The sequence below is a fragment of the Mauremys mutica genome, chromosome 2 (genome assembly GCF_020497125.1).
Source record: "Mauremys mutica isolate MM-2020 ecotype Southern chromosome 2, ASM2049712v1, whole genome shotgun sequence".
NCBI classification, from domain to species: Eukaryota; Metazoa; Chordata; order Testudines; family Geoemydidae; genus Mauremys; species Mauremys mutica.
The window spans coordinates 39008335-39152513 of NC_059073.1; the positions used below are offsets into that span (position 1 = coordinate 39008335).

Genomic DNA, 144179 nt, shown 5'->3' on the forward strand with positions numbered 1-144179 from the left:
CACCCACGGAGTCAGCACCTATGCCTAGATTCTGCTAGATACAACAGATATAATACAGCTTACTGTTGGGTGTGCTTACAGATGTCTTTAACAAGAAGAGGTTCTGGATCAAACAGGGCTATATACTGTATAACCAATCTAGAAAGATTTTCCTTTATTCAAAGAAAACTTTTTAGTAGTTGACGTTACTGTCCTACTTTTCCACCCTTGTCTCATTTAAATTCCTCTTTTTCAGTGATGCCCACAAACCTAAACCCATACCAAATACCCTTTCCACCTCATAGACTTAGATTCCAAGGCCAGAAGGGACCACTGTGACCGGCTAGCCTGACTTCCTGCCTAATGCAGACCATAGAATGTCCCCAAAATAATTCCTAGAGCAGATCTTTTTTAAAAATATCGAATCTTGATTTAGAATCCTCAGTGATGGAGAATCCACCATGATCTTTGGTAAATTGCTCCAAAATTCATTACCCTCATTGATAAAAATTTACACCTTATTTCCATTCTGAATTTGTCTAGCTTCAGCTTTCAGTCATTAGATCATGTTATACCTTTCGCTGCTGGAATTGAACAGCCCATTAATATTTGTTCTCTATGTAGGTACCTAAAGACTATAATCAAGTAACCCATTAACTTTCTCTGTGTTAAAGTGAATAGATCAAGCTCTTTGAGTCTATCACTATAAATAAAGCATTCTTTAATCATTCTTGTGGCTCTTCTCTGAATGCTCTCCAATTTTTCAACATCCTTCTTGAATTGTAGATGCCAGAACTGGCCACAGTATTTCAGCAGCCATTACACCAGTGCCAAATACAGAGGTAAAATAATCTCTCTACTACTAAAGATTCTCATTTATGCATCCAAGGGTCACATTAGCCCTTTTGGCCATAGGGTTGAAGTGGGAGCTTATGCTCAGCTGCTTATCCGCTACAGCCTCCAAATCTTTTTCAGAGTCACTGCTTCCCAGGATAGAGTTCCCTATCATGTAACTATAACCTAAATGTTTTGTCCATAGATGTATACATTTACATTTAGCCACATTAAAAACACATTACAGAAGGATAGGGTCACAGAAAAAGTAACCAAAATGAAACCCTCCAAACTTGTACTTTATTTTGGGCCGCTCAGGGCCCAATCCTGCAAGGTACTGAGTGCCCTGACCTCCAGAAGTTCAAGATTCTCACTCAATACCTTTGAGCTCTCCATGCTAAAGAATGTCAAAGCAACACAGCTGTCATCCCCCACCCCCAGCAGCAGTCGGCCTAGTTCTGTGTTCCTAGTGCAGGGAAGAACAGGAGCATTCCAGTGATTTGCTCTTTGTTCCCCAAAGGGAGCAGCATGCTCAGCTGTCAGATATTTCCCTGAGCTTTGAAAGGGGAGGGCCACATGCCTGGAGGGCAGCAGAGATCAAAACAGTGAGCAGCAGAGCGGTCAGGGCAGGCATTGTGGGATACTGGCGGAAAAACAAACAGCAGTATCTAAACTGACACATTGTTGCTTTAACTTTGCCGCAAAAGGCTTTATGCCTCTTGCTGAGGTGGTTTTATTTTGTTGACAAAACAGCGGAGTTTTGCCACCAAAAGTAGCTTTGTAGTGTGTACACCTCCCCTGTTTTGTTGGCAAAAGGTAGCTTTTGCTGACAAAACTTTGAAGTGTAGACAAGGCCTCACACTAGTGAAATAAATGGGAGTTTTGCCATTGACTTTAATGGGAACAGATACAGAGTTCCTCCTGAAAAAACTTAAGCAATTAATAATTAATAAAGTGAATGAGAGATGAACCTTGGTGATTAAAAGATAGTAATGTATATGGTGTCACAGTTCAGGCACAACTGCACTTGTATTTCTCCCTCATGGTTCAGCAAGGGCACCTACTCTAAACTCCCAGCTACTCAGTCATCACCTCTCTTGGCAAAAAACAGTGTCTCTCTTTCTCGTAAGGAGGATATTTCCAGACTGCCTAATATATCTACGCTGTGAATTCCCTAACAAAGTCTGATTATCTAAGCAGGCCTGCTTTACTTTCCTCCTCAGATGGTACACAGTGTTATTGCCACAGGTATAAGTTACCACACAGCTCTTTCTAAGCAAGCACATTAATTCTTAAGGTAAAAACATTACAGAGAAAACATGTTAAAAACAATAAAAGAACCTGCACACGCTAATAATTGCCCCCTGACTCCAACAAAGGATCTGGCCTGTGAATAGCCTGTGAACCCTCCAAATCCCACCCAGGGTTTTTCTGTAGTCACAAATTCAGCGGTTAGCTCAGCACAAGCACTCTAAAAAATGAGAGTCACGCCTTTATCTAGTTTGGGTCTTTGAAGAGATCCAGAATAGGTAATCAGCCAGACAATGGGTTTCTCCTCAAGGTGGAGCACAAAAAGGATGGATCTGGAGATGGGTCATTTGCATTCCCCTCCTCCCAAATATTTCCTAGGAAACTTACTCAACCAATAGTTCATTCTTGTCTTAGTCCATTGTTTAAAAGAGTCCTTGAAAGCTCATTAACACTTCCCAAATGTTAGTCAGGTCTCCTAGACAAGTTACATACAATCCCACAATAACACATAAACATTTGCATTTTTAATACAATGAGCTGCTAAAATACTTTAATTTAATTCAGTAAGGTTTGTCCAGGATATTGCAGGAAATTGCCATCTCTGTCCCATGATACACTAACTTATTCTGCCAACGTAAAACACTTTTACAAAGTATTTCATTTCTATGTACTTAGACTCTATCATAAAAGCTCTGATATTGTGCAACATCTCAGCCTTTCCCAGCTTGCCTCCAAGGCAGAGTTCATTGGCAGCCTGATGCTCCCACCACATTGCCTATTTAATTGTTCATTTTCCTGTCTGGCAATGAACTGAGACACATTAAAAATGAATTCAGACACATAAAAATATTCTCTGAGGGATCATGGAAAGTTGTTTCCCTCTTCTTAGGTGTGTGTGTTATGCAGGTAATGGGAGATAAGTTGAAAAAAAGTTACTAAAAATCTAGGCAAGACACTGCATCCTTTCAGTACAGTAGGGACCAGCAAACTAATACTGATCAAATTAAAACCAGCCCAAGCCTTTGCCCAAAATCCAACCAAATCTATAATGAGATTTAATAATATATAGAGAGATCACTAGTGGTGAGTAAATTGTTTGTTTTACTCACCAAAAGATAAATGCAAAGCTGTGTTTCTATCTCTGTCTGAGGGAAAGGCCCAGGTGAAGACAGGAAAAGTCAAGTGCGACAGCAGCACAGCTGAGGTGCTGCAGCTCTGCCAATGTACAACAACAGAAGAGGGGTTTTCAAAGCTATAGTAAATCCAGAATTCTTCTGTCAACCTAGCTGTCACTATAGAGGGAGCTAGATCGACTTACCTATGTTGCACACGGCATGAAATTTTTAGGTGTAGACTAGGATAGTGGTTTTCAAAGTTCGGGTCACAACCCAGTACTGGGTTGCCAAATGCAAGGCATTGGGTTGCCTTGCTCAGCACCAAGGGACCCTGGTGGCTGGCCAGTAAGAACTAGTAGTCCCTACCTGTTCTGACACCGCACTGTGCCCTGGAAGTGGCCAGCAGCAGTCCGGCTCATAGGCAGGTGGGCCACAGGAATCCACACGCTGCCCTCACCCAGAGCACCGGCTCCGGCGAATGGGAGTTGGGGGTGTGGTGCCTGCAGGCAAGAGCCACATGGAGCCACTTGCACGCCTCCACCTAGGAGCTGGACCTGCTGCTGACCGCTTCTGGGGCGCAGTATAGTATCTGAGCACTTATAGTATGAGGAGTATATAAGTAACTATACAAAGAGATCAGAGTCCACTGCATTGTTCATTTGAGCCTTGGATAAAGCAAGGGTTTCTCTTGTATGCTTGCTAGACCGACCCCTTTAATATGCCATATGATGTCCTAGTCCAGTGGTTTTCAAACTTTTTTTCTGGTGACCCAGTTGAAGAAAATTGTTGATGCCCATGACTCAACGGAGCTGTGGATGAGGGGTTTGGGGCCTGGGAGGGGGCTCAAGGCTGGGGCAGAAGTTTGCGTGGGGAGGTGAGGGCTGCAGGGTGGGGCTGGGAATGAGGGGTTCAGAGTGTGGGGGGGGGCTCTGAGCTGGAGGTTGGGATACAGGAGGGGGTCAGGGTTCTGGGCTGGGAGTACAGGCTCTGAGATGAAGGGGTTGGGGTGCAGGAAGGGGCTCCAGGTTTGGGGGGATCTCAGGGCTGGAGCAGGAGATTGGGATGCAGGAGGGGGTATGGGCTCTGGGCTAGGGGTGCAGGCTCTGGGGTGGGGCCAGGGATGAAGGAGTTGGGGTGCAGGAAGGAGCTCTGGGTTTGGCAGGAGGAGCTCAGGGCTGGGGCAGGGGATTAGGGTGTGGGCTTCCCTCCGGCGGCTCCAGGTCAGCGGCGCAAACGGGGTGCAGAGGCTTACCCTGGCTAGCCGCGTGCCAGAGGTTGCTGACCCATGATGTAAACAATGGTATAATCCTTAGGGCCTGATTCTCCACTGCCAGGCACCTCATATAGCCATTTTCACATGTGAAAAATGGATGTAAAATACTATGAAATCAGAATTCTCCGCTCAGCAGCACCAGTAATAACACACTCACTTTTTACATGTGCAGATGTACCAATGGTGAGGTACAAAGGGATCACAGCTCAAAAGCTGTAGGACATATTCTTTTCTCTGACAGAAAAGGTGAGGTCATATCTTCACAACAGAGACCCCAAGTTTATTGTAGACCTTTACTACTTGGATGAGGAAGTAAAGGAACACCTACCGGTAGCATCCTGAATTATACTGACACTGGTACGCCACTGTAATTAAGGCTGTTTCATAACATCTGTTTAAAGGTCAAGCTTTCAAGTCCTCTAAAATGGACATGCTTAATCAGATTCCTTTGAAATTTAGTGTGCCTCAGGAAGGCAGATGGTATGGTTAGTGACCTACTTTGGGAGTCCTTTGAACCAATGGTTTTGGAGATACAAGCCGTGGAAAAAATAGCAATTTAAAAAAAATCTGGGTTTTTTGTTTATTTTTTGTTTTAGTTTGGGTTTTTTTTGAGCAGAGCTAGCGATTAAACTATTGCTCTGATGGGGGTCAAAATGGTCTCAATCACTCAGTTTTTACCCAGAGTAGTCCATGGCACCAAAATATGAGCAGTATTTAAGAACATGTTCACTTCTTCGCTTGCGTAGATGTGCAGTCTGGAAGGATTACAGTGTGCATGCACCAGTAAAGAAAAGAAAGTGAGAGCATTTCTATACAGCCACTTTGTTTTCCTGGGTAGTGCAAAGAACTTTGCCAACACCATTGTCCCTGGTGAATATGTTACTACTGATATTTCTAGTCCAAACCTTTGTATCTCTGTGCAGTAAAGATTTAATAACTCATGTTGTTTGCTACAAGTTGTCTCTGCTATTAATATAATATATTTTTATTTTACGGGAAGGTTTATTGTGAAAACAGGAGAACAGTCAGCAGCCAGCCTAGCCAAACTTTTTGTTATATTGGGGCGGGGGAGCAGAGATAGAGGACTTTGGGTGGGGGGCACAGGGTCAGAGAGACGGGTTGAGGCTGCAGAGGGGTTGGGCAATGAGTACAGGTGGTAGGTAAGCCTTGGATTTGGTCTTGGATAAAAAACTATTTTACTAGTCCCTGAGCAATTGGTGGTGGTGGTGGTGGGAGGGGGGGTGACAGGCAAGTGCTTAAGTGGCTATGTGCTGATTTTGGGACAGATTAATGTGGTGTTTCCAAAGACACACAGTGCAGAGATTTGGAACTAACAGCACAAGTGCCTTGATCGCTGAGGGAAAAGAAATGTGTGTGCTGCCAAGGTTGCCAAAGTGTGGATTCTGGGAGATTCCTAGATCATGAGGTTGCAGAAGTTTGCGGAAGAGCAAGGAATACACAATGACATGGGGATTGCGGACTACAAATTCATGACTGTTGCTGATATTTGGCTCAGTATGCAAACTGAGGTATGTGATATATACAACTGTCTAAAAAACTACTAATTCCTGCCAATAACATATCTTTTCCTGTTAAAACTAGGAAACTCAGTGGCAAAAACCTACATTAATGCAGAGTTAAGGTAGCTTGGAGGTATGCTGTCCCTTTGCAGAATGCTGTATTGAACAGAACTCATGCCTCTGAAAACCAGGAAAGGCACATGGGCAACCTTAACTCTGCCCTCTTTCAGCAATGCCCCAACACATACTTCTACTCTTCCAGCCCAATAGTTGTTGAAATGTACACGCTCTTCACCTCCTTTTACAACCCATTCACTCTTACCCATAGGATTCCATCTAACATTATTAAAGGACAAAAAGGAGGGGGGGGAGTTGCCCACGCCACCTTCCCCCCATCTTCTTCAAGCAATGCCTCAATATGCACATAGCAAATGCTCACACTGGCCCTTGGCACTATAAGCCCTGGTCTACACTACGAGTTTAGGTCGAATTTAGCAGCGTTAGATCGATTTAACCCTGCACTCGTCCACACAACGAAGCCATTTTTGTCAACTTAAAGAGCTCTTAAAATTGATTTCTGTACTCCTCCCTGACAAGAATATTAGCACTGAAATCGATGTCGTCGGGTCGAATTTGGGGTAGTGTGGACACAATTCGACGGTATTGGCCACCAGGAGCTATCCCAGAGTGCTCCATTGTGACCGCTCTGGATAGCACTTTGAACTCAGATGCACTAGCCAGGTACACAGGAAAAGCCCTGGGAACTTTTGAATTTCATTTCCTGTTTGGCCAGTGTGGCGAACTCAGCAGCACTGGTGACCATGCAGTCCCCCCAGAATGTTTCTATGCTCCCCCTATCATCTGTGTCCCTGTAGAAGGTGAAAAAAATGCACTCGGGATGACATGTTTTCCAAGCTCATGCAGTCCTCCTGCACTGATAGGGCACAGCGTAATGCATGGAGGCATTCAGTGGCAGAGGCCAGGAAAGAATTGCTGTGTTTGCTTAACAGCAAAAGTATCATGCCTCGCTAGCAATCCTGCCCGAGCCAGATCGCTGTGTCACATGCACTCGGCGCTGTGTCAGCCTTGGGCGGGGGCATGACCACTTTGTGAGCAGGAAGGCCGTAGATATAGACATTGCATTAGGTAGCTTCCGTAGCTAGAGAAAACATTCCTGTGCATTTGGCAAAGTTTATGGCAAAAAAAGAGAAGCCCCGTAGCGTAGTGGTTATCACATTCACCTAACATGCAAAAGCCCCTTAGTGTAGTGGTGATTATGTTCACCTAACACACCAAATGTCCCCAGTTTGAAACCGGGTGGAAACAGGTCACTGTTCTTTTTCTGACTCCCCTCCTGCATTTTTAGTCTTAGAATAGACCGCACTGTGAAATTTTACTTTGAATTATATCAATTATGAGTTAAATAATATGGAAGCTCTCTCTAAGTTATAGTCCCTGGTTCCTTACCCTTTCAGCTGCTCTGATAAATTAACATTTTGTTAGGGGCAGGGGAAAATTTTCATGACACTTTTTATAGGGACTAAATGCTATCTAGGACTCTGAAATAATCTTAACGTGGCCCATAGAGTTCAATCCTTCGTTCTGGATTTGTCATTTCACAAGTTGAACAGCTCCTTACTACTGTCCAGGCTTCATGAGCCATGGGAGCAAGGGACAGGCTGGGGTAGGTGCGACCACGTGGTAATGCCGGCTGGGAGAGCAGCCTGAGGCAGAAGCTCGCATGATATTCCAGGCAGGACTGAATCTCCATGAGACGAAACTTAAAGAAGAGAATGACCTGGAGTCACTCCAATTCGGTGCTCTAAGATGAGGATAGCCATGTCTGTCCAGACACCCCTGATCAACCTCACCGAGGTCTGCCAGCTGAGTGGGGCTGAGCGGGATCCCGGCTGGCAGGAGCTGACGGACGGAACCCCAGACCGGCAGCAGGCTGAGCAGCTCAGCCTGCTGCCGGTCTGGGGCGCCGTCCGTCGGCCCCGCTCAGCCTGCTGCCAGTCTGGGGTTCCGATCATCCAGGCAGGCAGTGGGCTGAGCGGGTCCAGTGGATGGGACCCCGGAATAAAGGTGCAAAACGATTGTCTGCCATTGCTTTCACGAAAAGAGAGAGGAAGGGGGGCCTGATGACGTACCCAAAAACACCCGCGAGAAAAGTTTTTGCCCCATCAGGCATTGGGAGCTTAACCCAGAATTCCAATGGGCAGTGGAGACTACGGGAACTGTGGGATAGCTACCCACAGTGCACCGCTCTGTAAGTCGATGCTAGCCGTGGTAGTGAGGATGCACGCCACCGACTTAATGCGCTTAGTGTAAACATACGCAATAGACTGTATAAAATTGAATTCTAAAAAATTGATTTCTATTAAATCGACCTAATTTCATAGTGTAGACATATCCTAAGATTCAGCAGGTTACAGGTCATGGGGTACACTCACCCACTTAGCTAGCTCCCCAGAAAGAACACCTGTTGTGTACAATTTAAGAACCACTTCACAGCCTTTTACAACTCCCTTACACTTACTCACAGGATACCATCTCAGCATACACTTTCTCTGAACCACCATTAAAGCATTAGAATCCCCTTATTCCACCTCACTGCTGACAATATGCTTTGTAATAAAAGTCCTATGCTTTGCTACTGACAACCTACAGGACATTGTATCCTGAAGGTACACTTGTATCCTGAAGGTACACACGAGGGGGTAGAAAACATAGATCTCCTCATATCACAGCCATGGCTCTGTCAGACATCTCAGAATAATCCATAGATCTCACAAACATACTTCTACCAAGCAGAGCTAACTACTGCCTCCACCAGCCAGCACAGCATCACCTGACACAGACCACACACACTTTACCTGGAGTGCACGCAGATAATAAATGCTTAGACTGCTCTTCTATCCCAGCTCATTATTATTAATAATAATACACCTCTACCCCGCTATAATGAGGTTGTGGGGAGCCAAAAATCCCTACCGCGTTATAGCTGAAACCCCGTTATATCGGGGTGGGGTGGTGATTTAAAGAGGCTTCAGTGGTGATTTAAAGAGCTCTGGACTCCAGCCTCTGCGGGGAGCCCCAGGCCCTTTAAATTGCCAGTGGAGCCTCGCTGCTGCAGCCCCAGGGTAGCAACGGCAGGGCTCCGGCAGTGATTTAAAGACCTCCAGGCTCCAGCCGCTGTGGGGTAGCGGCGGCAGGGCTCCAGCAGGATTTAAAGGGCCCGGGGCTCCCCGCAGCAGCCAGAGCCCCGGACCCTTTAAAGCGCCGCCGGAGCCCCGCTGCTACCGTGCTATCCGCAAACCCGTGTTATATCGGGTTGCGTTATAGCAGGGTAGAGGTGTACCTAGCTCTTATATCTATACATGTCCTTGTGCTTTATAAAGGAGGTCAGTATCCTTACCCCTATTTTACAAGAGGGGACATGGCAGCATAGAGAGGTGAAGTGATTTGCCCAAGGTAACCCAACATACTAGTGGCAGGGCCAGAAATTGAACCCAGGATTCCTGTGTGGGAGTCCAATGTCTCCTGTCCATAGACAATACTGCCAGAAAGAGTGGGCTCTAGAGTTAAGAAAGGAAACCCACTCTTCCTTCCTCCTCCGCTCCCCCCTGTGCCTCCCAATGCAAAAAGTTAACTTTTCAATTAAAATGCAACACTGGTATAGAAAACTTCATAAGTTCTCCGTAACACAGCTACAGTAGGAATAATAGTCTCTACCATGCTAGGACTGCGTTTAAAGAGGTGGCCTTGACAATGTCCTTTCAGTACTGCAGGATAATCCTGAGTAGGAAGAGAGAGCACAGGAAGACCCCTAAAAGCAACAGGGAGTAGAAATGTGAATTTTAGCTTTTGATCTTACAAAGTTTAAATTTTAAGTAAGTCAGCCAAGAGCGTTCAGATTTAGATGCATGGAATAAGTGTGGAGGTGCAGTGCAGTTCCACCTGTTTTTGCTACAGTAGATGCTATAGTGTAGGCCTAACAGATATGACAAGACAGTAGTGTCTTGGCACTTAATGCCTTTCATCTGGGAATCTGAAAGGGCTTTACACACAATTAAGCCTTGCAGAAACCCTGTTCAGCAGGAACAGAGAGTTTTATACCCATATTGCAGATGGGTAAATTAAGGCCTTGTTTACACTGCAGAAATTGCACCAGTTTAACTAAATCAGTTTGAAATGAATCTAGTAAATTACCATATTACACATGGCAAGGGGTGCCGCACAGGACGGTCAGTGGGAATCTGCGGCGGAGCAAGAAGGAGACAGCCGGCCAGGTGTGGCGACCAGCGCGGCTGAGGGACGAAGCCATTGGAGGAGGCAGGATACAGTCCTGAGCTCAGGTGAGCTTCGCCCTCCAACGCGACGTGCCTGGGGCCGGGCGCAGCTGCCTCCTGAGGCAAGGGAAAGTGAAACTAAACCCCACAGCACGACAGAGGGGAAAGGGCTGGCGCAGGTGCCACTTCCAAACACCGCCCCCCCCAGTGGCACCGTGCCAATTTGGGGAGCCAGCCCTGATCCCCAGAGAGATCCTCACCTGCTCCCTGGGAGAGCCCGGCTCTGCCCAACTTGCCCCTGGGTCCCCCCTGGAAGGTGAAGTACTCAGAGCCTGGGAACGTTTAGAGACCCTCAAGCTGGGGGCATTCTCAGCCTCCTCCTTGCTCATAGGTTCCCCCAGGCCAGAAGGGACTGTTGTGATCATCTCCCCTGCCCCCCTTGTATTAATTCTAATGAACAATGCATGCCACATTATGCAGTATTCGTTTTTGAAAGTTTATAATAAGCAATGCTCCGGGGGGAGGGGGAGGGGAGGACGGGCACAAGGTGGAAGTTTTGCCTAGGGTGTAAAATATCTTTGCACCGGCTCTGTATCCACAGTTCCTGCAGTCTCCACTGCCCATTGGAATTCTGGGTTAAGCTCCCAATGCCTGATGGGGAAAAAACATTGTTGCAGGTGGTTTGGGGTACATGTCATCAGTCTCCCCTCCCTCCATGAAAGCAACTGCAGACAATTATTTCGTGCCTTTTTTCCTAGGTTACCCGTGCAGACGCCATAGCACAACAAGCATGGAGCCTTCTCAGCTCACCCCTGCTGTTGTGAGCATTATAAAAACCTCGCACATTATGCTGCAGTATGCTGGCTAAGAGATGGCAGCAGGAGGACAATTGTGAGGAGGACATGGACACAGATGTTCCTGAAAGCATGGGATATGGCAATTGGGACATCATGGTGGCAGTGGGGCTGGTTGATACAGTGGAACGCCAATTCTGGGCCCAGCAAACAAGCACAAACTGGTGGGACCGCATAGTGTTGCAGGTATGGGATGATTCCCAGTGGCTGCAAAACTTTCACATGTGTAAGGCCACTTTCCTGAAACTCTGTGAGTTGCTTTTCCCCGCTCTGAAGTGTAGGAATATCAAGATGAGAGCTGCCCTGACAGTTGAGAAGCAAGTGGTGATAGCCCTGTGGAAGCTTGCAACACCTGACTGCTACCAGTCAGTCGGGAATCAATTTGGAGTGGGCAAATCTACTGTGGGGACTGCTGTGATTCAAGTAGCCAATGCAATTACTAACATTCTGCTATCAAGGATAGTGACTCTGGGAAATGTGCAGGTCATAGTGGATGGCTTTACTGCAATGGGTTTCCCTAACTGTGGTGGTGCGATAGACGGAACACATATCCCTATCTTGGCACCGGACCACCTTGCCAACCAGTACATAAACCGCAAGGGATACTTCTCAATGGTGCTGCAAGCACTGGTGGATCAGAAGGGACGTTTTACTAACATCAACATGGTATGGCCGGGAAAGGTGCATGACGCTTGCATCTTTGTGAACTCCGGGCTGTTTGAGCAGCTGCAAGAAGGGACTTACTTCCCAGACCAGAGAATTATTGTTGGGAATGTTGAATTGCCAATAGTTATCCTTGGGGACCCAGCCTACCCCTTGCTCCACTGGCTCATGAAGCCATTCACAGGCAGCCTGGACAGTAATAAGGAGCAGTTCAATTATAGGCTGAGCAAGTGCAGAATGGTGGTAGAATGTGCCTTTGGACATTTAAAAGCTCGCTGGCCCTGTTTGCTGACTGGGTTAGACCTCAGCGCAACCAATATTCCCATTGTTATTACTGCTTGCTGTGTGCTCCATAATATCTGTGAGAGTAAGGGGGAGACATTTATGGCAGAGTGGAAGGTTGAAGCAAATTGCCTGGCTGCCAGTTTTGAACAGCCAGACACCAGGGCGATTAGGAGAGCGCATCAGAGAGGCTTTGAAAACCAGTTACATGACTGGCTAGGCTACGGTGTGATAGTTGTGTGTGTTTCTTCTTGATGCAAACCTGCCTCCTTTGTTGATTTTAATTCCCTGTAAGCCAACTACCCTCCCCCCTTCAATCACAGCTGGCAAAGGAAATAAAGTCACTATTGTTTTGAAACCATGCATTCTTTCTTTATTAAAAAAAAAGGGAGATAACTGATAAGGTAGCCCGGGTGGGGTAGGGTAGGGTGGGGAAGGAGGGAAGGACAAGGCCACATTTTTGATTTGTAGTGTGGCTACAATAAGCACTGTTTGAATGACAGCCTTCTGTTGCTTGGGTCATCCTCTGGAGTGGTGTGGCTGGGTGCATGGAGCCTCCCCTCCCACGTTCTTGGGCGTCTGGGTGAGGAGGATATGGAACTTGGGGAGGATATGGGGAAGAGGGCAGGCGGTTGTACAGTGGATGCAGCGGCTGTCTGTGCTCTTGTTGGCTTTCCTGCAGCTCCACCAGATGCCTGAGAATGTCCATTTGCTCCCTCATTAGCCTCAGCATTGCATCCTGCCTCTTCTCATCACGCTCACTTAATGCTTTCCTGGACTCTGCCACTAAATGCCTCCATGCATTCAGCTGTGCCCTATCAGCGCAAGAGGACTGCATGAGCTCGGAAAACATGTCATTGTGAGTGCGTTTTTTTTTCGCCTTCTAATCTGCGATAACCTCAGGGATGGAGATGATAGGGGGAGCATAGAAACATTTGCACCTGTGGGGGGATAAAAAGGGAGAGTAAAATTTAAGATGATACATTTCTGAGAACAAAAGGGAGGCTCTTTCACAGTGAATCAAGCAATTCACAGCAGACAGCACATGTGCTTTAGGTACAAGGTCACATTTTGCCTTTTATATTGAGTGCCTGCTGGTGTGGTGATACATCACACACGCTGGGCAACAGAATTCGGTTTCCAGACAGCCAAAGGGTACGTGGGTTTGGCTTCTAACGCTTTCATAACATGTGGGAATGTTTCAAACTGCAGCGCCCTCCTTTCCCATAGCAAACAATGCCAGTTGAGTTTGCCATTTAAAAGGAGGGGCTGCGGTTTTTGAGTGGATGTGTGGCACACACCTGCCCCCACCCCTCCGCATGGCTATTTGGGATGATCCCTTCATCTTTCCCCCCACCGCGTGGCTATTTTCAGGGATGATCCATTTTAGCCAAGTGCAAACAACCCAGCATGAACGGTGTCCTTTTACTGTTACCTTACAAAAATTCCCGTATTTCAACCAGGTGATCATGAATGATATCACTCTCCTGAGGCTAACACAGAAAGATATCGACCGAATGTTGCTTGAATGCCACCAAAACCCAGGACCATTCGCTGCCATGCTTTGTGCTGCAATGATTCCAGACTACTTGCTACTGGCTTGGCGTGGTAAAATGTCCTACTGTGGAGGGCGAAATAAGGCAGCCCTCCCCAGAAACCTTCTGCAAAGGCTTTCAGGGTACCTCCAGGAGAGCTTCATGGAGATGTCCCTGGAGGATTCCCGCTCCAGCCCCAGACACGTTAACAGACTTTTCCAGTAGCTGTACTGGCCATGAATACATCCCAAGTCTTCAGGGTAAATCAAACATTAAACACTATTGCTTTTAAACCCTGTAGTGTAGTTACAAATGTGCACTCACCAGAGGTGCCTTTTCCGCCTTCAGGGTCGGGGATCCTGCCTTGGGAGGGTATTGGCTCCAGGGTGATGAAAAGGTCCTAGCTGCCGGGGAGAACGGATTGCCTGCTGTGCATTCTCCTCCTCTTCCTCACCCACAAAATCCTCCTCCGTGTTACGTGAGACTCCCCCCTTGCAGGTGTCCATGGACAGTGGTGGGGTAGTGGTAGAGTCCCCCGCTAGAATGCTATGCAGCTGATCATAAAAGCGGCATGTATGGGGCTGTGACCCAGAGCGACCGTTTGCCTCCTTTTGGTAGGCTTGCCTGAGCTTCTTGACTTTCACACGGCACTGCTGTGTGTCCCTGTTGTAGCCTTTGTCCATCATGCCTGTGCGATTTTGGCATATATATTAGCATTTTTTCTTTTTGATCGGAGTTCTGCCTGTACAGATTCTTTTCCCCATACAGCAATCAGATCCAGTGTCTCCCATTGGCTCCATGCTGGAGGTCGTTTGCGATTCTGGGGGGCTGCATGGTCACCTGTGCTGCTGAGCTCGTCACGCTGACCAAACAGGAAATGAAATTCAAAAGTTCCCGGGGCTTTTCCTGTGTACCTAGCTAGTGCATCGGAGTTGAAAGTGCTGTCCAGAGCGGTCACACTGGAGCACTGCCCGAGGCCAATAACGTCGATTTGCATCCGCACTACCCCAAATTCGACCCAGCAAGGTCGATTTTAGGGCTATTCCCCTCACCGAGGAGGAGCCCTTTAGGTCGACGGAACGGGGTTGCTTGTGTAGAAGCATTCATTATAAAATTGACCTAACACGGCTAAATTCGACCTAACTCTGTAGTGTAGACCAGGGCTAAATCATTTTGAAATTGATCTCATAAATTGCTGCAACTTTCCTGTTATAGACAAGGCATAAGGCACAGAGAGATTAAGGGCCCAATTTTTAAAGTTATGTAGCACCCACTGATTTCAGTTGCGACTACGAGTGTTTAGCACTTCTGAAAATCTGGCCTAAGGATTTTGCCCAACAGTATATGGTACATGGTATAGTGAGCTAGTGGCAGAGAGAATAGAATCCAAGAGTTCTAGCTTCCAATCCCCTGCTAGAACCACCAGGCATGCCCATCAAACTGGCAACCAGGAACCAGCAACAATATATATTTATTTGTAACCTTTTGTTTATATATGTGTTTCCCTTTTTGGATGCTAATTATTCTAGATACTTTTAAATTACTATTGTTTGCCGAATACTCTGGGCATTATGGATAAAAATATAGATATTGCTGTGGTTACAAGTGTGGTCTTATACAAGCTACCTGGGAAATTATGGTTACCTTTTTGGATTTTTCCATACCTTTTGCTGCTGCATTCACAGGATACTGTGGTCATTTACTAAGTCTTGTACTTTGTAGTTGCTGGCAACCATGTAACATTCTTAGGATTTCTGGTGATGTCACAATGACTGGTCTGATGATGACATCTAATCAGGGCCGGCTCCAGACCCCAGCGCGCCAAGCGCGCGCGTGGGGCGGCTTTTTGCCAGCAGGACGGCAGGCAGCTCCGGCGGACCTTCCGCAGTCATGCCTGCGGGAGGTCGACCGGAGCCGCGGGACCAGCGGACCTCCCGCAGGCATGACTGCGGAGGGTGCGCCGGTCCCGCGGCTCGGGTGGACCTCCCACAGGCACGCCTGCGGATGCTCCACCGGAGCCATGGGACCAGCGGACCCAGAGCGCGCCGCTTGGGGCAGTGGGATTCCTAGAGCCGCCCCTGCATCTAATTCAAATCCAGATAGTGACTGCATACTATATGGAGGGGGAGGTTGTCATATACAAAAAGAGAAGCCCAGTGCATCATCCTAAGGGATAGCTTATGCACGCTAGAGGAATTATGAGGCTCAGTTTGAGGCACAATATCTTCTGGACCTTCTTCTGGAGTGATCCAGTTCTGTCGTGCCCCAGCTCTGTTCTGTCTATAATTTACCCAGCATGGACCTCTAGAAAAGTGTAAATGGTCTCATGGGTGTACTGCATATATAGGTCTGCATTTGTGAGTGTGTTTTTTTTTTCTCCTAAATAAAATATTTACTATTATTTCAATTAAGTAATTCTGAGGACCCAGGTTAAGACTGCAGTTCCCGGCCAATGGGAGCTGCGGCAGCCGGTGCTTGTGGCAGGAGCAGCAGAGCCCATCCTCCAGCTCCTAGGAGCTGCAGGGATGCAGAGCCAGGTAGGAAGCCCCTGCCAGCCCACCTCCCCAGTACCAGTGGGAGTCACAGGCTGTACGCTGTGGCCATGCTGGAGGGAGCCGCGGTCTGGGACCGGGAGCTGCTGAGCCAGCCGCACCTCCCCTCCCCCTCCGCGCCCCAGCTTACCTGCTGGCTGCCTCCATGCTGCTTGTTCAGGCTTCCCGCGAACATCTGATTCGCGGGAAGCAGGGGAGGGGGAGGAGAAGGGGGCAGAGCAGGAGAGGAGTGGGCGGGAACTTTTGTTAAATTTAGCAGGGATGCAGAGCCAGGTAGGAAGCCCCTGCCAGCCCACCTCCCCAGCATCAGTGGGGGGGTCCCCCCATTACCTGTGGCACCCCCAGACCACCTCCTCTCCCAGAATACCCAGGTGTTTTAAGTAAAAGTCATGGACAGGTCATGGCCCATGACTGTTACTAAAAATACCTGTGGCTAAAATGTAGCCTTACTTATAGTCCTATACACTTATACTAAGTATCCCATAACACCTTACGTTAGCTGAAGTAAGCCTTAGCTTGAGTAGATAGGAAAACTGTCAGTATCAGGACATATGATTATTTCTTCATGACAACAGGAAAGGAGTTACCCACACAAACCTAGGAGGTGCCTTCATGACCCTTAATACCTGGAATGCATGTGCTCAGAACAAAAGTAAAGGTGCATCATAACCTGGAATGCTGGTTCAGAACAAAAGATAAAGGGGGTGCACCATGATACCAGAAACAAACAAGGTAGAAAGCTGATTAATTAATCCAGTTTCAAATGGCACATATAGTAACTTTTTCTAGTAAACAAGTAGAGTATAAAAGGGTGACTTTAGAGGTGTAACTTCGGGGAGTACACCTTCTGCGTAAGGTGAATATACCATCACTGCACGGGACTGCTCTTTGGAGACTGGTATTGCATAGAACCTTTTTCCTGTACCATGTTAACAAACGTGACTGACATAGATTACTTGGTCTCAAATATATTTCATAACAACAAAACGAACCAAAGTGTGGTCAAGCAATTGACTGTGCAATTTATCAACAAAGTCCCTTGGCACCTAAGTTGCACTCTTAAGTCCCTAAGGCACATATATTTTGGTGGCTTGTTACACCAAAGGCCTGACACTGCCCCGCAGCTCAGACCCTAACTCGCACCTAAGCCCCCTCAGGAGTCACAACTAGGCATTCCCATCCATCTTGCCTTCAGCCAATACGCATGTTAAGAGCATGCCTAAATCCACACAAAAATTAGCAAAAATGGTGAATTTGTAACCTTTAGCCCTGTGGTTAGAGCACTTGCCCAGAATGTGGGCAACCCAGCTTCAAATCTCCCCTCTGCCTGATGCGAAGCAAGCACTTGAACATAGGCTCCCACCTCAGTGCCCTCATCACTGGGCTACAGACTATCTGACACTGGAACTGTTCCACTATGTATTCGCAAATACACTGGGCCAGAGAGAGTGTGAGATTTTGCACCACCTCATAATCTCTATTAGATGTTGGATTAAATCCTGAATCAAAGATATTAGTATTAACTATTACACCTCTGGATATTTTTGTTAAACGTCCAATCCCTTTTTGAATCTTGCTAAATTTTTTACCTCAATGACATCTTGTGGCACTGTTCAATTATGCATTGTGTGAGAGAATATTTCCTTTTATCAGTTTTGAATTTGCCACCTCTTAATTCCAGTGAGTGACTCCTTTTTCATGTTCTGAGACAGGGAGAACAGAAATTCTCAATCTGCCTTCTCTATACCAACATTTTTATATCCTTTAAGCATGTCTCTTTTCATCTCCTTTCTAAGGTAAGTAATCCTAGTCTTTTCAAACCCTGGTCATGTGAGTGTTTTTTCATGCCCCTGGTCATTTTCATCACCCTTCTTTGGATCCCTTCTAACTGTGCAATTGCACAGGTATTAAACAGTGGAAGTTTTACAATAAAAGGTGTGAGAATAGTTGGGGACAGTGCACAGGGATAAACAGAGGAGGGTGTGAAGGGTTAATATTTGGCTGGCAAGTTCTAGACCTTATAGAAGAGGTAGGTTTTAAGAACAGATAAGGTGTGCTAGCTGTTTCAAATAGCTGGGGCAGCAGCAAAAGAGAGCAATGTAAAAAGAGGCTAGAATAAGCCAATTATGGGGAATTACTGGGGCTATTGAGAGAGAAATGATACGGGCAGGAGGTGACCTGACCAGGAATGGTTTTGAAGATGTGAATTAGGCTATAGGAGAGGGGAGATATGATTGTGTTTTTTTGTGTAGCAGTGTGCTGTAGCATTCTGAGAGCTTTATAAACGGGAGTTTGAGTGAGAGTTTGCGGGGGTGGGAGGAGAGAGTGTGGTGTTTTGCAGTTGTTTGGTTGTTTTCTTTTTGTTTTGTTTTCTTTTTCCTTTACAGGAGTTTAGGTGAGAAGGCTATGATAGATACAGAGGCAGAAGTGGTAGTGACCCAACCAATGGAAGAGACAATGAAGATGACTGGATATGGAAGCTGTGGGATGTACATGATCCTAGAGTGGGTACTTGAAAAGAGCTTCATTTGTATGAAGTGCCACCTGATAGAGCTGATGAAAGAGAAGATCTGAGGCTTGGAGATGCAGGTGGAAATTATGGTTGAGTTTTATGGGGGGTTCGAGCAGATGATGGAGCAAAGGCAAGAGGAGACTGAAGGGAAAAGTCAAGATTTGCTGATGCAAACTGGACTGAAGAACTTGAAGGGGAGACTGCTGGGTGAGGAAAGTGGTCAGTGACTACGAGAAGTAGGCATAGGAGAAGACCAGCTAGTGAAGCAGAAATAGAGTTCAGGAACAGGTTTGCTGAGTTGGAAAATGAAGTAGGGGCATGGCAGGCTGTAACTGAAGGAGGGAGGGCAAGGAAGAAGAGAAGAGTGGCTAGTCCTGTTAGAAGAAGGGAAGAATCAATGGAGATAACAGAGTTCAGAGCCCCAGGAGGATACAGGATGACTCACAGAAGATTGCAAGGGAGAATAAAAGACAAAAGGACTTGCAGCAAGAAAGAACAGGAGGAAGGCTGGAGAATCACACCATCACCAGGAAAAGGCAGGTTTACATGACTGGGGACTCCCTACTAAGAAGAACAGACAGGCATGTCACCAGAGCTGACCTGGAGAACAGAAGGGTGTGCTGTCTGTCAGGAGCTAAGATACAGGATGTGGACCTGAGGCTGAAGAGGATCCTAATGGGAGCAGGAAAGAATCCTCTAATTGTCCTTCACAAATGATAGAGCTAGATTCTCCCTAGAACCTATCAAGAGAGACTATGCCAGGCTGGGGAAGATGCTTAAGGAAATGGAGGCTCAGGTGATCTTTAGTGGTATTCTACTTGTCCATAGAGGAGAAGAATGAAGGCGAGACAAGATTATGATGCTCAACAGATGGTTCAGGCAGTGGTGCTAGAAGGAGGGCTTTGGGATTTTTGACCACTGGGAGGCATTCATGGACAGAGGACTTTCTCATGGGATGGCTCGACTTGAGTAGGCCGGGAAATAGACTTCTGGGATGGAAGTTAGCACAATTCTTTAAAAGAGCTTTAAACTAGGAACTAATCTCGATTTTAATATTGAGAGGGAAGAAAATCAAGTAAGAAAGGATACAGCAATGAAAATAGTAACAGTAGAGGGTAGAAGAATGAACATTAAGAGGAAGGATAGTGCTGATACCAGTCAGGGCTTGTCTACACTGGCACGCTAAATTGGCTTTGCTGCAATTGATGCAGCAGCATTAATTTAGCAGGGCTGGTGAAGATGCAATAAGTCAATGGCAGATTGCTCTCTCGTCGACTTCAGAATTCCACCTCCCAGAGAGGCGGAAGGTAAGTTGTCGGGAGAGCATCTCCCACCAACATAGCGCAGTGTAGACACTGCATTAGTTTGATGTAAGCTACGTTGCTCAGGTCGGTGGGTGATTTTTTCACACCCTTGAGCAATGTAACTTACATCAACTTAAGCGGCAGTGTAGACTAGGTCTAGGATAGGCAATACTGCCAGTAGAATGACTATACCCAATTGGGCGAGGAATGTGGGCGAAGCCAAGCAGCAACAATTAAGATGTTTGTACACCAATGCAACGAGCCTGGGTAACAAAATGGAGGGACTACAACAACTGGTGCAGGAAGTGAAACTAAATATTATAGGGATAACAGAAACATGGTGGAATAGTAGTCATGGCTGGAGTACAGGGATTGAAGGGTATGTGCTGTTTAGGAAAGACAAACAAAGCCAAAGGTGGAGTAACATTGTATATTTATGATGAGGTAGGCTGTAAAGAAATTAGAAGTTATAGAATGGATATGACAGAGTCTATTTGGGCCAAAATCATTTTGGGGAAAAAAGCTACTAGAGGTTCTCCTGATATAGTGCTTGGGGTGTGCTACAGACCACCAGGATCTGATCTGGATATGGACAGAGACCGCTTTAATGTTTTAATGAAGTAAATAATACAGGGAATTGTGTGATAATTGAAGACTAACTTCCCAGATATAGATTGGAGGACAAGTGCTACTAATAATAGGGCCCTGATTTTCCTGGATGTGATAGCTGACAGATTTCTTCACCAAATAGTCACTGAACCAGCATGAGGTGATGCCATTTTAGATTTAGTATTGGTGAGTAGTGAGGACCTCATAGAAGAAATGGTTGTTGAGGACAAACTTGGTTTGAGTGATCATGAACTAATTCAGTTTAAACTAAATGGAAGAATAAACAAAAAAATGAGGGTCCTTGATTTCAAAAGAGCTAACTTAAAAAATTAAGGGAATTATTTAGGGAAGAGGACTGGACTGAAAAACTCAAGGATCTGAATGTGGAAGAGACTTGGACTTGCTTTAAGTCAAAGTTGCAGAAGCTATCAGAAGCCTGCATCCCAAGCAAGTGGAAAATATTTTTAGGGAAGGGTTGCAGACCAAGCTGGATACACAAGCATCTCAGACAGGTGATTAGGAGAAAGCAGAAAGCCTACAAGGAATGGAAGATGGGATGGATCAAGAAGGAACGCTACCTCTTGGAGCTCAGAAAGTGTAGGGATAATGTGAGAACTGCCAAAAGCCAAGCAGAGTTGGACCTTGCAAAGGGAATTAAAACCACTAGCCATATAAATAAAAAGAAAACAAGGAAAGAAGAAGTGGAACCGCTAAGCACTGAGGATGGGGTGGAGAATAAAGATTATCTAGGCATGGCTCAACACCTAAACCAGGGGTTCTCAAACTGGGGATCGGGACCCCTCAAGGGGTTGCAAGGTTATTACATGGGGTGGGGGGGTCTCAAGCTGTCAGCCTCCACCCGAAACCCTGCTTTGCATCCAGCATTTATAATGGTCTTAAATACATAAAAAAGTGTTTTTAATTGATAAGTGGGGGTTGCACTCAATGGCTTGCTATGTGAAAGGGGTCACCAGTACAAAAGTTGGAGAACCACTGACCTAAACAAATACTTGCCTCAGTTTCTAATGAGGCTAATGCAGAGCTTAGTGGTAGTGGCAGGGTGACTAATAGGAATCAGGATATGGAGGTAGAAATTACCACATCCGAAGTGAAGTCAAATTCAAACAGCTAAAAGGAATAAATTGGGGGGTAAGGGGGGCAGATAATGTCCATCCAAGAATATTAAAGGAACTGGCACAGAAATTGCAAGTCTAATAGCAAGGATTTTTAATGAATCTTTGAACTCGGGGGTTGTTCCTATTGTTAAAAAAGGGGGGAAATTATGAAAGTTAGTTTTGGTTTGTTTGGGTTTTTTTTAACTTGTAAGCTAAGCACATGTGATGTGGAAGTCACAGAGAAGCAGACATGGAACCCCCAGTGCCACTTTTTGCTGTATAATCACATGCTGACATCCTTGAATAGGGTATGTGTAGAATTACATATTGTTTCACTTTTTGTCTGAAAAGTAGAAGTTCCTCTGAAATGTAATACATGTCTACATGGGGGAAATTGGGAAATTGACCAGAATAGCTATTGCACCACAACAGCTATTCTGGGATAGCTCCCTGTGTGTACCCATGTGGCCACTTTATTCTAGAATAAAAGTCATTTTATTACAGTAACTCCTCACTTACCATCCTCCCGCTTAACATTGTTTCGAAGTTACGTTGCTGCTCCATTAGGGAACATACTCGTTTAAAGTTGTGCAGTGCTCTCTTATAACATCGTTTGGCTGACTTTACAAGGGACCATTGCATTAGTTCCTATTCTCCGCCTCCTCCCCATCCCTTCCTCCCTCCCTCCCTCCCAGCGCTTCCCCTGCCGTCAAACAGCTGTTTCGCGGTGCTTAGGACTTTCTGGGAGGGAGGGAGGGAGGGAGGGAGGGAGCGAGCAAGCGGGGAAGCTTCCTCCCTCCCTGGCAGGCAGGGCCACCCGGAATGCGTGGGCTGTAGGGCCCTGGGCTAAGGAGGCCTGGGGCCCTGTCCTGCAGCTCTAATGCCCCTTTCGGAATGTGGCCCTGTGATCATGGGCCGGAGGACTCAGGAGGAGCAGGGGCAGCCGCGCAGCCGGAGAGAAGCGTCGCTTTCCGCTTCAAAACCGGCCAGAGAGAAGTGGTGCCCGAAAGGGGCCCTGCATCCCCTAAAGCCCCTGTGTTCCGGGTGGCCCTGCCTGCCGGGGAGGGGGGGGGCAGCTTCCCCGCTTGCTCGCTCACTGACACCCAGACCCCGCACCCCACCCTGAGTGCCCTCCCTCACCCTAACTTCCTCCCAGACCCTGCACCCCCAGCCCTGAGCCCCAGGGGTAAGCCAGGGGCACCTCCCCACCACAGTACAGTACTGTACAATATTTAATGCCTTTTGTCTGCCCCCAAAAAATTTCCTTGGAACCTAACCCCCCACATTTACATTAAAGCTTTTGGGAAAATTGGATTAGTTTAACATTGTTTCACTTAAAGTTGCATTTTTCAGGAACATAACTACAATGTTAAGTGAGAAGTTACTGTACAGAATAACTACTATATTCACAAAACACACTAATTAATAAATAAATTGTGGCTTTTATTCCAGAGTAGAGTGTCCAGATAGGGAGCTATTCTGAAATAGCCAGAGCAGAGTAGTTCATTCTACGATAGTTATTCTGGTCAATTTCCCCATGTAGATAAGCCCACAGAGTAAAAGGTCTCCACAAACTATTTGGCACTGGGCTAGTTGCAGTGAGTTTCTGAGTGAGAGCCAAAACATGTTCTTACAAAGATACTTTCCAGGTTGATGGCATTAAGACAGAAGCAGTTTGGCTAGCAATAGTGGTATATTGCTGCATAACTACTGTCTAGATTGTCGGGCTCAACGGGTAGTGATCAACAGCTCAATATCTAGTTGGCAGCCGGTATCAAGCGGAGTACCCCAGGGGTCTGTCCTGGGGCCAGTTTTGTTCAACATCTTTATTAATGATCTGGATGATGGAATGGATTGTACCCTCAGAAAGTTCACAGATGACACTAAGCTGAGTGGAGATTTAGATACACTGGAGGGTAGAGATAGAGTCCAGAGTGACCTTGACAAATTGGAGGATTGGGCCAAAAGAAATCTGATGAGGTTCAACAAGGACAAGTGCAGAGTCCTGCACTTAGGATGAAAGAATCCCATGCATTGCTACAGGCTGGGGATTGACTGGCTAAGCAGCAGTTCTGCAGAAAAGGACCTGGGGATTATAGTGGATGAGAAGCTGGATATGAGTCAGCAGTGTGCCCTTGTTGCCAAGAAGGCTAACGGCATATTGGGCTGCATTAAAAGGAGTATTGCCAGCAGATTGAGGGAAGTGATTATTCCCCTGTATTCAGCACTGGTGAGGCCACATCTGGAGTACTACATCCAGTTTTGGGCCCCCCACTACGGAAAGGATGTGGACAAATTGGAGAGAGTCCAGCAGAGGCAACGAAAATGATCAGGGGGCTGAGGCACATGACTTATGAGGAGAGGTTGAGGGAATTGGGCTTGTTTAGTCTGCAGAAGAGAAGAGTGAGGGGGGATTTGATAGCAGCCTTCAACTACCTGAAGGGGAGTTCCAAAGAGGATGGAGCTCGGCTGTTCTCAGTGGTGGCAGATGACATACCAAGGAGCAATGGTCTCAAGTTGCAGTGGGTGAGGTCTAGGTGGGATATTAGGAAACACTATTTCACTAGAAGGGTGGTGAAGCACTGGAATGGGTTACCTAGGCAGGTGGTGGAATCTCCATCCTTAGAGGTTTTTAAAGCCTGGCTTGACAAAGCCCTGGGTGGGATCAGGGCCGGCTCCAGACCCCAGCGTGCTAAGCGCACGCTTGGGGCGGCGTCCGAGCGGGAGGGCGGCAGGCGGCTCCGGCGGACCTCCCGCAGGCATGCCTGCGGAAGGTCCGCTGGGACCGCGGCTCCGGTGGACCTCCCGCAGACGTGCCTGCGGAGGGGCCGCTGGTCCCGCGGCTCCGGTGGAGCATCCACAGGCGTGCCTGCGGGAGGTCCACCGGAGCCGCGGGGCCAGCAGACCCTCCACAGGCACATCTGTGGGAGGTCCACCGGAGCCGCGGGACCGGCGACCGCTAGAGCGCCCCCCGCGGCGTGCCGCCCTGCTTGGGGCGGCGGAAATCCTAGAGCCGCCCCTGGGTGGGATGATTTAGTTGGGGTTGGTCCTGCTTTGAGCAGGGGGTTGGACTAGATGACCTCCTGAGTCTCTTCCAACCCTAATCTTCTATGATTCTATGATTTAGCCAGAATCCTGAACTCAGCAAAGCTTACACACATATAGCCTGCCATTTTTGCTGTTTTATCCATTTTTGCTCAAGGCAACAATAGCAGCTATGTGCATTTGGCAAATAAAAATAGCCAAAGTAAAAGTATTCTAGATCTGTGCCCTCTCGTTCCTTTCTTACCCAAGAATATTCCCTCTCGGAATTGTGCTTGACAGCTCAAAAGCTGGAACAGTCTGTATACAGTAGAAAGACCAATATAGTCTTAGTTGTTGGAAAGGCAATTAATCATTCAACATTAAAAGATGTTAGGCGGAATGGGAGGGAGGAGATAAAACCTCTGAAAATTCCATTCTTACAATCTTGCTGTAGCAAGTGGTTAGAGAAAGGTAATGCAGAAAGCACGGCAGTGGAGTTAGCTCCCTTTTTCAACTGTGGCCAAAGGAGGTTTCAAATGACTTATGCAGAATAAGGTTTCAAAGTAGCACATGCCTGGAAGGACATTCTATTCTACCTAGCTAATTCCTAAAATATGATCTGAAGCCAATGGTTGATTAAAGGGAGTCTCACACATGTACAGTGCTTTGCTCAGTGGGTTGACCTAATTGTTCACACAGAAATGCACACACAACAAGATGGTTAATTAACCAGTTCTCAGTCCCCAATTTTAAACTTTTCTGGTGGATTTGTTCTCAGTATAAGCTGTAGCATTCATCTAATTGGATGGACTGAAGTGAATTAAATGAGTTAGACCAGGGGTAGGCAACCTATGGCACGTGTGCCGAAGGCGGCACGCGAGCTGATTTTCAGTGGCACTCATACTGCCCGGGTCCTGGCCACCAGTCCGGAGGGCTTTGCATTTTAATTTAATTTTAAATGAAGCTTCTTAAACATTTTAAAAACCTTATTTACTTTACATACAACAATAGTTTAGTTATATATTATAGACTTAGATAAAGAGACCTTCTAAAAAGGTTAAAATGTATTACTGGCACACGAAACCTTAAATTACAGTGAATAACTGAAGACTTGGCACACTACTTCTGAAAGGTTGCCGACCCCTGAGTTAGACTGAAGAATTTGGAACAGATTGTCTAGCATGCTTAACACTTTTTGAATGAGTTCAGTACCAAAGAGGAAGTGAAACTTTTCTATTTGAGCTGCTACATCACTAATTTGAGCTCTCATTTCAGAATCTTTCACTGCATCTTTCACAACCTCCCAAGATGCACACAGTTCAAGGTAGTTCTTCAAAACTGAAGTCAGTGCCTCTGCACGGAGAATACATCTTGCTGGACAGAAGACACAGATGCCAGGTGATGTATTTAACACTAGCTTATTTTATGTTCTGAAATATAGCATCTGATTTGGGTGATTTTTCAAATTATTTTTGTGATTTTTGTAAACAGTTTCAAGAATGTCTTTTAGGATAGTGAATATAAGAACATAAGAATGGCCATACTGGGTGAGACCAAAGGTCCATCTAGCCCAGTATCCTGTCTACCGACATTGGCCAATGCCAGGTGCCCCAGAAGGAGTGAACCTAACAGGTAATGATCAAGTGATCACTCTCCTGCCATCCATCTCCACCCTCTGACAAACAGAGGCTAGGGACACCGTTCCTTACCCATCCTGGCTAATAGCCATTAATGGACTTATCCAGTTCTCTTTTAAATACTGTTATAGTCCTAGCCTTCACAATCTCCTCAGGCAAGGAGTTCCACAAGTTGACTGTACGCTGTGTGAAGAACTTCCTTTTATTTGTTTTAAACCTGCTGCCCATTAATTTCATTTGGTTGCCCCTAGTTCTTGTATTATGGGAACAAGATCTTTTTCCTGATTCGTTGTAGCTAAATTAGCCCCCATCATATTGTATGTATAGTTGGGGTTATTTTTTCCAATGTGCATTACTTTACATTTATCCACATTAAATTTCATTTGCCATTTTGTTACCCAGTCACTTAGTTTTGTGAGATCTTTTTGAAGTTCTTCACAGTCTGCTTTGGTCTTAACTATCTTGAGCAGTTTAGTATCATCTGCAAACTTTGCCACCTCACTTTTTACCCCTTTCTCCACATCATTTATGAATAAGTTGACCTTTGGGGAACACCACTGGTTACCCCTCTCCATTCTGAGAATTTACCATTTATTCCTACCCTTTGTTTCCTGTCTTTTAACCAGTTCTCAGTCCATGAAAGGACCTTCCCTCTTATCCCATGACAATTTAATTTACGTAAGAGCCTTAGGTGAGGGACCTTGTCAAAGGCTTTCTGGAAATCTAAGTACACTATGTCCACTGGATCCCCCTTGTCCACATGTTTGTTGACCCCTTCAAAGAAGTGTAATAGATTAGTAAGACACGATTTCCCTTTACAGAAACCATGTTAACTTTTGCCCAACAATTTATGTTCTTCTATGTGTCTGACTATTTTATTCTTTAATATTGTATCAACTAATTTGCCCGGTACTAACATTAGACTTACCGGTCTGTAATTGCCAGGATCATCTCTAGAGCCCTTTTTAAATATTGGCGTTACATTAGCTAACTTCCAGTCATTGGGTACAGAAGCTGATTTAAAGGACAGGTTACAGACCATAGTTAATAGTTCCAAAACTTCACATTTGAGTCTTTCAGAACTCTTGGGTGAATGCCATCTGGTCCCGGTGACTTGCTACTGTTAAGTTTATCAGTTAATTCCAAAATCTCCTCTAGTGACACCTCATATTTGTCACCTACAAAATCTCCTCTGTGACAATTCCTCATATTTGTCACCTACAAAAGCTGGCTCAGGTTTGGGAATCTCCCTAACATCCTCAGCTGTGAAGACTGAAGCAAAGAATCCATTTAGTTTCTCCGCAATTACTTTATCGTCTTTAAGTGCTCCTTTTGTATCTCGATCATCCAGGGGCCCCACTGGTTGTTTAGCAGGCTTCCTGCTTCTGATGTACTTAAAAAACATTTTATTATTACCTTTGGAGTTTTTGGCTAGCCGTTCTTCAAACTCATCTTTGGCTTTTCTTATTATATTTTTACACTTAATTTGGCAGTGTTTATGCTCCTTTCTATTTACCTCACTAGGATTTGACTTCCACTTTTTAAAAGATGCCTTTTTATCTCTCACTGCTTCTTTTACATGGTTGTTAAGCCACGGTGGCTCTTTTTTAGTTCTTTTACTGTGTTTTTTAATTTGGGGTATATGATAAAACTCCCGCTGACTCGGTGGACCTAGACTGGGCCCAAAGCAATGTGTCTAATCAGTGGTATGAGGTGGGAGATCCAGGGCAAAGGAGAGGAAGAGTGCAGGGGGGAAAATGCATGAGTCCTGCCCTTTTCATCCTTGTGGGAACAGACCTCAGCCTTGATTTGTGGTTCTTTCACCCCAAAAATGCATGAGGCAATGCTGTTGATCAAACAAAATGCAGCTGCATGTCCATTGACATCTAAGGATGTACTGATGTGGAATCACAAGAGAGAGCACTTTCTTTATCCTCTTCTATCTCTCACCTTCCAGTCACAAGAGGGAAATCACTGCTACCTATCAGAGGTGGAAAAACAAGAAGAGAGAAATTGACAGGTGTAAAGCACTCCTCCAAGATTCAGTTGGAAAACTTCCTCTTTTAAGATGGTGAACTAATTAGTTTGATGCCATATTAATGCCCTCTCAGCTGGAGGAAGCTCAACTGAAACCACCATGTACTCTGGAAGATTCTGTAAGTGTAGTCTTAGAAAGCACAAGTTGTATGTGTCTCTGTGTGGATGGGAGGCAGGAGGGAAGGTAACTGATGAGGATTATTAGGCAGCAAAGCAGCTTGAAAACACTTTTAATCAGTGCCTGGAACTAGTCCCAAGTAGTCATAGGACCAAATTCCGGGTGGACTTTCTACAGAAAAACTACAGAACTATTAAAGAAAATCTGGGCTATGTAACAAAAATAAAATAATCATAACTGATTATTTATGAAAAGAGTGTTGATATTACCAAGATACTTTGTAATAAAATACTATTGCATTTTTCTTTAGTAAGCACTAATAACAGTAAATAATTTGCATGTGCTGTCTTTTAATTTTTAAAAACATTTGTCATTAGTCCTGATTTAGCTCTTAAAGATGAACCAATTTATCTAATTTTAGTATTTTTTTTAAATAGTGAATTTAGGGGTTATTAGTGGTGCTCAGCTGACTGCTCCGGAAACTGATTTATTCAAGTTAGCCATAAAAGGTGCTCTGCACATCACCAGAATATTATGTCTCTTCTCTGATCTGGGGGTATTACTTGTAGTGAGAAAGGATAAACTCCACAACAGCAATTCCTAGCCTCTTGGCTGATGATCCTGACTTTGGTGTTTTGTGTTACTTGCCTACTAGGAACTGGAATGAGACCATCAACTATTTCCCCATAGGCCACTGAGCAACAATCAGATGGTAATGGCTTTAGGTCATTTCTGACCTGGGCTGAATTTATGCCTGTGACTTAGCAGCAAGCAGCTCTCTGGTGGATTACAGAAACCCTAAGCCATTCAGTCCTCCAGTTCTTACTGGTTAATATCAGTGTTGTTGAGTGTGTAACTTGACTCTGGCCAAACAAAATACTATATATTTGAATACACTCATCAATTGTCCTTACTCTGCAGGGCAAATCCTCATTTCAGACTGATTTACCTTTAGTCCATGTGTCTCAAGTTCCAACTTTTATTGTAATGTAACTGACAGATAGTGCAACTGCATGCAGTATCTCTGGGGAAACATATTGTATTAAGGTTATGAATTGTTTAGGTATCACTGTGGGCCAGGGGTTATATTGGAGAAAGGAAAAAGGGTTGCTTTTAGCTCCCCCAGGAACTAAAAAGAGTGCAGGATGATTAAGGTGAATCACTCAGGTTGTAAACATCTCCAGAGAGATACCTCCCCTGGGGAAGCTCACATATACTAGTTCAAACTGGGTTTTCCAGAGGCCAGCAGACAAAGAAAAGGCTTCTGGCATAAAAATGCTGCTTTTAAATGGACTAGGAGTTGGGGGTCTTCTTTCTGATACAGCAAATGGATAGGACCTCCTGTTCAAGAAAGAGGGGTGTGTGTGTGTGTGTGTGTGCGCGTGTAACCCTTGCCATAGGGTTGAAAATACTTTGACCTACTAGGCCCCCATAAGACTGATGGTTGACTTCTGGTGTGTTTAATGTGTGTTTCAATCTGTTTATGGTTTTTATTATGTTTTCTCTGTAATGCTTTTACCTTGAATAAATGCACTTGCCTAGGAGGAGCTTTGTGGTAACTTGTAACTGCTGGCAATGCATTGTTCATAGGATTTGGAGAGAAAGCAAAGCATGGTTGCTGGACTTTCAGCAGACCAGTTTGCTGGGCATATCACAGTGGAAGACAGGGAGCTATGCAGCTTTAAAACCCCTGGTTAGAAGAGAGTGGGACTAGGGTCCCTGTCCAGAGACAGGTGACAGCTGGAGATCTGACTGGGAACTCCTGGAGTGGAGAGTGGGCATGGGTGGATACAGATGCAGTTACCCTGAAATTGTGACAGTAACAATCTAGTATCAGTCTAGGGGAGTGTTGCAGTTGGAAATAGCAGAATTTGGGTTGTTAATTTATTGCTGGATACCTTCAAAATCGGATTACGTTTCCCATTATACCTCTTAAGTGTCTATGATTTTGTGAATCAACCATAATTTGTTTAGTTGTGGCATCTTGATACTGTGCCATGTGGTCCTATGTTCCATTAAGCCTTGTAATGGCTTGGACTCACCCCTGCGGCACCTCCTGCTGGTGACTCCTGGGAATTAGCTCTGTTCCAGCTCTGGAGCGCCCTCTGCAGGCTGGTGATCCACCTGTCCTCTGGCCCCTGTGTCCCTCCCTGGACCCAGTGCCCTTTTACATGGGGTGCTGCCCCCTGGCAGTAACCCCTTTCTCTCTGGGTCTCCCCTCCCCAGGGAACCCCCACCCTCTATCCCCACCTTGCCTCAGTATATGGCTACTGCCAGTCATTGTCTAGCCCCACGTCCTGGGGCAGACTGCAGTATCAGCCTACTCATCACTGGCAAGGAGGGTTTGGACCTGCTGCCTTGGCCTACCCCTGGGCTGCCCTCTGCAACCCCCAGTACCTGTTAGCCCAATGCTAGGCCGCAGCCTGGGGCTTTCCAGGCTGGAGCTCCCCAGCTCCTCAGCCTGTCCCCAGCCCTGCTCCTCTCAGGTACTTTGTCTGTAGCTCCCTGCAGCCAGGCCCTTCTCCCTCTTCAGGCAGAGGAAGACTGTCTGCTTGGGCTTCTGGCTCACAGCCTCTTATAGGGGCCAGCTGGGCCTGATTGGAGCATGGCCACAGCTGAGCCTACTTTCCCCAATCAGCCCAGGCTTCTTGCCGCAGCCTAAAGGCTGCTTTCTCCAGCCACAGCCCCTTCCCAGGGCTGTTTTTAACCCCTTCAGGGCAGGAGCAGAGGTCCACCCTGCTACAAGCCTCCATGTGTGACTTCATGGAATTGTACACCTGTAGAAGCTCAGTTAGTCAAAACACTGCCACTAGTATTCATTTTCCTTTCCCCCTTCCTGCGTGTAAGTGCCTCAGCCTGCATGCGGGATGTTCAACACTATACTCAATGTACTGACTTATTCTGGATCTAGGATGAAGATGATCCAAGATAGCAATAGGAAGTCATGTAAAAGCAGCAAAGAATCCTGTAGCACCTTATAGACTAACAGACATTTTGCAGCATGAGCTTTCATGGGTGAATACCCACTTCGTCAGATGCAAGTAGTGGAAATTTCCAGGGGCAGGTATATATATGCAAGCAAGAAGCAAGCTAGAGATAATGAGGTTCGTTCAATCAGGGAGGATGAGGCCCTGTTCTAGCAGTAGAGGTGTGAAAACCAAGGGAGGAGAAACTGGTTCTGTAATTGGCAAGCCATTCACAGTCTTTGTTTAATCCTGAGCTGATGGTGTCAAATTTGCAGATGAACTGAAGCTCAGCAGTTTCTCTTTGAAGTCTGGTCCTGAAGTTTTTTTGCTGCAGGATGGCCACCTTAAGATCTGCTATTGTGTGGCCAGGGAGGTTGAAGTGTTCTCCTACAGGTTTTTGTATATTGCCATTCCTAATATCTGATTTGTGTCCATTTATCCTTTTCCGTAGAGACTGTCCAGTTTGGCCGATGTACATAGAAGAGGGGCATTGCTGGCATATGATGGCATATATTACATTGGTGGACGTGCAGGTGAATGAACCGGTGATGGTGTAGCTGATCTGGTTAGGTCCTGTGATGGTGTCGCTGGTGTAGATATGTGGGCAGAGTTGGCATCAAGGTTTGTTGCATGGATTGGTTCCTGAGCTAGAGTTACTATGGTGCGGTGTGCAGTTACTGGTGAGAATATGCTTCAGGTTGGCAGGTTGTCTGTGGGCGAGGACTGGCCTGCCACCCAAGGCCTGTGAAAGTGTGGGATCATTGTCCAGGATGGGTTGTAGATCCCTGATGATGCGTTGGAGGGGTTTTAACTGGGGACTGTATGTGATGGCCAGTGGAGTCCTGTTGGTTTCTTTCTTGGGTTTGTCTTGCAGTAGGAGGCTTCTGGGTACACGTCTGGCTCTGTTGATCTGTTTCCTTATTTCCTTGTGCGGGTACTGTAGTTTTGAGAATGCTTGGTGGAGATTTTGTAGGTGTTGGTCTCTGTCTGAGGGGTTAGAGCAGATGCGGTTATACCTCAGTGCTTGGCTGTAGACAATGGATCGTGTGGTGTGCCCGGGATGGAAGCTGGAGGCATGAAGGTAGGCATAGCAGTCGGTAGGTTTTCAGTATAGGGTGGTGTTAATGTGACCATCACTTATTTGCACCCTGGTGTCTAGGAAGTGGACCTCCCATGTAGATTGGTCCAGGCTGAGGTTGATGGTGGGGTGGAAGCTGTTGAAATCATGGTGGAATTTTTCCAGAGTCTCCTTCCCATGGGTCCAGATGATGAAGATGTCATCAATGTAGCATAGGTAGAGAAGGGGCGTGAGTGGACGGGAGCTGAGGAAGCGTTGTTCCAGGTCGGCCATAAAAATATTGGCATATTGTGGGGCCATGCGGGTGCCCATAGCGGTGCCACTGATCTGGAGATATATATTGTCATCAAATTTGAAATAGTTGTGTGTGAGGATAAAGGCACAGAGCTCAGCAACCAGTTGTGCTGTGGCATCATCAGGGATACTGTTCCTGACAGCTTGTATTCCATCTGTGTGTGGGATGTTTGTGTAGAGAGCCTCTACATCCATGGTGGCTAGGATGGTGTTTTCTGGAAGGTCACCAATGCATTGTAGTTTCCTCAGGAAATCAGTGGTGACCCGGAGATAGCTGGGAGTGCTGGTGGCACAGGGTCTGAGTAGAGAGTCCACATATCCAGACAGTTCTTCAGTGAGAGTGCCAATGCCTGAGATGATGGGGCGTCCAGGATTTCCGGGTTTGTGGATCTTGGGTAGTAGATAGAATAACCCTGGTTGGGGCTCTAAGGGTATGTTGATATGTTCCGGTGATAGTGTAGGGAGTATCCTGAGTAGATGGTGCAGTTTCTTAGTGTGTTCCTCAGTGGGATCTGAGGGAAGTGGCCTGTAGAATTTGGTATTGGAGAGTTGTCTGGCGGCCTCCTTTTGGTAGTCAGACCTGTTCATGATGACAACAGCACCTCCTTTATCAGCCTCTTTGATTATAATGTCAGGATGGTTTCTGAGGCTGTGGATGGCATTGCGTTCTGCACGACTTAGGTTATGAGGCAAGCGATGTTGTTTTTCCACAATTTTCGCCTGTGCACGTTGGCAGAAGCATTCAATGTATAGGTCCAGGAAGTCATGGCACTTGTTTGTGCTCCAGTTAATTTTGATCCAAATAGCAATTCAGAAAAAACAGACAAAAGGTTAGTGCTGTGTATATGCTCAGTAAAAGACATCCTCCCTCCTGACAATGACTGTGTTTTTAATAGTTGTGAATCATCCCCCGGCTTCCATCATAACGATGCTGGTTCTGGTGGGACCCAACTGAGAGTGCCAGTTCAGGACAAATTGCTTAACGCAGGGCAGTTAGAGCCCAAGGCTGGGGTTCCTTTGCACAACAAGGCAAACCAAACCAGCCAAACAGAGAAGACTTCAGTTTTACCCCACTGGCTAACCACAAGTCACAGAAGCAATTTCCTTTGACGCTCCACTTTCCCAGTATCAGTACCAGTGCCACTCGTTATGGGTGCAAATGGTTATGAAGACCAATACCCCAGTAAAAGAAAAAAAAAGATTGTCTCAATCCCAAAGGACCAAGCCCCAGACCCAGATCAATATACAAATCAGATCTTACCCACAAATCACGCTTTTGCCAATCCTTTAGAATCTAAAGGTTTATTCATAAAAGGAAAAAGATATAGATGAGAGCTAGAATTGGTTAAATGGAATCAATTACATACAGTAACAGCAAAGTTCTTGGTTCAGGCTTGTAGCAATGATGGAATAAGCTGCAGGTTCAAATCAAGTCTCTGGAGTACATCCACAGCTGGGATGGGTCATCAGTCCTTTGTGTAAAGCAGGGGTCAGCAATCTATGGCACGCATGCCAAAGATGGCACGTGAGCCGATTTTTAATGGCATGCTGCTGCCTGCCAGAATCCTGGCAGGCAGCAGCGTGCCATTAAAAATCCGGCCCGGCCCGGCCCACTCTTCTCCGCCCTCCACTCCCTCTCCCCCCCGAAGCATAGGCGTGCACACGGGATGTGCCCAGGCACACCCTAATGCAGGGGTGGGAAAATGGCTCCACTCTCCCTGCGCAGCAAGCCGTGGGGTCCGCGCTCCTGGGCCAGAGCGCCGGGCCGAGCACAGCAAGCCGCTGGCCCCTCCACCGGCTTCCTCCCTCCCCTGGAGCCATGTCGCCGCGTGCACAGCGCTCTGAGGGGCGGGGCTGCCTGCTCCCACGGGGCAGCATGTCTGGCTCTGCGCATAGCAGAACATGCTGCTAGGAGCCTCATGCTAAGGGGTCCGGGAACAGGGGGGATGGATAGGGGGTGGGATCCTGGGTGGGGTGGTTAGGGGTGGGGGGTCTCTGGAGGGAGCAGTCAGGGAGCAGGGGGGGTTGGATGGGGCATGGGAGTCCCGGGATCTGTCAGGGGGCTGGGGGTGGATAGGGGTCCGAGCAGTCAGGGGACAGGGAGCAAGGAGGGCCCTGGGGGGGCAGTTAGGGTGGGGACTCTGGAGGGGGTGGTTAGGAGACAAGAAGCTGGGGGGGGGGTTGTATGGGTCAGGAGTTCTGGGGGTCCTGTCAGGTGGTGGGGAGTGGTTGGATAGGCATGGAAGTCCCAGGGCTCTGGCTGGGGGCGGGGGTGTGGATAAGGGTCGGGACAGTCAGGGGACAGGTAGGGGGTAGGTTCCTAGGGGGGCAGTCAGGGGACAAGGAGCAGGGAGGCTTAGATAGGGGGTGGAGTCCTGGGGGGGCAGTTAGGGGCAGGGGTCTCAGGAGGGGGTAGTCAGGGGACAAGGAGCAGGGGGGTTGGGGGTTTCAAGGGGGGCAATCAGGGGGCGGGAAGTAGGAGGGAATGGATGGGGACAGGGCTAACAGGGCTCCCTGGGTGCACACCCTAATGAAATGTGCTGCGCACGCATATGGGCAGAAGCTTGGTCCTGCCGGCTCCCCTGCCTCTTCCTGTAGTGTGCTGGGTTCCTGCCGCTCCTCCGCCTCTCTGTCCCTCCCTCCCTGCCAGCCGATCAGCTGATGGCCCTTGTGAGGGAGGGGGTCGGGAAGGAGCAGATCAGTGTGCGTGCTGCTCCCAGTGGAGGCAGAGAAGAAGCGGGGGCAGGGCCTTGCGGAATGGGGGTGGTGGAATAGGGGCATATCCCCTCCAGCCCCCTGCCCTGACCCCCCCTCACACACCCTCCAGCCCTCTGTCTGACCCCCACACACACACACCCAGCCCTCTGCCTTGAGCCCTGACCCCCCCCTCACATACACCCAGCCCTCTGCCCTGACCCCCCCCCACACAACCAGCCCTCTGCCCTGACCCCCGCACACACAACCAGCCCTGAGCCCCGCAGCCCCGCACACCCCCCAGGCCTGTGCCCTGAGCCCTGTACCCCCCTCATACACACCCAGCCCTCTGCTTGACTCCTTCACCCCCACCACGACCCCAGCCCTGACTCTGGCACCCCCACACATACCCAGCCCCACCCTGCCCTGACACCTGCACCCCCCTCACATGCCCCCAGAACCTCTGCCCTGACTCTTGCACCCCCACACATACACAGCCCCTCCACACTCCATGTACCCCCCACATGCTGACTCTTGCACCCCCCACTTCCCCACCCCCACCCTGAGCACCAAATGGGAGCTCCTGCACCCCCCTCCCCACAGTCCCACCTGCACCCCTCGCACCAAATGGGAGCTGCCCAGGTAAGTGCCCCACATCCGAACCTCCTGCCCCAACCCTGAGCCCCCTCCCTCATTCGAGCTCCTGGCCAGACCCTTCACCCCCACCCCTGTGCTCAGTGCACTCCCACCCTCAGCTCAGTGCAGAGAGAGGGTAAGAGAATGGGCCAGAACCAGGGAGAAGGTAGGTACCCACTGTATGTGGGCAGGGCTGGGAACCCAGACCGGCAGCGGGCTGAGCGGGTCCTGCAGCCGGGATCCCGGCTGGCAGGAGCCAGTGGATGGAACCCCTGAGTGGAAGTGGGCTGAGCTGCTCAGCCCACTGCTGGTCTGGGATCCCGTCTGCTGGCCCCGCACAGCCTGCTGCCGGTCTGGGGTTCTGGCTGCCGGACCCTTGCCAGCTGGGATCCCGGCTGCAGGCCCAGCTGCCGGCCTAGGTGAACAGAGCCCCAGACCAGCAACAGGCTGAGCGGGCCGGCAGCGTAAGATCAACATTTTAATTTAATTTTAAATGAAGCTTCTTAAACATTTTGAAAACCTTGTTTATTTTACAATACAACACTAGTTTAGTTATATAATATATAGACTTATAGTGAGAGACCTTCTAAAAAACATTAAAATGTATTACCGGCACCCGAAACCTTAAATTAGAGTGAATAAATGAAGACTCGGCACACCATTTCTGAAAGGTTGCCAACCCCTGGTGTAGAGCTTCCATTTGTAGCAAAGTCCCTCCAGAGGTAAGAAGCAGGATTGAAGACAAGATGGAGGGGCTGCAGCAGCCTTTTATAGTCTGTTGTCATGTGGCTTCTTCTTTCTTTGTCCCAAAGACAAACTGTCCATCGCATGGCATGGAAAAACCACAGAGTCCTATCCATAGGCTTGTCCCTGCATACCTTGCTGAGTCACAAGGTGTATCTGCCTTCTCTCAATGGATCAATTGTATGGCTGATGGTCCTTAATGGGCCATCAAGCAGGCTAGGCAGAGCTGACACCAACTTGTCTGGGGTGTCACCCAGAAGCATAGCACCAGTTTGAAATACAGACAGTATAGAGCCAATACTTATAACTTTAAATACAAAAATGATACATGCATACAGATAGCATAGTCATAATTAGCAGATCAGAACCTTCCCATAGACACCTTACATGACAATATTTGCTGCAAATATATAACAGTGGTTGCAGGTTGTGTCAATAATGTCATAGTGCTCCAGTTTATTTTGATCCAAATAGCAATTCAGAAAAAAACAGACAAAAGTTTAGTGCTGTGTATATGCTCAGTAAAAGGCATCCTCCCTCCTGACCAGGACTGTGTTTTTAATAGTTGTGCATCATCCCCCTGGCTTCCATTAAAATTTCATGTAACGTACCAGAGAGAGGAAGATGGTGATTCTTTATGTTAAACATATACAAATATGAAAAGACTAAAGATCATAAGATTGAATTGCTGTTACTTCCAGAAGGTCCTACTTGTGTCTTTAATCTTCATTAAAAAGATAAAAAGACTTACAGAATCATAACATTTCTATGAAAACCACTAGTTCCCTGTAACACCTTGTGAAAGAAAACTCCAGAATCACCACTCCTTTAATTTGTCTCATATAACTGCTCTGTGCACTGGGTTGTTCTGTCCTGGGCCCCTGGGACTGAAATGGAAATTCTAGCTGTGATTCTCTCCCCACCTCCCTCCATTAGGGTGCAGTTGGAGAACAAGAGATTTTAACTGTTTCCAACCCTGATTGAGACAAATAGTGAGCTACAGCTGAGCAGGAGAGGAATAGTATTGCCAACCCCAAGTGTTAAAAAATCATGTTAGACTCCCAAAAAAAGAATGAGAATGGCTTTAAAATAATGATATTTTATAGAACATTAAGTGTTGGGTTCTTTTTGTTTGCCTGTCGGTGTTTGAACCTTTAGGGCCAAGTTTTCAATTTTTTTTGCGCAATCACCTGGACTAGAGACTTACTCTTTTTTAATGAAAAGTGAGACATTCACAGAATCACATGACTCCAGGAGCTGAGCTTTAAGAAAAACACCAGCTTTCACAACTCACTAGAGTTGGTAACACTGGAACAGGGGGAGAAGAGGAAATAGAGCATACAGATAAGGGAATGAGACTTAAACCTGGTGCCACTGCTGAGGTCGGGAGCATAAGTGGGGAGAGAGGAAGGAAGAGGTAGCATAGGGGAGAAGAGAAAAAGTGACCCCTGGGTAGACACATAGGAGGAAGAGAGAAGGAAATACCTTGGTTTGGTGGCAGAGGTCAAAAAGCCTGATGGGGAGCCTCTGTAAATCAAAGAAGTATTTTCAGGATGTCTACCCAAATCAATTCTAAACTCCAAACCACTGAATTTTCTCATCACTGATTTGAGTATGTATTTTTTGCAATTCAGACAGTGGGGTCTTTCCTGCAGCTGTATGTTTTTGACATGCTGTGTCCTGTGGACAAAACATAATTTACTGTATACGCAGCTGTAAACACTAAAGGAGGAGAATGTGGGGATATAAAATGTGGTGAGTCTGCCACACTACAGGTATCTGGGAAAATCTTGAGGCTACGCATGTATTTTGTCCTCTAGTGACCTTTTATCCCATGTGAACAAAGGTTGAGTTGCTTACTTACATCACAACAGCCTATGAAATATACACACAAACACATGGATTGGGTCATCTGTTGACTTTTTATCACATGTGAACAAAGACTGAATTGTTTGCTTATGTCACAGCCATCTATGAAATATCCATATACAGAGCCTTACAACGTACATGTTGGGAGATATTTAGTTTTGATATCAGGAGAGATTAAAATGAGTAAGGAGAGAAGTCTCATTGTTTCAGCTGTCTTGTATCACAGCTTGCTATGGAGAAAGTAACATCATTGTTCTGCACAATAACATTAAAAATCATAATAGTTGAGTTGTGACATCAGTTTTATATCACTGCTGAAGGGAATTCTAGTAATATCATTAATGATGGAAAAATTGTATAAATTGATGGAAATGATCAAAATTTTGCTATTTTTTTCTCAAATACACGTACAATACCTGAAAATTTCATAGTCATAGAAATGTAGGGCTGGAAGGGGCCTCAAGAAGCCAGCAAGTCCGGTCTCCTGCACTGAGGCAGAACTGAGTAAACCTAGGCCATCACTAACAGGTGTTTGTTCAACCTGTTCTTAAAAACCTCCAATTATGGGGTTTCCACAACCTCCCTTGGAAGCCTAATCCAGCTTTTAACTACCTGATAGTTAGAAAGTTCTTCCTGTTGTAAGCAGGGTCTGAATGAACTCTCCCCTGACAGCTAGCTGGGAGGAAGCAAGACTTCAGGAGCAAACTGTATTTACATGAACACACCTAATCTACTTAGATATCCAGCAGATAGAGTGGTGTTGCTCAAAGTGATCAACTTTGGCACTTGTTGGGTTACAAATAATTTCAATACTGAATGCAGGGGTAGTGAAGTGCTGTTATTAATGTTGTCTTTATTGTATGAATAAAGGGGAGCAGAACTGTGCTTAACCTGTCCCAAATGAGGGGGTCACCCTCAGGTGAAAGGCCCTCATTAAGTCAGGGGCTCAAATGCCAGACCCCAGTGAAAGTGAGAGGGATGGGAGCAGATGTTTTAGCTAGGAGATGTGGTGTCTCCCTAAGGGTTGTTTCCTAGGTCTGGTTTAATTTATTTCTCCCCACTGTTGAAAGATCGAGCTAAATAGGCTTAATTATGAGCCTTGACTTTTTGAAACGAACAGTTGTCCCCAATACCTTCCAATATTGGAAATTTTGCATTTTGCCATATTACTTTTCCAACAGATGGCTGGGTAGTTAAAGTCCCCCATTACTACCAGGTCTTGTGTTTTGGATATTTCTGTTATTTGTTCTAGAAATGCCCCATTCACCTCCTCTTCCTGATTTGGTTGTCTGTGGTAGACCCCCTACCATGATGTCACCCCTATTTTCCCCCTTTTATTTTTACTCAGAGACTTTCAACTGGCCTGCCTCTCATCACTTTTCACCAGTTGGTGTCACAGTTAATAATAAATGTGTATTTTATTTGCTTTTCATACAATATATCTCAAAAATTGAATTTTGACTGTGGTTTTCCCCAGGGCTTTCAGAATGTAGTATCTACTTGGTTGCTTCCCTCATCTCTCTGCAGGGTTTTTTCTTTCCATCTTCCCTGCTGCTTGTACACCCTGGGGATGTAGCTCCCAGTAGCAGGTTGTAAGCCTGCCTGGGTGGGTGGAAAATGAGAAGCATGTGCATAGGGGTGTAGCACTACAGGCATTTAAAATGTTTGTGCCCAGATGCAGAATACCTTGCAAAATACCTGCTGACTTTCTGCCTGCTGATCCTGGTCCTGTTGACTTATCCACATGGAACTACCTATGCCTACAGGAGATGAAAAGACACCGTAATCATGAACCCAGAATTACTTGCCAGTTCACCTTGTCCTCACTGAAGTGATTGACAAAAGGGAAAGCTGGACTGGTGGAAGAGTGAGAAGCAAAGATGAAGACACCCAGACCTACCTTGCTTGGATGCTGTATACTTTCACATTTTTTTTCTGAAAAGTTGACAGGTCTGTACCTTTTGCTTAAGACTATCAACTCTCTCTGTATATTATTATAAAAATACCGCTATACATAGTCTTGCATTGAAGGAAAACATAGGTTTGGAAAGCCAGAAGCACCCATCCTCATGTGGCTTTTTGGTGGGTGTAAGTGAGCTGGACAATTCATTCTATACTTGTGGGTGTAATAGAATTGTGACAGTTTGAACAAGGTGAGTTTTTTAAATATCCTAAACATGTGTCATTGTGGTTGAACTACTGGATCAGGACTGTGGATCTGGGTTCAATTCTCAGATCTACTACTTCTTTTGTATCCGTGGACAGGTTAGTTAATCTCTCTGTGCCTCAGTTGTAAAACTAGGATAATACTTCCTTTCCTCAGGGGGTTTTATGAGGACAAATTGTTTGTGATGTGCAAAGATTCTAGTGTTGGAGACCATAAGTGCCCAGATAAACTCTATGGAATATACAGGGCTACCTAAGTTTTTTAGTCCACATATTTGCTTATCCAGTAGTCCTGAGGGCCTGAGAAATCCATAAAAAGCCTGAGTTTGCCAGGTATGTGAACATGATTAAAGTCTTCTTCAGTGAGAGTTAATAACAGCCTATTAATGCTTAGTGAAGTCAGTCAGTTAATAGGCTGTCATTAGCTCACTGAAGAGGTTGCTGACGGACTTTAAAGACCTAGTTTTTGCCATGACCTCTGCTTCCAAATGGATAGAGCCAGACATTATTTTTGTGGGGGCCTCCAATCAAAAGCAGGGCTCCAAGCTGCCATAAGGAAGTGATGCATGGCTGCCCACCTGTTCTGTATTTTGAGAGATGCCTTTTATTTGATGCCTAATAGCCCATAACCCATTTCCAATAAGGAACTACTACAAAACATTGAATCAGATAAAATGTATTTTCAAGCAATAATTATGCCAACGTTCAGACCCTTTGACATAAATTAATTATTTTGTACTGTGTAAACTTTTGTTCCTGGTGTCCTTTAACAATAACTTTTGCCTGACATTTTTCATGGAGCAGTCCTTTATTTTCTTAACACACGAGCACCACTCTACTTCTTGTGAGTGACAATCAGACTTGATGCTTCCTTTCCCCCCTGCTCCTGTTGCGAAGTAGAGGTGAATAGGATGCTCTAGTAATATGTTGCTTCTTCCATTTTCAGGGCCTTTGCTGAAATGATTGGAGGTTGGGAAGATACCATGGTAAGTTGTTTCCTTATCCTTGGTCCCTTTATGGGGCTTCCGTGGGCAGATGCAGTGCTCAGTTGTTTCCTTCTCCTTGGCCCCCTGGATGGCTGGGGGTTGGAGTGGGCAAACATGTAGAAGATAATAAGGTGATAAATAACCGTCAGCATAGATTTGTCAAGAACAAATCGTGTCAAACCAACCAGATAGCTTTCTTTGACTGTCAACAAGCTTTGTTGATAGGGGGGAAGCAGTAGATGTGGTATATCTTGACTTTAGTAAGGCTTTTGATATTGTCTTGCATGACCTTCTCCATCATTGGGGATTTTTAAGAGCAGGCTGGACAAACACCTGTCAGGGATAGTCTAGAGAATACTTAGTCCTGCCTTGAGTGCAAGGGAGTGGACTAGATGATTTCTCGAGGTCCCTTCCAGTTCTATGATATCCTAGTGAGTTGTTTCCTCCTTTGCCCCCTCACAGGGTGAGTGTGTCGATAGCCAGCCTGTCCTCCCCCGCCCCCTGGGGTACCCTGCTGGTCCAGAGGGTGAGCCCGGGAGTTGCTGAGGCGCTGTGAGGCCCCAAGTAGATCTTGGCTACGGCCCTATTTTCCTCTACCCCACCCCTGTCACACTGTGGTCCTCAGCCTCCTCCACACCTCTGAGGTCTGAGCCGCAACGGGGCTGGGACCTCCCCCTCCTGCCTGAGGCCCCGGTTCACGTTACTGCAGCCCCTCAGGGAACGGAGCAAGTCCCTCTCAGCTGCTGGTGGGGGAGGCTGCCCGGCAAGGATTTCCCTAGACACCTCCCCCCCCGAATTTTCCCAACACTTGCCCCAGTTACATGCAGTGTTGCCAATTTAATCACTGGTTGGAAATCTGAATTGAAATTGAAACATTAATACACACTTTAAAAGCATATGCAGTATATGAGAAAATACTTGTACCTGAGAAAGCATAATGGGTTTGAAAAGTATGAACAAAGACTAGCTTCCTCATACAGCTGTTATTTATGACAATGTCGACACATCTCTTTTGGCTATATTGGCCTACCTAATAATTTCAAATTATTATTTATAAGCAAGGTCTGAATGAGCTCTCCCCTGGCAGCTAGTGATGAGCCAGTGGTGGGTGGAAAGGCTTCAGGACTAGACTGTATTTATATGAACACGCCTGCTCTGCCTAGGTATCCAGCAGACAGAGCCATGCTGCCCAACTGATCAATTTTGGCTGGGGTTGGGTTACAAATCACTTAAGTATTAAATGTGGGAGTCATGAAATGTTGTTATCCTTATTGTATGAGTAAAGGGCAGCAGAACTGTACTTAGCCTGACTGAATGAGGGGGTGTCCCTCAGTGCTTAATTTGTGCTAGGGCTTGCCAGGGCAGAGCCCCAGCACCCCTCGGCTTGGCAGTTCATAGTTCTGGGACCTCTGGACTTGTCACATCAATTATAAAAGTAACAAACTTGCTTGAGCCCCAGCACCTCTTTCATTACAAATTAAGCACTGGTCAGTCATCCTCAACTGAACTGCACTTGCTAAGCAGGAGAGTATCCTAGTTCAGAGAGAGGGTGGGGTACAGGTGTTTTGCTTGGTGGTATGGGCTCTGCCTAAGAGTCACAGGCACTATTTGACCTGTCCCTCTCTTCTGTTTAGAGCAAGAGCTGATTAGGCTCCATAGAGAGTCTTTTGGTTTGTTAAGTGACCACTAGAGCTGAAATTACTGATAATCAGGTCTAAGTGCTTAGACCTGCTGTGGGACAGTGTTTCTGTGGAAGAGACAGCCCAGCCTGCACGAGCAGTGAGGTTCCCCTAATGAGAGCTGAAATCACTGAGAGCTGGATGGAACTGTGAGAGACTGACTTGCAGAGGTCACGGTGGCAGGTGGCAGCAGAAGGTGACAGTGCAAGGACATTGGGGACAGAGCAGTAGAGTGAACGGTGGCACGACAAACAGCAGCAGCCAGAGCATTGGACTATGTTTTAGTGACTTCACTCCAGAATGCTAGATTTGTGACTGGGAAACTTATATAAATATACATTTCTTAGTAGGCCAAGATTTTTAAAATGCATTATGTGCCAAGGTCATTATCTCACATCATTGCTATCTCAAGAGGTCATTATCTTGGGGAGTTTTTGTACTAAACTTTTTTATTATAATTATTTTTTATGTAAGAACGGCCATATTGGGTCAGACCAATGGTCCATCTATCCCAGTATCCTGTCCTCCGACAGTGACTATTCCAGGTGCTTCAGAGAGAACAGGGAATCATTGAGTGATCCATCCCTAAAGGACTGAAGTCTTGGAAACAAATAGAAGATACACTGGGATTGAAGTTCAAACCTGGGAAAACCTGCCGGGTTTCTCATGAGCGATTCTTGGCTCTTTTCTTAAAATTAATGCAATCATTATTACTGGCTTTGGAAAGTATCCACCAAGATAGGACAGATCTAAGTAATGAGACTTGTGGACTACTTTTTTTATTAAGTTCAGAGAAGACTATCACCATTCTCTGTCTTGTAAGTCTATTTTTGAAACCACTTGGGTAATTAAACGATGTCATCCAGGCATCTGCTACAACAGTAGTAGATCTTTGTCCAGCAATAGAAGCTACCCTTGGATCAATCAGAGATATCCATTGAACATGTACTAGAAGAAGCAAATATTTCACTCCAGAAGTAAACTAATGAAGGTCCTTAGTGGAACAGGACAAGAAGCGTCTGTTAAGCCAGCTGAAAAAGTACACAGACTTCATTCTTACAAATCTACAATAGCTATTTCTGGATTCTATTCAACCTCTACCTAGCTTTTACAGATGGGTGGAGTGAGGCACTATCAGCCACGGGGCTGCTATGTGATCAGGACAGAATAGAATATTTTGAACACAGAGTGGAATATCATACGACAAACAAATGAAGATTTAACTTCAACTTCTTTATCATCACTAGTGGTTCAACCTAATTTTTGTGCTATTTTTCCTGGGATGAAAGAAGTAGAAATTAATCTCTAGCTGCTCCTAGTCACAACAGTTCTTTTTCCTCATTGAATAGAATTTTGTCTTCTGAAAGAAGTTGCCTTCTGCCTGATCATGAGCATATCATGAAGGACTGGAAGTAACGGACACACAAGAAGACACCAAAGAGTTGTGCAAAATTACAAGAAGAAACCAAGATGGATGTAGATGTCATGCTTTATAGCCGACTTGAGTATCCAACTTTAATTTTTGTGATGATTTTAAAACACGAATTAAATCTAATACAATGGTTGTGAAACATTTTTCAGTTTTTACTATGATGCCCTACAGCCCACCTTCACCCTCATGGTCTCAACCCTCCTCGGTCCTCCCCCTCCCCCCATTTCAATCCCTGGGGGAAACTGCTGCCCGGGCTGCAGGGGCCAGGCCCAGCGGCAGCTCCAGTGGCTCCGGGGCTGGGTTACGTCAAGTTTCCCACCCGTTGGCTGGGCGCTCGCCGGGCAAAGGGAAGCCCAGCCAGCAGCTGCGGGACAAAGTGCAGGGGCCGGCTCGCCACCGCGCTCTCGCTCCCTGCCGGCGCATGCGCCCCAGGCCCGCCCAGAGCGCTGTGCCCTGGGGAGCGGAGGCCGGAGGCGGCGGGTTACCGGCTTGGCCCGCTGCAGGCGCCGCCCTCTCCCCCATGCTTGTGACGCGTGGCGCCGCCTCCCCGCTCCTCCTATAAGTGTCGGGCTGCGGCGCCCTCTCCTCTTCTTTCCTGCCTGCTCGGCGTTGTTGCGCGTGTCCCTACCCGGCTGCCCGCCGCCACCGCGCTCTGTCCGGCTCGCTCCCCTCGCGCTCCCGGCCTGCCCGTCTCTCCGCGCCCGTGCCCCGCCGTCCCAGCGCTGCCCTGCGCTCCCCCCGCCGGCCGCCCCCGCAGCCTATGGCCCTGGAGGGCGCCGCTGCCGCCGCCTGTATTTCTGCTGTAGGTTCCCACATCCCTCTTTAAAAATTCCGCCTAAAAAGCGAAGACGATTTACCAAATCTTTCGGGCCGTTGTCCCACGTGAGTACCCGGGCTGGGGGCAGGGCGGAGGGAGACCCCCACCCCCGGGGACACTGGGCGTGGGGGGTGGGCAGGCCGACCCCCTGCCCTCCGGCACTGCGCATTGCCGCGTAGGGGCCGGTGAGGGGGGCGGGGGGATAGCCCCAAAGGCTGGTACATCCCTTTTCAGCATAGCCACTGGGGTGTGTGTGTGGAAAGCGAGACCCCAAACCCCCGGGGGCTGGGGCGAGCAGAAGCCCCCACGCCTCCAACGTTGGCAGCTACGAAGCAGATGCCCTCCCAAGCCTGGACTTGTGGAGGGGGGGCGGCTGGGACGGGCCCAGCGGGCTTTTGGTCCCAGACCTCCCGGCTGGTGGAGGACACGTTCCTAGGGCGTCGCAGGCTCCAGCCCCCCAGAAACAGCGGAGGATATTTGTCCCCTTCCCCGCATGAGGAGGGGCGGGGGATCCAAGCACCGCTTCTGTCCTCAGGCGGGATCCGCGGACCTCCGGCCACCTCCGCCCCGAGCAGCGTCTGTGGGAGGCGTGTGTGAGCTGCAGGTCCCTGGCAGCAGTGACGGGCTGGGGGAGCCGTGGGCAGCACCCCCTTCCCAGCAGCGGTAGCCAGGAAGAAGGGGATGAGTCAGATTTGCCCCCTTCCCCCGGTGCGCATTGCTGTGGGTCTCTGCCGCTGAATGCGGGGCTGGCGCGTCCTCACTGAGCGGGGCAGGAGTGAGGTGCTGTTGCACATTTAGCAAGGGAATGTGCGTGTGTGGAGGGTGCTCAGCAGCTGCTTCTTGAACATGGCGGACACCCGGCCGTGTGTGTGTGAGAGAGAGCGAGAGAGAGCGCGGGGATCTAGGGGCTGCTGTGCGGTGGCTGATGTATCTGTTCGGGGGCGGGGGGGAGGGAAGAGGAGACTAGCCACAGACCCAAATGTGACTATGTAAGGGGGGCGCAGCAGCTGCTCTAACATGGCGGATTCCTGTGGAGGGGGTTGGGTGGCTGTGTGTGATGTCTCAATCTGAAGTGGGTCAGTTAGCAGTAATAGCAGACTCCTCCTCCAGCTGCTTCTGCGTTCCTCGATGCCCTTTTTTTGGGAATGGGGGAGGAGAGGGGAGTCTCTCGACCTGGCTACTTAAGAACAGTGAAAAGACACCCCCCCCCCCAATCTCCCCCAGGAATAGTCCTTGTAGCAGGAGCTGTTTCATCATCACTTCCCCTTGTCAGAGCTGCCCTGACTCAGTAGTGTTGTTTCCTTCCCATGTGGGTTTTCACTGATTCTCTTTCTCTCTAGTAAACTGACACTCGGAATGCCATTTTGGGGGGCCTAGGGAAATAGGTTTGTAACTAGATGTTTTGATCCGTAAAGAAGGCCTGACTAGACAGGAGAGGGGAGGGCAAGGGAGCAGAAGAGGGTGTTTGTAGCATGGCAAAGACTCTCCTCTCGCTTCTCAGAGGCCATGTTGTATGTCTGTGTAACTGTGACTATCCATCCGGGTTCTGTTGTGGTGTCACATCTCTTTTCCTATCCCCACCACTTGAGCCATATTGTGGGTGCTGGCAGTTGGTAACCCCCAATGAGATCTTTATGCTCTGCCTTTGTTAATGGGGTTTGTGACAGGGGCATGTGTGAAGCTCGTGTGGCAGCAGTGGGAGGAGTAGGGGTTGAGGATATTGCACAAGTGGCCTACTCTAGCCCTCTTCTGGGGGTCTTAATGTCTTGGGCACATTGACTTAATGCTGATATGCCAGTGGGTAAAGAATGCTCTTCTGTACCCTCTCTATCCTGATTAGCAGTCATGCTCAACTTCAGACACAATCTCTCCTTCCCTTGTTGCCCCACACACACTCACTCACTCCCCTCCCCCAGTCTGCCAGGCTAACAGTAACCGGGTTGCTGCTGTCCACCAGTTTTTTTTTGGAAGTGTCTCGGTTAAGCCCATTTTCGCTGTTTTGGCTGCCTTGGGAGTCCTTTTGGTCTGATTGGTTATGTCCTTCTCAGTCACAGTGGTGGCCTGTGGAAAGTGTATGAAGGAGGATTGAGTCACTGCTCAGCGGCTGTTAGAATGTGTTCAAAGGGGGTCTGGCTGTCAGTGTATTCTCAGAGTGGTGTCAGCTGGGTGTGTTTGTCATGGTCCCATCACCTACTTCATTGGAAGGGGGTGCTAGGAGAGCGAAGAGCCAGATACATGGTTGTGAAGTGGGGGGTGAGCGTGCAAAGGGGAGATGGTGAGGGAACTGTAGGGCTTTTTATACACACATGTAGAGGCAACATGGTGGGGACTGTATTATGTTTGCAAGTGTGCACACGTGTATGAGGTGACTGGGTTTGGAAGATTCACGTTCTCACTGTTAGCACGCTGCCATCCATATAAAATATACTGTAAGCTTGGTTGACTCGGTAGTCAGAACAAATGTGGACCTGCAATAAGGGTGGATCCAAATTGTGGGTATCAGAGGAAAGCAAGTCTAAACCTCTTTCAATCCTTTTTGGTTTGTATCTTCTGCTGTGCAACATCCTGCACAATCAAGAAGTGACAGTACACAGGAGCAAAAGTCGTGTTACAGCGATTTCCCACTTGCTGCAATTCAGACCCTGTCTACAGCAGTCTCTGGTGGCTCAGCATAGCTTGTTTGGGTAGCCCCAGTGGAATACAGCTCCATTGTGTCAGTAGCTGTGGGAAGTGGCTGTATAATAATTTATGAAAAGAATTAGCTCTGGCTTTCCTTTCTCTGGGCCCCTACTCAGGGCTCTGAGTTGTTCTTTTACACTCCATGCTTATATGTGAGTGAGCTGAAGTGTTGCCCCAATTCTTCTCCCCTCCCCTCCCCCGAGTTTGTGAGGGTTGCCAGCTCTAGAGATAAATGCACTTGCTTGCTGTTCTTCCCTTGGTGAATGTGAAAGACAACAGCATTTCAGCCGGTTTTTGTCATGAATAATGGTGGTGGAAGGGGAGGAGGGGTTTGTTCCAGTCTGGACTGGTCCAGTCTGGTTCTTTCCTTCCTGTCACCATGCGAACAATGCTGCTGCCGTAGTCGCGGCTGCTTGCGACATTGCATCCCCCCACCCCATGTGTCTCAGACTGCAGTGAGTGCAAGAGTGGACGCCCCCTCCCTGCTCTGCCTCATATACACAGAACAGCAATTCTCCCCAAAGCAGCTCCAGCAGGCGCGCTCTTCTGCTCGCCTTCTCTCTCTTTCTCAGCGGGGTGTCAGACAGGCAGCACTGAACTCCAAGCCTGTGGGGAGGAGGGGATTGTGGCTGCTTCTGAGGCTAGGACAGGATTTGGTAGTAAGATAGTAATGTAAATGTTTCTGAGGGAGGGGGATCTTTCTGTATTAGAGAAACTGAGCTACAATGAGCTGTACCTCCCCCAGCCTACTCTGTAAAATTAAAAGGGGACTGCATACTTTAGCTAGTTTTGAGTCTCAAATATTTTCCTTAGTGGGCTTGATGCTGATGTGAATATTCTGTATAATAAATTGCACCATTCTTACCATAGAGGGGGATTAGGAGTGTCACTTTCTTGGGGGGGGGGAGAGAGAATTAGGGACAATACATTATTTAACTATTTATGTAAATAAATGAGCTAATTTACATAAACCATAAGCTTCAGTTTAAAAGTATTTGTAGATTTAGTGCTGGTGAAAGGGGTCAGATGGATAACTCTGGCAACAGAAGCCGTCGGTGATCTGCAGGGCAGCAAGGAAGGCAAGCTTCCCATACACTGTCCTACCAGCATGCCTCAACACTGATCTTGAAGGGACCTAGGGACAACAGAGATAGGTCTGTTTCCATGACCCATGCACTTCGTGCTGCCTCTAAGTGTACCAACTAGTGCTGTGAGTCGTATGATTCTGCATTGTAGGGGTTTGGGTCCTGGATATTTTAGTTCAGTGCCTTTAGTTTTTCCTGTTTGTAATGGTATGCACAACAGTTGATTTTATAAGTGTTATAAGGCAAAATACAGCTACTAGGCATTCAGTTGCAAAAAAAAATTCCTCGACTGAAAACTTTTTTCTTTTGGTAAAGAACAATTTTTTTATTGCCACCTTTTGAGACTTTCAGTTAAAATAGGGAAGAGTCAAGTACTTCAGTCTGGACATGAGGCAATTCCTTTAATTCATCTGTGCTGCCCAGATGAATTAGGGACATGTGGCAACCCTGTTTGAAAAGTTAGCATGTAGTACTTGACATTTTAGCACTGTCCTATTTTGATCTGGAAAACTGAACATTTTCATTAGTTAAATTCTTTACCTCTTAGAAGAAAATTTTTTCAAAAGTCAGACTTGATTAATGTTGTTCTATCCTTTATGGATATTTGATACAGTTAAATACTCATGCATGAGAAGTGAAATTGTACTTTCTATACATTAGTTGAGATCACTGACAAGGTGTGTGTGTGTGGGGAATCCTGAGTTTAGGACTTAAAATGCTAAAGTAAAATTCCAGTGCATTCCTCTAAAACACAATACAACAAAGTTATCGCTAGGGAAAACTGTCAGTTTTATTCTAGCTCCAAGGAAATTGGTTCTCCTGCTCCCTCTCTCCCCCTTCTTGCTGCATGTGGCAAAATTCATTTTGACTGTACTGCAGATCATATTTGCTTGTATTGTGCCCTTTTATGTACTGCAGTAAAGGTCATCTTTTCTGCTTGGAACACCTGTTTTTAAGAGACTTGTCATGCTGTAAAAGTGTTCTCAGTTTGAAAACAGCATACAGATGTTCACATTTTTGAACAGCATCCAAAAATAGTGTAGATATTTAAACATTTTGCTTTTGTGATATTAACACTTGATTTTAAAACAAATGTTTATTATGCCAATAGTTTGAGAGCTAATTTTATTGGCTTAGCTTTAAAGAATTGCGATGGAAAAATTAAAGTTAACTGAACATGAAAAGTAACTGTCAGTCAGCTAGAAGTAAGGAATCCCAATTCATTTTTAACAAGTGTAGTTCAGTTTTAATATTCATAATTGTATTAGTAAATGTTCTGTAGTTTGTATTGTAAAAGTAATGGAATTTTATTAATGAGATTCCACTACAGCACTGCTGTTATGCCTTTGCTGGGATGGAAAGAAAGATGATATGTTTGGAGTGCAAATTATGTAATGTGAACTAGCATAATTTTCCTGTGTTTGCTCACTGATCCTGGCCCCCACACACGTGTGTGTGTGTGTGTGTGTGTATAAATAAATATAAAATCAACTGCTATGGTTGAAAAGACCATTATGTGATAAAGGACCTGTAACAGAGTAGTTTAGATTGCTATCAGATAGTCATTTTTGTTAGCCCATAGGTATTCAGATTTTTCAGTTTAATGTAGATTTACTTTTATTAAATATCAGTAGTACTCTGTATTTTATACCATGGATTACCACACACTTTTTAATCTCAGCATGTTACAGGTTTCCAGATGACCAGTTTTGCTTACATTGGTTATTTCAATTATTTTAAAATGTGACAGCCACTCTTAGTTTGTACCTGTGAATAATTCAGTTTGTGTAAGCAGGGCTGGTTTAAACTCCACTGTGACCCATTACAGTACTTTTTGAAATGTCTATTGTAATTGAACTCAGGTGTTAAAATATGGGGTTTATATACCCAAGGGGCTGTCTACATAGGGACAGCTAAGACAATTAAAGGTGTGAATTTGAAGTGTATTAGTAAAACTGCATTAAATTCCTGTGTGGATGCCCTTACTCAGATGGAGGTGGCCTTAGTTTGGTTTATTTCAATTCACTTTGGAAGTGAATTAAACTAAACAGGATTAAATTCACTTTCAAGGTGAATTGAAATAAACCAAACGAAGGCCACTTTAATTAAGAATGAATGTGTTCATGCAATAGTTTAATGCAGTATAACTATGCCACTTTCACACCTTTAATTTGAATTAATTATCTTTGCTGTCCCTCTGTAGACAAGACTTTAGTTTGACTTTTGGATCCGTATTTAATAGATTTGCCCTTTAAGGGCCACTTAAATTGCCAGTTTCTTGATGCACAGTCTCTGGCCTCCCCATAGCTCAAGGTCCCCAACTTTGCCCCCCAAATACATCTCCAACCACTCTCTGTTATGGAGGTGGGTGCGGAGGAAGTGGGAGCACTCTAGGAGGGCCTAGAAGATATGTACCCACTTGGGGGTGGGGACTGATTAGAGCTGGGTAGGAATTGGGGAGATATGTTTTTGACTCTATGGGGACTTGTGGTGCATTTAATTCATCTAAGTAGAGATGCTGAATGTGGTCTTTGAGAGAGGGACTGCAGGCCCATGAACTATGGGAAGTTCTTCAAAGAGGATCTGTTTTAACAAACATGTAGTTCATCATAGGTGGGCCATCAGAACAGTGGTGCTCTTTGCACCACTTCTGACTCTGCTAATCCTCTCAAAGATGACTATTAAATTCCATGTGTACCACCTTATGACCATTACAGTCCCATACCCCCTTATGTCGCTCCATACTAAAGCTTAATTCTCCTGTGTACTTCCCACCTTCTCCCTCACCCATGGATTGTTACATTTTGTCCTTGTATCCACTGCCTGTAGTCCCAATTTCAATCATCGCACATTGCTTTGACCTCCAGTGCTTCTCAGAGCCCCTTTGGGAGGGGATTGAGGCTCTCCTGAGGAATATGGGAGATGACCATTACTGTAGTGAGACTAGGGTGACCAGATGTCCCGATTTTATAGGGATAGTACCGATATTTGGGGTTTTTTCTTTTATAGGTGCCTACTAACCTCACCCACTGTCCCGATTTTTTTCATACTTGCTATCTGGTCACCCTAAGTGAAACAGTAAGTGGAGGAGGCTCTAGGGAGGCATAAATGTCAAGAAGCCATAAGGTGGATAACATCTATTGATAGGTAAACATGCCACTGATGATCATTTGACTTCCTTATGCTCATTTGTGTGTGCACTCAGCTTTGAAAAACAGGCTCTGTAAATGGTTGTTGTAGGTTACTATAACAGGAGACAGCAGTCCATATTAAAAGTGCAGTTAAGAACAGAAGTTCCATATTTGAAGGTAAAGTGTTGTTTACTCCTAAGTTACCAATTTTATTTATCTATGTATTTTTCCTACAGGGCAAACTCTCTGATCAGGTTTATAACTATCCAGAAGGCCTAGGAGAAGTGCTTTATAGAGAGCAGTTCGACTTCAACGCCGAGCCACCTTGGGAACCTAGCTGATGATAGTAGGGTTCCATCTCCTAACTTGTCCATGTAAGTCTTCTTTTACAGCTATGTAAGCAAGGAAACAACTTGGAGAAATGTGTAGGACACATCTGTTCTCTTTAATAGATCCAGATACCTTGATAAATATTTAATTTAGTTTGTTACATTTCTCCACCTATTAAAAACTCTTATATGGAATCTTGGGCTATGAGTCAGGAAAGCACTTAAATTTGTGCTGAAGTCTCTCCCTATTCAGGAAGAATGCTTAAGCATGTGTTTAAGTCCCACTGAAGTCAGATGCTCAAATGCTTTCCTGAATCACCGCTACATGCTATGGAAATTTTTAAAATAAAATGCTATGTTTATTTCCAATCTGTTTGACAATTGTAGTTCCATTGTGCTAAGTTGGAGATCATAGCTATTGAGAATATTGAATCATAATGTTTAGCCCAGCACTGTTTTTAATGTTTTATATCTAAATAGTTAAATCTGCTATTGTAAACAGTCAATATGAATACTGCTCTAGAAGGGTGTTCCTCCCCAAAAGCCTGTCTGCATTATTGGTTAATTATCTTGCTACTTCCACAAATAGTTATAGTTCAATTAGAGTAGAATCTTGAATTCTGTGCTGGACAGACATTATGTACAAATTATAAACAGACTTAAAATTACAGTGGCAGACTGTGAAAGAAGGCAAAGACTTTGCTCTCCATTAATGAATGTCCATACCAGATCTTCCAATTCCATTACAAGTCATCAGAAGTGCATTAGTGACTAAATGTTCAGGTTTTAGTTATTGTAATTTTCTTAAAGTTGAAAAACCTAATTTCTTGGAAATCCAGAACTTATGCCAGTCATTTTTTAATCAATTTGTTGGTTTTTTCCCAATGGCGGCCTTTAACTTGCAAGATCTTGCTCTGTATTTTGCACTTGTGTAGTCCCCTTTTGTGTAATATTGTAAAACAACTGCTTAAGACATCTTTCATAAGTCTTACTGTTTGTATAAGTGTAACTCTAAAAGTTAAGATGGTTTGATATTTTATACATGGTACCTTTTATTTTATTTTTTCCTGTTTGGCTCAAAGCAATATGCTGTATTGGTTTATTTGCTAATTGCTGTATAACTCTTACATAAAACTTCAGGGTGAGATTTCCAAAAGCACCCAAGCAAGTTAAGAACACTCAAGTGCTTTTGAAATCACCCCTCAGTTAAATGATACCAAAGTGAGTGGTATTTATAATACAAATGGAATCCTATATTAGAAAACACTTTGGTAGGACAGGTTGGAGAATGACTTGGCTGATCATGAGTCGTAGCTTTGTTTTGTTGGGGTTATTTTTCTTCAAGCTTATAAGAAAATTGTTTTATATGAATCTAAATATGCTTACTTTTATGCTCACCTTCTGAGAGAATGCTTCTCAAATTGAAAACTGCCTGGAAATCTCTTGCTTGCTGTCTTGCAGATAACACCTACGATTACTGTAATGAAAGAGATGTTCCTTTTAGGTTTTTTTTTTTTTTCTTTTCTTTCCCCACTTTGAGTTTGACTGCACTTTGTACATGGTCAGTTCTCCTTGACAGATGGGCCTTTCACAGAAATAGGGGGGAAAAGGAAGTACATTTAAAATAAGAAAATGTCACTGCAGAATCAGAATAATTGTCAGAGGGACTTGAGGGTGGGTATAGTACACAATTTTGAAAACTGGCTAAATACATATCCCTTTAAGTTGATCAGTTACAAAAGCTACTAGCCAAAATGTTTTAATGTTTAAGCCTCCTAATTATTTTTTTTTTTTTTTTTTTTTTTTTTTTTTACTGGTGAATTAGCAGACATAGCATAGGGAATAGTCAAAATTGGTTTATCATATTGCTTAAGAGGAACAAAATAGGTGTGCCCCTGGATGTATTGTTTATAGCTGTCTGTTTTTGTGGTAGGAGCTGTTACCCTTCAAGTAGTATGATTACATGAGTTTAAGGAGATAAAAGCTTAATTTACTAGTGATGCATCCAGCAACAGCACACAAGTGTTAATCAGCCAATATACGCACATCTTGGATGTGCTGAAGCACAGCAGTCCCTCAAACACAGCCAAGATGTGCTTAAATTAGCTGATTAATGTGCACCTTGGGAGTTTTTCACTTATAAAATGGTTTATTGAGGAAAAAGTCAATTAAGCATTTAAGCATAATTATTAATCTGTTTCATACAGACACTCATAAAAATCTGCTTATGTCTGAGGGTGTGTTTTTATGTTCCCGTTAAACCTGCTTCCCTCCCCGTTTTTCTTCCTTCTCTTCCAGCTGATGGTGGCAAAGAAGGAACTGCTTGAGCTGTTTTCCTTTGAAACTACTATGATCCCATTCTCTTGCTTAGCTGTACCTTGGTCTTTCAAGCTGTGCTCCTGCTGAACAGCATATCTGGGCTAGCAAATGTGGTTTGAGCTACTTTAGAAAATCTGCTTTGTTTGCTGCCAGATCCAGCTGAATGGAGAGATGAAGGGAATTAGTAGGCAATGGGGAAGCCATTTAACTTTTAGCCAGACCCACCTCTGTCAGGTGAAAGAAGCAGTGGTTCAAAGCTGTCTGAATTTTTACAGCTCTTGCCTTCTGATTCCATCAACCACTTTTAATAATATAATTTAAAATGAAAGATTATTCAATTTAAATCTTACATTTTCATATGAATAATTTCTATAAGTGCTTGGCTATTACAGCGATCTTGTTGAAGAAACTTTGTAGTCCTGATGTGAATTCACTGGGAGAAAATTACGTTTGAAGTCTCTTCTCCCACTCACACTGCAGCTTTCATCCAAGCCATTTTTATAATCTTTTAGAAATGCAACCTTAGAATTGCGTTTTTAACCCTAGACTAAAGGCTTTCAGTGGATACTACTTAAGTTAAATGACGCATGTAATAATAATGCATAATAACTGAGTGCACTTGGTTAAATTTATATGGTCTATCTCATGTATGTATATGGTCCCCATTACTGTAGTAGCTGAGCACCTCGCAATTTTCAGTAAATTTTAGTGTCCAAAGAATTATGGGAGAAGCGTGGGCAAAACATAAACAATTGATTTAATCTAAGCTTTGCATATTTGAAAGTCTTCGGTTCTTCAGTTACTGTTCAGAAATCCCTATGCAGATATTGACTTTAAATCCTGATTGTAGTTTTGCCCTGTGAGCAGAGTTGAAACCACTTAACGAGTTTATTCCTTTAAATTCTTGCAGTCAGATTTTTTTTGTGTAGTACATAATGGATATAGTCACTTATGATTTATGTGTAGTAGAGTGTAAGTTTTACTATATTTATGATCCATAAGAACTGATCTGTAGTAAGGTTATTTTTTGGCTTCACTCCTCACGTGCCCAGTTGTAGAGCTACAGTTCAACTGCAAAACCAGAAAATGAACTGAGCTAAACATAAACACATCAGCTAAACAAATACTTTGCCTCAGTCTTTAATGATTATCTTAGGGATAATGGCAGGATGACAAATGGGAATAAGGATATGGAGGTGGATATTATCACATCTGAGGTAGAAGCCAAACTCGAAAAGCTTAATGGGACTAAATCGGAGGGCCCAGATAATCTTCATCCAAGAATATTAAAGGAACTGGCACATGAAATTGCAAGCCCATTAGCAAGAATTTTTAATGAATCTGTAAACTCAAGGGTTATACTGTATGACTGGAGAATTGTTAACGAAGTTCCTATTTTTAAGAAAGGGGAAAGAAAAGTGATCCGAGTAACTACAGGCCTGTTAGTTTGACATCTGTAGTATGCAAGGTCTTGGAAAAAATTTTGAAGGAAAAAGTAGTTAAGGACATTGAGGTCAATGGCAATTGGGAAAAAATACAACATGGTTTTACAAAAGGTAGATCATGCCAAACCAACCTGACCTCCTTCTTTGAGAAGGTAACAGATTTTTTTAGACCAAGAAAATGCAGTGGATCTAATTTACCTCTCAGAGGGGTAGCCGTTTTAGTATGGTTCTGTAGAAGCAGCAAAGAATCCTGTGGCACCTTATAGACTAACAGACGTTTTGCAGCATGAGCTTTCGTGGGTGCATCCGAAGAAGTGGGTCTTCACCCACGAAAGCTCATGCTGCAAAACGTCTGTTAGTCTATAAGGTGCCACAGGATTCTTTGCTAATTTACCTCTGTTTCAATAAGGCATTTGATACGGTTCCACATGGGGAATTATTAGTTAAATTGGAAAAGATGGGGATCGATATGAAAATTGAAAGGTGGATAAGCAACTGGTTAAAGGGGAGACTACACCGGGTCATACTGAAAGGTGAACTGTCAGGCTGGAGGGAGGTTACTGGCGGAGTTCCTCAGGGATCGGTTTTGGGACCAATCTTATTTAATCTTTTTATTACTGACCTTGGCACAAAAAGTGGGAGTGTGCTAATAAAGTTTGCAGATGACACAAAGCTGGGAGGTATTGCCAATACAGAGAAGGACACGGATATCGTACAGGAAGAGCTGGATAACCTTGTAAACTGAAGTAGTAATAATAGGATGGAATTTAATAGTAAAAAATGCAAGGTCATGCATTTAGGGATTAATAAGTTTATTTTGTTATAAGCTAGGGACGCATCAGTTGGAAGTAACAGGAGGAGAAGGACCTCGGAGTATTGGTTGATCACAGGATGACTATGAGCTGCCAATGTGATATGGCCCTGAAAAAAGCTAATGCGGTCTTGGGATGCATCAGGCGAGGTATTTCCAGTAGAGATAAGGAGGTGTTAGTACCATTATACAAGGCACTGGTGAGACCTCGTGGAATATTTGTGTGCAGTTCTCGTCTCCCATGTTTAAGAAGGATGAATTCAAACTGGAACAGGTACAGAGAAGGGCTTCTAGAATGATCCGAGGAATGGAAAACCTGTCTTATGAAAGGAGACTCAAAGAGCTTGGCTTGTTTAGCCTAACCAAAAGAAGGCTGAGGGGAGATATGATTGCCCTCTATAAATATATCAGAGGGATAAATACCAGGGAGGGAGAGGAATTATTTAAGCTCTGTACCAATGTGGACCCAAGAACAAATGAATATAAATTGGCCATCAGGAAGTTTAGACTTGAAATTAGAGGAAGGTTTCTAACCGTCAGAGGAGTGAAGTTCTGGAATAGCCTTCCAAGGGGAGCAGTGGGGGTAAGACATATCTCGCTTCAATACTAAGCTTGATACGTTTATGGAGGGGTTGGAGGGGATAGCCTAATTTTGGCAATTAATTGATCTTTAACTACTAACAGTAAATATGCCCAATGGCCTGTGCTGGGATGTGATCTTCTCTTCCATCAGATCATTCAGGTACTACTTCATACATGCAAACAAAGCATCTTTCAGGTATTCTCGCTGCAACTTCCATATGCACCCATCTTTAAGTCACTATCTCTGCTGCTTCTGTAGCTGTCATAGCCTTCCCTCCTAACCTCCTATTAAGAGGGAGAAGAAAAAATAACTCAGACGCCCTTTCTCAAACTCATGTTTTCAGGTCTGTTTGCTGCCTCCTGTGACACGACTCCTGTAGCAAGATGACCTGGCAAACTTGAGGGAAGCGGAAAGGGTGTGTTAAACGTTATTTAAAACTGAAATACCTTAGGTAAAAATCTCGGCACTTCTCTGTAAGAGGAAATCTTCCCTAGCACCACCAGTCTTCATGTGGGAAAGGGTTTATTTCTGAGTTTCTTTTCTCTCTTTCCCTACTTCTTTCATCCTCAAAAATTACTCTGCTGCTGTTGTACCATAGAAACCCAGGAGTGAAAACTCATCCAGGCATGGCTTGTTTAGCACTGTTTATGGATTGCTTTTGTGAGAATAGTAGCATGAAACTGATATAAGCCAGATATTCTGGGGCTGCTGGGGAATTGTGTGTGTTCTGGTGCATCAGCGCACTCACTATCCTCCTCTGTGGCAATGTATACCACAGGGCAACTAGGAAAATGCAAGAATTCCACTAAGTTTTGTCTATATGGGGATGTTAAATCAGAGTAACGGCACTTTGCCTTAAAGTGCATTGCATCCACACACAACTGATTTCTAAACCAAATTTGGTGATTAAGTTGCAGTAAGTAATTCTCCTTAAAACAAGTGTAACTTTACCATGAGTTAGTTTGCTTAAAGGTTCTTGTGGACTCAGTCCTAACTATTCCACTTCTATCTATTCTAACTATTCACACTACTATCCCAGAGTGGATTGCTTCACATATAGATTGAGCTGTCTTTTATTTGTACCTGTGTGTTTTCCATTGCTTTGTCATCTTGATGGGATGTCACTTCTTTGTTTAAATGCCGTTAGACAGCTAGGAGCGTGTACCCCTTTTTGATACAATGTAGTAGTGAATTCACATACCTATTATAGTAGATATACTGCCACCATGCTTCCATGTGGACCCCTTCAGGGATCTTGGATTTGACTGCCTTAGGAGAGCTTCATGTTCAGTTCCTGCTGGAGAAGAGTCACCAGAATGCAGACATGTATAAGATAATGTCCGAGCAAGTGAAGGCAAGGGCCTGCTCCTTGAGCTGGTAGCAGTGACAGGTCAAAGCAAAGATCAAAGTACTTGAAGACAAGGGATAAGACCCAGACCTTGGATCATGCTCCCAGAGCCTGGCTATACTATGAAGAACTGGACTGCATGTTTTTCAAGCGATACTACCACCAAACCGGAGAATATGGTAGGCAGTTCCACAAATAGCCCCTGACAACAGAGCAAACACCCATTGAAACATGCCAAAATAAAGCAGATTTCTTGGGACTGCATATCTAGCTAATGTTTTCCCCCTCCCGCCCCACTCCCCCTTCTTTTGTACCAGTTTGGGAGTGGAAGGGTGGTATTGTCTTGGCAATTAGCAGTGCTACATCCATTCCGAGTTTTCCCTATTGCCTTTTTGAATAAGAGCCTTCTATGTCTCTTTTGACTTACCTCCGAGTAACCTCTTCTGACAGAGGACAGCCTGCATGTGCAATTACTAATCTGTCCCCATCCCACTTGAAAACATACAGCTTCTCATACCTAGCTTACAGCCCAGCAGCCATCCCAATACCAGCTTTCTATGTGGCAAGAACTTGGAAAACTCAAAGGGCACTTCCAAGGGGGAAGAGAAGGGAATGCCATTTCCAAAGTGTGGGGAAAGAGACATTTTTAGGGGTGGAGATTAGGTGTGGAATAATAAGTACTTGTGTGTATTTTTGTCTGTCTGATGGAGATCATCCCATCATCCTACTAGAGTGCCCTGAAGGCAGAGTGGTGGAGAGGTCACTTTCAGAGCATTTTCCAAAGATCAAAAATGGAGCATATAGCCCTGAAAAGGGACATGATGTAGAAGAAAAACAGCTGCTCGAGTTCCTTTTCTTACAGAGGTCAAATACTGCACCCTACCCTTCCAATGGTCCTGCAAAATAGAGAACACCTTACTGGACATACCCTTTCACTTACAGGACATTTGCACACTGTTCTTCCCTAGCGAGTGGAATCACCTACAGGAGTTTGAGCATACCGTAGGTTGGTCGTGCCCCAAGTCCATTCGTCTTAAGTTTGTACTAAAGTCTTGGTTAATTGTTTTTGGTTTCATTAAAGAAGCAATATAGGAGTGATGGCTTTAATTTAGTACATTCATTTTGGTACAGCTTGGCTGAAAAATTTCAGTGAGGCACAACACAATCCATAAATGGCATAATATTCCTCCCCATCACCTCTTAATAAAATGAAACACAACTTGGTTTGTTTCTTGGTTACAGTATACTCCTTACCTCTAACAACTTCTGGCCTCAAAGTAAGAGTACAGTACATGCCTCACCTTGTTTCCTTGACCACTTGAGGCATGTTCAGCAGCACCCTTTCTGCCTGGTTCAAAAGTCTCTCCACATCTTGCTCCCACCCATCCTCCAGGCTCTCCTTTGTTCTTACAGATGTACAAAATATAGCAGGTGCTTATGATGAGGCACTTAATGATAAACATCTAGCCTTTTCATAAGGCACCATCAACCTATCCTTCCTTCCAGACACACTCCACTGGCATTCTATACCTACTCCTGCTAAAATCAAACTGCTCCTTTTTCTCGTCCAAGTGTACAGTAAAAGACTTTGAGCCACAGAAGCAGAGGATAAGCTTGGTCTCCCAGAATGACAGGAGGAACCATAACTCCATGAATGTCTGTAGTAGTTGTGGAGCAAACATTGGCATTGCCTGTTCCTGCAAGGAGGCCTGAATTTCTAAATATCCTGGCATTATGGACCTCCAGCTACCTACACATGAATACAGATGATTCTTCCATGGTTATCAACCAGGTCCTGCAGCAGTATGGAGAAATGCCCCTTCCTGTTGATCTTTGTTTTGATGTGGGAGGGGCAAAAAATAAGCAGGTGGATCCCATTGATAGCCCACATGCAATGCAGGAGCCCCATCTATGCAAAGTCATCAAGCTCCTGTGCCTGGCCAAGATCCATTACATGGCACAGCAGCACCCTCATAGCATTGGAAACTTCATCAGAACAGCCCCAACAGTTGATCTGCCAACATCAAACTGGTTAACTGCTGACCTGTTTGCAATCAGGGAGGGTTAGCTTCCAGAAGGTGATGGCCACATGGCTTCACAGAGAGGGGAGCTCTTAATATTGGTGTTCTGCTGCTCCAGCAGCTCTGGGGCAAACTCTGTACAGATCTTTAGGAAAGTGGCCTTTCTCACTGTGAAGTTCTGCAGCCACTGCTGGCCATCTCAGTTATGCATCAATATCTCATCCCACCAGTAGTCACTGGGAGCAGCACTCCAACAAGTAAAACGGCTCTATATAAATGCTATGCAGAAATAACTGCTTGATTTTAATCCTCCTTCTCTCTTAGCTGTATTGCTGCATCATCAAAGTCCTATGAAACTGCAGAGCTGAATCCATCTGTGTGCACAGCTCCAAGTGCATGTGTATCATCCTGTTTGTATTGATGACTGTCATGGCACAGGGATTGATCTGTGCTGCCTGACAAGTTGGAAAATGGCACTGGCAAAATGAATGGATGCTGGGAAGGAGTCATCAGTCTGGAACTGAGATTCAAACTAACAATTCTTGTAATTTTCAGTCGGCACACTGCACTACAAGAAAAATCAGAGCAGAGTGGTGGAATATTGTGCCATGAGATATCTGCCCAGAATACTTACAAGTTAATATGGACAAGTGCAGAGAGACCTGTGTAGATGCAATGATTAACAATACAGATGCCTTAAACCTGCATAACAAAGCAGTATAGATGTTTCAGTTCAATAATTAAATTGCTGCACTTTGCACAAATAAACTAGATCATCATGTAGACCTGGCCTATGTGGAGCGTGACCCCCGAAGTTCCCATGGCCTTGTCAATGGGGAAATTTAGTTAACTGAAGTACCAAAATAAGAATCTTTTTTTTTTTTGTACATGGAAGATGCACAGAATGGCGGAGTAGTGGTGGTTTGGAGTATCTTAAACAAGCGTTTTTATATATATAATTTTTTAGTGTTTGGAGTTTTTTGTATAATCATGTAGCCTGGGTTTTACTCTGTAAAACAAGGGTCTAATGGCACTTACTGACTCAACAGAATAGCTCCTTGGATATATTCAGTCATATGTGCTGCCTTTAGTGACAATACTTTTAATGTTTTTTACTTGTTAGCCCTGCAGAACTGACGCAGCTAGTGATGTAAGATGAATTCTCTTCCTCTGAGTGCATCAGAAGACTTGTTTGCTAAATTTCCGATCCTTTACTTTTGTAGTTCCCCTGAAGACAATGGAGTTGCTGAAAACTTATGTTTTTTCTGTTAGGAAAATCAAAATGATGGTTCCCTGGCTTTAGGCCTCAAAGGCTTTTGTCAATTTAAATTTCTGTGAGTGAAATTGATAAAAGCTTTCCAGGACAGGTGCCAAGGCTGAGCACCCTGACTTGGTGTCTCAAACTCCCCCCTCTCTTCCAGCTGTGACAGAAATTATCATTTTGCCTCTCTGTCCCTGGAGCTAGAGGGGAGGCTCTGTGCCCTGGCTCTCTGGCAGCCCAGCTGTAAGCTCTGGTCAATTTCATTTGTAAGGAAGCTGAAGAGAGGAAGCTGAAACATTCCAGTTTGGTTCTTCCAAAATGGATTGATTTTTTTTTTTCTTGAAACATCTTCCTGTGAATTTTTTGTGTGTTTTTTGACCATTTTGTTGTGGTTCAGAATGATTTCTCCCTCCTACCCCCTTTCCAGAAAAATATTTTGGGTGGGGTGGTGTGGGAGAGGATTTCTATTTTCCAGCTAGTTTTTTACGGTGATGTATATCAAAGAAGGAAACCACCTTAACTATATTTTTAGAGCATAGGCTGCATATCCAGTGCTGTCAGTTTTAAAAAAATAAACTGTAAACTAAGGCATTTGTTATGGACACTCAGATACACTAAACAAATATTTGGTTTGAATCACTTTTCAAAGTAAAACTGAATTTTAACTTTTTTGGCTTTCAGATATTTGTATTGTAACAGCAATATTTAAGTACTTTAGGATATATTTTTAATTGAAAGTTTTTAATCTAGGGATCCACTCTTACATCCCCAGGCTCTTCATGGTTTAACATGTACATCAAAGGTAGCAATTACATGGCTTTGTGGCTGTCTTGCATAGTATTCAGTTGATGGTAGTTGGGTCTGCCTTAAGAGATATTGCCTTAAGCTTGATGAAGAGTGACACTTGTGGAGTAAAGCGGGTATTGTTGCCCGCTACCCGCACATTACATTTGTGTGACTTATGGTAATTCAACATTCCAAGCAAAACTTTCACTTCATAGTTTGGAATGGTGGCTTCTGCCCAAGTTGTTCAGAGTGAGGTGCAGAAAAAGATTAAAATTAAGTACTAAACCCCTGTTTCCTCCCTCGGTTTGTCATTTTGCCCCCCTCCAGATATCTTGTCATCTTTGATTCCATCTAATTGAGTTGTGGGGCAGAAGGGGATTTGAAGAAATCTCTCCACTAAGCTTAGTCTGTAATACTAAACATCATCACCACCACCACCTTGATTAAATTTGAAAATCCCAGCCTGTATTGTCAAAGTATGAAGCAGTTGGCCTAACTCTGCTCTCACTGAAGTCAGTGGTTGACTTTAATGGGAGCAGAGTTAGACCAAGGCTGAGAGCTTTAGAAAATGTATATGTACAGTAACTCTTGACAAAATCAGATTATTTTTTTCTAAAAGCTAATTAAGGGATAAATCTAAAATGAAGAGCCAGCTTGAGTGTTGGATAGATGTGTACCTCCAAGGCTACTGAAACCTAACAGCTGAAGCTATGTTCTCTCTAACAGTCCTCCACAGAAGGATCAGTGCAGCAGAGAATCCACTTGCCTGCCTGCTGTGTAGGGAGCTGCTGCAGAGCTATGTGTCACATAAGGAGTGAGCAGCTCCTGGAAACTTTCCCCTTTTCCAAACAAATCTACATCTGTTCTACTGCCTGAGGAGTCTCTGCACCTGTGAAGGAGAAGGGATGGATTTGCTATATTTAATTTTTTTCTTTAAATACACTTTTAAAGGTATAATGCCTATTGTATATAATGTTAATTAACTGCTCATTCCTAAAAGTCCCTTTATTTTTGCCTTCTGCCTTTACAGTAATTAGTGAGTTTTCATTTTCAGAATTCAGTGGTTTGCTTTAAGCATAACTCAAAGCAGAGATGATGCACTATAACCTTCAGCAGACCAGATGTTCTTATTTGATAGAAAAAAAATACATAGTGCATCTTCTAAAACCTGGCCTGTTTTGTTTGTTTTTTTAAAACTAGCCCATTTTGTAGTACTAGACAGATAATTTAGAAAAACTATGGGAAATTTGAGCAATTTAAAAATTAATGTACTAAACTGAGAATGAATAAAAGCCTGCTTACTCCTATTTGTGCTGAATTTCATCAGTTGTCTAAACATGCAGCTTTTTTAAGTAGTGTCCTTGTGGGTGCTCTGCTATAGGTGTATGTGCACCTCTAATTGGAAATTTTAGGTTGCAGTGTCAGTTCAGCCCCCACATGCGCTCTCCCTCCCTCATGGTCTGCCTTGAGGCTCCCTAGCACTGTCCAGATTGAAACCAACCTCTCTTCTCTCCCCCCCACCCCTTCCTTCTTGACTGCCTTTGGCCTCAGCGAGCAGTTGTCCCTTTCTTATCTGTGTTGTTAGCATAAGTAGTAGTTTTTGTTCTCCTTAATAGTTAGTTTCCTTTTTACCTGTTAAAAAAAAAAAAAAAAAAAAGTGGGGTGGGTGGGAAGTTTGTTTCCCTGCCCTGTCTGGGGGTATTTCTCCCCCTCTCTTCTCCCCCCCCCCCCCCCGGGGCATGTAGAAGACACCAAGTTTTTTTTTCAGTTTAAAAAAAGAAGAACTTTCTTCTGCATTTCTCACTGCTAGAGTGATAGCTCCCCTCCCCTGCCATCCCCAGCTTCAAGAGGTGCCTTTCCTGCAAGGAGTTGATTCCTGTAACAGTGTGGTTGTGCCTGGGAGAGTTTAATATCCCTCAGAAGTGCTCCCTCTGCCATCAGCTAAAGTTGATGTCTTGCAAGAACCAGGGGCTGAAGTTAAAACTCCTTCTTATGGAGAAGGCACTTCACCCTCCAGAGGGCTCTGGTGCTGAAGGCTCCGGAGGTGATCTGGGGTCAACTTCAACGGGGGTAGAATTGTGGAAAAACAGATTCCCCCATAAAAGCTTGTGGGAAAAGGGGCTCCAAACCCCCAAACTGAGTTGGCCAGCCAGAGGGGTTCCCTAGTGTGATCGACCACCTTGGTGTACTAGCGGCTCCGAAGCACAATACCCAAAAACATCAAGGTGCCTCTGCTATGAGCTCTGCCGCACCACCAAGAGATGCCAGGGGCTCTGTCTGAGGCGGTGGTACCGCCCTCTAAGGACAAAAAAAATACCAGACTACCTCTAAAAGAGCAGCACCGAGAAAATCTTTAGTCTAGGGAGTACTCTGTACCTTCATAACCATTGGTACTGACAACATACTATAGACACTCCTCTGCAGTACTGAGTGAGCCAATGGTACCACAAAAGTTCCGGTACCCTAAAGACCTGACAGTTTGGGAGGAACGGCAATCCCTGTTACTTGTTACTAGGTCCCTGGTACTGTGCACATCCCAGTGCCTGAGCACTGGGCTGTGTACCACCAATACTATGGTCAGCACCACCCTTACCCAGTGACAAGTCTGACAGTGACCAGGAGAATGTAATTTCCCTGGTCTCCCATCACAATACAAGGTTGCATCCCAAGGTTCTCCCTAAAATTGTCTCCACTTTCCATATGAATCAACATGGGGTGGGGAGGAATAGCTCAGTGGCTTAAGCATTGGCCTGCTAAACCCAGGGTTGTGGGTTCAATCCTTGAGGGGGCCACTTAGGGATCTGGGGCAAAATCAGTACTTGGTCCTGCTAGTGAAGGCAGGGGGCTGGACTCAATGATCTTTCAGGATCCCTTCCAGTTCTATAAGATAGATATATCTCAACAGATCCATCTCCCTGTTTCTTTCCCCCAAAACCACATTGTGACAACAGAGAGGTGATTCTGAATATGCTAAATGTTGGAAGAGCACTAGCATTCTACTTTGACAGAACTAAGGACTTTGGGAAGTCCTTTAAACTCTTCCTTTCACTTGCGGAAAGATCTAAAGGCTCCACAATACCATAACAAGCTAAGATCGGCCATACTGGGTCAGCCCAAAGGTCCATCTAGCTCACGATCCCGTCTTCTGACAGTGGCCAATGCCAGGTGCCCCAGAGGGAATGAACAGCTAATTATCAAGTGATCCATCCCCTGTTGCTCATTCCCAGCTTCTGGCAAACAGGCTAGGGGAACCATCCCTGCCCATCCTGGCTAATAGCCATTGATGGATCTATCATCCATGAACATATCTAGTTCTTTTTTGAACACTGTTATAGTCTTGGTCTTCACAACATCCTCTGGCAAGGAGTTCCACAGGTTGACTGTGTTGTATGAAAAAATACTTCCTTTTGTTTGTTTTAAACCTACTGCCTATTTCATTTGGTGACCCTAGTTCTTCTGTTATGAGTAAATAACACTTCTTTATTTACTTCTCTACACCAATCATAATTTTATAGACTTCAATCATATCCCCTTTAGTCGTCTTTTTTCCAAGCTGAAAAGTCCCAGTTCCATACCGCCAATCATTATTGTTGCCATTTTTTGAACCCTTTCCAATTCCAATATATTTTTTTTGAGATCGGGCGACCACATCTGCATGCAGTATTGAAGATGTGGGTGTACCATAGAAATCATAGATCTGGAAGGGACCTTGAGAGGTCATCTAGTCCAGTCCCCTGCACTCAGGGCAGGACTAAGTATTGGCTAGACCATCCTTGACAGGGATTTGTCCAACCTGCTCTTAAAAATCCCCAATGATTGAGATTCCACCACCTCCATAGGCAATTTATTCCAGTGCTTAACCATTCTGATGGTTAGGAAGTTTTTCCTAATGTCCAACTTAAACTGCCCTTGCTGCAATTTAAGCCCGTTGCTTCTTGTCCTATCCTCAGAGGTTAAGAACAACAATTTTTCTCCCTCTTCTTTGTAACAACCCTTTATGTGCTTGAAAACTGTTAGTGTCCCCCCTCAGTCTTCTCTTTTCCAGACTAAACAAACCCAATTTTTTTTCAGTCTGCCTTCATAGGTCATGTATTCTAGACCTTTAATCATTTTTGTTGCACTTCTCTGGACTTTCTCCAATTTGTCCATATCTTTCCTGAAATGTGTGCCCAGAACTGGACACAATATTGAGGCCTAATGAGTGTGGAGTAGAGGAGAAGAATTACTTCTTGTGTCTTGCTTAAAATACTCCTGTTAATACATCCCAAAATGATTTTTTTTTGGCAACTGTGTTACACTGTTGACTCATATTTAGCTTGTGATCCACTGACACCCAGATCCCTTTCTGCAGTCCTCTTTCCTAGGCAGTCATTTCCCATTTTGTATGTGTGCAACTGATTGTTCCTTCTTAAGTGGAGTACTTTGCATTTGTCCTTATTGAATTTCATCCTGTTTGCTTGAGACCATTTCTCCAGTTTGTCCAGATCATTTTGAATTTTAATCCTATCCTCTAAAACACTTGCAACCCCTCCCAGCTTGGTATTGTCCACAAACTTTATAAGTGTACTCTCTCTGCCATTATCTAAATCATTGATGAAGATATTGAACAGAGCCCATCTCTGCCACACCCCACTCGTTATGCTCTTCCAGCATGACTGTGAACCACTGATAACTACTCTCTGGGAATGATTTTCCGACCAGTGATACAACCTAGATGGAGCTACTTATAAAGGTGGGTGCATTTCCCAAGTTTGTTTACGAGATGGTCATGCGAGACAGTATCAAAAGCCTTACTAAAGTCAAGATATACCACATCTACTGATTCTCTCTCTCTCCCCCCCCGAAGGCTTGTTACTGTGGCAAAGAAAGCTATCAGGTTGGTTTGACACAGTTTGTTCTTGACAAATCCATGCTGACTGTTACTTATCACTTTATTGTCTTCTAGGTGTTTAAGAAATCAATTTGCAATTATTTGCTCCATTATCTTTCTGGGTACAGAAGCTAAGCCGACTGGTCTGTAATTCCCTAGGTTGTCCTTATTTCCGTTTTTTATAGATGGGCAAATATAAGGCCCTTTTCCAGTCTTCTGGAATGTCTCCCATCTTCCATGACTCCTCAGAGATAATTGCTAATGGCTCAGATATCTCCTCCATCAGCTTCTTGAGTATTCTAGGATGCATTTTATCAGGCCCTGGTGATTTGAAGACATCTAACTTGTCTTGTTTCCCTGTTTTAGACTCTGATCCAACCTCACTTTCACTGGCATTCACTATTTTAGATGTCCAGTTGCCACCAGCCTTCTTGGATTTGTATAGAGGCAATATGATATTTTGTCTTATTAATCCACTCATTATACTCCATACCCGAACATAGCCACTTCATGAACTTCATACTCTCATACCTCAATGTCTGTACTTTGACCCATCAACGTTTTACCTCCAGTCGGGGATATTGCAGATTATGTATTCCTTATGCCACCCGATCTTAAACCAAACTTTGCACCCTCAATCTGTAAAACTTCTGTGCTTAAACTCTGTACCGTTCTTTTTTATCATCTTAATAAAAATTTTAAATCTATCCTTAATGATTCACAATATTCTGTTCACTTTTTTGACTGCCGCTGTACATTGAGTGGATGTTTTCAGAGAACTATCACAATGACTCTCTTGAGTGGTGACAGCTAATTTAGACCCCATCATTTTATGTGTATACTTGGGATTGTGTTTTTAATATGTGCATATTGGCTCAAAGACTATCCACATGGGTCTCGGGTTGCATTAATCACTGTTATCAGGGGTGCAAACTGTTGCTTCTGTCCAGAATCCTTATGCACTCCACAATTTCTACCTTGGTCGTATTCCTTAAAGATGTCCCTATCTTGGAAATCTGCAGAAGTGCGACTTGGGCCTCTGTTCACACTTTCACAGAACAGCATGCAATTAGTGGAGATTTGGCCTTTGATGCTATCTTGGACTCCACAGTACTCTGTAGTAACAGACTCCACTCCAAAGTCCCAGCCCTCCATTGGGGATACTACTGTGAAGTCACCTACAGTGGAACACACATAGAGGGACACATCTCAAACAGTCAAACACTATTTTTTTTCCTTAAAAATTGTAGTATTAAGAAATGACAGCAACAGAAAGACGTTAAAATTATGGAAAATAGGCTGTTATAACTTGTCCTCTCTTCTGTCCATCAGTCCCTGAAGAGATTCCAGAACTACACCAAATTTAATAAAATGAAGATTTGAGCTAGTCTTCCCAGTGTTGTTTTGTTGTAACTGCTGCCTGCAGTCTGAAAATTGGGTTCATGGGCTCCTCCCTAGGATATTGTTGGAGTGTTTAAAATATTGTATTGTGCATAGTAGCTATGTAAACAGTACGCTGGTGTTCCATAGTGGTGTCACTGATTCCAAACCAAATGTGCTGAGGTTTAAAAGTAAATTTTTAATTGTCAAACATACAAACCCAACCTAATCTGATAGACGTCTCCACTGTCTTTAGGTTCACATCACTTGTAGTGAGGTTGCTACAGCTAAGAACTTTGGCATCAACAGAATTATTTACAATCGGGATCCATCTCACTCTCCTGTAGTTGTTTCGGCCGTGCAGGCCTCTCAAAAGTACAATTCTCAGATAAGCTATATGTACAAGGGCAGGTATGCCAGATAAGAAGGTACAGTTTTATTTAAGGCACTCTTCTGACCATATAGTTTTAAAATGAGTCAAGGCCCCAGGCTTTGTTTCCATACACCAGATTAAAATGCTAAGTAGAATTGCATATTAGTTGTCCATCTCAAAGACGGCCTGAGATGCTAGCAGTATTGTTTTTCATAACCTTACTAAACACGATTAGTTAAATTAGTTTTACATTTAATTTCTGAGTATCCTTTTTGGGGAAAGGGTGAAGGGGTTAGTACAATGTACTCCTGAGAGAATTCTGTTCCAAAAAATAAAAATTCTACACACAGTATTTTAAAATTCTGTAAATTTTTTTGTCAATAAATGTGATGGCTCCAACATGGCATTGGGGAGCACACGCTCCTGACAGCACGGAGATGGGAGATCACCTTGCAGCCCTGTCCCCATCTCACTAGGACATGGACTTGGTGGTGAGGCTGCACCTACCCCTCACACAGCACAAGGGCCAGGCCTGCCCCAGAAACACCCCAGGGCCATGCCCCTCCATGCCAGGTGCACTAGGGGTAGGCAGGAAGGCTCAGCCCAGCTGGATGCAAGTGTGAGGGGATCCAGGTGTGGGGAAATCTGGGTGCAGGTGTCTTGGTGGGGGTTCTGGGTGTCAGAGGGATCTGGATGCAGATCTGGGGTGGAGTTTGTCAGAGTGGGGGTTTGAGTGTAGGGGCAGTTTGGAAGCAGGGGTGAGGGTGTAGAGGCCGAGCAAACAGGCCTAGCAAATCCAAAATCAAAATCCTGTTTGATCCTAGCAAACAGGATGTTAGGAATCATTAAAAAGGGGATAGAGAATAAGACTGTGAGAATATATTATTGCCCTTATATAAATCCATGGTATGCCCACATCTCGAATACTGTGTACAGATGTGGTGGTCTCACCTCAAAAAAGATATTCTAGCACTAGAAAAGGTTCAGAGAAGGGCAACTAAAATGATTAGGGGTTTGGAGAGGGTCCCATACGAGGAAAGATTAAAGAGGCTAGGACTCTTCAGCTTGGAAAAGAGAAGACTAAGGGGGGACATGATAGAGGTATATAAAATCATGAGTGATGTTGAGAAAGTGGATAAGGAAAAGTTATTTACTTATTCCCATAATACAAGAACTATGGGCCACCAAATGAAATTAATAGGCAGCAGGTTTAAAACAAAAGGAAGTTCTTCACGCAGCGCACAGTCAACTTGTGGAACTCCTTACCTGAGGAGGTTGTGAAGGCTAGGACTATAACAATGTTTAAAAGGGGACTGGATAAATTCATGGTGGCTAAGTCCATAAATGGCTATTAGCCAGGATGGGTAAGAATGGTGTCCCTAGCCTCTGTTCGTCAGAGGATGGAGATGGATGGCAGGAGAGAGATCACTTGATCATTGCCTGTTAGGTTCACTCCCTCTGGGGCACCTGGCATTGGCCACTGTCGGTAGACAGATACTGGGCTAGATGGACCTTTGGTCTGACCTGGTATGGCCCTTCTTATGTTCTTATGAGTGGGCAGGAGCTTGGGTGCAGGGGGGCTCCAGATGCAGAATGTGAGGCTTGTTGGGGTGGAGGTTTGGGTGCAGGGGACCCTGGGGGGGGATATAGATGCGGAGGGGGGGTCCTGGATGCATGGGGATTGGGCAGATGGGGGAGCAGCTCCCTTTACAATGACTCCTCCCCTCCTCAGCTGAGAAGTGGGGGTTGGGGTGAGTCTGACCCAGCCCTGGCTGCTCCTTGCAGGGGAAGAGGCAGTCCCATCCTCCCCAGCCAAGCCAGGATTAACAAGTGAGCCTGGCACAGGGTAGGAGCCACTGGCTGGAGCGTCCCCAGCCCCACCCCGCCCCCAGATTTACCTCTCAGCTGGCTGCTCTGGGCACCCGGAACAACACACCCGTGCTGCTGGGGAGTGGCACATGACAACTTTTGCGGATTCCCTTTGCTTCCCATCAGAGAGTCATTTTTTGTCAGGGAAGCAAAGAAATCTGTGGGGACATGAATTCTGCACATGTGCAGTGGTGCAGAATCCACCCAGGAATAGTACAATGGTCTTCAAGCCATCTGAAGTCATAGTTATCTTACTAACTTTTGGAAACTCAGCCGTGTTTTGTGGTGGTTTGGGTTATTTTTAACCCCTTGATAGAAATATAGCTTTTTGTGCTATACTTAGGACCTCAAATATAGGAAAATGCGGATCGTTGAAACAATGAGTTCTTCTTTGAGTGATTGCGCATGTGTATTCGACAGTGGGTGTGCGTGCTCACCACGTGCACCGGTGCTGGAAGTCTTTCCCTTAGCAGTACCCGTGTGTGTGGGGGAGCACTGCTGTGACCCCTGGAGTGGCACCTCTATATCGTGCTATAAGGGGAGCTGCGCACTTCCCCCCACTCTCAGTTCCTTCTTGCCGCCAGTGAATGTAGTCGGAACTTCGTGCTCCAGCCTTGCTGCAGCTTGTCTAGTTAGCCTTAGTAGTACAGTTCTTCAATAGTTAAATAGTTTCTCCAGTTAGTTGTCTGGGCTTGGGGCATGCCCTGTGCCCCAGGCTTCAAGTCGTGCAACTCCTGTCGCAGTTCTATGCCAAGAAGTGATCCCCGCCCACACTGTCTCTGCTGCTTGGGTGAGATCCACGTAAGCGAGCACTGTAGGATCTGTAGATCTTTCAAACTGCGGACTAAGAAGGAGAGGGACATTAGACTTTGCACTCTCCTAATGGAATCAGTGCTGACACTGGCATGCTGCACGGATTCAGCGCCCGGCACTGCGTCTTCGGTACGGCGCGAAGTCCCCTCCACTAGCCTGCATCGCTCCCCTTCAAAGAAGCAAAGGAAGACTCAGCAGCGCCGAGAGAAAGATGGGGTGAGGCTGGACCCAAGCTGGGCAGCCCGCGATCCCCCTTGGGACCCAGGCCTCCGACTTGCGTTGAGCAGAGCAGCCCGGTCCCGTCCGTACGTGCCTCCCCTGTGGTGAGGATGCTGTTGACGGCACAGGCCACGTGAGACATTTTAACCCTCTCGGTATCCGGGGTGCCGCCTGAGACGGGCCCCCGATCTCAAGGAAAGCCGCCACTGGGAGCACAACAACCCTCCCCAGCGTGGCACAGTCCCCGCTCCAAGCACCGCTTGCTGCCTCGCTCGACGCAGTCTTCCTGCAGCTCACACCCAGCCCTCTACCCTGCTTAGGCTGACCGGCTTGCCGTCCGTGAGGGAGCCTCGGGGCTCCTCTACGATCCACGACCAGGGACACAGGCACTTGGATAACCAGTGCCAACTGCTTCTCTTCGCGTCGAAGCTATTGAAGCCAATCCCGTCGCTGCCAACATAGACGCTCCGACTCGAGCTTCCACTTTACCAGACATCGCGCACGGGACTCATCTCGTAATTCACCAGCACCAAAGCGTCGTAGCTCTGGCTGCCGGGGTGAGTACAAGAGTGGTACCTGTTCAAGGTGCTAATCTTTGTCCTCAAGGCCCCGGTCACGTGGATGGCACCATCGCAGGCACCGTCACTCCTACGGTACCATGCAGTCGTCGGCGACCTCCACATCAGCACCCAGCCACCCGTCTCCAAATCGTGTGGCTCTGCAAGAGCAAACTGCATCGCCTGGCACCCAAGCTGGTTAGTGGCACGGAGCACCATGGCAAGGGCAGTGGTGTTAATGGGCACCATGGCCGCAGATCCCTGCCCAGGCGAGACCCCGCTCGGTGGCCAGAGTTTCTCAGGCTCTTTCGGCCTCCCCTCCACGACAGAGGGAGAAATCAGCAGGTCCTGAGCCGATGGCACCATGCCCGGACTCTGACCTGGTGATCGACCCACCGGTACCATCCGACGCCCTAGGATCCATGCTGGTCCCCTCGCCGGCACCGGAGGATACCATAGCGGCACTGCCGCCCGTCCCACAAGAGGACTTCAAGGCTCACCAAGAGCTCCTCAAGAGGGTGGCGTCCAATCTCCAGCTCCAGGTTGAGGAGATGAAGGAGCCGTCTGACTCTCTTTAATGTACTGTCATCCTTGGCACCAGGCCGTGTGCCCCTACCTCTCCGCCAGGGGGTAGCCAATATCTCGACTACCCTGTGGCAAACCCCAGCTTCCTTGGCCCCCATCACCAAGAAAGTGGAGAGGAAATACTTTGTGCTGTCTAAGGGCCACAAATACCTGTACTCCAACCCGGCACTTAACTTCCTGGTGGTAGAATCAGTTAACCACCGGGAACGTCACAGTCAGTCTGCACCCACCTCTAAGGACAAAGATGCCAGGAGACTGGATGCGTTTGGCAGGAAGGTTTATTCGTCGGCGAGTTTCCAGCTCAGGGTGGCCAATCAGCAAGCCCTTCTAAGTCGATATGACTTCAATCTATGGGGGTCCCTACCAAAGTTCGAACCTCTCCTCCCAGAGCAGGACAAAAACGAGTTCAGGGCTCTGGTAGAGGAAGGGGCATCCGCAGCGAAAGCAGCCCTCCAGGCGGCAGCAAACACAGCAGCCCGATTGATAGCCTCTGCCATATCCATGCACAGGGCGTCATGGCTTCTCCTGTCCGGACTGTCTGCCGAGTCCCAGTCCTTGATGCGGGACCTTCCTTTCCACAGGAAAGCATTGTTTGCAGACCAAACTGATGTCCACCTGCATGGGATGAAAGACTCCCGTACAACCCTGCCAACCTTGAGCCTGTACATCCCTCCAGCGAAGGACAAACCTAGGCCGCAAACTTCGGCTCCTCCTGCTAGGGGCAGATACGAGCCCTCTCCTAAGAGACCGAGGGAACAGACGCAGGTCCCAGTGTCAGTCCCGCTCGGCCCCAGGGCTTGGCCCCTCGAAGGGCAAAAGGCAGGGAAAGAGGCAGTATTAACTCTTTGCCGGGGGCCACCGGGCTTGCTGCCAGGGACACCCCCGCTCTCCCCCTGGTTAATAAAGTTTGTGTTCTGCAACTGTTTATTTGCCTTCCGAGTGGAGTGGTCCCGGATAATGTCGGACACTATTTCCAAAGACTACATGTTGCAATTCACTTCACCCAACCACCAGCACTGGGCGAGCCTCGGGGATCCAGAGCATGCCTGTCTCCTAGAGCAAGAGGTGGGACACCTCCTCCACCTGGGGGCGGTGGAAAGGGTACCGGTAGAATTTCAGAACAAGGGCTTCTATTCCTGGTATTTCCTCAGGCCCATCTTAGACCTCCGGGACCTCAACAGCTTTATGATCCGCTACAGGTTCCATATGGTATCCCTGGCCTCTCTCATCCCCTCCCTGGACCTGGGGGATTGGTTTGCGGCCCTGGCAAATTTTCCCTTACCTGGACGATTGGCTTCTCAAGGGCACTTCTTGGTCCCGGGTACAGGCCCAGGTGGGACTTCTGTCCACGTGCGCAGATCTCGGCCTAGTGGTAAACGAGGCCAAGTCTACGTTAGTCCCGGTTCAACGCATACAGTTCATAGGGGCTCTACTGGAGTCATTAGAGGCCACAGCCTCTCTTCCCCGGGACAGGTTCGAGACCCTCTTCCCCGGGACAGGTTCGAGACCCTCTTCCCCGGGACAGGTTCGAGACCCTCAGTGCCTCAGTCACGGCCTTCCCAGTGACGACGGCGAGGTTGTGCCTTCAGATCCTCGGACATGTGGCCGTATGCTTGTCCGTGGTTTGCCATGCCAGGCTCAGAATGAGGCCCCTCCAGCTCTAGCTGGCCTCCCAGTATTCCCAGGCTTGGGACGGGCTGGACAAGGTTGTCACGATACCGTCCCAGGTAGTTGCTGCCCTACAATGGTGGTCCCTCCTGCGCAATATGCTGCAAGGGGTCCCCTTCCAAGAAATCTCCCCCCTACTAGATCTGTTGTCGGATACCTCGGACCTGGGCTGGGGAGCCCACCTAGGGAACGTTCAAACCCAAGGGAGATGGTCAGCTTCGGAATTATCCCTACACATAAATGTCAGGGAGCTCAGGGCAATACAGCTGGCATGTGTGGCCTTCTGCAGGCACCTTTACGGGAAAGCAGTCAGAGTCTTCACGGACAATACGGCTGTGATGTATTACATCAACAGACAGGGAGGAACGCATTCCTCGGCCCTGTGCCTGGAAGCTCTGAGCCTATGGGAGTTCTGTATAGCCCACAATATCTCCCTGTGAGCCTTCCACCTACCCGGTGCCCGCAATGTGTGGGCCGATCACCTCAGCAGGGTGTTTTCCCACCAGTATGAGTGGTCGCTCCACTGGGAGGTCGCCCTACAGCTCTTCCAAGAGTGGGGAGTTCCCCGGGTTGACCTCTTTGCAGCTGCCCCCAGTTCTGCTCCAGGGGAGGGACAGGAAGGGGGGCGATCTCGGATGCCTTCCTCCGGTGGTCGGGCCAACTTTTCTATGCCTTCTCACCTTTCCCCGTGATAGGCAAAGTCCTGCAAAAAGTAAAAGCAGACAGGACGCGGGTCATCCTCATAGCCCTGGATTGGGCCCGTCAACACTGGTACGGGACTCTCCTGCAACTCTTAACGGCTCCTCCGCGGTGGCTGCTGCTTCGTCCGGATCTCCTCTCCCAGGAGTGGGGATGCTCCTCCACCCCAACCTGGCCGCGCTTCACCTGATAGCGTGGTTGCTCCGTGGTTAGATGAGGAGGGGAGGTGTTCGGAGAATGTCAAACGAGTTCTGTTGGAAAGCAGAAAGCCGTCCACGCGATGGACGTACCTGGCCAAATGGTCTAGGTTCTCTAGGTGGGAGGGGGAGCAGGGAACTTCCCCATCATCCGCATCGCTCCAACTCATTCTCGATTATCTCCTGTCCCTTAAGACCCAAGGGCTAGCTCCCACCTTCGTCAGGGTGCATTTGGTGGCCATATCGGCCTTTCACCTGCCGGTACAGGGCCACTCAGTCTTTTTCCACAGTATGACCTCCCGCTTTCTAAAGGGCCTGGATTGTTCATTCCCATATGCTAGGCCCCTCATGCCACAATGGGATCTAAACCTAGTGTTATCCTGCCTCACGGGTCCTCCCTTTGAGTCCTTGGCCACATGTTCCTGGTCTCACCTGTCATGGAAGATAGCATTCCTTGTGGCCGTTACATCAGCCCGGCGTGTCTTGGAGCTTAAGGCCTTGACCTTGGAACCCCCATATACGGTCTTCCACAAGGATAAGGTCCAGCTTCATCCACACCCCGTTTTTCTCCCAAAGTTGGTCTTCACCTTCCATATGGATCAGGACATTTTCCTAGTGGTACTCTGTCCTAAGCCCCATTCCTCCAACGAGGAGCGCCGCCTACACACGCTAGATGTGCGTAGGGTGTTGGTTTTTTCCTAGACCAAACCAGGCCGTTCCGGAAATCCTCGCAGCTGTTCGTTGTGTCGGCTGAACAGATGGGACAGACAATTTCCACCCAGTGCCTTTTGCGCTGGATCACCTCATGCATACACGTGTTATGAGCTGGCAGGGCTTCCCCCGCTGCCTATCGTTAAGGCTCATTCTACGAGAGTTCAGGCCTCGTCGGCCGCCTATGTAGCTCACATCCCTATCCAGAACATATGCAGAGCTGCCACGTGGTCCTCTGTCCACACCTTTTCTTCGCATTATGCGATTGTCTCCCAAGCACGGGATGGTAGGGTGGTACTGCATCCCAGAAACCTGTAAACTCCTACCTGTCTCCATCAGACATAGCTTGGAGTCACCTACTGTGGAATACACATGAGCAATCACTCGAAGAAGAAAGGACAGTTACCTGTTCCGTAACTGGCGTTCTTCAAGATGTGTTGCTCAGGTGTATTCCACATCCTGCCCTCCTTTCCCCTCTGTCAGAGTTGTCTGGCAAGAAGGAACCGAGGGTGGGGAGAAGTGCGCAGCTCCCCTTATAGCGCGATATAGAGGCGTCAATCCACGGGTCGCAGCGTGCTTTCCCTCCCCCCCCCCCATCATGGGTACTGCTAAGGGAAAAACTTCCGGCACTGGTGCACGTGGCAAGCACGCACACCTACTGTGGAATACATCTGAGCAACACACCTCAAAGAACGCTAGTTATGGAACAGGTAACTGTCCTTTCTTTTCATTTGGTTATTGCAGCTTCTGTACAATTGTTCTAAGAACTGTTGTTAAAATCTACAAAGCTTTTATTTCAAAGCCAAGTAGCATATCTTTCTAGTAAGCTCTCAACTTTTTCCTAATCAGTGTGACATCTTCAACCAGAGTTTTTGGGGAATAGCCACAATGTTTATGTAAAAACGGTAGCTAGACAATTTTTATAAACTCCAGCCTGGGATCTGGACAGTTAATCTTTAAAATCTCAAAGAGTTCTAACAGAACTTGTTTTAAGCAAGAAAGACTGATGGAATGATCCAGTCAGCAATTGGTAATTCTCAGCCATGTGCACATTTTTATGTGAAATTACTTGGCATTATGTCGCATACCCCCATATTAATACATTGCGTATATTTAATAAAAACATGTTTTAGTTATTCAGGGCCCTTTTTGACCCAAATTGTCACTCTGTTAAATTGAATTGATGCACCTTGTTCAGAAAAAAACTTTTAACTGCCAATACAGACTTTATTATTAAACAAAAGACAAATGAACTGAAACTTGGCTATGAATATATTTAGAAATACATATATTTGCATATTTCTTACATCAGTGATTTATTTTGAAGTCTGTCACTGTTTAATCTCAACATAGCACATGCAACAAATGAGTTTTAAAACATGCAGTTACAGTTCTTATACAATTTTAGAGCTTCTTAAGTAACTGCTTTTCACTGATGTTATCTCCACTCTATTGGTATCTTCAGCTCTTCGGAATAAGAGATGTGAAAGACAGTATATAAAGTTAGACTGGCACAAAGTCAAGTATTTTTTCCATCCTGGATTTAATATATGCATAAAATGGGTATGCATTTGTATTTTATAAATTCAAAACAAAACTGTGAAGGGAAAATATAAGAAAATCCTAACAAATCTCAGTGCTAGCATGTTTCCAATAGACTCAAGGCTTTCTTGTGGATAAGGCCTCCACGAATAGGGGCTTGTCTACTCTTAAAACGCTGCAGTGGCACTGCTGTAGCACTTCACTGAGGACGCTACCTATGCCGATGGGAGGGGTTCTTCTGTCAGCGTAGATACTTCACCTCCCAAAGAGGCAGTTGCCAGGATTCTCCCATTGACCTAGCGTTTGCTACACCTGAGGTTAGGTTGGTTTAACCGCACTGCTCGGGATTATGGATTTTTCACGCCCATGAGTAACGTAGTTATACCAAGCTAATTTTCTTGTGTAGATCAGGCTTCAGCAAGAACCATACTGTTGAAAGCCTTGGTATCTGTCTCCAAATATGAGGAATAACACAGAAGGGGTTGCAGCTATTAAGACGATAAAGAACATCCAGTGCTGATCGCACTCTGGACATTGAACTATGCTTCCACACACAAGGTGGATGAGATAATATATTTTATTGGACCACCACCTGTTGGTGAAAGAGACATACTTTCAAACCACACATAGCTCTGTACAGATAAAAAGCTTGTCTTTCTCACCAATAGAAGTTGGCCCAATAAAAAAGATTACCTCACCTAACTTATCTCTAATATCCTGGGACCAACATGGATACAACAATATTGCAAACAAGCTTCCTTCCACCCATGTTTTGGGTTTACGGTTTATCTATGAGTATTTTTAATAATTTGTATAATCCAGAGCAGTACATTTTTAATCCCTGTCATGAAACAAATAAATGTGTCCAGCCTGAGACCCTTACCAAGAACAGGACTTTCATATGAACTATTTCAGCCATTTGAATAGAGGTACGGGTAGTGCCTTTCTAGTAGAAAATATGACAGTTGACTCATCTCAAAGTTTAGCATCAGTTTAAGGCAGTTTTATTCTATTTTACTCCAAGAATTAGTAAAATTGTGCATCTTTGTGCAGGACCCACAGTCTCTTGATCCAAGGTGAGTGAAGGGAGCAGAGCAGAAAGCTTCATTTAACAAGTGTCTTATAATTTGCAGCATACCAAAAATGGAAGGTCCTTTGTAAATTAAAATAGAAGCCTTGGGGGATGATGTGTGCTGTTTGTTATCAACTGGTTTATTTTACCTTTTTTTTTTTCTGTTGTGCAGTTTGTTGCATAATTTAAGGACCCGGATCTAAGGCTTGGCGGCCTGTCCCTTGTGTTTCTTGGTTTATGACTGTCGGCTTTGCGGAATACGGCTGAGATGAAAGGATTTCTTGAGGATGCAAACTACTCCATTGGCCTGCTGGATGAAGGAGCAACTCTTGGAGATGTTATTGACAACTATGTTTATGAACATACACTTGTAAGTATTTGATACCCAAGCCCTTCTAGTTTAACTGAATTAATTTTCAAGTATAATTTGCTAGTACTTAAATTCTTCAATTCCTAGTCTCAAATTAAATCTGACTAGCCAAGTGTATTGTAGGCAAGATGGCAATGACACATACAGTTAAGGTTGTCTAACCTTTTTTAATTAGAAACCCCTTTCCAATTGCTTATAACTTTGCTGAATTTTCACCCTTTGGGCTGAAATTTTCTATGTTTGCGCTCTGCCTTAGGCTGAATTTTGTTGGCAAAGTTTGAGCAAAAACTGTTCAGCCACTTCCAAAAATGAGGTTGTGGGGGAAATCGCTTTGCCAATGTTAAATAAATAAAATATCCAGCTGTTCCTCTGAAGAGCTTTAGCATCTATGGGATTTTGAGCAGCGACCTGAAGTTTGGCCAGTAGATAGTGCTGGGGTTAGAGAAGTGTCTTTTACTGCCCCCATGAAAATTTGCCCAGATTTGGCTGATTCATAAGCCTCTGAAAAAAATCATTTGCATATGCTCAGAGATTGTTTGGGTCTTCCTGTTAAAGTTTCTATATTCCATCTGCACTGAGTAGCCCCCACTAGTCCCACAGAACTCTTCTCCACATATGCTAAGTGCACTGTATATGCTCCCAGTTCCCAATGAGCCTCCAACATGCTAGGAACAGAGTGGGTGGAGTGGGGGAACAACAGCAGCTACTCTTTCAGCCTAGAGGAAGGTATGCTGCACTGGGAGCCAGGAGGAGACCATGAGTTCTAGTCTTGGATCTTTTACTGACTGGTTTTATTAATTCTGTGATGTCAGACTTTTTTATTGAGCAAGGTATCACACTCCTATCTTAAGAAGCAGGCAAACAGCATAAAGGGGTAATGGAAGGGTTGCACAAGGCCATCTGTGGCAGAGGTCAGAATAGAACCACTGTTATTTAATATGCCATACCTAAGAGTTAACCAGGTTGCACAGGTGACCTGGCATTTTCCTAACTTTTGAGTGCTTGACTTTAGAACTTTAATGTACTTTTAGTATAGACTCTTGTATAGAATTGTAATTATAATCTTGATGCCTCAGAATAATGGGGGGAAAACCTCAAATCATGTCAAACCAACCTAATATTCTTCTCTGACAGGGTAACAGGGTTTGTGGAGGGGGGAAGCAGTAGATGTCATATATCTCGACTTTAGTAAGATTTTTGATACTGTCTCACATGATCTCTTCATAAGCAAACTAGGGAAATATAACCTAGTGACGAACCTACTATAAGGTGGGTGCACAACTGTGTGGAAAATCGTACTCTGAGAGTAGCTATCAATGGTTCATACTCAAGCTGGAAAGGCATATCAGGTGGGGTGCAGAAGGGATCTGTCCTGGGTTCAGTTCTAGTCAGTATCTTCATAAATTTGCCTAGTGGCACAGAGAGTACACTTAAAAAGTTCGCATACGATACCAAGCTGGGAGGGGTTGCAAGCACTTTGGAGGATAGGATTAGAATTCAAAATGATCTTGACAAATTGAAGAAATGGTCTGAAAGAAATAGGATGAAATTCAGAAAGGACAAGTGCAAAGTACTACACTTAGGAAGGAATAATCAATTGCACAAATATAAAATGGGAAATGACTGACTAGGAAGGAGTACTGCAGAATAAGATCTGGGTGTTACAGTGGATCAAAAACTAAATACGAGTCAACATTGTAATATTGTTACAAAAAAAGTGAACATCACTCTGGGACATAGTAGCAGGAGTGTTGTAAGCAAGACGTGAGAAGTAATTCTTCCAGTTTGCTCAGCACTATGGTCTCAGTTGGAGAACATTGCTCAGCACTAAATTGCTCAGCAAAGGCCTCCACAGGAAAGATGTGAATAAACTGGAGAAAGTCCAGAGGAGAGCAACAAAAATGATTAAAGGTCTAGAAAACTTGACCTACAAGGAAAGGTTGAAAAAATAGGATTTGTTTAGTCAAGAGAAGACTATGGGGGGACATAAGTTTTCAAGTATGTAAAAGGTTGTTACAAAGAAGAGGGTGATAAATTGTTCTCCTTATCCACAGAGGGCAGGTCAAGAAGTAATGGGCTTAAATTGCAGAAAGGCAAATTTTCTAATTGTAAGGGTAGTTAAGCACTGGAACAAATTACCTAGGAAAGTTGTGGAATCTCCATCACTAGATGTTTTTACAGTCAGGATAGACAAAGACCTGCCAGGGATGGTCATGATTAAGGCTATGATTTAGTCATGGGTAATTTTAGTAAGTTATGGACAGGTCACGGGCAATAAACAAAAAATCACAGCCCATGACCTGTCCATGACTTTTACTAAAGATACCTGTGATTAAACCTTGGGAGGCGTGGGGGAAGGGATCGGGGGTGGGGGGAGTGGCTGAGGCTGGGGGTGGGGGGGGAAGCATCCAGGTGGTGGCTGAGGTAGGGACCGCCTGGTGTGGCTGTCCTGGAGGCCACCTGAGTAACTGTTCCCAGAGCCAGCTGCTTCGGCAGCTCTGGGGTCAGCCACGCTGTCCCCTGCAGAAGTCACTGAATCCGTGACTTCCATGACCTCTGTGACCGACACGGAGCCCTAGTCATGATAAATCCTGCCTCAGTGCAGGGGACTGGACTGGATTGACCTATCGATGTGCCTTCCAGTCCTACATTTCTGTGATACTGTGGCCCTGCCCCTGCTCAGGAAAGTTAAGGACTTCTTTTTAAAAAATAAAGAAGTGCTTGTAATGGAAATATTTTGTTACCTTAGATATAGTTCTTGCAAAATCTGTAATACTAGGCATTTAAGGTAGGGTCTTTCATCCAAGGAATTTTAAAGTATTATGTAAATAATTTTAACAATTTCTTTGAAGGAGTAGGTATTGCCTTCATTTTAAAATTGGGTAAATTTTGGCACAGAAGTCAAATGAATTGTTTAAGGTCATAAATTAAGCCAATGGCAGAATAAAAAATATATAATCTATGATTCCCAGTCATTCTTTGACTTAATAAATATGAGATATTTGTACTTCATGGGGTATTTTTGCTTTGACTTCAGGCCCACCATTATAGATACGTGATTTTTATTTTTCTACTGTCCTTTGTTTATAGACTGGAAAAAATGCATTTTTTGTTGGTGATCTTGGAAAGCTTCTGAAGAAACACAACCAATGGCAGAATGTGATGGCACCAGTAAAACCATTTTATGCTGTAAAATGCAATTCCTCTCCCGGTGTACTTGAGATTCTGGCAGCTCTTGGAATTGGGTTTGCATGTTCTAGTAAAGTGAGTGTTTGTTTGTTCTGTATATCTTGTTCTTCTTCGAGTGATTGCTCCAATGCATTCCAGTTAGGTGTGCGCGCCGCGCGTGCATGGCTTCTCCGGAACTTTTTTACCCTAGCTACTCCGGCGGGCCGGCTGGCGCCCCCTGGAGTGGCGCCGCTATGGCGCCGGTTATATACCCCAGCCGGCCCGTCCGCTCCTCAGTTCCTTCTTACCGCCCGTGACGGCAGTTGGAACTGTGGAGTGCTAAACAGTTCTCCACGTCCCTAGCTTTCTCTCTTCTTCATCGTTGTATATAGTTACCATAGTTAGTTGTAGTTATTTAGTTAGTATAGTTAGTGTTAGATAGATAAGGTAAAAAGGGGGTTTTTCCCCTTTTTTGCCTTAGCCGGTGCGGGCTCATGCCCAAACCCTGCACGGGGTGCCAGAGACCGATGCCCGTGGGAGACCCGCACGACGCCTGTCTCCGCTGCTTGGGCGAAGGGCACCGAACAGACAAGTGCCCGATCTGCTCGAAGTTCAAACCGCGGACCCGCAAGGATCGAGATACCCGCCTAAAGCAGATCCTCATGGAGGCGTCTCTTCAACCAGCGGCACCGCCCGCACCGGTCCCGCGGCCTCCTCCCGTGCAGGACACACCGCCGGCACCGAGTCGCTCCACGTCTGCGGCACTGCTTTTTTAGTTACCATGTGGACACATTCTTTGCCTTAAACTGTAAACCCTTTATTATGACTCAGTATAGCAATTCCATTTTGTACTCTTGAAGCAACTTATAATACACAGTTTAGCTAGAAGAAAATCTTATTTGAGCTATACAGATGCTCCCTGACTTACACAAGCATTCTGTTCCGGAACGCCTTGCGTAACTCAAATTTTGCGTAAGTCAGAAACCTATACCCAACCATTACGCAAAAAAAACCCCCAAAAAACGCCCCTCTTATTTCTAGTTTACAGAACTTTTTCCATAAGTGCGGATTTGCATTAGGGTTGCGTAACCTGGGGGGCATCTGTATATCCCCACATAAATTGAAGCTAAATTCACTACTGAAACTCATTTGACATGTGTCTAACACTTTAATACTGTCTTGTTTTTCAGTCTGAAATGACATTGGTACAAGACTTGGGCATTGCTCCTGAAAACATTATATATACAAATCCTTGCAAGCAAGCTTCTCAGATAAAATATGCAGCGAAAACTGGGGTAAACATCATGACTTGTGACAATGAAAGTGAATTAAAGAAAATTGCACGTAACCATCCAAGTGCTAAGTAAGTGTTGCATTGAAAAGAGAGAGAAATCTTAGTTTCTCTTATTGCTGTGGGAATTTAACTTTGGCTGTGGTATGAGTTGTCTGTTTACCTGGAAGGAAGAGAAGCATGTGGGTTTTTTAATGCAGTTTACTTGCATGTATTTTGTCCAACCTTGGCTCTGGTGTAGCAGTGTTTCTCTAAAGATATTTTGTTGCAGGATTTTCTCTTCTGGGTCTCAGCTTCCTAGCATAACAGGTGGAACTCCCCGTGCTCAGAAAAACCTAGGGGGAACTTTGACTTTGGGGGCCGAACTTTCATGTCAGTATTCTGGCAGTTTAATTTCAGTACATTGGTGCTTGCCTTGGGGCCTCAGCTCCTCTTCATCTACAAGTAGTCTTGCTTTGCATGGCTTCAGTGTTTTATTTCAGGATGTCATCCATTTACTTGACTCCCAGTGGCATCAATTGTCAACAAATGAGCACATACCTTGAATCTTCTGCCTGGGATTTGGGTGTGCTGTGTAGTGGTGTCAGATACCCCTGCAGATGTCACCAGTGAATTAAGAGTAATAGGTATTGTCTTCAGTCCCTTCTTGAGATACCCCAGCCATGGCTTAGAGTACTTAAAAAGAGAAATCGCTCAATCATAAACCTGAGTCTGCTTCCACTGCTGAGTGCTGGAGTTCTGTTAGTGCCACACACATTGGCACAGATTCCACTTCCCTCTAGACCCAATGCGAGACAGCTTCCTTAGAGCATCTTGTATCATCCCCATTCATAGCTGGGGGCTCGACAATGGTCTGAGCCTCCCAAGTCACTGGGAGTCAGTACTTGAAGTGAGTAGTCCTGTGCTTCATGTTGGTTAATGAGGCGTTGCTTCCACATACATTTCAACAGGAAACACCAAGAAACAAGGTGCCCTGACATATCACTACCAAAGTGCCTGACTCTGTTCAGGCTCACATCTTGGAGATGGATCTGGGGAGATTCTGTGATGGTACTGTTTGGGATCTTGCCAAGTCCCTCCTGGTTATCTCTTAGGCTGTCTCAAAGGCTACAGTACTACCTTCAGTGCTTATCTCCCACCCTGCATTGAGACCTGGTGGTGCTTCCCACAATCCGAGCACCATCTGCACAGAGACTACACCCACACTAAGTTGGTTTGGTTGGTGCATGAAGCATTCACTTTGACATAGGTACCTCATGCAATTGAAGGGTCTTAAAAGTAGTGGAGATGACTTCTGTGCTACTGTTTATGCTCCCTTAGCTTGTTAGATAGATCACTGTAGTGGGAGCAGGGTGGTGATCAGGATGACATGGCTTCTATCTGGAATCAGATAAGCTGACCAACTAATTGCAAAAACATCTCCATTGCAGAGCAGCAGCACGTTAGTAAGACTGTGGGAGGATCTGGCTTCCTCCAGTTTCTTCAAAAACTGGCGAAGTTGGCTAGTTTGAGTTAGTGCCAGTTCAGGAATCTTCAAAGGCTATAATCAAGGCTTTCACCTCCATCTAGTAGGGTTGTGGTGCCATTGCACCCTCTTTGGGTCCAGCTGGTGAAGAAGCAACAGGCTGCCCAGACTGTTGTCCCTGTCAGATGGTGAAGAAGTGTATTTCAGCTAAGTTTCCCCTCTCTCTGCCCTGCCCATCCCCACATGATCTTGTGGTTGAGGTGGCCATGGCTGGAGCAAAGACTGTTCATTGTGATCCTGAGCTTCAGTGCTAAGATTCTTTTGGACAAAGGTTTACTAGTCCACAGTTGGATCCTTTTGCATTATGAAATATCAGTTCTTCACAGTCAAAGGACAGACTGACTTTTGAAAAAGGCCTCTGCCCTGGTTCAGTCAGTTTCTTATGAGAAAATGCTAGGAGTCTTTAAGGTAAATAAATAATCTTAGTGCAGGAAGTCATGGACCTGGGCTGGCATCTGGTGCAGACAGCCTTTGATCTGCGTGATAGTAGCTAGCATGTGTATGAGAAACCCTTTGTAAACTAGAAGGCCTTGTTAAAGGATCATTCAGTCAGTCAGTGGCTTGTGCCGTCTTCCTCATGGATGTTTCTAGCAGTCTACAAGACTGCTGCATGATACTTGCTCCATGCATTTACAAAGCAGTTGCTTAGATTCAGCTTATAGGAAGAAATCCTATTTTGGAGTATAAATCCTGTAGCTCTTGAGTCCAAATTCTCTTACCACATAGTTTTATTTCTTTCTGAGTTGGCTTCCACCTGAGTTGATTTCACCTGAGTTGGCTAAACTTTTGAAGTCCTTGTGTTTGTCCTACAGACTGTCCTACAGTCTGAAGTGATAAAAGCTTGGTTTTCCTTTTGGGAGGTATCTTATACCTTCTTTATGTACTTCAAAAATAACTTCATATTTTTTGCATTGACTTACTGCCTGTTCCAGTCATGTGACTCTAGTTACTTGCATTCCTGGAGAGAATCCTGCACAGAAAATTGTAATTCTTCTCTGAAGATTTTCATCCATCTCTGTTGATGTTTGGAGAGGAACCTTTTTGAAGTGTTGGTTTCTCAGATTTTGATGCTTTTACTATTCAGCCTTCTAAGGCATTCTTTTTTTCTAATCGTTTAGTTTTGTGACTGGCTAATTTTTCTTTGCGGAGCCTTCACATTTTGCTAAAATCTGGAATTGACTGAAAGAATCCAAAGGCAGTAATTATGCTCAGGGTGTCATGTGACCTCCAGTAGTGAAAGAATGGATCATGCTCCTATCTACTACCATTGCCTTTAAGGGCCAAAAAGCACCAAGATCTTGGACTTCCTCCAGCCTCACTTTAGCCTGCTGAGACCCAGGCATGAGAATCCTGCAAGATATTTTGAGAAGAGCAAAATTACAAGGTAAAGTAGTTTTCTCTTTTATCTTGTACAGTTGTTTTCACTAGAAAATCTTGACTGATGCTTTATAATGCAGTCATGAAAATTTGTAGTCTTGGCATATGTAGTCTTGGTTAACAAATGTTTTCAGGCGAACCTTGGTGCTACTTAAGCTGTAGTGTGCAGAAATAGATATATTTTTGGAGTTGTCATATGGTGAATTCCAAGGATTTGATTTTGTCAAATAACTAGGCCCAATATATAGGTTTGTCCAAATGTTGTTATTACAGAACATTGTATAACTAAAATTGTTTAATTTTGATCAGAGGAATTTTTTTTTTAATCATTTAAGTGTTTGTGCTGGTGAAAGAGAACCAGAAAATGAAACTGGCCAGTCTGCTTTATCCAAAATGAGTGAAATGCCAGCAGTAACAAATGGCATAAATGATAAGCAAGGATGCTGAAGGGCAGATGTGGAAGAAATGGAAGTTAGATTCCCCCCCTCAGGCATACCCCTTTAAACTGTCTTTTGTAAATGTTTGCAATTTGAGGGTTCCATTACATTTTTGGTAGCTGCTAGATTATCACATCACTGGTAGTAGCCAACAGTGTGCTTATCTTTGCTTGGCAAGGAGATGGTGATCTTTCCTTTCAGCTGTAGAACTTGCCAGTTATCCTTGCCTTTTTCATCTCCAGATTGGATTACTGCAGTTCACTCTGCATGGGGTGCTTGGACTTCACCAGCCAACCTTCAGCTAGTGCAAAATGCGGCTTTTTATGTTTGATGGTGTTTCTCACTTGGGATTGAAAATGGAGTCATTGACCCTTTTAGCTGACGTTGAGTGAGTTTGTATTAATATAATCTTGTGTTTTGTACACTCTGGTTTTGATAGGCATGTCTTATCAAATTACCACTCCATAGCAATTAAAGCATAACAAGACTGATTAATTATCAACTAATGAGACTCAGCTCACAAAGCCACAAGAAATTAGCCACCCCCTGCTCTAGCCAAAGACTGAGTTAATAGGTCTTCTAGCTATGATATGTGAGACCCATTGGAGGAGGAGAAATGGCACGGCACTCCGACAGCAGCCTCCTTCTCACAGGCAATGAGGAAGTAATGGGGGAGGGAATGGAACACCCCTTGCACCCAGTCCAGCTGCTGGTGGAGTAGGGAGGTTGGGAGGGGTCTCTACATGTATCAGACTTCTACCAGACAAGGCTGATGTAAGAAGATAAACACAGCAGGCTCCAAAGGGAATCCCAGGGCACTCTTCCTTCTGCCAGCCAGGAGGAAAGGGCTGGAGAGAAGCAATCCCATTGTCACTAAAGAGCAGCTTATGAGCAAGCACTCCTTATGAGAAGGTAACCCTTTTTTTTATTACAGCACCCAACAGACTCTTGCTGCTACAACAGAGTCTTAGTTGCTGCATTTCCAAATCCCCTTTCTTTGTTGGCTCCATGTTTTAGCCCCTAATTGCTAGTTTTTTCTCTGTACAGGATTGTTTTTATTAGGTTCACTTGACTCATCCATCGATGGAGTTGGAGTACTGACAACATAATCAACATACTTCTGACAGTCTTCAGGCTTCACATGTGCTGATGATGATGTAAACCAACTGTGCCCCAATCATCTTCCCCTTCTCTTAGGCTCTTACTACATATTGCCACAGAAGACATTAGTGGAGCTGAGGAGATGAACATGAAATTTGGCACCATGCTGAAGAGCTGTAGGCACCTCATGGAATGTGCTAAGGAGCTTGAAGTCCAAATAGTTGGTGTTAAGTGAGTAGCTTTTTCATTTTTTTCCCCTTTTATGTGTAATATTAAATACTCAAACTTAGATTTAATTCAAATTTTTTTTTATTGTGCCAGTTTATTGTCCTTTCCTTGTAGGGAACAATATAAAATCCAGTTGCATCATTTGAGAATTTTTGGAGATACACATTCAAATCAGTATGAAACAGAAAAGTAATTGCATTTGAGCTACATAAAGTGTCACTGATGTTAAGGCAACCCAAAGTGAATATGTGAAATCCCTTCTGCTGTAGTCAGAAAAACTGCTAGAGCGTTTCATCCACTGACTACCCTACTCTTGCTCTTGTGCTTTCCAGTGATTGGCTTTTTATCTGTCTAACTCTGCATAGACAAACAGTTGAACTGATAAAAGGCAGTAGTTCAGTGTGGGAAAATCAGTACAGATAATGGGTGAGATAATGCTGTAAGATTTAACTATGAAAAGTTTTTAGTGATGTCCATAGTAATCACTTCAAGTTCAGAGTTCTAGTCATTTTAATTTTCGACCTGTAGATGGCAGTGGATCTTCTTGAAGTGTTTTTTAGTCTTCCTAAACTGAGTGACCTGTGGTACTTAAATCTAGAGTAAGCTAGATGCACAAAGATGAAAAATTCTCATATCACACCGATCAAAAATTGATGCACAAATTGTCTGTATGCTTTCAACTGCTGCAAAAACTTGTGGAACACTAATGAACATGTTTGATAGATTAAGGAAACAGTCAAAAGAAGAGGAATATTCCTTTATCAGTCACCGGGGTGGGTTAAAAAAAATCCTTTTTTTTTTTTAACCTAAACAAATTGGATTTTTTAAATTAATACATTTTTCTTTTTTAATAAATTAACCTATTTAAAATTGAAGTTGGCAATGTATGTTAATGCCAAAACTTACTATAATCTCTTAAAAGTATTAAATTTAAATAAAAAAAATATTCAAGCAGTATACATTTGCTGCCAAAGTTTTAAAGAAAGTCAAAGCACTGAACTGATGGAAGTCATTGGCTAAGCACCTGGAACCAGAGTGTGTTGAAAAGCTAAACCAGCTTTTGACAGCATTAACTGCTTCTGCAAGTACAGACAGAATATTTTCTTCATTTGAATTTATTCAGTTAGTTCAGTTTAATGACTAATTCATTCAAATTTGAGAAACCAATTGGGAGCTGAAAAAGCAGAGAAGCTGCTTCTGCTCTTCAAATACAAAAATGAGGTGTCTGAGGATGAGATGAACTACTTCTAAATCCTGAAGGACATGACCAGAAACAATTAGTTCAGTTCACTAACTGAAGCTACTTCCTTTGTTTATAAATCTGTTTTAAATGCAAAATATGTTTTGATAAACTTTATGTATCCAGCACACGTAAGGTATTTTTAACTAATTTTAAAAAGTTTTGTGCATTTTTAATTGAATTCCAATTTCCATTGAAATGTAGTTTGACAAACATCAAAAGTAAAAAATATTAATCTAGTAAATCATCTAGAACTGCATCATTCACCATTTTCTAACATAATAAAATGCAAAAATCTGAATAAATGTGTGTAAGCTATATAATTGCTTTGAAACAACGTTTATAGATAATGTATCATCCTGGTTAGCAAAAAGTACCACCAAATGTAACCAACCAATGAGAATCACCCTTTCTTTAGAAAAGTAACTAAAATGTACAAATGCAAAACAGGATGAAAGTTCATTTAAATTGATCTGTCGTGTTTGTCACAATGAAGACTTAGACTCTGAGGTATCAGTAGCTTAATCTGTCTAATTTTTGTCACTTCAGTAACAGTCATATTGTGGCTGAGCTTACTTAGCACTAAGGATGAGAAGAGAGTACAAATTGTCAGCACACAGGGTTAAATCAGTTTGTCTAAAACTGTTCTAACTTAATTTTAGAAATGAAAATCAATCGGGCCACATGGCTCACAAGGGTCCAAAAAGAGGCAGAAAATATAGCTGACTCTGAGTTTGTGCCTTCGTTGTCTCCTTCCCTCTTTTAGATGTTTGGCCAAATAATCTGGAAAAGAACGCTTAGTCCATCCTTGTGGCAGTGCAGGATTGGGCTCTAAAATATGTTAAAGTACTCCATCCATTTTAATTCAAACTTACGTTCTACTCTTTCTCCTTCCCATCATTTGGTTGTGGTGAGCCTTTTCTTCTAGCTACGGGTCATCTGTTTTGCATTTTGTACCATTTATTTATAAAACAGCTTATAGAATACTGAGTGAATACATGTTACATATCAAAGAAGTATGCACATGTTAGAGGTTGAATGACTCAAGTGGATTGATAATGGGATACAGAGCCTTTCACCTCTAGGCTGCTGCTTTGGTTCTTACCCAAGTTAGTAGTGATCAGAAGTGACTAATGGCTTTTGTGATCTTTATCTGATGCAGAGTTCGTGTTTTTCACAAGCACCGAAGCTTTATATTATAGGGGCGTGAAACATAAAAGATGTAAAATGAATTGTAGTCTTCATCTAGTTCCCTTGGACAAGAGTCACCCTCTTAATTGGCACTTCGTTGGCAGCCTGAGCAGAGTGGTCTAGACTGTATAACCATGGAAGCTGACAAGTCTCATCTCTCGTGTCAATAGGGATATACTTTTATAAAGGAAATGTTATACCTTCACCGTTCGTAGTTGTATTTTTTTTGTGTTCTGTACATAAATAAGACATCATTCTTCTGGGCTGTCAGAACAACAAAGTTCATAAGCATTAGGTCACTTTTAAAAGGCCTTGTGCTAGTGAGTGGGCACAAGGAACAATTTTTCTGAATAAACCTGGTGTCACAATATTTTAAATTTCTGTGATGAAAATGTTTATTTTCTTGTGTCTTCTTGTGTCATAGCAAGGTAGTGATCTTAGATTTCAAGACCAGACTTCTGGCTTAAACTGTGCTCTATTCCTTTCATGTCTGTAGTTTTAGATATGAGAAAATGACTGGTTTGTCTGATCTATTCTTAGCCTCTCGTTTCCTAGCTAATGTTTTCTGTTCACCTGTTTTGAATTACCCCATCTCATCTGTGCCATCAATCTGTCTAGTGTCTAGTCCACAATCTAGTCTACAATGAAAATAATCATAAAGAAGCTAATTGGGAATAACTGTTATTCCCAATTGTTATAATATCTATTGTTTTACTGTGTCCCTATGGTCATTTGTACAGTTCTATAAACATACATTACAAAAGTTTTAATTCTCCAAAGCCTAAAATTCTGTTTAAAAAAATCAGAACTGATATGAACACTGTGGGTAGGGAAGTGCTAGGACTGTGTTTTTTAGAGTATTTTCTGTAACTGGTTCTCAGATGCTATCTCACTACTGAGCCTATTTTTCTTTATAAACCTATTTCTGTGGACTTGCTCTTAGGCAACTTTAACTGTTGTATCTTGAGAACACTGACACTCAAATTTCCTTTTTTTTTTTTTTTTTAAGATTAGAATGAAGCCATTGTTGTTCTTAAATTGTGCTATACAAATTTGTCTTGTGTGTGCAAATGGGCTAGAAGGAAAGCAAAGATGTTTTGAGGTCTCTTCCTATTGCATAAATTTCTCGTAAACAAATAAAACCGTAATCACCTATGCATGGAATATACATGCATTTCTACTACTATAAATACGTGTGTACTGTCAAAACAATACTTCCTTTGTCAAATTCCCTTGAGTGATCGGCTATATGTCCCTATTGGTCTAGATATATCAATGTTCTGTTAATGCAGGTTGTAGGTTTGTGTATTTATTATATTTCATTTCTTTTAGATTTCACATTTCAAGCTCTTGTAAGGAACCTCAAGTGTACATTCATGCTATATCTGATGCTCGGTGTGTGTTTGACATGGCTGTAAGTAATTATGCTAACATACAATTTAATAGAGGAGTCATCCTACTATATTCTCGCTAATGGAGATAAGAAAAATTTATTTCCTAAAATGTGTATTGCTAGTCTGATAAGGACCCTTCAAATAACGGAATGATTACACACAACTGAATAGTAAATTATAGACCTTACTGAATATTTAATGTGAGACAAATAAAATCTTCCACTAAAACATCCTTTATTGTATTTTAAAATTTTCATTAAGGGCTAGTGGGTGTGGTGTGTTTTGGGTTTTTTTGTGGTGTTTTTTTTTTTCTTTTAAAGTCCAAGATCTCAACTTCAGCAGAATATATTTGTAGCTTTCTAAGTTAAGAATACATCTTAAAAGTAAATTAAACTGTTTATCTACCAAGACCAGTGAACAGGTTTTGTTTTCTCTGCATGAGATGAAATCATTACCAACTGAACAATGCATGTGGCTGCCTTCCTTATGTTGCCTTATATAATTATGTCATTGGGTTTTGCGGTGGGGAGGAACAGAACCCTGAATGGTTCTCTTGGCAAAAAGGAACTGACTTGTTGACACTGGTAAATTAATTTGTTTTAGGCTATAAATGTATACTAGTGTTAAGGAAACAGATTTTTGTATTGAAAATATTTCTGTTCGCTTTAAGTGAGAGAGAAAAGTTTAAGTTTGAGTTCAGAAAAATCCAAGATAATGACCTTACTGTGATTATTGAAAAATTATTGATGTAATTAATTACACAAGGAAGACAGTTGAAGTTCCCACACCAGTTTTAACTCTGCCCCCTTGTGCCTATGCGTTACAAGAAGGGCTTTCATCACATTATCACACCATGCAACCATTTATATTATACATACTATTATGTGCATCTACGGTTATAAACATGTATTTCTTTTCCACTATATTGTAGTAAAGTATTTGCTGAACAGTGTATTGCACTGTCCAGTTTTATGAGAAAAGACTCTTCTACTGCATACTCAGAGGCCAAATTAAGGTTGCTTTACTTTAGAATTGCTTAATTTATTTATTCTCCTTACTAATTGCACTAATGTTTAATATAGAATAATACTAGGTATAACTCGAGTGAATTGTTCACTGGAATACTCTTTACTGTATTTAAGATATCACAATTTCACGTTTAAAGCATGAGCATACAATATTGAATGAGATTGGAGAGCTCTTCAATAAAAACTTTAATTTCTATTGTCTGCATGCTTAAAGGCCTGTCTATACTTCCTTTTAGGAAGAATTTGGCTTTAAGATGAACATGTTGGACATTGGTGGGGGCTTCACAGGTTCAGAACTTCAGCTGGAAGAGGTATGCAACTCAGTGGAAGTTAGAACTAGCTTGCCTTTCGTTTGTCGGTTTGGAGTTTTTGACATGTCAGTTTCCAACTAATATTGATAGTTAAAACCTGGATTGACAGATTTAAAACCATGGGGATGGACTGGATTATAGGCCACAGTTGCACTGTGGAGTCATTAGCAGAGAATTAGTACAGATCCATGAAGTACTGCTAGTCTCTCAATTCTGATTCAACTAATGTTACATAAATTATTCACAAAATTGTCCCTCAGGTGCTACGGTCTTACAAATGAGAGAAACAGTAACCATTGTAAATTGACAGAAAACCAAAGCCTCAGTTATTCTTGTCATCTTTAAAATTTGCATGCTTCTTACCATGAAGATTTTAGCCCTTTCTTCTGGAGGCAGTTCTTTTTTACTGTATTCATAGTGGATGAATACTGACCTGCTGCTGCAGCTGGAATTTTCAGTATTTTGGTTTAGAACTGAAGACACAATGCATCAGCTGGACATTTGCTTTAATGAGCCTTAAGATTTTTACTCTTAGAGCAAATCTACACTGAAAAGTTACAGTGACATAGCTACATTTTTTTAGGTATGTTCAAAATCCATGCCCCTGAGAGAGACAGTTAAGCCAACCTAAAGCCTAGTGTGGACAGTGCTAGGTCAACAGAGAAATTATTCCATTGACCTAGCTCTACCTCTCAGAGGTTGATTACCTACAGCTATGGCAGAACCCCTCCTGTTGCTGTAGTACGTGTCTACATTGAAGCATTTTAAGTGTAGACAGAGCCTCATTTTATCTTTGGTTTGGTGTCATGACCTGGTCACTAGTGAATAATGGCGATTTAGACTGATCACTGTATTTTGTGTACTCTTATAGATAAACTCCCAAAGCCTGGAGTGCTGAAACGAATAGGTTCAAACAGCTACAATCATTAATAGAACTTTGAAAATTGCCTACTTAGTCCATGTTTGCCTTATCAAGTAGTTGTGGACAAGTCATGCAAGACTATAGCATTAATATTGAAGTTAAAAATCCGATTAATGTTGGGTAAATTCAGTGAATACCATATGTTTGTTTATTTGTCAAGATGCAAAACTGTAATTGACCAAATTGCTCTGTTTTGTTTGCATTTTTTAAATGCAACCCTGATACACTTCATGGATTCATAAATAATTTTACATCTGTTGTACTACAACCACTTTGAAATTACTTAAATGGTGATTTGGTCATTTGGATGACTTGGACTTTACTGGAGACTGAAGAGAATGATACTTAACTCCTTTGTAAAGTGCTTTGAGATCTACTGATGAAAAGCATTATATAAGAGTTTGCAATTATTATTAGGTGCCTAGGTATGGCATCAGTATCCCAAAAGTAACATCCTTTTTATTTTCGTAAATCTTAACCATGGTGTCTGAGACTTGATTCAGCAAAGGCCCAATATGGGTAGTAAAAATCAGCTTGTGGCCAACTCACCAGCACTGTAAATTGTTGATTGGAAATTTGTGGCAGAGGACTTCTGTGTCTGATTTATCAGTCGAGCACCTTTCACAAGAACTATAAATAAACTTCAAAATAAATCAGATGAGCAATCTAAACATTAGCTGTGACTTCAATTTCCTAGGTTAATCATGTCATCAGTCCATTGTTGGATGTCTACTTTCCTGAAGAATCCGGTGTTAATGTGATTGCAGAGCCTGGATGTTATTATGTTTCATCTGCATTTACTCTAGCAGTTAACATCATTGCAAAGAAAGCTGTTGAATATGATAAATTTCTTCCCTCTGGAAGTAAGCAACATATTTGTTTTGTACATGTGTGAATCAGTACAAATAAGTCTCCATTTTTGTCAGCATAGCTCAATTTTATGTGTAGATCATGAATTATATGCTTTAATATTTTTTCTATTCAATAAATGGCTCATACTTGAGTCTGTCTATTTTTTAAGGTTCTGTCCCTATGTTAATCTTAGGCTTGGCACAATTAAGTGTTGATTTTTTTTAAATAATTTTGACTGATTATACTGATGTTTGTTTTGAAGCATATTTTTTTCATTTATATATATTTTAAATTTTCACATTTGCGGGATATTACGCGGTGTGGTAAGACAATACTTACTTTGCTGAGTTTCAAAAAGTCCAAATTTTTTTATAACTTAAAACAAATTATCAACATCCTATGTCAAAATATATAAAATGAATATCGTTAATCAAACTCTAAAATTCTCAAGCAGCGCTTTTCTTTCTTTGCCTATCTGTACATTTTGTTATCATTGGTGGAAATATTTTTTCATCAGTTGGTGTGTGTGCAGTGAAAGACATTTACTGATAAAAATCTAATCCTTCCAAACCTGGTTAATCTGCACCTCTGTTCATTCTCTGCTTTCTGGGTTTGTTTGGCATTGCTTATTTCCTCACTAGTAAATAGATGTGACTCATCTATGATCTTCAGGCATCCTATCAGCATATAATTAAAGCTGAATTAGGGGAAGATGGAAGAACATGCAATGGAGCTACTATTGTCCCTCTTCTACTAAAATGGAATTTTTGGATGTTTTCAATAATGACTAGAAGATTAAGTATGCAAAATGCATCCTTAAGCATAGCCTTTGAGACTACAATATCAATTCAAGCCTACCTCTAATTACATTCCTTCCCCAATGCACGTTTTACATACTCTTGAGGGGTGGGGGAGGAATTAGCTTACAAAGGATTGCAAATTGAATGTTTTTATTATAGAAATATTTAACCATTTTTCTTCCAGTGGAGCAAACCAGGAGTGATGATGAGCCAATCTTTATGTACTACATGAACGATGGTGTTTATGGTTCTTTTGCAAGTAAATTGTCTGAGAAATTTAATACCATCCCTGAGGTTCACAAGGTGAGTCTATATCATATTCTTACAGAATTTACAAAGGATTATTCTTTTGCGGGGAAATTCTGCAGATCCATTACAATGGATCTTACTCCTGTTTGCAGCTTCTTTGGGGCGCTACTACCCCAATTAGACAGGCGCAAGTGGCCACAATCCTGAAGACCCAGGCACTTCTAGCCAGTTTGAACTGCCCCCAGCAGCTGCAGGAGGGCTTTACCAGATGACCTGCTCAAAGCAACAACAACACAACCAAAAAAAAGGATTCTAAACATTACTGGGCTTTTAGTTTGCCTTGAAAAGGGTGTGGGGGTGGGGGGAGGAGTTGTGCTCTGCAGCAGGCTTGCTGAAACACCTTTTCCCCCCTGCCCTGTTTTGATACCAGGGTTGCTGGCTGCAGAAGTTTCCATTGCAGCCTGTCTGGACATGCCGCTCTGGTGGAACAGCTTCAAGGCAATTAGAGGAATAGACAAGTTGCAGGAAAAGGGAACAAAAATGTCTAGGCTAACTTGGACCTCACTTAGCACAGTCGGCTATGCCAGTACTGCCTAGCCAGCTGAAATCACCATGTTTTGCCACACAGCCATGCGCTACCTGCCTGACTAATGGGACCCTGCTTATTGCAGGTCAGCCATGCCCCATACTGGCAGTCCTGGAGGGCTGAGGTAGAGATCAGCCCAGACATGGAGGAACAAGCAGCAATAAAGGATCTCTTACTTGTTTCTAATTTACTTCACCCTCTTTAACAAGGTGGGAGTCATCCCTTATGTAAGCCTGCCTTGCCCATCCTAGGATTCAGTGAGACAACATCGGTATTAACTGTTGTGTAGCACTAGGGGATTTAGTGAGACAAAAGGGCTGTGCCATGTGATTGTTTTCCCTCCTCCTTCCGCAGGCAGGGATTTAAGGAGCTTCTGTAACATTCAAGGGCTCATCTCAAAGTGTTATTTCTGTAGCACAGCAGGTGCAGTTCTTTCCCCTGATCCCCTCTTTGTTGATATTCTATTACCATAGGTAAGGCTAGGATTACATCACAGAGGTCATGGAATCTGTGACTTCCAGAGACCTCTGGGACACTTTTTCTGCTTCAGCCAGGGGCTAGAGCTGGCAAGGGCCCCCACAGCTCCTAGCTGCTGTGGGGTGGGGACGGACCCCCGCATCTCTGAGCACCTTGTGGGCCATGGACCTGTGCTGGGTGCTGGACCCACCCCTCCCTATTTTGTCAGTTATTTTTAGTAAAAGTCAGACAGGTCATGAGCTTCTGTGAATTTCTGTTGATTGCCTGTGAGCTGTCTGACTTTTACTAAAAATAACTGACAAAATCTTAACCATAGGCTGCTGAGGCTACTCTTCTTTTGTCCTATAGAGCAGGGGGTAGGCAATACTCAGCAGCTGGACCCCCTTCTCTTGCTTTTTCTTCCCTATAAATCTGAGAAGGACATAAAAGGCATACTATGGACTCTGGCCACAGGTGTCACTCCTCCACAGAGGAAATTTCTAAGGTTTGATTTTTCCTAGTAAAAAGGAGGAGAAAAAGGTGCAGGGACTTCCTTCTACTTGTAGGTCATCACAATACAGGAAGAACTCAGTTTTGTTTTGTTTTTTTTCTTTTGAGGAGTAATCAGAAGCCATTCTCAGGAGTATTTGGTGGGGACTCTGTATGCCTCCAGCTAAGACCCTACAAAAGAAAACATGGGGAGTGAGAGGGAATGGGAATTAGTTCATCCACAAGCAAATTTTTGATAATTTGTACTCCCAATGTTGATACAGTCCTCATGTTAAAGAAATTGATAGTGTTTATATAAAAGACTAATTTAAAAACCAAAACAATCCCCACCCCTTTTGTGCCTGCACATCTTGGACTAGAACCAGGCATACGTGGCCAGACTACCTATCGCCGATTGTGTCATTAAGAACAGAAGATTCTTCAGACCAGAAGCCTGGTTGAGAGATTTCCTTAACCCCCTCACATCAAAACAGCCTGAGATTTACAGTAAGCACAATGAGCTAAACTTAGGGTACGTCTACACTACGGGATTATTCCGAATTTACATAAACCGGTTTAACAAAACAGATTGTATAAAATCGAGTGTGCGCGGCCACACTAAACACATTAAATCAGTGGTGTGCGTCCACGGTCCGAGGCTAGCGTCGATTTCTGGAGCATTGCACTGTGGGTAGCTATTCCGTAGCTATCCCATAGTTCCCGCAGCCTCCCCCGCCCCTTTGAATTTCTGGGTTGAAATCCCAGTGCCTGATGCGGCAAAAATCATTGTCGCGGGTGGTTCTGGGTAAATGTCATCAGTCACTCCTTCCGCTGGGAAAGCAACGGCAGACAAGCATTTCATGCCTTTTTTCCCTGGATTGCCCTGGAAGATGCCATAGCATGGCAATCATGGAGCCTGTTTCGCCTTTTGTGACTGTCACCGTATGTGTACTAGATGCCGCTCACAGAGGCGATTCAGCAGCGCTACACAGCAGCATGCTTTTGCTTTTGCATGATAGCAGAGATGGTTATCAGCCATATTGTACCATCTACCATACCATAAATTGGTAATAAGATGATCGTGGCTACCAGTCCTTTTGCACTGTGCCATTTGTTGCTGTCATAAGTGCCCCTGGCAGCTCTTAGCCAGGGGCGCAAAAGCCAAAATTGGGAATGACTCCCTGAGTCAATCCCTCCTTTTTGGTATCTAAAAATAGAATCAGTCCTGCCTAGAATATGGGCAAGTGTACTAGAGAACCACTGTATCAGAGAACCAGAGAGCACAGCTGCTCTGTGTCAGATCCTGCAGAAATTATGAGCTGTATTCTATTCACAGGGGGTGCTCCTGCAACAACCCCACCTGTTGATTCCGTTCTTCCCTCAGCCTTCCTGGGCTACCATAGCATTGTCCCCCCACTTGTGTGATGAAGTAATAAAGAATGCAGGAATAAGACACAGTGACTTGTTAGTGAGATATGAGTGGAAGGCAGCCTCCAGCTGCTATGATAGTCCAGACAGGACAGTAAGGAGTGTGTAGGAGAGGAGCCCAGCATCCCTCTGCTAGTTCAGGGGCAATTGAATCTTTTCTTTACACATGAAGGGTGGGGGCTGATGGAGCTCAGCCCCCTGTTGCTATGATGACGATGGTTATCAGCCATATTGTACCATCTACCAGGAAAAATTAGGGGCAGGTGCCCTTGATCGACCTAACAGATGCTAGTCAGCATGGTTACCAGTCCTTTTGCACTGCCCCATGTGCCAATAGGCTGATGATGAGGACGGATACCAGTCGTTTTGTACCATCAGCCATCCATAGCGTGGGGGGAGCAAGGATGTTGGTGTTGAGTGCTGCACCATCGCGTCTATCTGCAGCATTCAGTAAAGATCGGGTGACATGTAAAAGAGTCAAGAGAGGATTGTTTTCCCTTTCACTTCTGGGGGTGGGTGGGGGTGTGCGTAAATTGCCTAGCTATGCCCTGACCCACCGCGGACACTGTTTTTGACCCTAGAAGCATTTGGAGCTCAGCCAAGAATGCAAATGCTTTTCAGAGACTGCAGGAACTGTGGGATAGCTTGAGTCCTCCAGTCCATGAGCGTCCATTTGATTCTTTGGCTTTCCGTTACGCTTGTCACGCAGCAGTGCGCTGAGGCCCTGCTATGGCATCTGTCTGGAGATATTTAAAAAAGGATTTTGAGCGCTGATAGAACAGATTTGCCTGCCCTTACAGCGATCATGTCCGCATCGTCCATGCGGGAGCTCTTTCTTTATTTTGATTTTTAACTGCATCACCACCCGTGCTGATCGGAGCTCCACGCTGGGCAAACAGTAAATATTCAAAAGTTCGCGGGGCTTTTCCTGTCTACCTGGCCACTGCATCCGAGTTCAGATTGCTGTCCAGAGCGGTCAGTGGTGCACTGTGGGATACCGCCTGGAGGCCAGTACCGTCGATCTCCGGCCACACTAACCCCAATCCGATATGGTAATACCGATATTAGCGCTACTCCTCTCGTTAGGGAGGAGTACAGAAACCGGTTTAAAGAGCCCTTTATACCGATATAAAGGGCCTTAAAGTGTGGACGGATGTGGCGTTAAATCGGTTTTACGCTCCTAAAACCGGTTTAAACGCGTAGTGTAGACCAGGCTTCTGTCACACCACCACCTCTGCCTGATGCTATGGAAGTCCAATCAGGTACTGGTTACTGCTGAGCTTCACAGGGAGCACACACTTTTTTGTGACTATAAACAAAGCTGCCATGGAAACCTGCTTACATGATTAGTACGTTTTAAAATAATTTTATGTAAGGAGCCCTGATAACTCAACAGGAGACACAGACTCTTAGCTGGATCAAAGAGTGCCAAGATCCAAAGAAGACTTATAGGAGGGATGCCCAGCTAGCTGATTGATACACAAAGTGGCACAAGAGACAGAGGTGATACAGCAAGAAAACACCGTCTTTTTCAAGCAAACATGACTACGAGGTGATTATATGATGTAGTTTCCCAAATAGAGGGCATATAGAAAGAAATTTGAAGTGGTGGATCAGTGTTACATCAGAATTATTAATCTTAGGCAGATAGATCCAGCCTAGTTTACCACTCCCCCTCCCCCCCCCCTTTTTTTTTAAGCTGACAAACATCAGAATATAAAGACTGCAGTATATTGTCTGCTTCAGAATGGGGTAATTGGTCTCCCCAAGAACAAGAAGGCTTAGACTGCTACTCCATCTGCATCCAGGACCAAGTTCCAAAGAGAGTGGAAGTTCTTGAATGGATTTTCTCCAAAGTCACAGTTCAGGATGGAGACCCTAAGTTCTACCACTGAACCAACTTTTCATCATTAATTGATCTGAAGAACACCTATCTATACATTATTATGCAACCCTCCTGGAGGAGATGTTAGCATCATGTGCAACAGACTACATTACCCATTATTCTTTGGCCTACCCGCCTTTCTGAGGCTGTCCTCCAAAGTGCTAGTTAACATTGTTTCTCCTCAAGCAGAAAAAGGTTCTTGTATACAGGTGCTCAGATGACCTGTTCATCAGAGCACTGTTCCTGGAAAATGCCCCCACAAAAAAGTCACCATACAGTCCAGATTCTTTCCTGGAACAACATGGTTTGTCAATATCACAAACATCTAAATGATGGCGCTGTTGCTTCTGGGAGTAGTTATAACTGTCAACTCCACTCCAAGCCAGTGGTCGAAGGCACAGTGTCCTTTATTCTCCAGTCACATCTATCAGGGCTCTGATGTCTTGGATAAGAACAGAGGTCTCTAGGAACAACAGACTGTTCTGAGACTCTACATGGTTTTTCTCCATAAATTTGAGCATGTTAGGACTGCCTTTTTTTGTGCCATTGCTGGGGTACTTGGAAGAGAGGGTATGTTACAATGGGGATTGGTGGAGAAAATCTATACCAGCTTTAAGAGCAGGAAACCTCATTCAAGGAACAAATTTCATCCAAAGTTAATGCAAGAACAGACTTCCAACACAGTATCAAGTAGATCAAAATAATTAGGCCTTAAGAGCTGTCCTGATCAGCCAAGGTGTAGTGGTGATCCCTTATAACACTTCAGCAATAGCTTTAAACAAGGACAAAGGTACCAGATCCTCAACCTGGATGAGCATCTAATCTTTGCTGTTCCTAGCTGTATATTTTGAAAAGAGGGGGGAAAAAAAATCTGTATATTCAAGCACTACCTTTTATTTAGAATAAATTAACTAGCTGCTATATTTAAGTAAAGGAAAACTCCAGGAGAGTGGAGGCTACAGCCTAAGGTCTTTGAGCGAATAGTCAGCCCTGAGTCACTGCTGTGTTAATGGACATATCTGCAGCCAGAACCCAGCAAAGACCAATCTCCTTTCTGATGAATAAATTAATAGGCTGCAGCCATGATTATGCACCTTTCTTCCAGGGCCAAAAGCCTGACTTTCTCTTTCTGATAACATTCTCCAGGATCTCCAGGACAAACAAACAAGGCAGAAGTGAGCCATGGTGGCCCCCATGCTGTCAAGGGAAATCCTGGGTCTCCTGTATAATTCAGGTGGCAACCACCACTCAGCTATGTGTCCTCTACAAAAAGAATCTGCTCCTAAGAACAAAATTCTGTACCCAAGCCTAGAACATCAAATCTTAACTACATTAAAATAGGATATTCAGATGTGTTAACGCTTCTTCTTTAGCCCTGAAAAAGTATTTTTACAAACAGGGCATCTTCAAGGGCTTGGTCTGTGTGTCGTGTTACGTTATTGGGCTGCATGGAACAGGCAAAGCATGTCCCCCCACCAACAATAACTGGTGCTCATTTATTCAGAGCCACTCATCTCCCGGTCTTCTCATTGTTCCTGTTTTCCTTTCATGGAAATGCACTGCTTTTAGACACCCTGTTGTAATGGCTCTGTGGCCTTTCCCTGTGAAAAAGAATAGGAAAACTTACCTTATCTTTTCTCCAAAGTTTCCTTTCTTCCAGTAGTAAAAGTCCACCGATCCAACCCACCACAAGGATTGTGGTCTGAGGAAGGCTTAAACCATCACACTTGCCTCCATGTTCTTTGGGGGACACAGTATATATTTCCTTGGGGTGGAATTTGAAGTTGGGGGCATAATATATTTGGGGTGGAATTTCAAGTTGCTCTGCAGCAGAAAATGTTTATGAATTCTTGTCTGTTAACCTGTGAATTAAAGGACTTTACACTACAAAACATCTTTGGAAGTATCTTGAACTGGCTAGGTCTTTAGGGGTATGGCCACTCCCAGACTGCTTGATTTTGACAAGTCTTTTCTGCCTCAAGAAGCTGCAAGCAGGCGTGAGACCTATTGTAATAGATCTGTGGACTTTTCCCCTAGAAGAAAAGAATTTCAGATATAAATGTTCTTGTATTAATTTTCTAATGTGTCTATAAAACTTTTTTTCCTTAAACTAAAGCCTGACTTGACTGGATTGTTTTTGTAGAAATACAAGGAAGATGAGCCTCTGTTTGCCAGCAGCCTTTGGGGTCCATCCTGTGATGAGCTTGATCAAATTGTGGAAAACTGTCTTCTTCCTGAGTTGAGTGTCGGAGACTGGCTGATCTTTGATAATATGGGTTCTGGTACCTTGGGTCAACAGTCTGCCTTTAATGATTTTCAGAGACCACCAGTTTACTACATGATGTCTTTCAATGACTGGTAAGATGATGTTCTCAATATTTGCAGTGGTAGTTGTACTCAGCTTTTTTTCCCTCCTGAAAACATTTAAACATAATCCTACACTTGGATGCATGGTATTGATATAGGAAGATTTATTTAAAAACAATCAACTTAGTTCATTTTTTTTTAAATGCTACCCCACTGTTTCACCTTTCAAACTGGACTACATTAACATGAACTAGGTATTCTCACCAGCAGTGTCCATGCAGGGCAGTGAGAGCACAATGGTTTGGACTGCTCTACAGTTCACAGCCCTCTAGTCTATCCTGTGGTGCGATGTAGACAAGTCTTTCATTTAAGACAATAGTAGAATGCATATAGTTGTAGGTATTGCTTTGCTGGCTGATGAGTCTCTGTGCAGTTGTCCAGTGTGTTAAGAGGAAGTGTTGTCATAAGCACAGCCTGTATCACATATATTCACCAGTAAATTCCTCAATGTGAGTATTACTAAGGTGGAAAAGGTGAACTTAATCTTAAATCTGCCAAATAATTCTGTTAGACTGAATACTGAACTTAATGCTGGTTTCCAATGTTAAGCCGCCATGAGAACTTTAAAACTCTCAGGTCTATGCTTCCTGAACACACCTCTGTTATACTTTCTGCTGTAGGTATGAGATGCAAGATGCTGGAATTACTTCAGACACATTGATGAAGAACTTCTTCTTTGTGCCTTCTTGCATTCAGCTGAGCCCAGAAGACAGCTTTTCCACTGCAGCTTAAACAGGCAGTAACGCTTCATGTAGACTTGCAGTTGCAAGCCTGTAGTTTGTCTGGTCAACATTCCACTCTGGAATTAAAATGGAACAATCTTGAATTCAACTCATTCTCTTCAAAACTTGAAAATTAGTAATAGCCAATTGGGACCAGGCAAAACCAGCTACAACTACAATTCACTGGGGGTGGGAGGGTTAGATAATGTCCAGATTTAAACTTGCCAGTTCATTCAACCCCTGAGCGTTTAAATAAAATATGCAACAAAATGGATGACTTAGTCGAGATGGAAACCCATCACTTGGGTTCTCAGTTAAACAGTTTACATACAAGTACACAGTTTTTATACTAAGGATTCCTGTTAGAAAGTCTTGTAAAGTTATTGTCTTTCACCCAGATATATCAAATGTCAGTGGGAGACTAGTGTGACTTCATTAGAGATGTTCAGTGTATTTAGTGTGTAAATTTGTGCTTTGAACTGTAGTTCAATAAATGTAAAATTGCATCATAGTATTTGTTGTATTTGACCCTTGACGTAACCCGTGTATGATTGCAATAAAACTTTGTGTAGATTTTTTTTTTTCAGGCTCTCTTTGTGAGAGGGACTAGATAGCAGTGAAATGGATATGTAGATGATTGTTTTGAAAGGATTTTTTTTCTTCCAGCCTATTTCAGGTTTAGGTTGGCAGAACATTAAATAATGAATAATTAATTTAAGTAAATTAAGTTTGGTGAACTAGTGTGAAGGGAAGTTCAGATAAGTTCCTGGAAAGCTGAAATGCAGTTTGATGTTGCTTCAACATAAACTAAATTATATTAACATTTCTAACACCAAAAATATCAAACCTTCAAGATAACAGTAGTGAATAGCAGTACCTAGGAGAGGTAGCTGTAGCTAGAATGCATGTAGAACCCATGTAGAAATATCAATTACAGCTGTACTGAATGTTAAATAGAAATGTCAGGTCCCTTTTTTTGAACCAGCTTTATAGAAAAACTTCAACTAGTCCTGTACAGCATTAAGTCTTTGTAATAGAAGGGCTACGTGTCTTCAGAACCCTTGATGCTCTTTTGCACTGTACTTTGTGTATTTAAGTAACAGCAAAGCACACCAACTATATGTCATCTAATCTTAATAACTGAAGCTGTTCAGTGGAATTACTTGTTCTGTTATTAAAGCATCTTGATTTTTTTTCTCCAGTCCTCTCCTTTTACATTTTTAAATATTTTTCTTGCTAATCTGAAACTTAGTCAGGATTGTGAAATACTTATGGCTATTAAATCCTGGATCCCTGAATCAAAAGGATTAATTAGAAAATGGAGGGTTTTTTTAGCTCCTTACCTGGGGTGTGAAATTTCCACCTGACATGTACAAATGCATTTAACATTAGCGACAACTGGCAGGAAATATAAGTTTGCAGTTCAGAAAGGCTAAGAACACATAATATTTTATACCTTTTAAACGTGGAAAGAAAGTGAGTTTATCATGGAATGATCCTTTCAACTTGGACTTCAGCACCAAGGGCTTGCCTACACCCAGTTTTATATCTGTAACTACATTCACAGTAGGGAATTGTACCATGCTGTTTCTCAATTGATAGAAGAGTGTAGGCCAGCCCTAAGGGAAGCAGTAAGATACCTAAATACTTCTGAGGATTTGGGCCTAAGTACCATTGAAATCAGTGGCTGTTTGGTGCTTAAATACCTTTGCACCTCTGGGCTTAACTGTCTTGTGATTTTTGAGTTAATGAATTGTTCCTGTCTTTTGAAGGGATAGATTGAAGATGGCCATGTTATAAGAATTATTTATGGGGGTTAATACATTGGAAGTTAATTTCTTATGGAAAATCTAGCCATCAGACCAAATTTCTCTAGGTTTGAAAGAGTCTATGTACTCTAGTCTTCCAATGGCAGGTTTGGCTGAAACCCTAAACAACCCAACTGATGATTTGTATTTATCTGAGATCATGTTGCAAGATTCTGCTGTGGAGCCTTAAGGAGAATTGTTTTATGTTAAACTTACAGCTCAGTTGCAAATTCCTTTGTAAATGATAGGATGGTCAGTTCAGACATATCTATTGTATATGAAGACAGTTTGTCAAAAAAAAATTAAGTTTGAACCCAGTATGTATTTCAATTTGATGCTAAAAATTGTTACCATCATTTGTTTACAATACTGTAATCTCAATTCAAACATTAATATAAACCTGAATGATTTCTATATAAGTGAACTGTAATGTAGCTTTGTCATGCTGAATACACATCTGCAACTTCTTGCTCAATGGCTCAGAAAACTACTCTTGTGGACCTTGGTATGACTACAGTGGGGATTTTAAACTATTAATTTTCATGATAATATTCAAGCGCTGTTTCCAGTACACTGGAATAATCATGTATGTCCCAAACAGGCTCAGTGTTACACCATACCTATGTTCATAAAACTATTAATACTACTTCTGGAGTAGTATTTGACATACATAAAAATTGTCAAATGTATTTGTTTTGGCATTTCCCAAGCATTCATCACCACCCAATAATTAGGCACCACAACTTGAGGCAATGGTCCCTCTCTATTTGGTATAGCCAAGCTACTCAAACTCTGTCAGTTATCTTTGGGATAGGGAAAGGCTCTTTGGCGGCTTGGATAGAGCGGAAGCAGCTGCAGTCACATAAATGTGATATAGTAAATCCATTGCTGCTACCCAGTCAACCTATATATAAAATTTACCTTGAGTTAAGGGTTATAACCTAGCTAAGGTGAGTCCTGTTTCAGAGGTGGATAAATTCAATTCCCCATCTCATTACTTTTACATAAAGCACTCCCCCACCCTAAAGAGATTTAATACTCTTAATGGGCTGTACATGAGACTTGATCCAGGCTTGAGAGAACAGGGAAAGTTACTGAAAAAACATTTCTTTGTATATTTAGGAAAACAAACTGGATTTAACAACTGTCCCTACTTCCCTCAGAAGATACCTGCCAAATAAATCTTTAGAATTTGATAGACTAGCACATGCTAGTCTAAAACAATCTTGCAGCTTGGTTTGCTATTGACTCCCTGTAATTAGGCACCGGCACTACAAACACATGCCTAGGCACCAATTCTGGGAGTTTTGTGATGAGGTCACAATCTCAGCTTTCATTAAAAAAAAATTAAAAAATGTAAACAGAGCCTAGTTAGATGTCTGCATGAGTTTGTAGAGTCTGAAACAGCAGTCCTGAGACATGAGGTGCCTCAGCTATAAAGCCCAAGATCCACTGCTGCTTTAGCAGGCTCTACCACCAGCATTGTGTGGCAGGAGGGGAGTGAAAGAGGCTCCCCCGCATCAGTTCTTAAGATAAATAGTAGTAAGGCCCTAGTACTTAACCTGAGAAGATACTGTCATCCCTGTAAGGGAGATGGGACCCAGACGTGGTAGACCCTGACTTTTGTTGCTCATGGAGTAGATCAGGGTACTCTGGGAAGGAAGGTAGGCAGGCCCACAGCCACTTCAGGTGTAGGGCAGGGTGGGGAGCAAGCTGTGGCATGCCAATGGCACTTGATAGTCTTAATCCGTTCCTGCCTGTGGTGAACAACCAAGGCTTTTAAATATTGAGCCCTTCAGTTCACACGAAGAATAGCCTAAACGCTTTACTTCAGATCAGTAGTTTTCAAACTTTTGTACGCATGACCCCTTTCATATAGCAAGCCTCTGAGTACTACCCCCCTTATAAATTAAAAACACTTCATATATTTATCATTAGAAATGCTGGAGGCAAAGCAGTGTTTGGGGTGGAGATGGACAGCTCACGACCCCCCCCCATGTAATAACCTTGCAACCCGCTGAGGGGTCCCAAACCCCAGTTTGAGAACCCCTGCTTTAGATCATCTCCTCTCCTACCTGAAGCCAACTAGAATCTGCATCCTGAGAGTTTTCATGGTAAAATGCAAATAGCCATAAACCCATTTTTTATTAAAACCCTTCTTAAGAAGATGGGGGAGCTACAGATGGTGGTCAGGCAGGCATACCATTTACTACTGCAATGTTATAGTCATAGATTTTAAGGTCAGAAGGGACCATTATGATAGTCTGGTCTGACCTGCACAATGCAGGCCACAGAATCTCACCCACCCACTCCTGTAATAAACCCCTATCCTATGTCTGAGCTATTGAAGTCCTCAAATCATGGTTTAAAGACATCAAGGTGCAGAGAATCCTCCAGCAAGTGACCCGTGCCCCAAGCTGCAGAGGAAGGCAAAAAAAAAAACCCAGGGCCTCTACCAATTTGCCCTGGAGGAAAATTCCTTCCTGACCCCAAATATGGCGATCAGCTAAACCCTGAGTATGTGGACAAGATTCACCAACCAGACACCCAGGAAAGAATTCTCTATAGTAACTCAGATCCCATCCCATCACAGGCCATTGGGCATATTTACCGCTAATAGTCAAAGATCAATTAATTGCCAAAATTAGGCTATCCCATCATATCATCCCCTCCATAAACTTATCAAGCTTAGATATGTCTTTTGCTCCCCTTGGAAGGCTGTTCCAGAACTTCACGCCTCTGATGGCTAGAAACCTTCGTCTAATTTCAAGTCTAAACTTCCTGAGGGCCAGTTTATATCCATTTGTTCTTGTGTCCACACTGGTACTGAGCTTAAATAATTCCTCTCCCTCCCTGGTATTTATTCCTCATATATTTATAAAGAGCAATCATATCTCCCCATAGCCTTCTTTTGGTTAAGCTAAACAAGCCAAGCTCTTTGAGTCTCCTTTCATAAGACAGGTTTTCCATTCCTCAGATCATTCTAGTAGCCCTTCTCTGTACCTGTTCCAGTTTGAATTCATCCTTCTTAAATATAGGAGACCAGAACTGCACACAGTATTCCAGATGTTGTCTCACCAGTGCCTTATATAATGGTACTAACACCTTCTTATCTCTACTGGAAATACCTTGCCAGATGCACCCCAAGACCGCATTAGCTTTTTTCAGGGCCATATCACATTGGCGGCTCAGTCATCCTGTGATCAATCAATACCCTGAGGTCCTTCTCCTCTGTTATTTCCAACTGATGCATCCCCAGCTTATAACAAAAATTCTTGTTATTAATCCCTAAATGCAGGACCTTTCACTTTTCACTATTAAATTTCATCCTATTACTATTACCCCAGTTTCCAAGGTCATCCAGATCTTCCTGTATGATATCATGGTCCTTCCCTGTGTTAGCAATACCTCCCAGCTTTGTGTCATCTGCAAATTTTATTAGCACACTCCCACTTTTTGTGCCAAGGTCAGTAATAAAAAGATTAAATAAGATTGGTCCCAAAACCGATCCCTGAGGAACTCCACTAGTAACCTCTCTCCAGCCTTGCATCTGAAGAAGTGGGTATTCACCCACGAAAGCTCATGCTGCAAAACGTCTGTTAGTCTATAAGGTGCCACAGGATTCTTTGCTGCTTCTCTCCAGCCTGACAGTTCACCTTTCAGTACAACCCGGTGTAGTCTCCCCTTTAACCAGTTCCTTATCCACCTTTCAATTTTCATATCGATCCCCATCTTTTTCAATTTAACTAATAATTCCCCATATGGAACCATATCAAATGCCTTACTGAAACAGAGGTAAATTTGATCCACTGCATTTTCTTGGTCTTAAAAAAAAAAAAAAAATCTGTTACCTTCTCAAAGGAGGAGATCAGGTTGGTTTGGCAAGATCTACCTTTTGTAAAACCATGTTGTATTTTTTTTCCCCAATTGCCATTGACCTCAATGTCCTTAACTACTTTCCCCTTCAAATTGTTTTTCCAAGGCCTTGCATACTACAGCTGTCAAACTAACAGGCCTGGATCATCCAGATCAGTTTTTATTCCTTTCTTAAAAAGAGGAACTGTGTTAGCAGTTCTCCAGTCATATGGTACAACCCCTGAGTTTACAGATTCATTAAAAATTCTTGCTAATGGGCTTGCAATTTCATGTGCCAGTTCCTGTAATATTCTTGGATGAAAATTATCTGGGCTCCCTGATTTAGTCCCATAAAGCTGTTAGAGTTTGGCTTCTACCTCAGCTGTGGTAATATCTACCTCCATATCCTCCTTCCCATTTGTCATCCTGCCATTATCCCTAAGCTCCTCATTAAAGACTGAGGCAAAGTATTTGTTTAGATATTGGGACATGCCTAGATTATCCTTAACCTCCACTCCATCCTCCGTGTTTAGCGGTCCCACTTTTCTGTTTTCTTCTTATTTATATGGCTATAGAACCTTTTCCTATTGGTTTTAATTCCCTTTGCAAGGTCCAACTCTACATGGCTTTTGGCCTTTCTCACTTTATCCCTACATGTTCTGACCTAAATAAGGTAGCTTTCTTTGCTGATCCCTCCCATCTTCCCCTCCTTGTAGGCAGTTTTTTCTTAATCACCTCTCTGAGGTGCTTGCTCATCCAGCTTGGTCTACAACTCCTGCCTATGAATTTTTTCCCCTTTCTTGGGATGCAAGCTTCTGATAGGAAATTTGTCAAAGTTGCAGAAACTTTTTTTTTTTAAAGTTAGCCCTTTTGAAATAAAAAACTCTAGTCACAGATCTATTTTTGTTTATCCTTCCATTTAGTTTGAACTGAATTAGCTCATGATCACTCGAACCAAGGTTATCCCCTACAACCATTTCTTACATGAGGTCCTCACTACTCACCAAAACCAAATCTAAAATGGCATCCCCTCTTGTTGGGTCAGCAAGTACTTGGTGAAGGAATCCATCAGCTATCGCATCTAGGAAAATCTGAGCCCTATTATTACTACTAGCACTTGTCCTCCAGTCTATATCTGGGAAGTTAAAGTCTTCCATGATCACACAATTCCCATTAGTATTTACTTCATTAAGAACATTAAAGAGGTCTCTATCCATACCCAACTCAGATTTTGGTGGTCTATAGCACACCCCAAACACTATCCCAGGGGAGGCTCTAGTAGCTTTCTTCCCCAATGTGATTTTTGCCCACACAGACTCTGTCTTATTCCATTCCAGCCCTTCTTATTTCTTTACAGTCTACCTTATCGTTGATATACAATGCTACTCCACCACCTTTGCCTTTATTTCTACCTTTCCTAAACAGCACATACCCATCAATCCCTGTACTCCAGTGATGACTACTATTCCACCATGTTTCTGTTGTCCCTATAATATCTGGTTTCACTTCCAGCACCAGTAACTAGTTCCTCCATTTTGTTACCTAGGCTCCCTCGCATTGGTGTACAAACATCTTAATTTTTGCTGTTTGGCTTCGCTCACATTCTTTACCCAATTAGGCCCAGACATTCTACTGCCAGTATCACCTAGTAGACTGGTATCTACACTAACCTTCCTCCTTATGTGTTGCCTCCCCCTGCCCCCAATCTCCTGGAGAGAAGTGATATGGATCGGCTTTTTATTTTTAAGTAAGTTTTTAGACCTCATGGTTGCAGAGAAAAGCATGAAAACGTGAACTGGAATGCATGCTGCAGGCTCAGAACCAGAAGGCAAGTAAACCCCCCTATTTTTTAAATTATGATTAAAAAAAATTTAAATCTGACTCATGATCTTTGAATGGTTGAGATTGGCAATACTGCTACCCCATAAGCAAATTGGTGTTTGGATTGTAGTACAGCTACCCCGTAGCCTCTTTGTATAATACAATAGTATTGGGTCCTCCAGTGGAAAAATGGCTGGCATGACAAAATTACCTGTGGGCAAAAGGGCCTATCTATTCTGAAGAGGAGGAGGGCTTGACTTTGTTGCAAAATTAGCTGCTGTGGAAGTGGTCACAGGCTGAGTAGAATATAGAACCCAATATTAAACAATACTGTAACCTTCAAGCTAAACAAAGCCACTTTTTCACATTACATTTTAATCTCCTTGCCTCTGTATAGTCTAATCTGAGTTAGGTGTTTCAATAGTATTACCCAGCCAATTGCGCTTGACTGTAAGAGCTAGCTGACAGAAGGGAAACTTGCTGTAAGACAGTAACAGCACTAACATTAATTTCTGTTATTGCAGCCATTCCCAAGTCTGGAAATTGACACTTTTTTAATTCAAGTCCACATTATTGAATGGCTGAGTAGGTCCTATTTTCTTAACCTGGAGATTTAGAAAGAGAAGACATTTCCTAACATATAAAAGTTGTACAGAAGTCATATTTGGAAGATTAATTCACAATGTTGTATTAAAAATACACTACCCAAAGATTGACCTCAATCCTTTGCTAGCTTTCATTGTCTCTGAAAAATGTGACATTTTAAAGGTCTGTTAGCATATTCATATGCGTTTACTGTACATCCTCCACCTACTGAAGGCACCTGCCCTCAAGCTGTTTGTAGCCAATTGCCTCCCAACAAGGCCCTCAATTCTTCCGAGGGCACAAATAGCTATGATGCAGAAAACACCCATCGAAGTCTGAAAATGTAATTGTAAACAGGGAATCACCATGAAGCCAGTGTGGTTCTAGCAGGATCCCACATAGATCAGTTCTTGGCCCTATGCTGTTTAACATTTCATTCAGTGGCCTGGAAGAAAACAAAATCATCACTAAAAAAGTTTGCAGATTACACAAAAATTGGGGGAAGTGGTAAATAATGAAGAGGACTGGTCACTAATACGGAGTGATCTGGATCACTTAGTTACATTAAAATACATACTGTTTGCTTGCACTCAGTTTACTAAGTGTAAATGTATACCTCTAGGAACAAAGAATGTAAGCCATACTTGCAAGATGGGGGACTCTATCCTAGGAAACAGTGATTTTGAACAAGATTTAGGCATTGGGGTTGATCATCAGGTGCAACCCAGAGGGCTAATGCGATCCTTGGATGCATAAACTGAAATCTTGAGTAGGAGTAGAAGATAGTTTACCTCTGAATTTGACACTAGTGCAACCACTTCTAAAATACTGCGTCCAATCCTGGTGTCCACAACTCAAGAAGGATGAGGGGAGGGAGGATTGACAGAGTCAGAGAAGAGCCATGAGAATGATTAAAGGATTAGAAAGCATGCTTTATAATGACAGACTCATTATAATGCTTAACATTAAAAAAAGATGAAGGGGTGACTTGATCACCTCTACAGGTACATATGAGAGAAACAAATTTAATAAGATCTTCAATCTAGCAAGAAGCTAGACAAATTCAGACTGGAAATAAGGCATACATTTTTAACAGGGAGGGTAATTGATAATTGGAACTATTTACCACATTTTATGGTGGATTCTCAGTCACAGGCCATTTTTTAATCCAGATTATGTGTTTTTCTAAAAGATATGATCTACAAATTATTTTGGGGAACTTCTATGGCCTATGTTATACAGGAGGTCAGATCACAATGGTGCCTTCTTCCTTGGAACCTATGAATCTCTGTCTGGACAGAAGATAAAGCCCCATCCTACTGGACTCATACATAGATAACTGTGGCCATGTCTATGTGACCTCCAGGCTTTGTTATTGCAACTCATGCCTAGGAAAGAAGCCATAAACCCTGAAAAGGGTCTAAATGGTACAAACCATAGCAGCCTGTCTGCTCGTCAGATGTCTCCTAGAACTCCCCTCCAGTGTTCTGCCTCCCCTAATAAGAGTCCAGTTCAGCATCTCTATCCTGATATTTAAAGCGCTTCGTGTGAATTGATCTAGTTACCTGAGCCACTACCTTTCTCTCCAGCACAGTGATCTCCTGTGACACCTTGGGTTCACTGGATCAAACTTATGACCAATAACTGAGAGGTTTGTCAACGTGGGAGACAAAACCTCCACAAGAGGTAGACAGAAACTATGGAACTCGCTCCTTCAACAGGTAAGAATGACCACAGTTATCAGCATTCTCAGAACTAAATGCAAAGCTCATCCATTAGACTTGGCTTTCCTTCACTAAAGTCTTTGCACCCACACAAGACCTAACCAAGCGGTTTCTCCTACATGTTGAAAGAGGAGGAGAGATTGTTACATTTACTTTTAAGTAGCTGACAGGGATTCAGTACTATAGTGATGGGGACAAGATACTTAGATACTTAAACCAGTCTCTGATTATTTGTAATACAATCCTGCATTGGCAGGGGATAGACTTATCTAATAGGTCTTCTCTCTGCATTCAGTTCTGCACATACCTGTTTGAGATGGCAGTACATGTGAAATACCTGTTTTGACCTTTCAGGAAAGGATGACAGAAATCAGTCACCCAAACCCAGATATGAGAAAACCGGAGGCTCCATCAGAATAACGTTCTACATTAACACTTCTGAGATTTGAAAATGTATGTGTAATGGGTGAAAATGGGATGTATTGTTTCCTACACAGCTCAAACAGTCATGTCTATGGACTTGTTCAATCCAATCTTACAGGCTTGGTAAGACAGCACATGGGCTAATCAAATACTTTAGTGAAACAGACAAACCAGGAAGGCTTGTCTGTTGGTGCTACCTCTTCATTTTTTATCAGCTTACTCCCCTCTTCCAGTATTAGCCGCCTCTTAGTGTCTCACTATCACTCTCCACTAGGGGTCACAGCTTTACTTGTATTACTCCATCTGACCGACTTACTGCCTATTCCCTCAAGAGCCAGCCAGTAGATCGCTTTAAATCTTCCATTAGAATGCATCTTCTGTCTCTGGCTTATGAGCATAAAGCATTGGGTAACACTCGATGTGATGAACATTCTGTAAAATAACAATATTGTATTTAACACAATGACTATAATGTGAACAACTCCAATCCCTGACTTCCACAACAAGAGTTAACTTCTCAATTCCCCCACCCAGACACATTCATTACAGAAGTGAGTCTTGCCATCCAAAGTGACTATTATGCCTTTCACTTCTAGGGGCAGGACTTTCCTTGAAAAGCTCAGACCTGAGGACGTTTCTGGGATTGGCAGTGACACAATAAGTAGTGAAAGTGACAATCAAGTCAGGTATATGAAAGTGCGATGTGTTTTATTCTTAACCACACACATTGCATGAGCCCTGTCTCTAGTCTGGCACCAGCACTCCCTTCTCCTCCCACTTGGATGAGATCTACTGCTTTGACAGTAGCTATTCCTTTTCCTAGAGTATTATCAGTGCACTAACATGTGGTGATACCAGCAGTACTGACAGTTGCAGCGTGAAATACTTGGTTTGTTGCAGTACAAAGAACTGGCACAGAATTCAGGGACCAGCCCATCTGCATGTCACAAACAGACTCTCTCCTTCTGCCAAAAGAGACCTTATTCCCCAAACTGGATTGCTGAAGCCTAGTTGGTTTATTCAAACGCAAATGTCCATGTAGCACTGCCTGAATCACTGGCTCTTTAACTTTATGTAGGCAGACAGATGGGACGTTAAAAAAACAAGCAAACAAAAATCTTTGGTTTAAGTAACATATTGACAAATGTGTCTTCTGTTTTACTTGTAGTTAGTGTTATTAAATGATTATTAATAAATAACACCTAGTACTTACATGATAAATTCCCATTTGTAGATCTTAAAGTTCTTTACAACACTGGGTACCCATTGTCATCCTCATGTGAGCTACGGGGAAATTGTAGCACAGAGGTTAATTAACTTGCCCCAGGTAACAGCGTGTCAATGGCAGAGCCGGAAATAGAAGCCAGTGCCTCAGGCCCAGTGCCCATGTCATTTGATCATATTACCCCTTTATTCTTCTCAGCAGATTGAAATAAAAAGCTAACTCTTCCCTACACACAGTTACAAGAGATCAGAACATCATTTCTATACATCTGGTCAAAGCTACAGTCAAACAAAATGGATGTAATCGTGTCAAGTTCGTTGCTAAAACCTTAGAGCAAGAATTCTCCCTTCCCTTCCCTGCTCTTTATTTTAAATCCCTCCCTCCATCACAGTTGCTTTGTTAGGGCCTAAACCCAAGAATGCAGATTATCAGCACAAGTCCCCTTTAAGTCACTGGGAGATGCAAGTGCTCAGCACCTGTCACGATCAGGCCATTCTGTTAGGGTAGAAATTCTCTCTCTGAATCAGAGACACTTTCCCTGAGACTTGCTTTTGCAACAAAACCAAAATGTTAACCATTTATTTTTGGTCCTTTTCTTTTCCAATTGAGGACATGGTCTCTAGTGTGTTTGTCTCTGAGCTACAAGCCTCTTCAGGCCCATTATCCAGATGTATCTGAAATGGTGTCAATGCCAGTGTTCGGATGATACATTGTGAGTCATGTCTTCCTAAGGATCTATACCAGAGGCAAAGCTTTACTGGCTTCCACTGATGTTCAGAAACCATGCACTGGTCTCCATTGTTGATTTTCTACAGTTTTCCAGTAAATTTGGACCAGTCTAGCTGCCCATCAACATGCTGCATCAGTGCATGATCTCCTCTCCTGCCAGTCCTAAAAGAAGAGCTTCGTTTGGAAGGCATGGTCCAGGATGGATTGAAAGTGCAGCTGAATGATTTTTTTGTCTCATCCCATTCTCCCCGTACTACGTTTTTGTCTAGACCTCACCTTTTTGTCCAGCTCCTTATTCCTATTTTTTGCCTCCGCCTTTGTCTTATCCCATTATCTGATGTCAGGTCATCGTGCTTCTGCCATCTTCACCTGCCCAAGCTGGCACTAAAGTCCACTTGCTTATCAACTTCTTTGATACAATCCATCCATTGCTTCCTCAGCTTTCCTCATGGTCTCTTTCTTACCACCCTCTCCTGCCATGCTATCTTCACTCAGTCCTCTTCATTCATCCTTTGTACATATCCAAACCAGCAAAGTTGCGCTTCCGAGATTTGTCAGCCACATCACAGATTTTGACTTCCATCGTAGAATCATAGAACTGGAAGGGACCTTGAGAGGTCATCTAGTCAGATCCCCTGCACTCAAGGTAGGACTATATTATCTAGAGCATTCCTGACAGGTGTTTGGAGATTTTTCAGAGCAGGTTAGGCAATGATGGAGATTTCACAACGTCCCTAAGCAATTTATTCCAGTGCTTAACCACCCTGACAGTTAGGAAGTTTTTCCTAATGTCCAACCTAAACCTCCCTTGCCGCAATTTAAGTCCATTGCTTCTTGTCCTACTCTCAGAGGTTAAGAAAAACAATGTTTTCTTTCTCTTCCTTGTAACAACTTTTTACGTACTTGAAAAAGGTTATCATACATGTCAGTGGTCCCCAACGCAGTGTCTGTGGGTACCATGGCACCCGCCAGGGCATTTATGTGCACCCGCCTAGTGCCCATTCGGGGAGAGAAGCCGCAGCCCTGCACCTGCCAGGGACCAAGAACTCCGGGGCCTGCTGGCTGCGGGTGCTGGTGTTCTTTGTCCCTGGCAGGCGCAGGGCTGCGGCTTCTCTCTGGCTTCTCCGGTGCTGTGGGCTGCAGGCGCTGGTGTTCTCTGTCCCCGGCAGGTGTGGGGCCTGCCTAGTGCCCAGCAGGGGAGAGAAACCGCGGCCCCGTGCCTGCTGGGGACAGAGAACTCCGGGGCTGCAGGCTGCGGGCACCGGTGTTCTCTGTCCCTGGCACGTGCGGGGCTGCGGCTTCTCTCCGGCTTCTCCTGGGCTGCAGGCTGCGGGTGCCGGTGTTCTCTGTCCTCGGCAGGCACTGGGCCGAGGATTCTCTCCGGCGTCGAAGCTGGAGAGAAGCCGCGGCCCCACCCCTGCTGAGGGCAGAGAACTCTGGGGCTGCGGGCGCCGGTGTTCTCGGTCCCTGGCAGGCGCGGGGCCGCGGCTTAAGCCAGAGAGAAGCCACGGCACCGTGCCTGACGGGGACAGAGAACTCCGGGGCTGCAGGCTTCATTCTATGTTAAAGTAAGAATAATAAATATATTTGGACCAGCAGTTCAACAATGTTTTACTTTTTTAAAGTAAATAAGATGAAAACTGTTTGATATTTATTTTGTAAAAACCTTAATTTTTCTTACAGGTAGATAAAAAAAGAGCAAATTCACATGGTAAGGTGAAAGAGTAATTGCCAAATAATTTAATTAATACCTTTTACATGTAAAATTACCCTTTTAATCTTATGGATTCATATATTGTGTAATATTAAATATGTTTTTCTTATTATTTAATGTACAAATACAAAATAAGCCTTGAAAAATTGTTGGCGCCCGCCACACTCTTCTGAAAACATGAAAATGCTACTGGCCACAAAAAGGTTGGGGGACCACTGATACATGTTATGTCCCCCCTCAGTCTTTCTTTTCCACACTAAACAAACCAATTTTTTTTTCCCAATCTTCCTTCATAGGTCATGTTTTCTAGACCTTTAATCATTTTTGTCGCTCTTCTTTGGACTCTCTCCAATTTGTCCACATCCTTCCTGAAATGTGGTGCCCAGATCTGGACACAATACTCCAGTTGAGGCCTAATCAGCACAGAGTAGAGCGGAAGAATTACTTCTCGTGTCTTGCTTACAATACTCCTGCTAATACATCCCAGAAGGATGTTTGCTTTTTTTGCAACAGTGTTACTCTGACTCTTATTTAGCTTGTGGTCCACTATGACCCCCCAAATTCCTTTCCGCAGTACTCTTCCCTAGGCAGTCATTTCCCATTTTGTATGTGTGCAACTGATTGTTCCTTCCTAAATGGAGTACTTTGCATTTGTCCTTATTGAATTTCATCTTTTTTTTACTTCAGATCATTTCGAATTTTAATTCTATCCTCCAAAGCACTTGCAACTGCTCCCAGCTTAGTATCATCCATAAACTAATCAATGTACTCTCTCTGCCATTATCTAAATCATTGATGAAGATATTGAACAGAACCAGACTCAGAACTGATCCCTGCAGGACCCCACTCATTATGCCTTTCCAGCATGACTGTGAACCACTGATAACTACTCTCTGGGAACAGTTTTTCAATCAGTTTTGCACCCACCTTATAGTAGCTCCATCTAGGTTGCATTTCCCTAGTTTGTTTATGAGAAGGTCATGCAAGACAGTATCAAAAGCTTTACTGAAGTCAAGCTATACCACCTCTATCGCTTCCCCTCCCTCCCCCCCATATCTACAAGGCTTGTTACCCAGTCAAAGAAAGCTATCAGGTTGGTTTGACATGGTTTGTTCTTGACAAATCCATGCTGACTATTACTTATCACCTTATTAAGCAGCAAAGAATCCTGTGGCACCTTATAGACTAACAGACGTTTTGCAGCATGAGCTTTCGTGGGTGAATACCCACTTCTTTGGATCACCTTATTGTCTTCTAGATGTTTTCAAACTGATTGCTTAATTATTTGCTCCACTATCTTTCCAGGTACTGAAGTTAAGCTGACTGGTCTGTAATTCCCTGGGTTGTCCTTATTTCCCTTTTTATAGATGGGCAAATATAGGGCCATTTTCCAGTCTTCTGGAATCTCTCCCATCTTCCATGACTTTTCAAAGATAATTGCTAATGGCTCAGATATCTCCTCAGTCAGCTCCTTGAGTATTCTAGGATGCATTTCATCAGGCCCTGGTGACTTGAAGACATCTAATTTGTCCAAGTAATTTTTAACTTGTTCTTTCCCTATTTTACCCTCTTTTGATCCTACCTCATTTTCACTGGCATGGAAGGGATAGCTCAGTGGGTTGAGCTTTGGCCTGCTAAACCCAGGGTTGTGAGTTCAGTCTTTAAAGGGGGCCATTTAGGGAACTGGGGTAAAAATCTGTTTGGGGAGTGGTCCTGCTTTGAGCAGGGGGTTGGACTAGATGACCTTCTGAGGTCCCTTCCAACCCTGGTATTCTATGTTAGGCATCCAATCACCAGCAACCTTCTTGGTGAAAACTGAAACAAAGAAGTCATTAAGCACCTCTGCCATTTCCACATTTTCTGTTATTATTTTTCTCCTGTCATTGAGTAATGGGCCTACCCTGTCCTTGGTCTTCCTCTTGCTTCTAATATATTTGTAGAATGTTTACTTGTTACCCTTTATGTTTCTAGCTAGTTTGGAAAGGCCAAAGCACAAAACGAGACCAATTTTGTCCCTACATACTTGTGTTATTTGTTTATATTCATCCTTTGTAATTTGAGCTAGTTTCCCCTTTTTGCAGGACTCTTCTTTGATTTTTAGATCATTGAAGATCTCCTGGTCAAGCCAGGGTGGTCTCTTATGTGATACAGCATGGCCAGAGGGCAGCAGGAGACGGTTAGAAGGGAGCCTTAATACCTGTAGAGGGAAGAAAGTTTGTTATAGATTAATTAAAGCACCTGAAGCCAGTCACCTGATAAACCCCCCCTGCTTCAATCAGACAAGTGGAGGTGCTGGAGCAGAGAGCAGTTTGGAGGGAAGCAGAGGAAAGTTTGGAGAAGTGCTGCGGTGGGCTAAGAAGACCAAGACCCTAGATAAAGGGACACCTGGCTTGTGCAGAGGGAGGGCAGGAAGACCCCACAAGGTGAAGGGCAGGAGAGGGAAGGAGCCCAGGGGAAGGAACTGCTAGTTCAAGTGGTTTACCGCTATCCCTAGGGCCCCTGGGCTGGGATCTGTAGTAGAGGGTGGGCCCGGGTCCCTCCCTCGCCACTGCCCTCCTCTAGGGCACTAGTGGGGCAGTTAATATCCCAGTTCAGGGGCAAGAAATGGCACCCTGAACCCCCCCAAGAAGAGAAAGCACGAGACTCACCATAGTAGTGCCGGCAATTTGCCACATTTGCCATACTTCCTATCTTTCCTACGCAGTGGGATAGTTTGCTCTTGTGCCCTTGATAATGTCTCTGAAAAACTGCCAACTGTCTTCTATTGTTTTTCCCCTGAAACTTGTTTCCCCATGGGATCTTACCTACCAACTCCCTAAGTTTGCTAAAGTCTCCCTTCTTGAAATCCAGTGTCTTTATTTTGCTGTTCTCCTTCCTACCATTGCTTAGAATCATGAACTCTATCATTTCATGATCACTTTCACCCGAGCTGCCTTCCACTTTAAAATTCTCAACCAGTTCCTCCCTATTTGTCAAAATCAGCTTCTCCCCTAGTATCTGTCACCACCTTCTGAAATAAAAAAATTGTCTAATACATGCCAAGAATGTATTGGATAATCTGTGTCCTGCTGTGTTATTTTCCCCAACAGATGTCTGGGTAGTTGAAGTCCCCCATCACCACCAAGGCCTGTGCTTTAGATGATTTCGTTAGCTGTTTAAAAAAAAAAAAAAGCCTCATCCACCTCTTCTTCCTGGTTAGGTGGTCTGTAGTAGACCCCTACCATAACATCATCCTTGTTTTTTACCTCCTTTATCCTTGCCCAGAAACTTTCAACAAGTCTGTCTCCTATTTCCATCTCAACCTCAGTCCAAGTGTACACATTTTTAATATACAGGGTAACATCGCCTCCCTTTTTTCTCTGCCTGTCCTTCCTGAGCAAGCTGTACCCTTCTATACCAATATTCCAGTCATGCATATTATCCCACCAGGTCTCTGTGATGCCAACTGTGTCATAGTTGTGTTTATTTACTAGCATTTCGAGTTCTTCCTGCTTATTCCCCATCCTTCTTGCATTAATATACAGACATCTAAGATACTGATTTGATTCCCTCCCATCCCCACCTGTTCTGTCTTGTCTCTCCTTTATCCCTGCTATAACAGCCCATGCTCCCACCCTAATTCCAAACCTTCTCCCAGGTCTCCACGTTCTTGACTTACCTGTGGGCTTTGGTCACCTGCCTCCTTTTAACCTAGTTTAAAGCCCTCCTCTCTAGGCTAGCCAGTCTGTATCCAAATATGCTCTTCCCCTTCCTTGATAGGGGACCCCATCTCTGCGTAGCGGTCCTTCCTGGAACAGCATCCTTGGTCAAGGAAGCCAAAGCCCTCCTGATGACACCATATTTGCAGCCAGGCATTCATCTCTAGGATGCATCTGTCTCTGCCTGGGCCCCTACCCTTGACCAGAAGGATCAAAGAGACCACCACCTGCACTCCCCACTCCCTCACCCTTACTCCCACCAGAGCCCTGTAGCCACTTCTGACTGTTCAGAGTCATACCTCGCAGTATTATCAGTACCCACATGGATGAGTAGCATGGGGTAGTAGTCAGAAGGCCGGATGATCCTTGACAATCCCTCCATAACGTCTCGGTTACGGGCCCCTGGCAGGCAGCATACCTCCTGGGATGTCATGTCAGGGCGACATGTGTGCCTCCATCCCCCTCAGAAAAGAGTCACCAACCACCACTACCTACATTTCCTCCTGGGAGTGGTGGCTGCGGTCTCCCAGCCTTGGGGGTACATGGCTTCTCCTCCTCCACCTTTGGAGGGGGGAGAGGGGGAATTCCTCATCACTCATTGCCAGGGCAGCATATTGGTTTTCCATCACCATGGTGGGTGGGTTGGGAGTAGAGGTGGACCACTGCTGCCAGAAGTAACCAGCTGCCAGTGCCCTCCCTGTGACAGAGCCATATCCTCCTCCCTCAGTGGTGTGAGAGCAATCCTCTGTAGCTGGATAGCTTCTTCAGCCTTGGATGTCTCCATGTGACTACACTTGAGGAAAATCCTTGTGGGCACGGATGCTCCTCAGCTTAGTCACCTCCTCCTTTAATCGCTCCCACCTGCTTCCTGAGAGATTCCACCAGCAGGCACCTTTCACACTGGATAGTCCCCCCAGCCTGGCTTTCTGAGAGTGGGAAATGCAGGCCAGAGTCTCTCCTAAGGCTTTCATTTCAAAATCTTGTCCTGTCACAACTCTTATTGTGTGAAAACTTTTAATCGCAAACCCCTGTAGGCACTCAGCCTGCAGTCTCTTCACTGCCCATGCTTCAGAACTATTGCTCTGTACAGTGGGCCTTCAGTCTCAGTGGCATACACAACTCCTGAGAAGTTATCCCACACTCTTCCAGCTCTCCCCGTCTGAACTGTATTTCATGTTCAAACTTGCCATCTTCCGTGACTTGGCCATCCAGGTACTTGAATGGAATAAGAATAAACCAGATGGATCAGTTCATGTTTTATTTCATAATTGTTTAGATCAGAGGCAGGGGTATAATTACAGGGAATACATCCTTCCATAACTTGACAAACCATTACTTGAAGAGCGTCCTGGATGTAATTCTCCATGAGTCCACACACTGTTACTCAGCCCTGAAGAAACAGCCTCCTGTCAAGCACAGCACTGAGCTGAGTTGACTTAGCAAAGCAGGCATGCACTGAGCCAGTGGCAAAAGCAGCTACAGCAGAAGAGAGGCTGAGGTCAGTGAACCCTCAGGAGCAGGATTCAGGGGCTGGGGAAAGAGATCGCAGAATAGTGGCTGAGGGAAAGCTTGTGGATAGCATTCATGGAGAACGTTGTAAGGATTTTGATACACTTTCCTTGTTTTCCCCCCAACTGCTACTTCCAGGAACCCTTCTGTTCTTGCGCCTCCCTCCCTGTATTGTTACCTCTCCAAACTGTTATTGGGTCTGATCCTCTTTTCCCTCTATATATCCTGTTACTGGGTACCCTAATCTGTTTACTCTGTTGCAGCTGCCATCTATGTCAACGACTCGGAAATCTCTCTCTGCCTGCAGTCCAGCTGCCCTCCTCCAACTATCCTGCTACCTATAATGCTGGATGTTGAGCCTCCAGTTCAGCTTCAATATGGTGAAGACTGACCTCTCACCTCTCTTCTCCCTCCCTTCACCACCATCTTTCTCTTCATCCAGATTGCAATCTTGAGGCTAGAGCCACAAAGGGATTTAGGTGCCTACATTCAAAATTTAGATCCTCAAAACCTGCTCAGCTGTCACCTACCCGTCTCCGTGCCTAAATTTCTGCCAGTGGAAGGAAGAGAGAGAGAGAGAGAGAGACTGAGGCCGACTCTATAGCCCAGTAGTTAGGGCTCTCATGTACAATGAGGGCAAGTCAGGGTCAAGACCTTGCTCCACATTCACTGGACTACGGGGAAAAGTCATGACTTCCACCAGTTTTTGTGAGAAAGGTACCTAAGTCAAGGAGGGGGTTCATGTCTCTGAATCCCATCCAGATATAGGCACCTAAATCCCTTTCAAAAGCAGGGCTTAGGCCCGACCCCTCTCCTCAGCATGTCCTATTGGCTAGCTTAGGTAGCCCTCCACTCAGTGTGCTGGCTTTTGTGGATCCCATTCTCATATACCTCTCCCTCCCATCCAGGGTATAGGAAGCCTGGGCACCTGACTCAAGGCTGGGAGTTATGCTAGGCGGCAGGGCATCTAAACATTAGGCCTTGCTGCACTGAACCTAAGTCCCCTTTGTAGATCTAGCCTTTGGTGTCATGTTTCACACATCTGGGATGTCACCAAATCCTGACATTTCTTCCTCCACAACATACAGTCATTCCAACTCTTCCTTTCTGCCCCCACAGCTAAGAGGCATCTCCATGCCTTGGTTATCTCCTGCCTTGATGCAGTCTTGAGGATTTCCCCACAATTTTCCTTCTGCTTTACAACTCATATCATGGCCACCATCACTCCAGCTGGAGCTAGCTAGCCCAGACAGGACCCCCCCCGCTTCCAAGCCTGACAAGAATAACATTTAGTTGGCCAGTGGACTGGCTGCTGACTGGCCCCGTGTCCCTGAACAGCTCATCTCTGTAGCATTCCCATACACTGCTAGACCTTGATTTTTTTGTTTAAAAGCTGACATCTGACAATAACACAGCCCCAGCTGGGAAAGAGGTGTGGAGACTGAGGAGCTATAGGGGTGACGGTAAAAAGAGACAGATATCAAAGAAAGTGAGGACAAGGATTAGGAGCTAATGTGTCACCTTTTCCAATTTGCCTTGAACCTGATGTTCATAAACCCTCTAAATCACTCTCTCATTTTCCATAGTAACTGTCAGCAGCAGGAGACAGTGCCAAAATAAACTGTCAGCTCAGGGTAAATTGTTCTGCAACAGATTCCAAGGTAATACGCAGGGCCCTGTCTATTCACAGATGTTCTACTGTTTTAACGATATTGGTAGAAGCCCTAGGGTGGATACAGTTACTCTGTATAACTGCTTATACCAGCATAGCTATTCCTGTAGGGGAAGGGGAATGTGTGATACTGGTATAAAGGTGCCTTTTACCAGTATAACTGTGCCCATACTAGAAGCTATACTAGTATAACTATGTCAGTTAAAAACAAAAAAACTAAAACCCCAAAATAAACCATACCCTCTCAGAAATAGCTATACCTGTACAAAAAATTGGGTATATCTGTGACAAAGTGGGAGTTTTCTATAATATGATTCATAGGCATGCCTCGGTTTCTCTATTTTCCTTTCCTTTCCCCTTCCCTGATCTGTTCCGCCCACAACCCTGTTCCCCAGTTCCAGACAGCAGCAGGGCACAGCTGCAGCCTCTATCTTAGCCCCCTCGCCTGCAGCTGACTCGAATCATGAAAATATTATTTTGTGCAAAATGCATAAGCTTATGGAGACAGTGATTACAGGAAAAGAAGTTTGGTTAGCGTTCTGTTTGCATGAGGTAGACATGGACATTGCATGCCAGTAAAGTTACAAAGACCAGCTCCCAGCTGAGATACAAAAGCTCCATAACATGTTACAGTACAAAAGCTTTACTGTAGAGACAGCAAAGATCTTAATGGCTTTTCACAGGCTCACACAGAGAAAAACTGGGAACAGTGAATGCTTCAATCATTGCAGAACTCTATTTTTCTCTGAACTTTCACCATGGCTGCAGGGCAGATAAAGCAAAATCAAAGATGAGAAATTTCTCAGGTTTTGGCTGGATATTTTGAGGAATAGCTGCAAGGTATAGCTCACAACCCTTTTCCATGCCTGCAGCACTTCTGGGAGGGACCATCTTGGTGAATAACTTCAGTGTACCTCACTGGTCTATCCTTTGCCTTTTTGAATAAGGCCATTCTCTGCCTCTTGCTCTCCTGCCTCAGTGTAATGTCATACAGAATCATGACAGCCTAAAGGGGATGTAGAGAGGATTACTATCCAACTCGCTCCTGGAAGTTTCCCTTCTGACAGCATACAGGCACCTCCAAGCTACATCAAAACTGCAAAGCCAGACTGGGAACATACTTCCCGACCACCCCCAGACTCGGAACATAATTCCCAACCCAGCCTATGTCCCCGCCTCCAATGCACAACAGCAAAAACAAATCCCAAAGCCACACCTCTCACCAGCTCCCCCAAGGATGGGAAGACTCTCAGGGAGGTAAAGTCAGAAATGTACGCTAAAAATGCTATCACAGCTTCCCTAGAATATGAACAATAATCACTTGTGAATTTTTTCTGCTCTTCTAAATACTCCCTCAGCCACAGCACTAGCCAGACCCTCAAGGATAGGGCCTTTATCAATGGCTGAGCTGCTGGCTAACCCAAGGGGGAGAGAACAAAACTCATGATAACTTCATGGACATCACCGCAAAGTCCAAAACAACCGCCCCTCTCCCCCCCCCCCCCCCAAAAGTGGTGGAGGTAGTTGCTGAGAATGGAAAGGGAAACAGACAGGGAACTCTTCAGAGATTCCGGGAGTGGCCAATGACATTGTGGGATTCAAAGCATTGCAGTTGCCAGAGACAGTATTGCCGTGGCCAAAGACTGCACCAAAGATGACAGGGAGATGCAGAGGCAGCTCCTGAATACAACACAAAGCCAAAATGCTGTGCTACAACATATACTGCTGTCAGGGCAGCATGCACTGCACTGTTGTAAACCAGGACCCAGTCATGTTCTGCAGGCCCCGGACAACGCAGGATAGTGGGAGCGCTGGTAACGCCTCCCTGCTATACCCCACAGGAGAGCTCCCAGAGGCCATTCCCCTCATAGACCCAAGCTCAGGGCACTGAGAACAGTTGTACCTGCCGGCCCAGCTCTTTAGAGACCTCTACTGCCCTGGTAACTTCAAGCCTCACCATAAGACCCATGAATAAGAAGAGGCAGAGGCAAGACGTAAAGCTTGCCTGTGACTTCAAGCCAGGCAGTGTACTGTTGCACTTTAATGTTTTTACTATTGTTTTAATTAGAGGTTTCTTTGTAGTTGTTAGACAATAGATAGGTTTTTTTTCCAATTATGAAACAATGCATTAAAAACATTCATTATGGTTTCATTTATAGGTTTCTGTTTTGCTTATTACGTAATAGTTTGAATTTCTCAGTGTTTTTATTATAAAAGAAAAGTTCATAAGGGGTCAAGGCACATAACACAAATTCATTATGTTTTGTATAACTCATACCATTTTACAAGAGTACTAGGCAAAGAAATGAGGTAAAATAAGGACTGCCACAACATTGCACCGCCAGTGCCCATAAACACCACGAAACTGCTCACAATCCATCCAGCCCTCCCTGCGGGATAACAGCTGGATGTACAGCCGCACAGTTTCAGGCTTGAGACTCAAAGTAGGAGCAATAGGCATCCTTGACAAAATTGTCCTGTCTGTTTCCATTTTCTGCTGGACACCTTGCTGGCTGCTCAAACCGCTGAGCAAGTGTCTGTGCCTCAGTCTCCCACTCATTGCTAAGACTCTCCCCCTTTTTCCTCACAAACATTGTGCAAAGCACAACATGCTGCTATGATCTTGGGCACTTTTTTCCTGCTGCTTCCAGCCTATTCCACAAACAGCACCACATTCCTTACAAACAGCCAAATGCATGCTCCGCGGTCATTCTGCAACTACTGAGACTAGTTGAACAAGTGTCCTATGAATGGCTTCATTAGCCAGGGAACCAAGAGGACAAGCCGTGTCTCCCAGGATAACGAGCAGTGTCCACACCATGAAGGTCCATAGTGTTTCTGGTGGCAAGCAGTCCTTTCACCACTAAGGTATACAGAGCGGAGTTCTGAAAGATCATAGCATCATGGATCTTTCCAGACCAGCCAGCATGTGACCTTAGATCTGCCCATGGTGTTCTGCAAGCCCTTGGAGCACCATGGAGGAATGACCCTTTCTGTTTATAAATTCCGATCCCTGATAGGGGAGGGAGGTTTGTGGGCAAATAAGTGCATGGGTCCCATCAATTATCCCAGTACAATGTTGGAAGCCCATGTGTACAGAGCCATTAATCACTTCCTGAACATTACCAAAACTTTATAACCCAATCCAGCAGTACCTTTCCCATGGCAGCACATGCCTAGATGACAAAGGCCCCTCTCCATGCTGAATTGGTTAGCTATGAAACAGTAGCATTTGGTGGGGGAGCTCTTTGAATCCCGGCCACGGCTCTGGCGGCTGGGCTGGGGCCAGGATTTAAAGGCCTCAGGGCTCTTCTCAGCGGTAGGAGCTCTGGGCCCTTTAAATCCCTGCCCCAGCCCCGCAAAGCTCGGGGTTCCCCCTGGCGGCCAGAGGCCCGGGCCCTTTAATTTGCCCCTGAGCCCTGGGGGGCTCCCAGCCACCTCTTCAGCTGGGAGCCCCTGGTTGATTTAAAGGCCCTGGGTCTCCCAGCCACAGCTGGTGCCCCAGGGCCTTTAAATCTTGAGAGGCCATGCCTCTTCTGGATGAGGCCACGCCCCCCTCAGGACTCCAGCAGTACCGGTAAGTCCTGTAAGTTACTTTCACCCCTGCATTCAAGGAGCACAATCCTTCCCTGAGCACCTCAACACACAGGGGGAGCAAGTGGAACCCACTGGTTGGTATGTGTTATATGTCCCCCTCTGTGCCTGATCCACAGAGGAGATGAGTCTTACAGCCCCAGCTATACCCGCTGGCTCTTCAGCTCAGCTCAAGCTGTAGAAACTCATGCTGTCCACTGTGAAGGTCTCAGTTTAGCCCCTACTATCAGCCAAAATGGTAGCTGTCTCTGGGCCCAACAATTTTCCACCTCTTCTGTTCACTCTCAGCTCCTCCTGCCCTCCTCCCATGCAAGGCCAGGGCAAGTTCCCCTACAGCATTGGGACTTCTCCAAAGGATAGCCCTTTGGAGAAGTGAACAGTTTTGGGGTTAGCAATTTAAGATGTTAAAATTCACCTGAAATCCTTGCCAAATAATTCCAGCTTACTTGCCAAGTGTGTCAGAGTGCAATTAAATCTTGTCCTCAGCAGAAGAGAAAGTTACTCACCTTGCAGCAACTGAAGTTCTTTGAGATGTGTGTCCCTGTGAGTGCTCCACTGTAGGTGACGGTGCGTCCCGGCGCCGTTGATCGGAGATTTTCAGTAGCAGTGCCTGGTCGGGATGCACGCACTCAGTTGGTATCTCCCGTCTCGTTGGAATCTTCTTGAGCGCGTGCATCCCACACCCTCAGTTCCTTCTCTACCGTGGAGAAATCATACTAATACTCCAAAGTAGAGGGGAGGAGGGCAGGGAGTGGAGCACCCACAGGGACACACATCTCGAAGAACTTCAGTTACTGCAAGGTGAGTAACTTTCTCCTCTTCTTCGAGTGCTGTCCCTGTGGGTGCTCCACTGTAGGTGAATGTGAAGCAGTACCCACTATGATTGGTGGGATTTTGGAGTTGTGCGAGGAACAAAGGTAGACAGTACCATATGGCCAACTATGGTGTCTGCCATGGTATCCCATGTGATAGCATAACGTTTGGCAAATGTGTGGTCAAATGTCCACATGGCTACCTTGCATAGGTCTGTAACAGGTACGCTGTGGAGGAAGGCAATGGATGTTGACATTGCTCTAGTAAAATGAGTCCTAACACCCTCTGGTGGTTGAACATTCTGGGTCTGATAACAGGATCTGATGCAGGCGGAGATCCACTTGGAGAGTCTTTGCTTAGCGATAGCGTCACCCTTTGATCTCTTGGTAGTAGAAACAAAAGCCTAAGGGATTCACGAAATGGTTTAGTTCTGTCAAGATAGAACGCATGAGCCCATTGGACATCAAGGGTATGTGATGCAGCTTCCTGTGGAGTCATGCGAGGGTTGGCCTAGAATACAGGTAAGTGTATTGACTGGTTAAGGTGGAAGGTAGACCCCACCTTGGGGAGGAATTTGGGGCAGATTTGTATAGTAAGCTTGTGTTTAGAGAAAATGGTGTAGGGAGGGTAGGCCATCAGGGCGCTTATTTCACCAACCCTTCTTGTTGACATTATGGCAACCAAGAAAGCCACTTTCCTGGACATGTGGAGCAGGGATGAGGTGGCCAGGGGCTCGAAAAGGGATTTCATAAGAGCGCAGAGAACTAAGTTGAGACTCCAGGAGGCTACCAGTGAATGAATCTCAGGATAGAGATTTTGCAGGCCCGTGAGGAAGTGTTTCATGGTGGGGCGTGTAAAAGTGAATAGCTGTCTAGAGTGTCATGGAAGGTGGTAGGGGCTGCGAGGTGTACTCTGATAAAACTGAGTAAAAAGCCATCCTGTTTTAGTTCAAAAAGATAGTCTACGATGTCAGGGAGGGTTGCAATCTGGGGTATTAGGCATCTGTGGGTGCATCAGATGGAGAAGCATTTCCACTTTTGCAGGTAAGTCTTAGGAGTGAGGTCCCTTCTACTGTGCAGGAGAACATGTCGGACCTATTCTGAGCAGGCTAATTCGTGGGACTGAAACCATGAAAGAACAACACCATTAGATGGAGTTTCCAGAGCTGCAGATGAAGAAGCCGACCGCAGTTCTGGGAGAGGAGATGTGGTCTGTCGGGGAGAGTATGGGGAGGACGGATGGACATGCGTAGCAGGTAAGGATACCATGTCTGCTTGGGCCAAGCTGGGGCAATAAGTATGACCCAGGTCTTGTCCTCTGTGATGTTGCGTAGAACCCTGTGTATGAGTGGAATCAGTGAAAAAAGGGGAGAGTCAGGCCTAGGGGCCACAGAGATATCCTGCTGATGCAGGAATTGTTGCTGCTCCCTAGGCTGGTGTGCTGCAGAGCGTGAAGTCTGAGCGGCAGCCCAGAGTGATTTTAGTTTCACTTTGGCAGGAGCGGAGAGCCATTTGTGAGAGCCTCACAGGGGGTCTGAATCTGCTGGGGGTAGCAGGCAGGCTCGGTGCCGGGGGTGGAATGCGTTGTCGGCACCGAGTCCATTGTCGGTGCCGGGGGAACCAGTGCCGAGGAGAGCTTCCCGCTGCGGGAAGTCAGGTCCCCGCTTTAGAGCCCCGTGAGAGTTGCTTGTAAAGTGCAGGGGTGGTCAGAGTTGCCTGCTTTCGGCGCTGACAGCACCAAAGGTAAAGACCCTGCAGGAGATCCTTTACCCTCTTGAGTGTCTCTGAGAGGAGACATTAGGGCAGGCCTGCACAACTCAGAGTGGCGAGGGCCACATTACTCCAAAGAAAATAGCTGAGGGCCGAACCCCCTCCCCCGCCCCCCACGCGCCGCCCAGCCCTGTAAGCAAGCAGGACTCACCCCGACAGCGCCACCTGCTGGTCTTCTCGGGAATTAGCTCATCCAGTCGTTGGATCACCCTCTGCAGGCCGGTGTCCCACTGCCGCTGGCTCTGTGTCCCTCCTCGACCCCGGTGCCCTTTGATCTGGGGTGCTGCCCCCTGACAATAACCCCACACTCTGGCTCTACGTCTCCCCTCTCTGGGGAACCCCCAATCCTCTAATCTCCACCTCACCTCACTATAAGGCTACTGCCAGTCACCAACTAGCCCCCGCGCCCTGGAGCAGACTGCATTATACCAGCCACTCATCACAGGCAAGGTTGGGTTTGGACCTGCTGCCTCCCTCTATAGCTGGGCTGCCCCTCTACAGCCCTGGTACTGGTCTTAGGTCCGCAGCTTGGGGGTTTTCCAGGCTGGAGCTCCCCCAGCTCCTCTAGCCTTCCCCCAGCCCTGCTCCACTCCCAGTACCCTGCTCAGGTCCCTAGAAGCCAGACCCTTCTCTCTGTACAAGCAGAGAGAGACTTCCTCTGGCCCACAGCCTTTTTATAGAGGCCAGCTGGGGTGGCTTCCCCAGTCAGCTCAGCTTTTCCCCTGCCACAGCCCTTCCCCAGGGCTGTTTTAAGCCCTTCAGGGCAGGAGCGGGGTAACCACCCTGCTACACCCCCCAAAACACCTCCCCCCACCCCAGCGACGCCCACACCGTGGAAACAAACCCTCCTTCTCCAGCGCCGCCTCGCCGAAACAGTTGTGGGCCGAAAAGGAAGGGTTTTGGGGGGGGGGTGACACTTTATTAAGAATTTTTCAATTAAAGCAAACAATTTTTTAAATTATTTTTATTTTTTTTATGAACCATGGAAAAAATGAAAAACACCTGTTCCGTTGAAAGAAAACATTTGTACTTTTCATAATCACCTTGCAAATTTAATGAGAGATATTACATCTCTTTTCGGCAACAAGCTTGTCATATTCGGGGGTCATATCTGAAGTGGATATTTTCATAATGTCTTCCAAATGGTCGTCAGTCAGAGAAGAACGTTGCTTGTTTTTATTCATGTTCATGATGGAAAATGTTTGTTCACATATGTAAGTGCTTCCAAAAATGCTAAACGTTTTCAGTGCAACTTCGATAAGATTCTTGTATTTTTCATCATCCAGACTTTTGTAAAAGTCCCACAGGCTGCTTTCTCTGTGCTTATTTCGGTAAATTGCCAAACACTGAAGTTCAATAACCTCCAACTGCAAATCTCCTGGCACTTCCTCTGGATCCACAGAAAAGGGATCTTCAATCAGCTTCAACTAGATGTTGTCATCTTTAGACAAAGTAAGTCTTCTGTCAAATTCTTCAATCAAAATATTGATGTGCTTTGCGTATTTTTCTCCTAACTCGGCGTGTTTGTGCTGAGGGATACGCTGTGCACAAGTGGGAAAGTGACACATTTCACCTTTTGACAGCTGACTTCTGAAAAGTTTCAATTTCATTTTGAAAGCTTTCACTGCTGCACACATTTGAAATATAAGTTGATTTTTTCCCTGAAGTTGAATGTTGAGATCATTCAGGTGTGCTGTGATATCACAAAAGAAAAAAAAAAAAAAAAAAGATCTTGATTCCAGGACTCATTTTCAAGCTCTGGAATTTTATTGGCCCATTTTCTAGGAATTTTGCTATCTCCTCTTTCAAAGCAACGAAACACTGGAGCACTCTTCCTCGACTCAACCACCTCCCTTCTGTATAGTAGATTAAATCGCTGCACTCGGCATCTACCCCTTCAAGAAAGGCTCAAAATGTCCTATGTTTAGTCCTCTAGAACGGATGTAGTTTACAATGGAAACTACCACTGACATTACATGCTCAAATTTTAAGACTTTGCTACACAAAACCTGCTGATGTATAAGGCAGTGATGTTTAGTTATATGTCTCCCAATAAATTCTTCAAGAAGAGTAACTGCTCCAACATTTTTTCCGCACATAGCTGGAGCACCATCAGTACAAATGGCCACCAAGTTGTGAAATCTAATCCCAATTTATCATTCATGCACTTGATCACTTCACTGGAGATTTCTTTTCCGGTTGTGCGACCTGTCATGGAGCACATGCCAACAAGTTCTTCTGTAATTTCAAAGTTTTTATCAATACCTCTAATAAAAATAAGAAGTTGGGCAGTGTCTTTTAAATCGGTGCTTTCATCCATAGCTAGGGAGTAAAAGCAGAATTCAGTGACTCTCTGCTTTAACTGATCACTTAGATTGGTAGAAATGTCTGCTATTCTTCTCTGTACAGTCATGCGTGATAGACTGACAGTCTCATATATTCCCCTCTTTTCTGGACTTAACTCAGATACAGCAATCAACATACACTTTTTTAAAAACTCGCCTTCTGTGAAGCATTTCCCAGCAGCAGCAATTTCCTTAGAAATCTGATAGCTTACTTTAGTAACTGTATCGTTCTCAGTGCTCACTTTCTTGAAAATTTGCTATTCTCCACTAAGGTTTTTCACTAAACTGGCTGCTTTAATTATTTTTCCATTTGGGCTCAATTTGGCGAGATTGGGATGTTTAGTTTCAAAGTGCTGCCAAAGGTTGTAGTCTTTCGGAACAGCTAATGTTTCGCGACACACGAGGCACAGTATTTTGTCTTTGGAAATAGTACATAAGTATTTATTCGTCCATTCAGTGTTGAAAACTCTGTGCTCTGATTCTATTTTTCTCTTTTTCTTTTCACTCGTGGTAGCCATTATGAAGCTCAAGATTTTGTTGAATAAATTTACACACAAGGGAAACACTCAGTCACACACAAAGAGAAGAGATCTCACGGCGCGTGGCACACTAGCAAGGCACTGACAGTGTGTGGAAGCCTGTAGAGGGGGAAAGAAATGGCACGCATAGGGTAATCAGATCACAGCAATAAAATAGAACCGCCCCTCCCTGCTCGGCCCCACCATTACACTCCTCTTCAACCCCCCAGGGGTCACTATAATACTGCACACAGCAGTACCAAAAATTAAAATACTTAAAATGGATGCCTCCCTCTAGCCACCAACTCACCGCTCGCCTCCTCACCCCCCCCAAGTATAAAGCCTCACCGCCACTACCTGCCCACCCACCCTCTCAGTTCATCATCCCCCTATGAAATAAGGGGAGGGGAAAAGGGGGACAGTTTGAAGGGATTTTCTGGGGCTATGAACTAAGCCAGGGAGAGGAAAGGGGGGGCAGTGTGAAGGGATTGGATGTGACTGTCCAACAGACAAACACAGGGGCCGCAGGGAGCCTGCGGGGGGGGGGGAGAAGCAGTGTGATAGGGGCCAGGGGTAAGGTCCCTGGACCAGGGAAGGGGACAGCAGTCGGGGCAGGGCAGGTGCAACGCACACACGCAGGGCCACCCGGGGGGGGGGCAAGTGGGGCAATTTGCCCCAGGCCCCGCAGAGGCCCCCACGAGAATGTCGGAGGCTCCGCCCCACCTCTGCCATCGCCTTCCCCCATCTAGGGTGACCAGATCAGAGAGGCGAAATATCGAGATGCGGGGGCGGAGCCAAAAAAAAAAAAGCTGACGGCGGAGGAAAAAAAAGCAAAAAAGCATGAACAAGTGGGAAGCGCCTGGGCTGGCGCCAGCCATGCAGACATAAACGGCGGCCCCGGCACTCAACAACCCCCATCCAGAGCCCGAGGACTGACACCCCGATGCCGCGGAGATGGGCATGCACAGGGGGAGCGCCCCCACCAGGTCCCTGCATGGAGACCGGCCTGGGCTGGCCGTGGGCGCACCAGCGGGGAGCAGCCCCTTCCCTGGCGGGCTCCAGCTCCCCATGGGCCCGGGAGTGCGGAGCCATAGCGACCTTTGCGCCACTGGGCTACACTCTGCTGGAGAAAGCGGGCCCTTGCCATGGCCCCCAGGCCGAGACCCGCCTCAGCATCGCGGGATGGGATCTCCTCACCTAGGGTCGCACACCCAGCCAGGCACACACTGCTCCCCCTGCCCTGCCCCCCAGAGGCAGACAGACTCACAGATACTAATTATCCCCAGCACTGCTCCCCCAACATCTTCCACCCGCTCCTTCGCCTCTCCCTCGCTGCGTGTAACCTGGCACTCAGCACCAACTACACTCCCCTTCCCGCCCAAGCAGCAAAGCTGCAGCAGCAGCCAAACAACCACACGGCACAGCGCCCCCGGGGCAGCAGGAAGGGAGACTCTCAGGGCAGGCTGCCGCGGAGCTGGCTTCACAAATACGGGCTGGGCAAGGGGTCCGGCAATCCAGCACCCAGCTGCCCACAAAGCCCGACTCTGCCACACTTTGCAAAGTGCCTGGTGGGGCACGGGACCGCTCGGCTGGGGCACGGGCAGCAGAGCCGCAGCCGGCATCCCCCACCCCTTCCCCAGCGCCGAGGCCAAAACCTCTGCCTCCTCCCCCCAGGGCGGGCAGAGTCGGGGGGGCACGAGCCCCCTCCGGGCTGTGCCTGTGCAGGCAAAATAACTGGACAATTCGCATTCCGACCAAACGTCGGTCAGGACGCGGGACAATGAAGTAAATATCGGGACAGTCCCAATAAAATCGAGACATCTGGTCACCCTACCCCCACATCCCTGGTGCCTCAGCATGCCGTGTCCAGGAGCAGCCCTGGACAGCGCTGCAGTGGTGTCGCTACAACGAGGCCTGAACTCCTCCCGCTCAGAGTCATGTGGTAAGGGGGCAGGGCTGCAAGCTGCAGCCAAGCGGCGGGAGCTCACACCCCGCTGGAGCCAGGCCGCTGCAGCATTGTCCAAGGCCACTACTGGACGCAGCGCACTGAGGCTCCGGGAGAGGGAGGAAGCGGGGGTAAGTAGCATGGTAAGCCTCTCTGAGCCGGGCATCCCCCCCAGCCCTGAGCCCCTCTGAGCCGGACACCCCCCTGACCCCATCTCCCCCAGCCATGACCCCCAGCTCCATCCAAGCCCAGCCCCCTGAGCCGGACACCCCCCTGGCCCCATCCCCCGCCCTGACCCCCAGCCCCTCTGAACCGGACACCCCCCGACCCCATCTCCCCCACAGCCCTGACCCCCAACCCCTCTGAACCGGACACCCCCCAGACTCCATCCCCCCCATCCCTGACCCCCAGCTCTGAGCCCAGCCCCGCTGAGCCGGACATCCCCCTAACCCCCCCCAGCCCTGACCCCCAGCTCCGAGCCCAGCCCCTCTGAGCTGGACACCCCCCTGATCCCATCCCCCCCAGCCCTGAGCCTCTCTGAGCCGGACACCCCCCAGCCCTGAGCCCTTTGAGCCGGACACCCCCCTGACCCCATCCGTCCCCCGAGCCCTGACCCCCAGCTCCGAGCCCAGCCCCTCTGAGCTGGACACCCCCCTGATCCCATCCCCCCCAGCCCTGAGCCTCTCTGAGCCGGACACCCCCCAGCCCTGAGCCCTTTGAGCCGGACACCCCCCTGACCCCATCCGTCCCCCGAGCCCTGACCCCCAGCTCTGAGCCCAGCCCCTCTGAGCTGGGCAGCCCCCTGACCCCAGCCTCCCCCCCAGCCATGACCCCAGCTCTGAGCCCAGCCCCTGAGCCGGACATCCCCCTAACCCTCCCCATCCCTGACCCCCAGCTCCGAGCCCAGCCCCTCTGAGCTGGACACCCCCCTGACCCCAGCCCCCCCAGCCCTGACCCTCTCTGAGCCAGACACCCTTCTAACCCCCCCCATCCCTGACCCCTAGTTCGGAGCCCAGCCCCTTTGAGCCAAGGACCCCCTGACCCAGCCCCCGCTGCGGCTCAAGCCCAGGCCGGGTGCCTCTCCTCTCGCTCTCTCTTACCGGCTCTGCCTCGTGCTTCCTGCCTCAGCAGCTCCGGAAGTGACGGTGTAGGAGGAGCAGGAGACAGAGACGCATGCCGCGCTTCTGACCATCCGGGCAGTCGGAGCGCGGGGCTGTGAGGTCACACCCTCCCCGGCGGGGGGTGAACCCGGTCAGAAGTGCGGCTGCCGGGTTCGCCTCCTCCTGGGGGGGAGGGCCGACCTCACTGCCCTGCGCGCGCGCACTGCGCTCTGACCGCCCGGATGGTCAGAAGCAGGGGCTGTGAGGTCGCCCCGCCCCCCCCAGGCAGGGGGTGAACTTGGCAGCCGCGCTTCTGACCGTGCAGGCTGTCAGAGCACGGCGCGCGGGGCTGTGAGGTCGGCCCCTGCCCGGGCGGGGGGGGGGGACCTGGAAGCCCCCCCGCCGCTTGCCTGCGGGCCACACAGTGGGACCCTGCGGGCCGCATGCGGCCCACGGGCCGCGTGTTGTGCAGGCCTGCATTAGGGCTTCCTGCCTCTTCACGTGAGAGGGTGAAGCCGGGCTCTCCCGGTTGGTTCTGACCTGGCCGGGGAGCATGAGGGAGAGGGTTTGCCATTGCCCATCTCCAGAGGCAGCTGCAGGGATTTCTGCATGGAAAGCAGTTTCAGCCACAGGTTCCTGTCAGGACGAGCCCTGGATTTGAGGCTTGTGCAGTGGACACACTTGGCAGGGACGTGTGTCTCGCCAAGGCACTTCACACAGCGTGAGTGTCCATTGGACATTGGCATAAAGTCCTGACAGGAAGCACATTTCTTGAATCCTGAAGCCCCTGGCATTATTGCACTAGTAATGTCAGGGGAGAGTGTCTCAGTGGGAGACAAACTTGAGGGGAATTTTTTTTTTAAACTAAGTAACTATTCTAAAGGAAGGGAAACAACTGGGATGTTACTAACTAACTATTTCTGTTCTTTGTAATTGTTTCCTTCAAAAACCAGAGAAGAGGATCAGCACTGCTCCGAGTCCCGTCTTCGGCCGAGGACGGTTGAGAAGGAACTGAGGAGAGTGCGGGACGCATGCGCTCAGGAAGATTCCAACAAGATGGGAGACACCAACTGAGTATGTGCGTCCCAACCAGGCACTGCTACCAAAAATCTCCGCTCAATGGTGCTGGGACGCACCGTCACCTACAGTGGAGCATCCACAGGGACAGCACTCGAAGAACATCTGGTACTTACAAGCCAGTTGTGGAAGAATACAAACATACAGGATTGAAAAGCCCAAATCCTGATTCCTCAGCTACAGCCAAGCAGTACCCAGGGTAGCTCAGAAACGGGGAGGAGAAGGTGGCCTTTCTGCTCTCTTGATTCCAAACTGGCTGTGTTCCACGCCATTTCCCCCCCCGCATACCTGAGTCCACAGGGCTAACACAACAGCCAGGGCTCAGGAGGACACAGGAAAGCTCCAGTCATGCCCTCTATGCCAACAGCAGGGAGCTAGGGGATGAGATAGCAGCTCCTATGTTACATTAAATGCCACCAGGTGATCCCCCTTCACGGGGTGATCCTCCCATGGTCAGTTTTACCAACTTTAGGAACAGATCCTGACCGCAATGTGATGCAAAGTGGCCACGCAGCACCCCAGGATCTGGCCCAAGTTGCCTCCAGCCCCAGGATTCAAACTCCTTGAAGCCCTTAGCAGAATTAATCTAGCCAGCATGTCAGGGTACACACTGGTAGAGGATAACTCCCAGCTGTTTGAGTCACTTTCATGAAGTATTTTGTTTTTACATGGAAACTTCACTTTACATCTCCTTGCTTTCTCATGACAGGGGTATTCAAGATCACCAATATTCTTTTAAGACATTTCCCCATAAAGTCACTGGTTCACCTGTAGAATCTCACATAGGATGCTCATCCTTTCAATGTTAACACAAGATGCATAATTATCAATTTTATTTTATTTTTTGAACAAAATAATTGCAGACCCCAGGCTAGAGAGTATGATTTGAGATTAAGCCCACGTGCGAAGGGTAAAGTTGAGGGTATGTGCCACTCTGTGTTAAGAAGCCCATTTTATAATGAGCTAAGATCAAAATGGCTAAAGCCTCTGATAGAAAGCAACAGAGCTTTGTCTCAAGATCTAGCACAGCAGTTCTCAAACTGTGGGTCACGACCCCCTTTGAATGGGGTCACCAGGCCTGGCTTAGATTTGCTGGGGCCCAGGGTTGAAGCCCAAGCCCCACTGCCCAGGGCCAAAGTCAAAGCCCGAGGGCTACAGCCCTGGGTGGCAGGGCTCAGGTTACAGGCCCCCCAGGGCTTGGGTGGGCTCAAGCTTTGGTCTACCCTCCTGAGGTCCTCCATGTAGGAGCCAGAGGTGGGGCATACCGCTGCTTCTGGGAGCTGCTTGAGGTAAACATCGCCTGGAGCCTCCACTCCTCACCCGCTCCCGTGCCCCAACTCTTTGCCCCAGCCCTGATCCCCTCCAAACCCCTCAGTCCCACCCTTCTGCACCCCAGAGCCCTCACCCCCCCACCCATACCCCAGCCCCAGCCTGGAACCCCCCCTCCCATACCCTGAACTAATTTGTAGCCCCACCCCAGAGTCCGCACCCCCAGAGTCCTCACCCCCCCACCCGCACCCCAACCTCCAATTTTGTGAGCATTCATGGCCCACCATATAATTTCCATACCCAGATGTGGCCCTCAAGCCAAAAGTTTGCCCACCCCTGGTCTAGTCTGACCTCCTGTATAACACAGGCCTTGGAACTTCCCCAAAATAATTCCCACAGCATCTCTCTTGGAAAAAAACATCCAATCTTGATTGAAAAATTGTCAGTGGTGGAGAATCCACCAGAATCCTTGGTAAATTGTTCCATTGATTAATTACCCTCACTGTTAAACATTTACACTTTGGGCTGGTCTACACTGGGGGGGGGGGGAAGAGAGGAAATCGATCTAAGATAGCTATTTGCGTAGCTGAAGTCGAAGTATCTTAGTTCGACTTACCTGGCCATCCTCACAGCGGCAAGTCTACCGCCGTGGCTCCTCCATTGACTCTGCTTACTCCTGCCAAGGTGGAGTACGGGCGTCGATTCGGGAATAGACTTATCACATCTAGACGAGATGCGATAAATCGATCCCTGATAGACCGATTACACTACCCGCCGGATTGGTGGGTGGTAGATGTGGCCTTTATTTCCAGTCTGAATTTGTCAAGCTTCATCTTCCAGCCATTCAATTATGTTATGCCTTTCTCTGCTAGACTGAGGAACCCATTATCAACATATTTGTTCCACAAGCAGGTACTAATAGACATGTGATCAAGTTGCCCCTTAACCTTTTTATTAAGTTAAGTAGATTGAGCTCCCTGACTCTCACTATAAATGCATGCTTTCTAACCCTTTAATCAATCTCATTGCTCCTCTCTGAAGCCTCTCCAAATGTTCAACATCCCTCTTGAATTGTTGACACCAGAACTGGACACAGTAGTCCAGGAGTGGTTTCACCATTTAGCTGTATTAAAAAACACACAGTTGCTTGCACCCAGCTTACCAAGAGATCCAGATTACTCTGTATTAGTGACTTGTCCTCTTTACTATTTACAACTCCCCGAATTTTGGGGTTATCTATAAACTTTATGTTTTCTTCCAAATCATTAATAAATATGTTAAATAGCATAGGGCCAAGAACCAATCCCAGCGGGACCTCACTGGAAACACACGCACTTGATGATGAGGATTCTGTTTACAGTTGCTAATTGATAGGTCTCAAAATGTAAGTTTTTAGTCCATTTAACATGTGATGTGGCATGTTAATTTTATATCATTCTAGTTTTTCCCCCCAAATCAAAATGTTATGTGGTACCAAGTCAAACATCCAGAAGCCTAAGTATATCATATCAACCAAGCATGAAATCTCATTAAAAAAAAAAGTTAATTTGACAGGATCTATTTTCCATAAACCCATGTTGATTGGCATTAATTTTATTGCCCTCCTTTAACTATTGAGTCCCATAGCAGCCACTCCATTGTCTTGCCTGGGGTTAATATTAGATTGACAGGCCTATAATTTATCTGGGTCATCCCAGTTACCCTTTTTAAATACTGGCACAACATGAGCTTTCTTCTAGTCTTCTGGAATTTCCTCAGTTTCTTAGATTTATTGAATAGCAATATTAATATCCAGCAAGCTCATCAGCCAGCTCTTTTAAGACTCTTGGATGCAAGTTACCCAGATCTGCTGATTTTAAGAGTCTAACTTCAGTAGCAACTGTTTAACCTTCTCAGATGCTAGTGAAATGGACAGATTGTTATATGATATTACTATATCATCTGTTTTTTCCCCTCTAATACAGAACAGAAATATTTACTGAACATTTCTACTTTTATCAGAAGTAAGTCATTGTAGTCAATGGTGTCATATCAGAGTAAGGGAGATCAGAATCAGGCCCTTACTTTAAAAGTGTTCACACTAAGCCTTGCCCTGGATATACTAAGGTCCAAGCTAATTTCTGCCTTGAAAAAATGGAGTTTAAAATGGAAACACTGGCCAAACATAGTTACAGCATAGCAGCAATAGCACCAGCAGAGGGCCCATTCCTGCAAGGTGCTGAGCACCTTCAATTCCCGTTCAACTGGTTGTATGCTCAGCAATCTACTTCACCATGGTGACTTCCACTTAGACCAGAATTAAGAAGTAAAGGGAAAAACCATTAGGAAAAATCCACTTTTGCATCCATTTTCCCAGAGCTGGATGGGTCCATCTCTGTGATTGTTTGTTAACTCACACCAAGACTGGCTGAACCATTATTCTGGGTCCTCCTCTCAGCATGTCTGGAGATAGACCTCATAGTTACAGATATTCCACCTTTCAAACAGTCCTTTCTGAGACACAAGAGACTACCAAAAACAAACACACTCATCAAATAATACTGCTGTAAACAAGGTCTTCACTATCCTGCAATAACAAAACTGGCGATGCAATATGATAGCGTCCCGGGATGGATAATAAGTGCTAGTGTAGTAAACAGGACTCCCAGGCCCTTTCACCTACATAACTCTGTCTACATAGTTCTGCCTTGTGTTGTATTTGGCAGTGCTATGTGGTGTTCTCATTTAGGCAAGAAGCCTAACATGTATTTGTACAGCAGAGGAATCAACAGGAGGAAAAAAGTTTTCTGGATGCTTAATCTGTAGTCTATAATGTGTGCAGTGTTGTTGTAATGGTGTTAGTCTCAGGAGATTAGAGAGAGAGAAGGTGGGTGAGGTAATATCTTTTATTGGACCAATTTCTGTTGGAGAGAGACACACAAGCTTTCGAGCTCACCAACAGAAATTGGTCCAACAACAGATTTTACCTCTTGTCAGTTTAGAATGGTACATTATTATGATTTGCTTGCTGCTGACAATGGACTTGCTGCTCTATAATATGCGGAACTCAGACAGACTGCTTCAAAGACCTTACCCACCAACGCAGACAGGAAAGAGCAGGGCTAGATGGAGGAACAGTTGCGGGCGGAAGGGGGCGTTATAATCTGTTTTAAAGCATTTTCATTCACTTCTTGTGGCAGTGCAGAAGATGGGAGTGTTTAGAGCAGTGGTTTTCAGATTTTTTCAGGCAACCCAGTTGAAGAAAATCGTTAATGCCTGTGACCAAACAGAGCTGGGGATGAGGGATTTGAGGAGTGAGAGAGGCTTAGGGTTGGGGCAGAGGTTTGGGATGCAGGGGTGAGGGCGGGAC

At 45.1% G+C, this 144179-nt stretch overlaps 1 protein-coding gene across 2 annotated transcripts; it reads left to right on the forward strand.

Annotated features, from left to right (window-relative positions):
* The first annotated feature begins 45625 nt into the window (after window positions 1–45625).
* Window positions 45626–107859, forward strand: AZIN1 (antizyme inhibitor 1). Of its 2 annotated transcripts, none has more exons than XM_045004059.1 (12): window positions 45626–45932; window positions 52999–53136; window positions 80393–80590; window positions 83681–83854; window positions 84949–85121; window positions 89586–89720; window positions 93481–93562; window positions 94807–94881; window positions 96501–96666; window positions 97640–97758; window positions 104692–104906; window positions 105536–107859. In XM_045004059.1, the coding sequence occupies exons 3-12, from the start codon at window positions 80489–80491 to the stop codon at window positions 105645–105647; spliced, it is 1353 nt and encodes a 450-aa protein (XP_044859994.1). In that variant the 5' UTR covers window positions 45626–45932; window positions 52999–53136; window positions 80393–80488; the 3' UTR covers window positions 105648–107859. The 2 variants fall into 2 exon arrangements, with proteins under 2 accessions (XP_044859994.1, XP_044859995.1); XM_045004060.1 differs by having other exon boundaries at window positions 45626–45852.
* The last annotated feature ends 36320 nt before the right edge of the window (window positions 107860–144179 follow it).

Coding starts and splice junctions, on each gene's coding strand:
- AZIN1 (XM_045004059.1), top strand. CDS start 80,489: ATGAAAGGATTTCTTGAGGATGCAAACTACTCCATTGGCCTGCTGGAT. Junction 94,882..96,500: donor CAGAACTTCAGCTGGAAGAG/GTATGCAACTCA, acceptor TCAATTTCCTAG/GTTAATCATGTCATCAGTCC. Junction 97,759..104,691: donor CCATCCCTGAGGTTCACAAG/GTGAGTCTATAT, acceptor TTGTTTTTGTAG/AAATACAAGGAAGATGAGCC.